The 144,179-nt window shown below is 39.8% G+C and overlaps 7 protein-coding genes and 1 non-coding gene across 10 annotated transcripts in view; 4 read left to right on the top strand and 4 right to left on the bottom strand.

Annotated features, from left to right (window-relative positions):
* The window catches only part of ptk6b (PTK6 protein tyrosine kinase 6b), a 21,741-nt gene extending 12,452 nt beyond the window's left edge, over positions 1 to 9,289 (top strand). Inside the window, exons 4-8 of the mRNA XM_036591527.1 lie at positions 1,481 to 1,649; positions 3,667 to 3,825; positions 5,876 to 6,057; positions 7,273 to 7,426; positions 7,657 to 9,289. Of these exons, the coding sequence (XP_036447420.1) occupies positions 1,481 to 1,649; positions 3,667 to 3,825; positions 5,876 to 6,057; positions 7,273 to 7,426; positions 7,657 to 7,847 (855 nt within the window). The 3' untranslated portion in view covers positions 7,848 to 9,289. The remainder of the gene's footprint in view (positions 1 to 1,480; positions 1,650 to 3,666; positions 3,826 to 5,875; positions 6,058 to 7,272; positions 7,427 to 7,656) is intronic.
* Positions 9,290 to 32,987: 23,698 nt separating this feature from the next.
* Positions 32,988 to 35,278, bottom strand: ppdpfb (pancreatic progenitor cell differentiation and proliferation factor b). The gene is made up of 5 exons (XM_036592204.1): positions 35,051 to 35,278; positions 34,185 to 34,274; positions 34,008 to 34,085; positions 33,494 to 33,593; positions 32,988 to 33,379 (listed from the first exon to the last, which is right to left on the bottom strand). The coding sequence occupies exons 2-5, from the start codon at positions 34,237 to 34,239 to the stop codon at positions 33,253 to 33,255; spliced, it is 360 nt and encodes a 119-aa protein (XP_036448097.1). The 5' UTR covers positions 34,240 to 34,274; positions 35,051 to 35,278; the 3' UTR covers positions 32,988 to 33,252.
* Positions 35,279 to 35,498: 220 nt separating this feature from the next.
* trnae-cuc lies at positions 35,499 to 35,570 on the top strand. Its single transcript has one exon. It is a non-coding gene; the product is annotated as a tRNA-Glu (tRNA).
* Positions 35,571 to 37,726: 2,156 nt separating this feature from the next.
* On the bottom strand, positions 37,727 to 59,329 carry tpd52l2b (tpd52 like 2b). 2 transcript variants are annotated; one of them, XM_036590764.1, is made up of 7 exons: positions 58,871 to 59,329; positions 56,447 to 56,598; positions 55,932 to 56,080; positions 47,033 to 47,080; positions 46,425 to 46,526; positions 41,887 to 41,935; positions 37,727 to 39,419 (listed from the first exon to the last, which is right to left on the bottom strand). In XM_036590764.1, exons 1-7 carry the CDS (start codon positions 58,887 to 58,889, stop codon positions 39,333 to 39,335), a joined length of 606 nt encoding a protein of 201 aa, XP_036446657.1. In that variant the 5' UTR covers positions 58,890 to 59,329; the 3' UTR covers positions 37,727 to 39,332. The 2 variants fall into 2 exon arrangements, with proteins under 2 accessions (XP_036446657.1, XP_036446658.1); XM_036590765.1 differs by lacking the exon at positions 47,033 to 47,080.
* Positions 59,330 to 63,077: 3,748 nt separating this feature from the next.
* trim101 (tripartite motif containing 101) lies at positions 63,078 to 83,458 on the bottom strand. 2 transcript variants are annotated; one of them, XM_036591898.1, is made up of 11 exons: positions 83,072 to 83,458; positions 77,099 to 77,247; positions 76,741 to 76,915; positions 76,554 to 76,649; positions 74,083 to 74,316; positions 71,824 to 71,846; positions 71,611 to 71,735; positions 71,269 to 71,522; positions 70,743 to 71,150; positions 69,082 to 69,193; positions 63,078 to 63,511 (listed from the first exon to the last, which is right to left on the bottom strand). In XM_036591898.1, the coding sequence occupies exons 1-10, from the start codon at positions 83,234 to 83,236 to the stop codon at positions 69,107 to 69,109; spliced, it is 1,716 nt and encodes a 571-aa protein (XP_036447791.1). In that variant the 5' UTR covers positions 83,237 to 83,458; the 3' UTR covers positions 63,078 to 63,511; positions 69,082 to 69,106. The 2 variants fall into 2 exon arrangements, with proteins under 2 accessions (XP_036447791.1, XP_036447790.1); XM_036591897.1 differs by lacking the exon at positions 70,743 to 71,150 and having other exon boundaries at positions 63,082 to 63,511; positions 83,072 to 83,453.
* A 4,471-nt stretch (positions 83,459 to 87,929) lies between these two features.
* On the bottom strand, positions 87,930 to 110,873 carry dnajc5ab (DnaJ (Hsp40) homolog, subfamily C, member 5ab). Its single transcript, XM_036591440.1, has 5 exons — positions 110,731 to 110,873; positions 96,313 to 96,486; positions 95,283 to 95,496; positions 94,679 to 94,850; positions 87,930 to 93,006 (listed from the first exon to the last, which is right to left on the bottom strand). Exons 2-5 carry the CDS (start codon positions 96,420 to 96,422, stop codon positions 92,903 to 92,905), a joined length of 600 nt encoding a protein of 199 aa, XP_036447333.1. The 5' UTR covers positions 96,423 to 96,486; positions 110,731 to 110,873; the 3' UTR covers positions 87,930 to 92,902.
* Positions 110,874 to 112,105: 1,232 nt separating this feature from the next.
* Positions 112,106 to 116,342, top strand: gid8b (GID complex subunit 8 homolog b (S. cerevisiae)). The gene is made up of 5 exons (XM_036590831.1): positions 112,106 to 112,179; positions 112,782 to 112,909; positions 113,020 to 113,216; positions 113,490 to 113,687; positions 115,303 to 116,342. Exons 2-5 carry the CDS (start codon positions 112,789 to 112,791, stop codon positions 115,474 to 115,476), a joined length of 690 nt encoding a protein of 229 aa, XP_036446724.1. The 5' UTR covers positions 112,106 to 112,179; positions 112,782 to 112,788; the 3' UTR covers positions 115,477 to 116,342.
* A 938-nt stretch (positions 116,343 to 117,280) lies between these two features.
* Positions 117,281 to 136,976, top strand: slc17a9b (solute carrier family 17 member 9b). Its single transcript, XM_036590829.1, has 13 exons — positions 117,281 to 117,411; positions 118,440 to 118,637; positions 120,818 to 120,957; positions 121,728 to 121,827; positions 123,598 to 123,728; positions 127,321 to 127,417; positions 128,738 to 128,834; positions 131,652 to 131,739; positions 132,083 to 132,117; positions 132,215 to 132,330; positions 132,436 to 132,491; positions 132,604 to 132,633; positions 134,458 to 136,976. The coding sequence occupies exons 1-13, from the start codon at positions 117,281 to 117,283 to the stop codon at positions 134,634 to 134,636; spliced, it is 1,398 nt and encodes a 465-aa protein (XP_036446722.1). The 3' UTR covers positions 134,637 to 136,976.
* Positions 136,977 to 144,179: the final 7,203 nt, after the last annotated feature.

Genomic DNA, 144,179 nt, shown 5'->3' with positions numbered 1-144,179 from the left:
CTGTCTGTCTGTCTTTCCTCTTTTTCTCTCTCTCTACCATCTTTTTCCCTTCTGCCAAAGCCATATTTCTCTCTCCACTACGTTCCTCTGCACTGTTTTTCACCCTTTTCTCTCTTCACCTCAAGTCGGTTTTTCAGTTGCACAAAAAGACAAGAAGGGAATAAGCGATTATAGTTTTCTTCAGTCATTTTTTTTGGCTGGGCCTTCCAGGCAATAAAATAATATGGGAAACAATTTAAGGCTGAGAATAGACACTATATAGACAAAAGTATTGGGGCACCTACACATTACACCTAGGAGCTTTTATGACATCCCATTCTAAATCCCTAGACATTAATATGGAGTTGGTCTCCCTTTGCAGCTATAACAGCTTCCACTCTTCTGATTTTGGTCATGCTGGAACAGAAAAAGTTCTACCCCAAACTGTTTTTCACACAAAGTTGGAAGCATATGATTGTCCAAAATTTCTTGGTCTGCTGAAGCATTAAGATTTCCCTTCACTGGAACTAAGGGGTCTAGGCCAACCCCTGAAAAACAACCCCATAGCATCATCCCTCCTCCACCAAACTTTACAGCTGACGCAAAGCAGTCAGGCAGGTAACGTTCTCCTGGCATTCGCCAAACTCAGCCTCGTCCATCAGACTGCCAGATAGAGAAGCATGATTCATCAATACTACAGTGGTGGTGCTTTACACCACTCCATCCAACACTTGGCATTGTGCTTGGTGATGTAAGGCTTGCATGCAGTTGCTCAGCCATTTAAACTCATGCCATGAACTTCCCGGTGCACAGTTTTTTTGCTGATGTTGATGCCAAAGGAGGTCTGAAACTCTGCAGTTATTGAGTCAGCAGAGCTTTGGCAACTTTTACTGCACAATGTGTCTCAGCACACTATGACCTGTTCTGTAACTTTACGTAGCTGAGTTGCTGTGGTTCCTAAACGCTTCCCCTTTTCAATAATACCACTCACAGATGATTGTAGAATATCTAGGAGTGAATCATTTTGCAAACTGAGGTGTGTCCCAATACTTTTGTCCATATATTGTATTATAAAAAACATGCTGTACACGATAAGATGACAAGCACTTTACAACTATACTGCAGGCCTAATTATCTCATAAGAATAATAGAGCCTAATTATCTCATAAGAAGTTCTACCCCGAAGAAAAAGTTCTACCCCAAACTGTTTTCCACACAAAGTTGGAAGCATATGATTGTCCAAAATGTCTTGGTCTGCTGAAGCATTAACATTTCCCTTCACTGGAACTAAGGGGTCTAGGCCAACCCCTGAAAAACAACCCCATAGCATTATCTCTCCTCCACCAAACTATACAGTTGGTGCAAAGCAGTCAGGCAGGTAACGTTCACCTGGCATTCGGCAAACTCAGCCTCAGCCATCAGTATAAAAATAGTTTAGCTCCTGCCTAGCGGAGCTACAGTTTCCTGAAAGTGAATTTTATCTAACACTCTTCGTCCTCAGAGAGAGCCACAGCCTCAGGACCTCTCTCACACCACAGTGGACGAGTGGGAGCTCCCTAAAGAGGACTTTACTTTGGAGGAGCAGCTGGGCAGCGGCTACTTCGCCGACGTTCATCGCGGCAAGTGGAAGAACCGCATCAACGTAGCTATTAAAATTCTCAAAACCAATGGTAAGCATCCATCCTGTTCCATCCACGCACACACACACCTTGGATCCACAGCTGGTAAACACCACAGAGATACTCTTAGGTCCTTTAATTACATAAAGTCAGTTGTAGAAATTTTGGCACCCTAGGTAACGATGGGTGAAAAGGTTGTGAAAAATGTCTTTGTGGGTAATTAGATCAATCTCACACTGAAAATAGGAAAACAATTCAAACTTTAATTGTGAAGTAAGTTAGTCTAATAAAAAAAAAAAGGAAAAAAAAAACTTATGAAAAAGTGTATATTGACGGCTCTTCAATGTAGAATCACTTCATATCCTCCAGGGCCTTAGCTCCTGTCTTTTGGACTCTCCTCTTCAGCTCAGTCACATGCCCCATCCCCCTGCTTCAAATTTTAAAAGCTTGATTCTGTGTTCACTGAATCGTTTTGTGTGGAATTGAATCATGATCATGGTGGAAAATCCAATCACAACCCAGTTCCCAGTTTTAGCTTTATGCCAGAAACTTTTATCTAAAAGTCTCCTGACAGATCATGGGCTCTGTGATACCATGTATCCTAATATACTTCCAACGGTCTTTGGAAGAAAAATAGCCCCAAAACATTATACTTAACATACTTAACATACTTAACGGTGTGGATGGTGCTTTTTCTGTAAAACCATCTTTTTATTTACACCACGTCAGGTGTTTGTTGCCAAAAACCCCTTTTTGTCTCATCTCACAAAAGAACTTAATGTCAGTCTAAGTTCCAGTAGTGTCTATTGAACTCCAGGCACTTATGTTTTTTGGTTAGATTAAAGAAAAGGCTTTCTTCTGGCCTGCCTTCCAAACAGTTTGTAAGCAAGGAGGTGGCATCTTATTGTAGTGAACCTTAGAGAAATATTTGCCTGTCTTAACCATCCTCCTCCCTGTGCATAGGAGTAAAACAAACATGCATCCTCCTCCAGGCAGGTTCACTTCAGCTCCAGTTGTTTTAAATTTCTCAATTATTATCCTAACAGTGGATTTGGGTATTTTCTGTGTGTAGCAATCGCCTTTATGATTGATTTATAAAGATCAAATCACTTTAGTCTCATTTAATTTGCATACCATCTAATCTTCCCTATGTTGATGAATGACTAAGGGGATCTGGCCTTTGTGCCATCTTATATTCATAACCCAGTGGAAGAGAAAAAGGAAGTGAAGGATGGCTGTTGAGGAGTTCCTGAACACTCCAGTATATTAAAAAAAAGGGAAATATAAATGTGAACATGCCTCAGCTACATTTTGATTAGAGGGATTTCTGGGTGTGTCCAATAATTGTGATGTGGCTTTCTTTAAAAGGAGTTTTTCGGGTTAAATTTACTTCAAATAAAAGGAGAGATTGGGCTAATTAACCACAAACACTTTTTCATGACCATTTTTAACCATCTTTATCAAGGGTGCCAATATTTATGAAACTAACTGCATATACTCTCTGAGGTTTGCATGCAAGCTGAATAAAGAGACATATGTTGACTTCATAGGTTGTTTATACATTAAAGGACACCATTCATTTATTTAAAGGCTAAAGCGACGACACTCCTGCATCCCTCAGCTCACTGTTATCGTTCTGTGCTTAGAGAAGAGCTTTAAATATGAAAATGATGTTTTCCTGTTATGAGCAATGGCTTAAAAAAAAGTTCCAGTCATTTTTAAGCTAAAAATATGATAGGCAGAAGAAGCCTCAGCTGATAGTGAAAGAATGTCGTCTCACTTGTCCTTCAAGATGGTTTTTATGCACTAAATCGTTCTTTAGCAAACCTTCCTATCAGCTCATCTGCATTAGGTTTGGGTTGGTTTCACTGTGTCCAACTTTGCATTTTTTAAATGCTTAGGAACATAAAATGGGAGTTATACACAGACTGATGTCTCATATATCGTATGCTTCTTTTTCAATCTCTTGCCTGCTCTCTTTCACATTAAGCGATGAACGCTGCGTTCTTTCAAAAGCTGTTCAATTGTTTTTTTATTCATCTTTGCTATTTTAATCTCTGCCTCTCAGCGTCTTTGAACCAGCGCGAGTTTCATATGGAGGTTCAGGTTCTGAAAAGATTGCGTCACCGGCACCTAATCTCGCTTTTCGCCATTTGCACTTCCTCCTCCCCGTATTACATCATCACTGAGCTAATGGAGAAGGGCAACCTGCTGGACTTCCTCCGCAGTAAGTCATCATTCACACCCCGCTCTGCCTGTGACCGCGCCAAAAACTATTATTAAACTGACCTGTTCGTTTGGTTTCTGCCATATACTGTCGCGCTGACAAAAAATGTATGTCACAGAGCTAAAAAGACTAGTTAGATGACATCTCAAATTTTGTCCATATTTTACATCAATTTTATTTTTTTTTTTGCTCTTTATAACCTCTTAAATGGACAGAGCTTGAACTTAAAGGAACAGTTTGGTAAAAAATCTGGTTTACCTGACTTTCCACTTACCCCAAATACAGTCGATTAGCCAAGACATGATTGGGGTCCAGATTTTACTTCTTTAATTTAGAACTGGAGCTGCTAGGATAATGTTGCTAGCAAACACTGGAAGTTAATAGTCACCCAAAACCGTTTCTGTAAATACATCCCCAAAACTTGTCTCAACTCGCTCAACCACATCTAGGTCTTAATTCAGGGCGTACTTACCTTGGATTCACTTCTTTTTTATAAAAAAAAGTGGTACAGCTGTAGATTTTAGAATATCCTGCTGGAGACTAAATCATCAGGTGAAAAATGATTACAAGCAGAGATTTTGCTCAGCTTTACTGAATGCCTCTCTTGCTAGTTTGCACTTCATTGACAAAAGCCACAATTTGCATGTGTCCACATCAGTAGGAAATTGGTGGTAACATAACCTACTAGACTACACGTCAAGTCAAGTCAAGTCAAATTTATTTATATAGCGCCTTTTACAACAGATGTTGTCACAAAGCAGCTTTACAAAGAATCCGGGTCCCCCCAGTGAGCAAGCCTTGGTGACAGTGGCAAGGAAAAAGTCCCTCAACAGGAGGAAGAAACCTTGAGAGGAACCAGACTCAAATAGGGGAACCCATCCTCCTCTGGTCGATACCGGATAACAGCACAGACACAAAACAGCATAAGTAGATACAGTTTAACACCACTGTGCAGTGCGCCGGCCGCATCTGAGGTCAGACCCTCTTAGGCAGCCGCTCAGCTTAGGAAAAGAGGGTAAGAGGGACATAGTTAGGAAAACAAATTAACCAAAGGTTGATTTCTTTGTTCTGGAAAAAAAAATGGAACACATCACTTCATTTTCATAGGATCATCGTCACTGCAACTTCTAACTCTTCTACTTGAAGCTAAGTAAACCTTAGGTATTAGTGTGCTACGTACCTGTTTAGTAACGTTTTACAACGTTACACCCCTGCGCCCTCCCAGAGTTTGAAGGCACAATAGCACCGGAAAGCACGACATTATATGGATGATAATGTAGTTTCAGTGTTGGCTCAAATTTGTAAATAAGGTCTATCTATGTTACTTTACTAAAACTTTTTTAAAACAAATTTATGTTGCTTATCAACATAGTTTGAAGCAAATATATGAAGATTTTGGCATGAATTTGTGAAAGTGGTTTTGGGTGACTACTGACTTCCAGTGTTTGCTGGCATTGTTTGCCTAGCAGCTCCAGTTCTTAATTAAAGAAGCAAAATTTTCACACCAAACATGTCTTGGCTGATCAAACTGCATTTAAGATAAGTGAAAACTCATGTTAATTATATTTTTCACTTAACTATTCCTTTAAAAATACACTGTAAAAAATGGCTCATCAGATCAACATAAAAATGACTTAATGTGTAAATTAACCAGGTTTGTTCAGCCAAAATAAATACTTTGAATGAACAATTCTTTGAATCAATGTCATTTTTTGAGTTGAATAAAATGAGTTTAATTGCTTTTTACTACATGAAGTCATTTTGTAGGTTGATCTGATGAGACTTTTTGTACAGTGTAACTTGACCAGTTTGCATTTGTATTCCATAAAATCACTAAATAATAAAGCTCAAGGGTTTTGAATGGTCACTTTATCCATCTATCAGCACTGTGAGCTCATTTTCACTCAAAGAAGCTGTAATATTATTTCATGAAACACAGTTTCTACAGACTTATCTGGTTATATTCAGTAATTAAACATAAGTAATTTATTTGTCAGTCTGCCTGCCTCCTTGCCTCGCTGTTAGTCTCTGCTGTGCTTATCTTTATCAGGTAAAGAGGGCGGGACTTTAGACCAGGTGAATTTGATTGACATGGCGGCCCAGGTGGCTGATGGGATGGCGTATCTAGAGGCGCACAACAGTATTCACAGGGACCTAGCGGCCCGGAATGTGCTCGTTGGTGAGGGATATATCTGCAAGGTGGGAGACTTCGGCTTAGCACGAGTCATCAAGGCAAGTTCACTCAGCATTGTGATTGTAAATTTTCTACAAAGTCTGTATCTGTCATGCAGGGATTGGAGTCTAGAAACTGGACTGTAAAACCAAAGATTCCATATTTTAGCACAGAACTGTCAGCCTTTTCCACATCAAGCCCACCCATTTATCACTAGAAAGCATTTGGCCCAAAATAAAAAAAAAACAAAACTAATTTTTGCTTCAAATTTTCATTTTTGGGCAATTTCAAGACAGACTGCAGTACTGCTGCAATATCAAACATATCAACAGATTAGGATAATATAAGTGTGTTTTATAGCAGAAATCAGGCAGAATAGTGGCAAAAAAGTATGATGTTTCTGCGATGCAGTTTTTACTGCATACGCTTTTTTACAATTTTACGTTTATATTATTTTTTTTGAGATGAGCAAAAAAATTGTGGAAGCTACTTTGTGTGGCTTTGCCGCAGGACTTGTATTAATTTTATGTAATGTTTAAAGACAAATTTCATTCTTATTTTTAAGCATTTTTGGTTCTTATGACATCACAAAAACACTGAATTCGAAACAAGCAGTGTAGGTTCCTTATGTGGCCTTTATGGACTGGAAAGTGAGTGGTACATTTTCAGATCTTTGAGTGTTTATATACTGTATCAGATTCTTAAATTTTTTCATGAAATGTTTTTTTTGTTTTTTTTTACCCATCTTTGCCAAGGTTGCCATTCATTTTGAAGCTGACTGTATTACAGTACAGCATAACACTTTCCACTCATTTCAATATTTTTTTTATTTCAGACAATTAAGTACTACTCTGTGTAAATATCACTGTTGTCGGAGGAAAACCTTGTATTTTTGTCATTTCAGTTTTTGACATATTTTGAAAATGCCTGTTGTTCTTTACATTGTGTGTAAATTTCATGAAGAATGGACCAAAAGAAACAGCCCAAAATGACTTGGAAAAACATCTGGTTCCATTGACTTACATTAAAAGTAGTTTTTTTTCTTTTTCCTGTAAATGTATCATTTTGAAGACACAAGGTTTTCTTCCGAAAGCAGCAATATTTTTATTTACTAACATTATATAGTTTATATCTAAAAGACTTTTGTCACCACTGTCCTTGAATTACTTTAAAGTGCATTAAAGCGTAGGAGAACATTCAGAAGAGTTAGAAGAGTTACTGCTAGTCCACTGTGTTTGAGTAAATCATGTTCACAGTAGGCCTTTCTCCTGTAGGAACCAATCTATGTTTCAGAGGAAAAGAAGATTCCCTACAAGTGGACGGCTCCTGAAGCCATCACCCACGGCCGGTTCTCTCATAAATCCGACGTCTGGTCATTTGGCATTTTCCTGTATGAGACTATTACCTATGGTGGAGTTCCATATCCAGGTAGACTATGTTGCACTTTTAGTTATGTCTAGCATTTAAAAGCAGGTTGTAAAATAGCCTACTTTGCAACAGATGTAAAATTGATCAGAGTGTGGATCTAATCACAGCACGGTGCTCTGGAGCAAAACAAATGGGCCTGTATGTCATTTTTTAAACATAAAAATAAAAACGAAATAATTTAAATGAGCTAAGTTGGATATTTTTGCTTAATTAACTTTGTCGTGTTATAGGTTTCAGTTCAAGTGAGGTGGTGCATCAGATCACCCATTACGGCTACAGGATGCCGTCCCCCCCTAAATGCCCTCGCCTCGTTTATGACATTATGCTGTCCTGCTGGAGTGAAGTGCCAGATGACCGGCCGAAATTCCAAGAGCTGAAATCTGATCTGGAAAACATCAACCGCTACACAGAACTTGACTAATCCTTCCTGCTTGAGTCCAGTCACTGGAGTCCTTCTACTGGAAACATTGCTCCTACTGTATATCACCAGCAGAGGGCAGCACAGACTCACAGGAAGACCAGGCTTGGACCAAAGTACGAATATAGAAAACACCAAAGGATTTGATCGAGGGGTTGGCTGTTGGTAAAGCCAGCTGCCCTGTAATCTGTTAAGGATTGTAATTCCTATAAGACTGTGGCAAACCTAAAATAATATCATATCCATTATTCGACTGACTGCATTTAAATGCAAGACAGTCCTATAATGAATATAAAGACACATAAGCACTTTTATAACAATTGTCACATTATATTCATTGTGCATTAATAATGTTTAGTAAGGTTTTACACATATGATGAAGGGCTGCTGTGCTGGGAAGATGATGTTAGAAGACGCCAGTCACCAGTTTACTTTAACAGACGCGATGCACTGCATTGACCAGCAACAGTAACTGGAGAGGCTGTCATTTAAGTTACACTCTCATTATCAAGTGTACTGCTGTCGCCAAGCCTCTAATGGAGATGAGACCTGAGATTTTTTCAGTGCTGAACGTAATTAAATACAGAAACAGGAACTTTACAAGTACAACTTGCTTTTCCATGTGCTTATGCATGCAAGCCTATTAAAATAGCTTATCATCTTTGATGCTCAAACTGGACACAGAACAGGAAACTATTCTAGGCTGACAAGACAGGCACTGTTGCCATCACAGCAATAATTTAATAAGGCGTGGTTATTTTCTAAACATGTGGGCCAAACCGCTTTTTATCGTGCTGGTTGTGCTCACTGTGCGCTCTACAGGGCATGAAGATGTCCTTGCAGACCTGTTCATGCAGTGAGAGCATGACTGAGTGTAAGATGAGTTTTGACAGATAGCTGCTGTCATCGTAGTGGTCAGATGAGGTTCAGGCTTGCTGGGGGATAGCACCACTGTCTGCCAGAACTAAGAGCCCTTACTCAACCCATGTGGACACTATATGCCACTGAAAGCTTATTAAAGCTATAAGCTATAAGTTTTGCCAAGGGGAAAGAGAAATTCCAGAACTTTCTGCAGAATCAACGAATCAGAACAACACCATTCAGAATGGTCAGAAACCTACCGAGTAAGAAATATTCACAGTGGTGTTCGTTCGCTGACATCTGAAGAGGTCAATGCCTTTAAAAGTAATCTCACACAAAGTTGATACATAAAATGGTTTATGTATATGTTACCTGATGCCTGAAAGATTGTTTTATGATATAGTTTTGGCCTAAAACTATTTTTTGAAGCCATTCACAGTGGAGAGGCCCATGCAGAATATTAGGAAGGATATGACCCATAGAAAACCCAATTTTACCTTTTTTTCTTTTTTAAATTTACCAGTATTATCAACATTACATATAAAACTAAGACAGGAGGTTCACTGGTGGTTTTGGATAGTAAATAGAATGGCTATATTTATGTTGTAGACATCGTGACCCCTGGTTCCTATCACCACCACTGTAAAGACATCTGAGTCTGTGAATTTCTCTACCATTAACCATTTCACATCAAACCACGCTGAATGACTTTGTTTACATCTCCACAACTGAATTATGCAACAATTTAACAAAAAAAAATTAATAAAATTCACACAGCCAAGTGATTTACTGTGTTTATAAAGTGGTGACAAAATATAATACTATAAAATATACCAATGTTCAATAATAAACAATTTCAGATATAATTAATCATAATAACTGCAATAAACAGTTCTCACAAGCAATGCAGTTCACTAACACAAGGTTCTGGTTACTAAGCAACATAACAGTGAATGCTTATTTCATGAATAGCACAGTGGTTTTTAATAATGTGGTGCAAAAATACAGAATTTAGATGAGTATTTCACAACATCCAATCAGATTTTGTTCATTTACTCCACCTTTCATGAGTGCATTAACAAAGGACATCACAGTGAGTACATAAACCCCCATTTCAGGCTATTTTTAGTCATTTTCCTGGCGTTGTTTTCTTCTGTCAGTCCCCAACATGATACCGCCTCCATCCGGAAAGGTACAGAACATTATGGAAAAAACTTCAGTCCATTTAGTTTATCCTTGTATGGATGACGGGTTTCATAATAAACATTAAAACACCCATACAAACGGGTCGCGTAGGCCAAACCTGCATGAGTGATTAAGCTTCTTTAGGTTTGCACTGGAGCTGTTAGGCTAATGTGATTTACAGATGCTTATAACCATCGGTTAGCATTGCACAACCTGCATTCATAAATTATCACCCAGTTCCCTCAAGCTATGTCCAGCTGTTAAATAATCTTAAATTAGACTTATTACTACATTACTTGCACGACATTAGCCTCATAGCTCCAAAACTTCAGAAGCAATCTTCAGACACCAAACATGACCTGGCTGATGGACTACATTTTGGGTAACAGGTGTGCATTTTGTGAAATCATAACCATTTTTAGTTTTTTCTTTACATGGATTGATATTAAATGCTTTGGGGAAATGGATCACATGGACCAAGCCTGCATCGTTTCCTTGGACTCCACAGTCATATGTAAAAGTTTGAGTCCCTTTGGTACATGTTTTGTTTGTTTATAAGTACACATCCTCTGTGAAGAACACAAATTCTAATGCACAGTTACTGCTTATTTGCTAAATTTAACAAAACTGCACTTTTCAGATTTTTCATTTTCAGATCTGATGTTTTGTTTTATTCCACAATGCAAATAAATAGAAATTGTGCAATAAAATTAACAGAAAGATGCCATATTTAAGTTTGTTCCCTGCAGAGAATGTGTTGAGTTTATTTTTTACCAAGAAAATCAACAAAATGTAAAAAGTAACAGGGTGTTTAAACTTTTGCATATGACTATATCGTTGCTGTCGGGACAAAACCTCATATCTCCATTTTTGTCATTTTTCAGTCTTTGACATAATTTGAAAATGCCTAATGCCCTTTACATTTTGTGTGTGTGTGAGAGAGAGAGACAGACACAAAATGATTCATGATGCAGAATTTTACTGAGAACTGCAAGTATTTTACTATAACCTCTCAACACGGTAGAGGGTAGAATAGCTGGAGGGCAGATAGCTGTGAAGAGTGAGTTATTGATAACAGTGGGTTTCATATTGCTTTAAGCAAATACATGCACTGAAAGGAGGCCAGAACACATAAATAGACCTGCACCCAGTAACCTCAGTGACCTTGCTGATGCTCCAGTTTTTACAGCCTAGTGAGAGCAATGCAGATCAGCTAGTTCACAACCTGTGCTTTAGTGCAAAAACAGTGTATTATCAGCTTTGTAGGAGTTTTGTTTGTGCTTGTATGAGAGGGCAGTTTCCTGTTTATGTGCTGAATGGCCGTGTGTATGAATGGAGTCGTACAGTTCATATGAGACTGACCGTATGTACACCTGTACAAGGCTCCGTGATGTAATCTGTCCCTAGTGCGTTTAATAAAAGTGACAGATGTCTTGGCAAATGTCTTCTGGCACTCGCATGCTGGAGCCTGAGCTGCCCCCTACTGCTCAGATTCCTTCTGGGAAGGCCCATCATATAATATCTACACACTCTGAACATGGTGCCAGTATATAAACAATGTGAAAAGTTGTCCAAAAAAAAATAAATAAATAAATGAATATGATACCATGTTCCATTCAGAAACTATACGGTAAGAGCTGTAATCATCACAAAAAGAAAAACTGCATAAAAAGCAATACTCTTTTATTTAAGTACGCATACAGTCAAGTGAAAAAATTAAGACACCCTATTAAATATTTAGTTCTTTGTTATGAAATATAGGCATAATAATATTTGATCTTCTTTCAAACAATATCTACAGTTAAAGCTGATGTAATTACAACACCTTTGCAAAAACAATGAAACAAAAAAAAATGTAAAAGATGCAAATTCATGAGGAAAAGGTTAGGACAAACTATGCCCTAATAGCTGGGATTTTTCCCCTTTGGCTAATATAAGAGGGAAAACCTCTTGAGAAAGTTTTTCCAACTCCTCCATGCAGAACTGTTTCAGCTGTGTGATGTTTGAGGGATTTCTTGCATGTACAGCCTGTTTCAAATCACCCCACAACATGTAAATTTAAGTTTCTTGCTTTGTCTACGCCACTCCAGAACTGTCCATTTCTTTCTTCTGAGCCATTCCTTAGTGGATTTACTGGAATGTTTTGGGTCACTGTCATGTTACATGGTCCACCTCTGCTTTAGCTTCAGTTTTTGAACAGATAGTCTCACATTTTCCTCAAGCACTCTCTAATACAGGGGTGTCAAACTCAACCACTAAAAGGGCCGTATTAAAAATTCTCAAATAAATACGTGGGTTGCTGTGTTTTTATATTATTTTACCTAACATTTTGCCATGACCTGTACGGGCCACTGTTTGGAGGTCAGAATGCACACTATGCTGCAGTGCATGCTGGGGACTGTAGTGCATCTTAGGGTGAAACGGGCTACTAATAATAGAAAATTAAAATAATTTTGTGGGCCGAATAGGACTGTGTCATGGTCCTGACTTGGACCACTGGCCTTGCGTTGTACACATGGGCTCTAACACAATAAAGAATTTATATTGGACTCTGTAATGGAGAGCTTGCCAGGCGCTGCTTACAAACCATGACATTTCTACCTCCATGCTTCACAGCTGTGAAGGTTCTTGTGCTCAAATGCTGTTTGGTTTGCCCCAAACATGTCATCTGTTGCTGTACCCAAATAATTCAACTTTGGATTCATCTATCCAAAGCACATTGTTCCAGAAGTCCTGGGCTTTGTCCTGGTGTTTTCTGGCAAACTTTAGTCCTGCTCTGATGGTTTTTATGACAGCAAGTGTTTCCTTCTGGCACACCCTCCACAAAAATCAAACTTGTGCATTCTCTTTCTGATGGTAGATGCATGTACTTTGACATAAACTGTGGCAAGAGATAGGCGACTTCTTTATGCATCTTGGGGTCCGCTCTTGGGCTGAAATTGTTTTGAAATCTTTTTAAATCCCTTTGGAGACTCATCTGCTACCACAACTTTCTTTCTGAAGGCCTCAGAGAGCTCTTTGGATCTCAGCATGGTGATACCAATCACTTCAACAATCCAAAGACATGTCTTCAGGTTTAAATAAGACAAGAATCCTCAAAAATCCTCTCTAACAATGTCCTAATCATGTGCAGCTAATGTGGTACACATGATTTTAATTGTAGGCATTTTAAGTAGTAATAAATGTGGGGGTGTCCTAACTTTTTCCTTACAAGAAAATTGCATTTCTGTTAAAATTACATTTTACAAATTATTTTTCAAAGACATTTTGTCAGTTTTATTTGTTTAGTTATATTCCCTTCATCTCTCAACATTGTTAAAATGAAGGTCAAATGTCCATCTGTTTAAATAGGTTAATAAAAAGGCAAAGGTTTTCATGGGGTGTCCTAATTTTTCACAACTGTATCTTTGTTAAGTGACAACATAGCACTTTCACTTCCAGTCCTTTCAAGTCCTAAATAGCAAACAAAAAGCCATTAGCAGTATACATGCACTCATTAAGATGTTTCTACTGCAATGCTTAAAAAGAAGAGCACAGTAAAAAATAAATCTTAAAGAATGCTGCACCCATGAGCTCATCAACAGCCACTGAAGACCTTTAAAAACGAATTCCACCAATATTTCAAAACCCCTGCATCATGTAAACAAAGTTGTTTATAGTGGTTTGATATAAAATTGTTAACTGCATAGAAACTTACTGACAGATTTCTTTGGTGGTGATAGGAACCAGGGGTCACCATGTCGACAACTCTGTTTATAATGGTAATATAGTTTTTCAGATTTACCACAAAGTACTATTTCATCGCTCAACACCTCCATGCACCTCTCCACCATGAATGGATTCTAAAAATACAACCCCATTTCCAAAAAGGTTGGGATGCTGTGTAAAAAGTAAATAAAAACAAAATGCAGTGATGTGCAAATCATTTAAACCCTATATTTCATTGAAACTAGTACTAAGACAACATATCAAATGTTTAAACAGAGAAATTTTATTGTTTTTTGAAAAATATTTGCCTGTTTTTAATTTGATGCCAACAACATGTTCCAAAAAAAGCAACAAAAGGCTGGTAAAGTTGTGTAATGATAAAACCTGTTAATTGGCAACAGGTCTGTAACATGATTGGGTAAAAAAAAAAAGCATCTCAGAGAGGCTTTCAGAAGTAAAGATGAGGAGGGGTTCACTACTCTGTGAAAGACTGCACGATCAAATAGTGCAACAATTCAAGAATAACGTTCTCAACGTAAAATAGCATAGAACTTGTGCTTTTCATCATCTCCTGAGGCGAAGAGGAAAAGTGTCCTGTGGTCCGACAAATCAAAATTTGAAATTTTTTTGGAAATCATGGACGCTGTGTCCTCCGGGCTAAAGACCACTCAGCTTGTTATCAGTGCACAGTTCAAAAGCCAGTATTCATGATGGTATAGGGGTGCATTAGTGCACATGGCATGGGTGACGTGCACATCTGTGAAGGCACCATTAATGCTGAACGATAGATATATGTTTTGGCAACATATGCTGCCATCCAGATGACGTCTTTTTCAGGGAACGCCTTGCCTATTTCAGCAAGACAATGCCAAACCACATTCTGCATGTATTACAACAGCATGGCTCCATATCTCTGCACCTGACCTCAAAACTATCATAAAACATGCGTCTCCAGCATCAGCCAGCATATTTGTAACCATTTCATGTAATAACTCTGTGAGGCAGCCTTTAGAGGCATCAAAAACTTCAGACATAATTTTAATCACCACCACGGTGAACAATTTTAACTTTCTGAATTCTGAATTGTGAACATCTTAATCAATTCAATTATACAAAAATGATGGAGTTTATTAAACAAGTTGCTAATTTATTAAGTAAAGCTATCGCATAGCTGTTGCATCCTCTTCAGCCTTCAGAGACGCGTGAATTCAGAGCTGTGCAAGAATTCTACAAGATGCTGGATACGTTATGCAGGAACACTGCACCACAATGAAATAGTTACACTGCACAGTTGCTTCAAATTGGAGGACTGCACAGTCTTGATTTCCACCTTATCCCAAAGACGCTTCATTAAGATCCAAGCGTTGTGCACGTCTCTGAAGCAATGAACACTCACTGACCTGTTCTTGGAACCATTCAGTGATGATACGTGCCTGGCAAGATGGTCCATCATCATCATCTAGAAGTATCCATCTGAGAATGGATAACCTTTTGCCATAAGGGATCAACCTGGTCAGCAAAGGTGCTCAGATATGCCATTCAGACATTCTTTAGTGGATATCAGGGGCTCTAATGTTTGCCAGGAAACATTCCCCACACCGTCACAGTCCAACCACCGGCCTGCACTGTTGATGCCAACAGGATGGCTTCATGGACTCATGTTGCTTGTGCCAAATCCTGATCCTTCCATCAGCATGACGCAAAAGGAACTTGGAAAGACATGCGACCAGACAACTTTTTTCCACTTCTTAACGGTCAAGTATAGATGTTCCCGTGACCAAGTTTTTTTTGTAGCCAGGATTGCTTGTCACTGGTTGGCAGGATTGAGTAGTAACAGAATACTTGTAATGGTATTACATAATCAGGGTAAAAAAAGTAACTGTATTCCATTACAGTTACAGAAAAAGGCAGGAATCAGATTACAGGTACATTATAAAAGTGATTACTAGCGGAATATCATTAAAACTGGTATTATCATAGTTATTTTCTATGAGCTAAATTTATTTGCTAAACAGATTTTATCATGAGTTTATTTTCTTTTGCAAGGGTTTATTACCCACCACAGTGCAAGGAAAGAGAAAGTAGACAGGAGACAGCACGAGAGGAGAGAGGAGACAGGAGACAGCGCAAGGGAAGAAAGGAGATAGGAGGCAGCGCGAGGGGAGAGAGGAGAGAGGACACAGTGGGTGGGGGGAAAGAAGGGAGAGACAGAAGATAGCACAAGTGAGGGGAGTCAAAAGACAGTGCAAGGGCAGAGAGGAGACAAGAGAGCACAAGGGGAGAGAGAAGATAGGACACAGTGGGCAGGGAGAGAAGAGACAGGAGACAGCACAAGGGGATAGAGGAGATAGGAGGCAGAGTAAGGGGAGAGAGGAGAAAGAATACAGCATGAAGGGAGAGCAGAGACAGGATATGGCGTGAAGTGAGAGAGGAGGCAGGGGACAGCACAAGGGAAAAAAGGAGACAGGAGGCGGCACAAGGGGAGAGAGGAGACAGGAGACAGAGTGAGGGGAGAGAGGAGAAAGGATACAACATAAAGGGAGAGAGGAGACATAACAGCACAAGAGGAGAGAGAAGACAGGAGACTGTGAAGGGAGACAAGAAACAGTATGAAGGGAAAGAAGAGACAGTGTGAAGGGAGAGAGGGGAGCATGCAAGGGGAAACAGGAGTCAGGAGACAGTGTGGGGGGGACAAGAGACAGAGTGAGGGGAGAGTGGAGAAAAGGTCCAGGGCAAAGGGAGAGAGTAGATAGGAGACAACACGAAGGAAGAAAAGCAATGGCGCAGTGGGAGACAGGAGACAGGAGACAGCGCAGGGGGAAGAGGAGACAAACAATAGCACAGGGGGAGAAAGGAGACAGGAGACAGCGCAGGGGGAAGAGGAGACAAACAATAGCACAGGGGGAGAAAGGAGACAGGAGGCAGTGTGGGGGAAAGAGGAGACGAGCAATAGTGCAGCGGGAGACAGGAGACAGTGCGGGGGGGAGAGGAGACAAGCAATAGCATGGGGGGGAGAGGAGACAGGAGACAGTGCAGGGGAAAGAGGAGACAAGCAATAGTGCAGCGAGAGAGAGGAGACAGGAGACAGTGCGGGGGGGAAGAGGAGACAAGCAATAGCGTGGGGGGAGAGAGGAGACAAGCAATAGCACAGCGGGAGAGAGGAGACAGGAGACAGTGCGGGGAGAGATGAGACAGGAGACAGTGTGGGGGAGCGAGAAGACAAGCAATAGCACAAGGGGAGAGAGGAGACAGTGTGAGGGGAAGAAGAGACAAGCAATAGCGCAAGTGCAGGAGGAGATAGGAGACAGGAGACAGTGTGGGGGGAGAGAGGAGACAGGGGAGACAGTGCATAGTGGTAAGCAATAAACTTGTTCACTATGGCAATGATGTTAACCTATGACTGATAGATCCATGTTAGGCTAGTTGCTTTTTCATGCTGTAAATTTTACTTTTCTTCCACAGTTTCTTTCGTTACTGTCCACTGTGACTGAGGAAGGTCTGTATTCTTCTTTAAACTTTATGAGCTGGACAATAAAAATTAAATGTTGGGACGAAAAGCTTTTCACATGAACAGATAATGAATCAGACTGAGAATCATAGTGGGCACCCATGTCTGATCAGTATATACTGACTGAAACATATAAACAGTTTGTTCAGCCAGGAAATCCATGTTATTACTGTGAGTGCAGTTTGAAGGGTAGCTCACCCTACCTAAGAGGAATGTAACACCAAATATGCATGACTTATACAGCCCACAGCACAAATAAAGCCCAGACTATTATCACCTGTGGTGGCTGTTTGGAAGATATGGAGCTCCGCTGGTGACATCCTGTATAAATAAAAATAATGTGTGGCCATGACTTAGTAAGGCGTGGGAATGAGATCCTTATACGTGGCCACCATGTAGTAAGGCATGAGAACGAGATCATAGCTTACTAACTCATGGCCACGACTTAATCATCTTATTCCCGTGCCTTACGAAGTAGTGGGCACGCATTAGGATCTCGTTCCCATGCATTATTTTTATTTACACAGGATGTCACCAGCAGGGCTCCATAGGAAGATACTAGAGCCAACATGTTTAGTAGCAACACATTTAAAGTCACTAATTTTTCCCATTATAACACTCGAATACTGATGCTGGAAACACTGTTGAGTCCAATTTACACCCACAATTTGCAAAAGTCATGGGGTTTAATTGATAAACCGGCAACTCTGTGTGTATAGTCACCAGGCAAATAACTGATTTATTAAAGGATTTAGCATTAGACTTCCTTAACTTTGAACAATATGTAGTTCTGCTTTGTTGGGGTGACTGTATGTCCTCTTTTTCCAGTGCATGTCCTCTTCGTGACCGAGATTTCTAAATTGCCTAAAACGTCTGGCATTTGGCTTTGCTTTCATGTTGACATTTGCTTTCTGCAGTCTGGCCTCAGGCCACCCTCCTGAACCCAGTGTCCTCTTTTTTTAAAAACCAAAATATGGTCACCCTAGCTTTGTTGCATTTTATAGAGCTACAGTTCTCATGCTGTAGATTTAGGGACACAAATCAATGTGTAATCTATAGTGTCATAACTCCTCAGAACTTTATATAGCTTACTCATATAGCTTCTCAGGCAGCCCACCTCAAAGCGAATGCTGAAGGAGCTGGTCGCAGTTTAACACATGCTTGATAAGGCACATGGGGTCATGTTTTGGAATCGTAACTCCAGGAATCTGCTTTGTAAGCTCTTGTTCTTCTTATTGGTTTCTTCTCTGGAATGCTCTCCTCCCTCAGGACTCTTGACACCTTTGTACAGCATGACCTCCACACCCCAACCTCAGTTGACAACAAAGACTATGTTAACCCTATACTTTTCCGGAGGTTTCCACCACTTGGCAGATTTAGGTCACAGAAATGTGTGTGTGTGTGTGTTGGGGGTGGCGGTTTGCCAGGGCTCACTAACTTAGAGGTCTTTGTCTTGTTAGGCCTGTAAAGCGAGCCAGCCAGGGAAATTAGTCTCTTTCAATGTTTTGAAGGAAAAGGTTTATCTAGTAAGCTTGCATAGATTGCTGGAACAAAGACAACAGCGGATTTGCTGATTAAGCGACCGATCTTTAACCCCCATAAAATTTTCGTTCCACAACAATGGAGTAAACAGGGTCACATGGCCGTTCTACTGTTGCATGTTTAATATCTGCGTTTAATGACAGTAGCATTTTCCACAGAGCAATAACACAGTGACACACCCTGCAGTTATCAATTGGGAGCAGACACGGCCCTTAAAATATACATTACAACAAGGCCTGAGAGCCCAGAGGAGCATCATATTAGCTGCTTTTTCCAGCCACCACCCAAGCTCGGCTGCGGTCGCTAGCCCAACTTAGCTCTCTCTTGGCTGGACCACCATTTTATACCCTTCCCCCTCCCTTTGGGTCTGAGAGGCCCTCCCAAAAGGTCAAAAAAGTGAATGGGGGCGGCCTCTTCTCCTTAACCAATCGCTCCTGGAGGACTCCTGTGTGGAAGGGGCTTGATATAAAGATCTTGGCCTCTACTGTGTGTGGAGACATTCCCTTCCACAGGCCTCTCAAGATTCATAACATACAAGAAGAAGCTGACCTACTTATCTAACCAAACACACGGGCTGCTGCTGGTCTCCAGGGACTTCTACACACAATGGACAGAACACACTAAAGGTACGACTATAGATCTACAAGTTTGTAGCAAGATTAACTCTTTCTAATTAGATACTGCGCATAGTTCCTGGGTTGTGTGATGAGAAGCTTGCAAGAAAGTTTGTCAACAATGTGACACTATACTGTCTATGCACTGCCATGCGTACATAGACTGTATCTCAGACTGGTTATCAAACCCTGACCTAGTATATTGCGTACTTCAAAGCATAAAGATGAGTTCGCAAGCAAATTACAGTGCCAGGAACTCAACAAATTGGTGGCAGTTATTTAGCAACGGCATGCCTGGTATCCAGTGCTATCTTCAGCCAGTTGAAGATGGACATATTCTTTGCCCACTCTTTTAGACAATTTATGTCCCAAATGATGGAGGCCTAAATGTCATCTTTACGATGCCTGTTGGGTGGGTGTACTGTGGCTCAGAGCCTATGAGCAAAGTCCTGTTCAGTGTATTGTGGCTCAGTGCCTGAGACCAAAACTCTCAGTCCTAAACAAAGCATGGGATAGGTTTTTCATCCTCATGTGAGGCCAGAAAACTTTGCTGCAAGGTTTTGGGTGAAAAGTTGCAAAGCTACATTCATAGAGAATCCTGTAGTGAATGCACAGATGTTTCCACTGCTCTCTTTTCAGAAAAGGACTGCCCCTTCCTGTGCGAGCAGCATGTCATTTAACAACAAAAGCTACATTTGGTTATGTTTACAAACACTGAATGTACAAAACAGTACAGAATACCGTGTCAACCGTGGGTCTTATGACACCTCAGTGTTGTATTACACTGTCAGTTGGCTGATGACAGTCTGTTATTCATGCATAATTTACTTCAGCCTTCAGCCAACTGAACTATTTGAATACTGCCCTGCCACTGGCTGAATGCCCTTTGGTTGGTAAAGCAATCCAAATAGCCAGCCAAAATGAAATATACAGTCTTACAAATTCTCGGCTTGACCCATCTTTATTTGGTACTGAACCTCTACATTCTGTGAACATTAAAAGCTGCTTCGTACTTATACATATCGCTTAGAAAAACGATTCTTTAAAGAACTGTCCACTGAAAGGTTCTTTAGGAAACCAAAATGGTACTTTTATATCACTGCTCAGATGTGAAGCACCTCTCAATAGACAGTTCTTCAAAGATCTGTCAACTAAAAGGTTCTTTGGGGAACCAAAAGTGGTTCCACTTCAAAGAACACTTCTGGAACCTTTTTCAGATGTGAAGTACCTCATGGACCTGACTTCTAACTACCTAACTAATGCACTTATTCACTCACTCACTCATGTTTAGCGAGCTAAAGATTCACCACAAGGGGGAGTACTCAAGTAGCATCTGGTGCTTGTCAAGAGTGGTGCTTTGCATCAATGACACTGTGTCCTTATTTTTATGAGCCCTGTCAAACTAGTGTGTCTCACAGTGTCATTCCATTCGAAAGTGCTCAGATCTAGCAAATATGGTAAGTCCACACAAGCTAGTCAGTCTCTCTCTTAACCTTCCCAATAAGATGATTATTATTATACTATAGTAATAAAAATATATGTGTATATAAATGTTATATCTACCTTGATAGATTCAGCAACCTTTCCTTTTTATAGATCAACATATGCTCTTATAGCACTTCATATCTGTGTCAGTTCCTTTAGTTAACCAGTTCTTTTTTTAAATCCCTATTCACGTTTTTTTCCTCACTACTTACTGTATTTTGAGTGTCATCACCAGACTGCTGATAAACTCTATCTCTAAGACATCTACGTCATAGGGGATTACACAGCCTTCTTCTGTGGCTTTTCACAAAGGCCTGAGTGCTTAAGACCAATCCTGTGTTGTCAGCTTAAGGGTTTAGTATTTGAAGCTAAAAGAATGTTGCATAAAACCTTGAAGGCCTTTGTGTAAAACTCAACACTGTTAAATGTCAATAATTTAGTTTGGTCATGTAAGATGCAGATTAAATATGTTAACCCTTTAACCTGAAAGGAACCAAAAGCAGTTCCAGACTACAATTCCTCACTCTTGTAATTGCATTTTAGGTGAAATGGTGGAAAGGTCTGTAATTTAAAGAATCTAAAGAAGTTTTCTACAGGTATTTGGACCATTTTGGTCCCTTGACAGATGCTAGTCGTAAGCATGTCGGTTTTTTAATAGGCACATGATAGGGATCTGCTGTGGAGCTAAAACTGTCTGCTAAAATGGGTTAATTTTTAATTATTTAAAAACAAAAGCGACATTCGAAGCTAGATTTGGTTATGTTTATAAACACTGAATGTACAAAACATTACAGTATACCATATCATTTGTGGGTCTTATGACACCTCAGTGTTGTATTACACTGTCAGTTGGCTGATGTTGTATTACACTGTCAGTTGGCTGATGCGTACGTTACATATTTCATATCCGAGCCCAGGCTGGACATATTAGCGTTCATAAATGTCAATACAGACGTAATAAGCAAGTGTCAGATGTGTTAGGAATGACAGCCCTTAAAAGTTTATTGAACTTTGTGTAAAACAAGAAATCATGACTGCAAAGTGTTCTAGGCAGAGACCACCAGTACTAGTTTGACTGCTTAAAGCAGCTTTATATAACTTACACAAACTACATTGTGTGTCCTTTCCAGGTTATATTTAGAAGAGGTGGTGTTATGTTTTGGCTAAAGAGCTTCCACAGCACCCCCTACAAAAGTAGGTCAGTCTATGAGTGGGCTTAATGCTAAAATAAGATGCCAATTATACATTCCAGTCAGTTCTCTAAAAAGAAACAAAATGATCTATTACAATGCTAAAGCCATGCATGTGGAGTGGTGGTGTGAAGCCAGGGAGCACTTGACCAGCCAGCTGTAAAAGGTGGTACACACTGTCACATAAAAAAGGTATTATGACATAAATAGAAGGTATTATCTTCAAACCACACTTCATACTGTATTGTACGTATGCGTTGTTTAATGAAGCGGCAACCACAGTCCGGAGCAGAGGAGAGATAATTGGTTGTCACAAGGCCATGAGACATGCTACAAAGACCACTGGATACTTCAGATGTAATTAGACAGTAAGGAGATCAGTGGTCACCAGCCCTCCTCCTGAAGATCTACCTTCCTGCAGAATTTTGTTCCAACCTGCATTGAAAATGCTGCCCCTTGTTACCTAACACTAATGTATCTGATCCAGCCAATCAAACACCTCTGAAAAAGTTACTTAGTTGGAGCAGGTGTGGCTGAGGTCGGAACTAGACTGTTGTTGGAACTAGACTCCAGGACTGGGTTTGGTGAGCACTGGTGTAGAGGAATGTAACACTCAAAGTCAGGATCAGCCTCACTACACTGCTGGTAATTTGAGATGCAGTATGTGTTTAAAAACATGCTGTATGAAGAGCACATCTTGAATCAAGAAGGGCTTTAATCTGTTATAAGAGCCCGAGCGATATGGGATTTGTAAGACCGATACCGATTTCGATATTTGAGGGTTTAAAAATCCGATATATCTGCCGATATTCCTTTTTTCTTCAGAAATACGTAACATAAACATAAATTTTACCTAACACTTGTTATGTGTTGTTATGTAAGAGTCCTCACCAAGATAATATGACATAATGCAGTTTACAAATAAAATTGCAACTTTCACACTGTAACGTTAGTCTTACAAACAAAATTAAACATCCGTGATATTATCGCTTAAGGAATTTAATGATTGATTGGATTACATGCAGCGCTGTCGCCTCAAAGCAAGAAGGGCCTGGGTTCAGTTCCCCGGCCAGGCGACCAGGGTCCTTATTGCGTGGAGTTTGCATGTTCTCCCCGTGTCTGTATGGGTTTCCTCCCACAGTCCAAAGACATGCGGTCAGGCCAATTGGACATGCTAAACTGCCCCTGCCTTTCACCCAGTGACCGCTGGGATAGGCTCCATCACCCCATGTGACCCAGAAGGATAAGCGGTTTAGAAAATGTGTGGATTACATGTTTGGCTACCAAGCCATGTTAAACATTTGTTCAGCTCATATTTATTAATTTATCCCCTCTGGTTTAATAATTTTCAATGCACCAACTGTAACCACAGATGCAAGTCGCAGATAAATTCACCATTACTTCATTTAGGCATGAGGCTGAAGATGGCTTCCTATTCACTGGAGGCGCCAGAATGTAACTGCTGCACCATTTAAGGTGGAACAGATAAATACGAACAAGCTGGTGAATAAGAAGCTGACGTCAGCTTTAGGCAGAATGAGGTAAATGCTATAGTTTAATCGCTCATTAACATTAGCTGTTTTCCAGCATTAGCTAGCTTTGTGGGTAACCTAACGAACAGCATTATAAGCTGCTGTAAATGATGTTCACCAGAGAATTTTTAGAAGCGACAAGCGAGGAAGAAGAGATAGGACCATTGCTGGTTTACCCGCTAGAACTTCCGCACCGTTTCATAAATACATCTACAATCAAGTTTGTTAACAGCTAAGCCTACGAACACTACTGTAATGTTAAACTTAGGCTAATAGTGACGTTTGCCTGACAGTATCAGCTTTCATGTTACTACAGCAAAGGCAGACATGGCTGACATGGACGTTGCCAGACTTATTTAATCTAAGAGGATGGGAATATTTTTATTATTATTTGAGCAACGTATTTCACAATTATCAACTTACCCTGAACGCAGATGGTCTCCATTGTGGGGCAGTCTGCTGGAGTGAGCCGACTGTTGTGATTTGTGGCATTCCAAACCGTGTGTGCCGCCAACAGGGAAGTTGCAGAGTGCCCTCTGATGCACAAACTACACAACGACAACACACAAAACATGGTTGAATGTTCTGTCTTCAGCCTCTCCGTTTCTTTTTCAGTTGTCATTTATCGGCTGTTATAAGCGCCAATACTGAATTTTCTGTAATCAGCTCATATTGGCCAATAATATCGGTATGCCGATTTATTGGTCGGGCTCTTACTCTTATTCAAGGCAAAGTTAACATTAATCATTAATAGTCAGGTTATAGTGACATAAACATTCTTCAAGGAAGCACCAGTATTTTGACAATTTTTACAGAATCCGCCTGATGACTGTGCTGTTTCTAAAACCACAACAGCACCCAGAAAGCACCGGACACGGGACCGGACACCTACACTCATATGCATACAAACAAAACACTATAGCTGAGTTGCTATTGTTGTTGAGGAAAACGAAAGTAGCATATCAAAAACAATGTTAGTCACTATGGCATCATGTTTAGTTCCTGGGATCTCTGCTGATGCTGCTGAAAAAACTGCAGTTGTGAACATGACATGGGTGTAGCAATGATTGAAATAATAGCCCACCTTGCAGTAACATAATATTAGACCAGAAATGTCTTAATGAGAAACCATGATGAAACAAGGTCAAACCTCTATAAAAGGAGTGAGGAACTGAGAGCGAGAGTCTTGACTTCTTCTCTGACACAACAAAACCCGGTAATTTGTTCTTAAGCATATCACCAAACTGGATAGAATCTGGTCCTACAGGCTTGAAGCTGCGCACCCCCGCTCTGCACACATCACTAAACATGAACAAAACATGTAATTCCAGATAATGTAATGTAATGCCAGGTAATGTGCTCATGTCACAGGGCTGTGATCTATATGATATATATATATAGGCATATCAGGCATAACATTATGACCTTGTTTCTACCATCATTTTCCATTTTATCAGCTCCACTTACTATATGGGTGCACTTTGTAGTTCTACAATTACAGACTGTAGTCCATCTGTTTCTCTGCATACTTTGTTAGCCCCCTTTTACCCTGTTCTTCTGTGGTCAGGACCCCCATGGACCCTCACAGAGCAGCACTGCTGTGTCTGATCCATTCGGACCAGCACAACACACACTAACACACCACCACCACGTCAGTGTTAATGCAGTGCTGAGAGTAATCCACCACCCAAACAATACCTGCTCTGTGAGGGTCCATGGGGGTCCTGACCACTGAAGAATAATAAAAATATGTCCCTCTTTGTAATTTAACTCCATTATGTAAAAATGCATTGCTGTTTAAATATAAATCAGCACGTTTTCACATGACATTATGAACTGCTTGCCCGCAGGGCCACTGCAGCAGATGGGGGGAAAGTGCTTTGGCGGCCCTTTGGCACACTTAAGATAAGAGGAGCTGCATGTATCTAAAATCAACAGGTTTATTTTGTGTGTCAACACTTCTTCGGCTATTTTTAGCTTTGTGTGGGATTGGGGTTTCCACGCAGTGGAACTTGCCCCCTATACTCACTCAGTTCTCAGCAAATCAAGGATAAACACATCCTGTTTTTCTACCTGAGTGGATATTTGTACAACATGTGCCTCGTTTGCACAGGTTGGACGGACAAAGACCTCATGGAACTTATTGACATAAGGCTGATAGAGATGATTAAGTGCACGGTTTCTGTCATCTGTGTGATGGCTTTACACAATGCTGTGTAGTAATGCACTGAAAACACATGCTGAACTGATATCCACTGACTGAAAAGAATGGCTTTGTAATGTTTCCTTTAAAAGAAGAGAGAACGATTATGTACTTATAAAAGGTGTAAAAGTTTAATGTAAAAACATTACTGCTGATTTACACATGAGGATCACTATGAAGAGCATCGGAGTTTACAGACCTACTTAGCAAAACAGCTGAATGTGGAGCTTGTTCATTTCTCTGTAAAGGGCAATGTGGCCTTAGGACTGTCCAGGGAAGTCAACATCTGGCAGTACTGGAAAAAACCAATAAAGCTTCTTTTCGGTCATATCAGCACTATATAACATATATCTTTCCACAGTAAAGAGGTGTAAATTCTGTACACTGTAAAAATGGTTTCTCAGTTCAACCTAAAAAAAAGACTTGATGTAATAACGAATAATTTTAGCTGGTTTGTTCATCTCAAATAAATAATCTGTATGAAAAAGCAAAAAAAATATATATATATTTTACATCAGTTTAAAGCTCAAAAACATTTCAAATCAACTTCAGCCCTGTTCACATTTTATACTTTTCTAGTGTACAGTCGTGTGCAAAAGTATGGCCGCCCCTGGTCAAATGACAAGTTTTGCTGATTGAAGTGGAAATAAGTAACGCATCATATTAAGAAAACACTAATTTTTTAATGCACATTTTAATGCTCATTTACTGTTTATTTGCTGAATTTAACATACTGGAAAAAATAAAGCATAAAATGTGGCCTGTGCAAAAGTTATGACCCATTTTATATTTTGTGTTTTATTCTTTCCTCAACATGTTAAACTCAAGCAAATAAATAGAAAATGTGCTTTGCAGACAGACACTGTGATATTTAAGTGTGTTTTCTGTAGAGGATTCATTTATTTTCACTTAGAAAATTGACACAACATGTAACTTGACTAGGGGTGTTTAAACTTTTGCTTACGGCTGTAGATCTTTGTCTTGTCCTGCAATATAACTTACATATACCATAAATGCTAGGTAGGCCTTTATTGTATCATTTTTATCAGCAATTTTTTCAGTTCAAATTTTGTATTTTTTCCCTGTTTCATTATCATTTTATCTTTTATATTGACTTTATTTTGTTACTTTCTTAGAATAATATTGAGATTTTTTAAAGGTTACACTATTTTTTTTTCTTTTTCTGTTTCTTTTATTATGCTGGCTTTCATTTGCTTTCCCTTTGAGCTGCATTATAATGTATGAAATGTACTTTAAATAAATAAACTTTATTGATTACCAAAGGGTAACGTTTACATAAAATATTAAATCACTGTGCTTGAAAGAAATGAATTTTCTATTATAACTAACTATAAACTGTAAATCACTGCTGTCGGAACAAAACGTCGTATCTCCAAAATAGTAACTTTACAGGACAAGGAAAAAACCTACTTTACTTTTAATGTAAATCAAAGAAACCAGACTTGGGCCGTTTCTTTTGGTCCATTCATCATGAAAGCTTGACACAATGTAAAGAGCAATAGGCATTTTCAAATAATGTAAAAAAAAAATGGAGATATAAGGTTTTGTTCCGACAGCAGCGAAATGCATTTCCAGTGTTATACTAGTATTGAACAATTTTCTACAGTCAGCACTGCTACCAGACTTTTCACCTTATTTCTATAGGATTTTTTTTTTTACGGTGTGTGTATATAACCCATGTCTGGTGGTGGTCCCACTCAGAGGGTTTACTAGGAAAGTGTTCTTTGGACCCTGACGTGTGTAACTTTCCTCTTCTGTATCACGCTTAGGTGCCACAGGGACTTCCAGCAGGCAGCATGAGCAGTGTGAACTCCCCCGCCTGTCTGCTGGCACGAAACCAATTCTACAGGAGTGAGTTACCTGCATGATGTTTTCATACAGCTGTACTTTTACACGGCTGGACTTGTCCCAAGTAAAACAGCACGTAGTGTTCCTTGTATAGCCTTATCTCGATTTGCACAGTTTCAGTCAGTGGTATATAAAAAAAACTGTTTTTTTCTATTGCAGTTTACAGATAGAACACGCTCATTAACCCCTATTTGTTGAGAAAGAGAGGGAAGGGATTAATAGCCATAGATAGATAGATAGATAGATAGATAGATAGATAGAGGTGGGATTATGAAAGCCAAAATAAAAAAAAATTAAAAAACTAATTAAATAATCTAAAATACAAAAACAGATAAATTACTGCCTTGACTTTAGCCATGGCTGATTTCAGAGAGCAGTTTTAATATCCCAGTCTGAATCAGAAGCAACCCTAAGCGGATTTATACTGTTTCCACTGAGCTTTAGCTTCTGGCTTGGCTTAGCTGCCACGTGCCTGTAAGAAATGAATAAGTAACACTTGTTTGTTTGTTGTTTTGTGTGCAGCCATCAGTCCCGCTGACAGAAAGAAGCCTGTGTGCAGTTCCTCTGATAACCTGAAACAACCACTGCAAAGTCTGGGGACTGTCTGGGTGATCACTTCCTCACACCAAGGTACGGTATGAAAACAAAAACAGTCGTGCGAGGCAGGGGTGTACATCCCAAAAACGATTATTTGAGACACAATTTAGTGCATGAATCTAAAGCTGGCTGTACACGGCGAAACCAAAGTTAGTTTAAGGCAGGGGTGTCAACTCCGACACTAAAAGGGCCACATAAATCCATAGGCTTTCATTTCATTTTAACATTTTGCTTTGACCCAATCTGGCCCTTATTTATTCCAAATCATAATGGCGCCTAATGTTGTATTGTTTCATTGTGGCCACAGTTTCTCCACAAACAAGAAAGACAGGTTTTTCCTAAAAACATATCCGAGCTCCCACCTGTCTTGAAAACCCCTGCATTCACTGTCCACTTTTCTTTTTGTCATTTTTTAGGGAAGACTGGCCACTTTTTATTTCTCCTCTTATATCAAAAACATGACTGCGAAACACCAGAGGGCTCCCGCAAGCAGGTCCTAAATGAATGGGGGTGAATGGAGCTAAACGGCGCTAAGATGAAAAGTTAAAATAGTTCCTAAACACTTGTGCAGGACATTCCTGTAACTAGGGAAAGTAGCAGGATGTGTTTCACTAGAAAAGCCATGAAAGGTTACCTGTATATTTCCTTTTTTTCTGCAGCAAACGGGTTTTGGGCAGCAGGAAGCTAGCATTACTGCTACTGAGTGTTGATTGGTTGCAATCACTGTCGCTGAGTGCCGATTGGTTGGCATTACTGCTACTGACTAGTGACTGGTTTCCGAGCTGATCAGCTCACTGGCTGAGTGAAGTCTTTCACTTTTACTGACGTCATGAACGTAACGTCAAAGCCGGTTTATGAGGAGCCTGGCCACTTCCTATTTCCTTTGTTATATCAAAAACAGGACTCTCGCAAGCGAGTCCTCAATGAATGGGAGTAAATGAAGCTCAATGGCTGAAAACAAAAAGTTAAAATAGCTTCTAATCACTCACCCAGAACTTTCCTTTAATTTTAGAAAGTAGAAGGATGTGTTTCACTAAAAAAGCAAAGAAAATATGTATGTTTCCTTTTATCTACATCAAAGGGCAGCAGGACGCTAACATTACTGCTACTGAGTGCTGATTGATTGGCGAGCGGAGCAGCTCATTGGCTTTTCGCACTCACAGACGTCATGGACGTACATGAGGCGCCGTTTAAACTCCTATAACTCGAGTTTAAAAGCTCTTAAAAATATAACAGCAGTGTTAAAATGTTTTATGCTGTTCTGTGTTTGGGAAATGGTTGCGTTCTTTTATGTTAAAAATTTGTAAGCCTTTATAAACTATGATTTTGCTCAAATGCTCCATCTTAACCCACTCATTTAGAACTCGCTCGGGAGCGCCCTCTAGCGTTTGAGAAACCCGGAAGACATTACAGAGTGGTGCTGTCACTGCTACTTTCACTGACGTCATGAACATAACCTACATGAGGCGCCTTTATGAAGTCCTATAACGGCGTTCAAAAGCGCTAAAGTGGTGCTAAAATGTTTTCTGCTTTTCTGAAAAGACAGAAAATGAATTCATTCTTCTATATAAACACATTTAAGCCTTTACAAACTATGATTTTGCTCAAAAGCTCCATATTAACCCATTCATTTTGGACTCCCTCCACATTACCGAGTGGCAGCTCTCCTCATTACACGTTCTTTGGTGAAACTTTCACCCAACTAGCTGCAGACTGCAAGCTGTGTTAAACATCATTACTGTGCAGCTTCACTGTTTCACAAAGCAGTTCGTAAATAATCAAAGTCACGGGCAACACATTTAGTTCAGTAGCTGTGTAGATCGTAATAACAACAGGTCAACAGGTATAGCACAGGCAGCAGTTCAGACTAGAACTAGCTAGAAAATAAGCAATGTTAGGTCACTCGTCGTGGCTCAGATGACTGATAAATGACCCATAAGTAGGACCCAGAGAACCTTCTTCTCAACTGTCCACTCTATTTTGTTTTCTTGTCCACTGTGTGCGTTGATTGTCTAGTTTGATCACGTGGTACATGTTCGCTGTGTTGATTGGCTGTTTCATGAAATTACTTTCTCATTAAGCAGCTGCAACTGAAGTTGCGTAAATGGTGCTTCACTGTGTAAAAGTAGTCGGAAATATCATCACGATTTCATTCTTTTGGTAAAATTCTGATTTTTTTTCCTAAAAATAACTGAATAGATAAATGGTTTTGAAGAAACAGTCATGTCAAGTTTAAACAGTAGTGGAAATATACACTGATCAGGCATAATATAATGATCACCTCCTTGTTTCTACGCTCATTGTCCATTTTATCAGCTCCACTTACTATATAGGTGCACTTTGTAGTTCTACAATTACAGACTGTAGTCCATCTGTTTCTCTGCATACTTTGTTAGCCCCCTTTTACCCTGTTCTTCAGTGGTCAGGAACCCCATGGACCCTCACAGAGCAGGTATTATGTGGGTGGTGGGCCGTTCTCAGCACTGCAGTAACACTGACGTGTTGGTGATGTGTTAGTGTGTGTTGTGCTGGTGTGAGTGGATCAGACACAGCAGTGCTGCTGGAGTTTTTAAATCACTGTCCACTCTATTAGACACTCCTACCTTGTCAGTCCACCTTGTAGATGTAAAGTCAGAGTCGATAGCTCATCTGCTGCTGCACAGTTTGTGTCCTCTAGTCCTTCATCAGCGGTCACAGGACGCTGCCCACAGGACGCTGTTGGCTGGATATTTTTGGTCGGTGGACTATTCTCAGTCCAGCAATGACACTGAGGTGTTTAAAAAAAAAAATATATATATATATATATATGGGTGTATCATAATCTTTATCTGATTATCTTATTATTAACATTGTTTCTGACATTTAAAGATCAACATAGTTGAACAGTGCTGTGATGCATTGTTGTATTTTTATACTTGTAATGCATGGATTTCATAAGCGAATCATGAGAGTAATAAATAATAAATCTCTGTCTATTTCTGAAGGTGTCCCAGGACAAGAGGCTGGATTGGCGATAAATCTGATTCTGAAGAATCCCTTCTCCAGCTTGGCCTCCTCCAAACAGCTAAGCCCAGCTGACCCTGTGGTCAAGTAGACGCCCTACACTTGGCCTAAAAGACTTGCAATATTGCAGAGAATAAGGAAATTCTCTGCTATTCTGCCAGGATTCAAAGACCTGATCCAACTGATCTCTGCACTCTGGGCATTGATGAGTTTGATACAAGATTCCCTTATAAATGTTAAACTCGCCTTATAAAAGTGTCCAAAGAGCCAGCATCTACTTTTGCACCATAATGCATTCCCAACATATCTACCCTTTGTTTTCCACGCTTCCCTCAGGGGCCTCCCAGATCCTACGCTGCAGTATAGACGTTTTACTAGAATGGCTTAGAGTGACTTTGCTCTGCACGCACAACAGTGGGGGCTCCTAGCTTCTAGCACTTTCAGCCAGTCTCCTAGGATGGACCTGTTGCCAAGCGCAGAGGAAAAGGGATGGAAAGAAAAGAAGGACAGTGTCAGCACAGCACAAAAAAAAGGCTTTTCCATCTCTCTCTCTGTCAGCCATCAGTGACCTGGAAAATCTGCATACACATGGGAAAATCAAGGCACTTTGTAATAGGGAGCTGCACAAGTAGTCATGTCTGTTCTGTTTAAATTCTGTTCGCTTGTGTGGCTTTGATGTAATGATTGTAAAATGAATTAAATTTTTTCAGTTCCTCACCACCGTGCCACCCATTTTATGCTATATCTTATGCAGTATCTTGTCAATTCAGTCTCATTACTTCTAGAAAAAAAAGATTGATTGTCACAGTCACTCTTTAAGATAAAGGTTCCTAAATAGTTCTTGGCTTGGAAAAACCATTGAGTAGAACTTTTAGATGATGTGGAGGTCAAGTGACCTCTCATTTACAAAACGGCCTCTTTAAAGGTTCTTTAGGGAAACAAAAGCAGTTCTTATAAGTTATCACCTTATCATTATAAGTTACCGAAAAACCCTTCCTGGCACCTTTATTTTTAAAACTGTTGGTGCCAGACCTTGTAGAGAAGCGCTTTTGTGGACATGCTCAAAATGCTACCACTGAACACACTTGCTTTTCCATAAGCTTCATGAACATGACATGACATAATTCGACTATGTTCATGTTTTTACAGATTATATACAAATGAATTGATTCTTTTGAGCTTCCAACCACGCCTTGCCAATTATTTTATGGTTATCGTGTACAGTATGTTGTCTATTCACCGTCATTAATTCCATAGAATGATCACATTGGTGCCCCATGGTGTGGAAGAGCATTTACTGGACCTGCCTTTCACCAAACTCATAGTAGCTTTCGCTGAACACATTTGCTTTTCCATGAACTTTGTGCACACTGCACCAACATGAGGTTTGGTTCGGCTTTTCCCCCAAAAAGTGTTTAGTGAGCACTAATACAGATTGAAGTTTGCACAATGGAATGTCTGCAGAAGAGCTCCACTGAAGCGGAGTTAACACGCAAATTACACAACGGCTTTTCATCTTTGCAAACACTGCAGGCAAGCCTTTCTTTCTGAACAGGCAGACTTAACATTATAGTAATAACACCAAGGAGATCTAACGCCTGCAATACTATGGTGTGCTTGGAACATTAACTAGTGATTGTACTTGCTAAACAGCTTCAGCACTTAAGTCAGGAAATAAATGATATGGCATATGTAAGAATGTACAATGAACATGCCATCTTACCCTTAACGTTACATGTATTCTGCATGCACAAAATTTGAAATGTAAATGCTGTTAAGTTTCATACTTGCTCATCAATCCAGTCAGTACATACTGGCGTCAGCAGAAATATTCACAGGGCAAAGCTTTGGCTGCTTAAGACTTTTATTGTTTCTGTGAACACAGGGTGACAGTGGAGATAAGTAACAAAAACATTTTTAAAAATCAACCACAGTGTTACAGATGTGTAAAAATGTACAAAAAAACCTTCACTTTAAATTTTATTTCAGGTCAAACATATAAAATGGTGGATACAAAAGGAACAAATGCTAAAAGCAGCCTATTCTACAGATGGAAAAATAAAAAAAACAGAGCCATTTCCGTCCCCTAGCGTTGGTCCCCTAAGCTGGACTCAAGAAGGGGGGGAGCTCCCCGCCTCCGACTTCCCAGCATCGCTGCTCTCGCTGGCCTGCCTCTTCATCACCATATCCCGGGCAATGCACATAACCTGCCCGTCACCGACACTCATCACCCCTGACCTGCGTAATACCAAAGAGATGGTGTTAGTCAAGCAAAAACATTCAAATCTTTCAAGAACATTGACTACAGCTCAGCCAGACATCATAGCACAGAAATGCAGCAGAATGACTCACTTCTGCTGTGCCTCTTCAGTCAGGGTGCCCATGCCTGGCTGGTTGTGCTTCCCAAAGAAGAAACTCGACCACCAGTGACCAGAGTCCTGCTTGGGCAGGCCTAAAACATAAGGACAATAGGACAACAGATTCAGTGAGAAGAGTTTCAATAGCAAGCAAATGCCACAACACAAAATCAGGCCTTTGTGACAGCACTGAATCCCAGGATGACCATAAAAATGTACGCAACGTCAGTCAGAGTCCAACAATGTACGATAGAGGTCAAATACCTGCGTAAAACTACCCTAAAAAGGGTAACAAGTGAGCCACTGATTCTGAATCAGTTCCTCAAAGACTGATTACCATGAAATGGAGTCTGTTGCTTAAACAGACACCCATATGTCAACAGAGCTTAGGGCATTGATATGGGTGAAGTATATAGAAACATTCAACTATGTCGCAGTAAAATGTCCTAAATGAGCCTCCAGGTCACCTTCGGATGTGACCGTATGACATCCGCAAGGTAAGTGCTCACCTGGGTGATGTGGAATAACCTCCCCGCTGTACTCTGAACTGCCACATGAGCTGCTACTTGAGGTAGAGCCCAGGCGCCCTGAGGAAACACAGGCAGATTCATGAACATCAGACTATTCAACAGAACTACGAAGATGGTGGCGCTCAGATCTAAACTATGTTCTGCAACGCCTCTTACTTCGGTAGTAGTCATGGGTGGCTACAAGAGAACCGCTGGCTGGGATTGCTGCCATGCTCCAGACGTCTAAACCGGTCCTTAGATGGTAACCTGGTAAGCAGAGGTGAGATGTGGTTAGTTTCAATGAAATGACAAATGATGGATCAGTTATTATTTTTCATTATCGATTATTTGCCGAATATTCGTTACTAAACCCATAGTGAAAACAGATTTAAAGATTCCAACACTTTATATAAAACACAGTATTGTTAGTGTTTAAGTCCTAAACTCAGGGAGTTAAGCTCTTAAAGACAATTTAACGCTCTTGACTCTAAACACTACACCGAAGCATCGAATAGGCAGTGAAATGAATAAGCCCAGCAGCTGTCTGAGTCTCACAGCTGTGCTACTGAGAGTTCACAGTTCCGTTACAAAAACACCAACATGGCTTCTCAAGATGAGTGTTTACATTCCTTCTCAAGATGGAACAAACGGTACAATCTTCCCTCTTTAAATCACACGATAAAGAAGACCAAAGACCCAAGTCCAAAGACCAAAGCAGGGGATTTTTGCTGTACTAAGGAGTTTGCTGAGTCGAATCGGATGCTGTCCTAATGGCGTTTAATACTACAGCCCATGTTAATTTAGCACGTTTGCAAGAACCCCGTTATAATGACAACTTGTAATAAAAAAAATAATAAAAAACACGACAGATTAGGGAAGTGTATTGTGCTACTTTCAAGAAGAAACTAGTTGTTTTTGTACATGGCTAGCGGAATCGCTAACAGCACCCAAACAATGCTTCCTTCACCGGCTGCCACCACCGAGGACGACCGTTGACATCTGCACAAAAAAGACAGGAAGAGCCGTCCGTCGACTGAACTCACCTTCTTTCTCTGCGTGCTGATGTTGTTATAGCACCCTGCGCAACTCAGTCGGAGGCTTTGGGGAGGAAACGCTAGGCGACGGGGCCCATTTGAAAAGATTTGGGTGGCTGAAACCCTCCACGTCCTGTGAAGATACCGCAGTGCTGTCTGAAAAACAACAGCCGAGTGCGGGGCTTTATATGGAGGGGTGACGTCAGTGAGACCCACCGTGTGGCCAAACTGGCTCAAACCAGATGGCTGGTCTGCTTTATCGATGTTTTGTTTTGTTTTGGTTTGGTTTTTTTTGCCGTGTAGTGGGTGGACAGAACGTCCCAAGGTAGAAAATGTGGAAGACCCAGATAGAAAAGTTCATTAAGTAACGACCAAACCGTTATTTTATGTGTATATATGGAGTTTAATGACATTACAGTTAAACTGTACTACACGAGGTGCCCGAACTATATCACCGTCCCTGGTGGTCTAGTGGTTAGGATTCGGCGCTCTCACCGCCGCGGCCCGGGTTCGATTCCCGGTCAGGGAATGAAGTTTTATCGTTAGTTTACAGTTTAGTTCGTATAGAATGAAGCAAGCGATTCGATGATTCGCAAATGGGGGACTTTGTACTATTCCATTCAACACCTCTCGATCCAAGACTCTGTACTGATGGCGATTTTTGCCACTGCTTTTCTATTCTAACCTACTGTAGTAATCACGGATTGGATTTATGCATTGGACCAGCATGCACACTTAAATATTGTGTTTGTTACCACCCTGCTATGCCTCCCCTACCACTCTCCACGCGTGGTGAAGAGCAACACTGATCGAAAAAAAAAAAAAAATCATCACCAAATGAGCACAGCTTACATATAATTAATCAATTAGGTACTATATATGATGCAAGAGGAGTAGTAAGGCTTTAGTACTACTACTGCTACTACTACTACTACTAACAACAACAACAACAACAATAATAATAATAATAATAATAATAATAATAATAATAACTTAAAACATACTTTTTATTAGAATTGGAAAGGTCGCTCTTAAAATGTAAATATATTTGCTCCCAGTAATCCCTACATACTTAAAAAGATGGGTCTGCAAAGGTTGTTTAGTAAAGGCCATGGTTCTATTTAGAACCATGAGTCCTGTATCGAACCATTTCATCTTGCATGGTGAAATGGTTCTTCAGATTGAATTTTATATGGTTCAAAAAAAGAAAATCATCACCAAATGAGCACTATGGAACACATCTTGCATATAATTATAATTAATCGATTAGGTATTATGTATGATGCAAGATCCCTCCGCCCAATGACAGCTGGGATAGGCTCCAGCACCCCACCGCGACCCAGAAGGATAAGCGGTTTAGATGATGTGTGTGTGTGTGTGTGTGTCTGTGTGTGTGATGCAAGAGGAGTAGTAAGGCTTTAATAATAATAATAACTTAAAAACAATACGTTTTATTAGGATTGGAAAGGTCGCTCTTAAAATGTAAATGTATCTGCCCCCAGTAATCCCTACACACTTAAGAAGATGGGTCTGCGAGGGTGGTTTAGTAAAGGACATGGTTCTATTTAGAACCATGAGTCCTATATAAAACCATTTTATCTTGCATGGTGAAATGGTTCTTCAGATTGAATTTTATATGGTTCTAAATAGAACCTTCTTGAAAACTGTTCTATATAGTACCAAAAACATGTGGTCTATTGTTAAGCTTGATATAACAGTAGAAGAACCCTTTTTGGTGTTGAATAGAACCTTTGAGGAATCATGAATGGCCCTGTAATGACACTGAACGGCCTGTAGAAGGCTGTAACCTCATCATACCTGTTGTACATGAATGATTAACCACTCTAACTTTTTGCCAGGATTACTTCTGTATTTGGGGACTAAAATAGTTCAGGTGCTGTATGTTGATAAGGGACAGTTCCGGGAACCGGGTCTAACTTTAAATCAAGGACATCCAGGCGATACGTGCGAGCTTTAGTCAACACAGTTCATCAGTTTGTGATAAAGCAGGCAAGATGGGCAGCATTCTGTGGAAAACGGGAACATAATACCACTGTTTCATGTTTGGACACGGACAAAGGAGAAGAAAGGGAAAAGGGGGAAGCACTCACTCTAGTCCATACCATGTTTTTAACCTAAAGTCCTTGTTGTCCTTATATGGAGTTAAAGTTGCATTTTTCTGCACATCCCAGCCTTAAAAGGCACTAATCATAATACACATACTGTACTTTTAGGTTTGTCTGATATTTTAAGCTACATTTGGTTCAGTGATGACCAGTCAACCTTGCATAAATATTAGAAATGTAATGTAATATTAAAATTTTAGATATTCAGCATAGACCAAGGACTTTTAATTTAAGCCAAGGATAGGCAGTTCCGGTCCTGGAGGGCCTGATTCATGCAGTTCCCTGCACTTCCATTCTCAAGCACACCTGATTTAACCCATCAGCTGACTACCAGGTCTACTGTGGTCTGCTGTGCTAGAGTATGTAAGTCAGCACAAACTGTGCTGGACTCAGGCCCTCAGTTCCCCCACCCCTGATTTAGGCCCTTGCATTCATGTGGCACTTTCTTACGGGCTCTTCAATAACTGTTAGACTGCCATCTAGTGGCAGTTGCATGCACAGACAGCGCTAACCCCAGCAAGTTTCAAGACTAGTCACAAAAGAGAACGGCAGAGTAAAAGTCATTTGAAGGAATGCTTTATTGATATACAAACATAAACACAGACATGAACATAAATGATAAGTATTCCACGAATGTCTCAAAAAGAAAACCAAACCCTTTCATTTTGTACACCTACCTAAGCTACGAACCCTAAATTAAAGCTATATGGTGCTCGTGCTCTCTACAACAGCCAGTCCCATTTACACACATGTAGCTCGATGGTGTTCTACCGTTTTCTTCAGAAAACATGCTTCACTACATCTTTATCTCTCCGTGGTAACTAGAGCTTGAGCCACCGACCCGATAAATGTCATAAGATGGATCCCAATGGCCAACTTCCCCTGCTGTGTTACTGGCAGCTCAGACGTACATATTTCTGGCAAACTACCATAAAGAATCCCTTGAATTTCAGCTCAGTATATGATAATGTGTTGTAAACTACTACTGATACATAGAAAAGAGGTAATGCTGAAATACAGGTGAAAGAGGCAAAATAAAAAGGCTTAATTTAACCAAAAAAAGAGAGAAAAAAAGAACTAAATTTGGCCAAAAAATTTGAACTCATTGGGTTTTTAAATAAAAAGTGACCGTGCTACCTTTCTGCACAAGTAAGCAGTCTTGTGTAACTTAATGTAGATAACAAAAAGGAGTTTTGACACCACTGGTCTTTAGTCAGTGTTTTACATGTTGGGGTTAGTGCAGGCTAACGCAAGAGCTATATTTCATAGTGACACTTATGTGGTAGTTAGTGTGAGTGATAATTGGCGAAACAGCTCTTCGTTTCAACAGCAATAGGTCTTTAAATGGCCTCAGATCGCTAGTAAAGCAGTGGCACAAAGCAAAGGCTGGCAGACTCTAATCTAGACAAAGCACAAACAAAACAACCCCATCAGTTTCATACTGGAACTCAACCGAAGAAATAGATCCAAGGGCAGAAGAGGACCGAACCGGGAAAGAGAAAACAACCTTAAATTCAACATGCTTTGACCAGCAAAAAAAGAAAAAAAAAGTGAAAAAGCAACCAGAGTGCAAGTGTAAGGCAGACAGAGAGGATTAGACATTCACCAAATACAGTACAGCAAAGCGTTGCTTCACATTGTACTCGGAGTAAAAAAAGGACTCAAATTAATCATCAGCAGCATAGAAAACTGCAGCACGTTCCTCTTTTGTGAGTAGTTCTAATGTTAGCCCCTCCCCTCCATTTCCATAGGTTCTCCTCTCTTTTACCCCTTAACCATCTGATGAATGCTGCTTGGCAGTAGAGTTTAAATATAGTTATTTGTATTTATTTATATTCATATATAGATAAAAGTTATGTAAAAACATTATGCAAAGCAGTGTAAAATACTTTATAATACAAAATGGTTTAACATTTTTTCTCTTTTTGTACAACCTCTTTTGGATGACTTTTGAAGGTCACACAAGCTGTAGTGTGGGTGTTTGTGTGCTTGTGTGTTTGTGTGTGAGTGATGAGGTGAGACGAGCACATGCAAGCGTTGGTGGAAGAGAGGCTGGAGTAGAGAGGGAGAGGTGGAGAGAGAAAGAGCGAGAGAAGTGATGGCAGCTGTAGAGGGTCAGGCTTCATTAAGGGATGAAATGAGTGTCCAGTTGGTAGTGCCGAGACTCAGAACGGAGCTTTGTCCTGCACAGGGTTCGAGTCGGTCGGAGGCGGAACGCCGTCACCGTTGGTTCTCCCTCCAACCACCTTAGACTGCAACGATAACCAGACAGTCCATCAGACAGGCAGACCGATATTAAAGTACACTTTTACTGCTTAAAGAAAAACTCCAGCCTTTTTAAAACTAATATTGATCTGCTGCTCCTTTATCAAACCACATACAACCACTTTGTTGGATTTCGCTGCACTTGGAAAAAGAACACTCTGATAAAAGTCAATGGCCAGTTGGTGAATTGAGTGAATAAACATTTGAAATTCGTTAACATGACAGCACCACCCAGTGCACCGGAGAGCAATAACGGGTTGCTGCCCAGCTACCTAGCACTGCCTAGTAGCCCTGAGGGCAACGACAGGCTGCCGCTCAGTTAGCGCCTCCCTCACCTCATATTTCAGAGCCCAGCCAATGGACTACGCCTGACATTCAACCCCAGTGGTTGTGCTATGAAGCTGGAGGAGTGAGGCAGCTTGGGGAGAACACCTAGGTTTGATCTGGGGAAGGAGCACGGACAGCTTAAAAGGAGGACGTTCAAGGGCCAATGGAGAGTGACCGCACAGCAGCAGACAATAAGCTACAGAGCTGAGAAGTCTGTGATACTATCAGGAAGCCAGATGAGTGTTTTAGCTTGAGTGCTGCTGTTTGCTGCTGAAAAGCAGCCTGTTTGTTATATTTGGCAATAAAATGGTCTTTCCTGCTGCCGCCAACCCTGCCTCCTGTGTCCTGTGTCCTTTCTCCCCGCGAAGCACGGACATACGGCTACTATGTAAATCTGAAACTACAGCCATTCCCTTATAAACAATACACAATCAGACAGACACAAGAGAATGTCTTATCAAAGTGGTTCTGGGGGTTTTATGATGTTTTATCCAACATCTGGACAGTAAAGCAACAAGGTAAAAACATTTCTGGTTACATTTGCTTTTTACAAGGTTTTCTTGCATTCCTGCAGGTTCAGGCAGAAACCCGTGAAAAGCACATATTACTAACTCAATACCACACATTCTTCCTTTTGAAAAACTAGCCCCGGCACAAGAATGACACGTTTACAACTTAATTTAATGGAGCTTGACTGAAGAATTATTCACTGTTCTGCAAAAATATGCACATTGCATGATTATAAACATACTTATTTGACTGGCTGAGTTCAGCAACTGCCCAATGCATTAAACTACACAATGGCTTCTAATTTAAGTGTGTTTCACGTTGGTGGGGTTTCTGTTCAGTACAGTTCAGGGAAATACGTTAAAGTTATTACCTGTGGTGACTGACTGTGAGCTACAGATTTAACAGGCCCAGCACAGTATTTTTCCCTCATAATCAAAACCCTAACTTAGTAGCAAATCAGTGATTACCTGCATACTTTGATTTAGCCCATGTTGAGTGCTAAGTGCATAAAAATGATCAACACACTGATGCCAAATCCTAGACATTACAGAATGTACTTATTAACTACAGCGAATCACAACTACAAAATATTGCACATACATGTACTGTGAAATCAGCACACCCTCCAACCCCACTCAGCGCATATAACGTTACCCACATCAGCATATTAGAGATTATAAATGCTCTGTTTTGGGCTGTAAGAAGGAGTTACTGTCACTGCCTCTCTGCTCAATAATAGGACCTAAATAAGATAACTCATATTTCTGTAGTTCACTGTTTTTTCTTTTGCCTGTTATAATTTCCATCCACTAGCATAATCTGTATCAACAAAAAAAAATGAAGCATGGGATATTAGAGTAAGTTCATGAATTTGTTTGTCACAATCATAAAAATGCATCAGCTGCACAGTTTCATACTGAAAACCCAACTTTATGAATGGCTGTACTTTCTGTGTTTAACTAAACTCTGCTAGCATAATGCTGACTTCCCTTAGAATCTCTACTAAATTTCCTATTATTTAATTTTCTATTATTTTAGCATCAAGGTAACTGGGCAGTTTGCTCAATTTCCCAGGTTGGATTAAGTACTTCGGCAGTTAGCTGTAGACTTTGAAACTTGTAAAACATGCTTTTAACAAATGTTTACTCTGTATTGTAAATGCTTAAATGTAAAACATAACTCTGAGGTTAGGTGTTGACCCTTAGCTTGTTAGCAACCTGTACTGGTAAAACAAAATCACCTTCTTATGTAGCGTTTGTTCAGTATGGTTTAAAGCCTTTTATTTTCAAGATGAGTTCAAATTATAATCAAGCTCATCCCTAATTTGTGTTCTGTAGCTGTGTTGGACTCATACATGTATCCTTAGGTTAGTCTGAGGTGCCTGCTCAATGTTTAAAACTGGGCTGTCATGTCAAGAGGTCATCACGAATATGAAATTAGATGGGAATCACAAAATGAAATAAAGCAGACAGAGAAAATGAAAAGGATAACACACTCGTTTAAATGTTTTTTGGGGGGACATTTCTGTACGATCACTGAAATGCATGAACATAATTGTCTGAAATCTTAATTTGACAGAAATTAATCAGCAACTGTGCTTATGAAGTCTAGCCTTACCTTGATGTTCCCAACTTTGTCCTCAAATGATTTGAAGGTTGGGGAGTTCCTATCAAAACAAAGCGTTTATATGTTATTCCCAATGCTGTGGGAGGCAGAGAAGCAGCATATACTGTAACTGAACATGCAAAAACAATTCTAAGTAGTCGAAATGATCCATAGTAGTATAACATCTGATCTGCAGGCACACAGAAAAAAGTTCCACACAACATTTTTACTCTCAGATTTCATGAAAGTCTTGCGTACTGAATATTCAACAGGTTATTAATAGGCTAATAAATAGGATTAATAGTCACTAGGTAAGCAAATAAATGCTAAAAACATTTAAATGTAAACACTACGGTATGTAACGTATTATATTTCATTAGGGCAGCATTCTAAGACCAAACACAAGGGCAAAGAGGGGCTTCGGTACTGGAGTTGACCTGAAATACTTTACCTCATGGCGGGCATACTTATCGAATGGCGAATGGAGTAGTTGCTACTTCGAAAGCATTAAAAGGAGACAAGAGGTGCCAATGTTAACAAGCAAGCAGGAGTATTCGAAACAACAAGCATAGCAAGCAAGCAAACCAACACCTAATGGCAAGAAGTAAATTTCATAGCCAGTTAAATATTAAAAACAGCTTTAAGTGTATCTAGCACCAGTATGCTATGGGCAGTTTTAACATTAATATTGTCCAGAAGCAACCAGCTGGAGAAGCAAGCAAATAAAAATAGAAATTTAAGAATAATTCATTCATAAATTAACTCATAATCCAGAAAGTGATAAGGTTGAGTGAGACTAAATGATTGAGAATTATTGAAGACTCTGGCTATGGCAGCATACAATACCACTGGGATTTATAACCTGAATCCTAAAGGTACAGCTGCACTACTAAGTCTGCATCTTCAGGGTTAAGGCAGCCGATTATTAGACCACACATCATCTAGAATCCCTTACATTTACAAATCAGCATGATCAGCTACTATTTGTCTTTGTTTTACTAATTATTCTTACCCAAAGGAGTTAGAGAAAGGCAGAGCTCTGTGGGCCAATCAGGTGCAGCAATTAAAAGGAAAAGGGGAACACAATCAGGGTGAGCATGAGGCATCAGGCAAGGTCAGCGCAGGCAGAATAAATAAATAAATAAATAAACAAACAGAGATATATCAGGTCCCACAGTGTATAACTGAGTTGAAAGTGAGTTAATTAGCATAGTCAAGACTATTTTACAGTTAACTATTGTAAGAAATGGAAAAATGGCGATGAAGGACAAATGGAAGTACATACAGATGATGGTATGGAATAAACAAATGGCAGATTGTTGGACTATACAGCTAAATCACTAACCAATAGTGGCCAGTACTGAGGTAAACATTAAGCAGATATATGTAATATTAAATCTAACCTAAAATATTGTTACTATTCTGGCCCTTAAAAAACCTGCTGGGCAACCAAAGTATTAATAGATTGCATGCTTATGATCTGATGAATGCAGCCATTAGCCTGGCTGTAGAGTAATGCAATAGAGACTGCCTGGAAGGACAGCTGGAGTTACTGCTAATCCCCCAACAAGGCTTTGATACAGACATACTGACAGGCAGTCTTGTAGAAATACCACCGCAAGGGAAATGAGTGCTTAGACTGGTCTGGTCTTGTCAGAGATCAGAGTAGATTCTACCTCTATAAATGTCCTGTTTTTTCTAAATCGCTTTCTCCTGCTGTCACATTGATGTCTGTGCAAAAGTTTGGGCACCCCTGGTCCAATTACGTTCTGTTTATTTTCTAAATGAAAATAAGCTAAAAAATCCTCCGGTGAATATACATACCATGTGCATACATATATATATATATATATATATATATATATATATATATATATATATATATATATATATAAATCCTCCAGTGAATATACTTCTGCACATTTTAATGCACAATTAATGTTTGTTATATTTACAAATTGGGAAAAATATCAAACGTAGCCTGCACAAAAGCTACGGCACATATAAAAGTATTTAAAAGTATTTTTTTTACCAGTGTTGAAATCTACAAATAATAAGAAATAGCACACTTCAGTTTGTTGAAAAACGTTTTTTTTTTTTGGCCAAAACCGTCTCATTTTAAATCAATGTCAGGCCGTGTATTTGTAACCATTTCATGTAACAGCTTTCTGTGAGGGAGCTTTTAGAGGTGTGTAACTCCTCACGTCTGGTTCCTATCACCACCAGTGTGAACAATTTGGACTTGGTAAGTTTCTCTAGAATTAAGGATGTGACATTACACCACTCTGAATAACTTAATTACCATTTAATTATGAAATTTTGAAAAATCGGTGGAATTCCCCTATACTAAAGTTTGTTCCCAGTAGAATGTGTTAACTCATTTTCACTTAAACATCAACAAAATATGTAATTGGACTGGGGTGTTCAAACTTTTGCATGCGACTGTATGTGTGTTACAGGTGTGGGAATGACTAATTAGGAGTTTGAACAAGGTGTGGTTATATGGATCTTGCATATCCTAAGTTAAATATTTTGTCAAGTGTCACAGATAGATTTAATCCAATCAGGTAAACAAAGGAAATTCTGCTTGAAAACCTTTAAAAGTTGGACAGCTGATGTTTTTTAGGTTTGGTTTTTGCATAAAACAGGCCTTTTGTGTTTTGGTGGGTAAAATGAAACAAATATTGCTGCTGCGCAAATACGGCACAAAACACGGAAATTCCAAAGCCACGGAGACCTTGGCACAGTGCAGGAAGGAAGACAGAGCAAATGAAAGATCCGTAGCAGCTACAGAATGAGCACTAATGGACTATGGGAGCATGCAGCAGTGATGCAGATGAGCGAGACAGAACAAACAGATAATGGTACAGACAGTGACAGTACCTAAAGGCACTATAACTAGAAGAACAGAGCTCTCTCTGTTCTACCAACAGATCAAATGAGCAGTGCTGGGTGACTGTGTAATGACAAAGTACATTAAATTTGACAGATACATTGTGGGTAACAAAAATTCAGACACTTTTGTTTTTGTTATTCAATAACCTTCCAGTGCATATATCCACTTCCAACTTACACACAATGTCTTTTGACCTTTGCACATACAAATATAAGCAAAAAAAGTATACATATTAATGAGCATAAGCAAAAACAGGCTTAAAATTTCCTTATAATAGTTCCTTATAATAATGCTGTAAAATTGACCTTGGTGGAATTGGTTGCCACTGGGTTTCACGCAACAAGTAGCAATCAGGGTGAAGGAGAAAGAGCCTCCTAAGGTCTCATGGACAACATTAAACAGCACTCATATAGAAAAAGCCATAGGCAACCTTAAACATGTCTGTCAGTACAGCTGGCTTGATAACACGCAAGTGGAAAATCCACGGAACCATAACTAATCGTCCTCAGACCGGTGTGCCTCGCAAGATTTTACAACAAGCTCTAAGACTAATGATAAGGAAGGTGAGAGAGCAGCCAGCAGTCACCGGCAAAGAGCTGCAGGATGACCTGAAAGTAGCAGGAGCAACTGTTCCTACACCTCAAGGAAAACTCATGTGCTGAAAAAAAAAAAAACATTTGTCTATTTTTACCTTTATTTAAACATATTTTTGTTCATACTTTTAAGTAGAAAAATCAAAAGACATTATGTGTGTAAATTTAAAGTGTTTAAATGCAATGGAAGAATATTAAATAACAAAGAAGTGTCTAAGTCAGGGGTGCACAACTCCGGTCCTGGAGGGCCAGTGTCCAGCACAGTTTGGTGATTTTCCTGCTCAAATACACCTGATTCAGCTCATCTGTTATTTGCCAGGATTAACTGGTGTGTTTATGTAAGGGAACTACAAAAACTGTGCTGGACACTGGCCCTCCACGACTGGAGCTGCACCCCTGACCTAAGTACTTGTTCCTCCCTTAACTGTATGAGCATAAGACCAATGTGATAATGATAGTCTGGTCATGAATCAAATATAAACAGTTTTCTCCAAACCTCAAGTGTAGTCCATCAGCCAAGACACGTACACTATTTAACAAGTTTTCTTCTTCAGTTTTGTACTGGAACTGCAGGGCCAATGTAGCTAACAAATAATGGAAGCTTATAGCTAACATCTGCATTGTGTAAACCTAAAAAATGATGCCTACATCACACATTTGCTTTAAACCTTGTGGACGAGTGTGAAATAGACTTGTCAGCATGTTCTGATGTTCTGTATTCCACACAGTTACCTAAAAATGGCTAAATGTATGGACAAAATCCAGGCTTTAAGATGATTCCTACTACTGTTTTTATGTATGCCAAGTACTGAGGTCCATTTTTTTAGAATAGCAGTATGATATACAGTGTCAGAAGCCACATAAGCAAGTCTATTTGACATTAACTCACAACTCAACACAGTTTGTGATGGTCTGGGTGGGGCATATGCTCTCATTACGTGTGAGCTACATTAGACCTGCAGTTCCAGTGTTAAACCAAAGAAGCACCAGACACCAAACATATTTTAGCTGATCTGCTACATTTAGTGGGAAAATTGCACACATTTGAGCTGACAGGTTACCTCATGTCTCCCAGTTTCCTAGTGATAGCAGAGCCCACGGTGGAGAAGGCAGCAGAGGTCTTCTGTCCTGCCTGAGACAGTGTTTCCTGAGTCTTCTTGTACCTGTGAGAGGACAGGATGACAGAGTATGGGGATCGATAGCAGAGTAAAGACAGAGTGGTGAAAGACAGAGGCAGAGAAAAGAAAGGATAAAATTACGAATATTGTGAGGATTCCTGCCTTTTTGAGTGATATTATATGGCTCTTGATAAAGAAGTATGTCCACCAGGGGGAGATATAAAGACTCAGATGAGATACATGGCACCATCAGCAGAGGCATCAACTAGCTTGTGTTAAAATGAGAGAAACTGACGTTATTAGCAGACTCGTCTGCAACTGCCCCACCTTTAAAAACTCCACAAACAACTGCTGCTCTAATTCTGAGCAACATAGCTGACTCAGCCATCTGAAAAAAAGGCCCAAACACAGCAAGCAACCATGACACAGCGATTCTACTACTTCACCGCTACAGCATGAGGGAACGCAGCAAAGCGGTATGAGGTGGAAAAAGATACATGAAAAACATAAAACTTAAACCAAAAGAGCAGAAAGAGAAACCAAAAACTCACACTTCAGAGTGGGCAATGTCATCCAGAGTGGCGGAGGCTGAAAGATATCTACAAACAAACAGGGTGAACAAGTTCATAGTCTTACTCTCGCAAGCACAAATGAATCTGGGACAGTAATACATGCATGATTAGAACATTACAGAACACACAATCAGTTATAGGCATGACTTCAAACACAAGCATTTAAACATACCACCTCTAAAACTGAGAACAAGCCCAATGCAACTTTAGCCCCACATCAGGATCACTAAGAAACCAACACTTCAGAAGTGCAGTTCAAATGCATCAGAATGTGAATGATGCATTTTCAGTTGAGTAAATGAAACAGAACACAATAGCAGATGAACTGGAGAAGTGAAATGTGATGGGTTGGTGTGAATGTATGAAAGAGCTAATAGGCCTCGCTAAAGCATTAGGTTAGTGTTAATCTATAGGCTGACCTGCTGTACCCTGATGCTTCTGAGGCTGTTTGTAGGCTGCATAGGAAGCTTAAGCACAGCTAGGCATCACAGGATAAGTTGCAACCAAACACCAATAAACGCTCAGCATTTTCTGGATAAGACCTTAGCGCTTTCTGCTGACCACACAGTAAACAACATAACCACAGTGCAATTCCACAGCTCCTAAACTCACACCCCCTTTTTTTTACACTCAGGAGCAGTCCTAAGCCAAGCTTGCAGAACACCATTTTTAGCCTGATTTTAACCCTAATTTCCTCTTCGGACAATTTTCCACAATCAGAAGCAAAATTCCAGGGCAGGAGCTCAGTCGCAAAGCAAACAACAGTGCAGATCTGGTAGTTTGAGAGGGGAAACGAGGCAAGGTTATTTATATAACACTTTTAATACACTGCTGTCATTCAAAGAGCTTTACAAATGAGAAAATACAGAGTCAGACAATACAGTGTTGTTAAAAAAAAACAGTAAGCGAATAGAAAAACATAATTGAAAACAACATTAAAAACATAAAACATTATAAAGACAAGAAAATCATTAAATATCAAATTAGAAATTAAATTAGGATAGTTAGTTAAATAAAGTGCCGTTGCAGAAGAAAAGGGGCTAGAAACACTAAGTGTTTTCAACTGTGCTAAAAGCTGCTCAGACAGTAACCTTTTGAACCTGGATTTAAGTGTCCAGTGTCGGAACAAGTCAATCTTTAGAGGAAAAAGGTAAAGGGACGTGTATGTGCTTCAATGGTGGAGCTACTCGTTGAATACTGGCAAATGCAGAAGTGCATTTATAATAATCAAAACTCATTTTAGAATTTAAAATTTCAATGATCTATTATTACAATTTCACATCAGCATTCCAGTTTGTAGTACAATGTTCCTCCAGCTCTCGCTGCTGAACAGAACGATGATATCTGCATTTCCTAGCAGACGACTTGCCCAGCTTATTGTCTGTACATAAAAGCATAGACAGGTCTGGTCCAGTTTAGTGCAAACAAAGCTATGTGATAATGACGTAATATGAGTTTTCTGAGTGCTGATAGACAGACAGTGTCACTGGATCCTCTGAGTTACGGAGTTGTTTAATTGTCAAAATTCAAATAATCCTACATACATGTCAAAATCAAGGTACCACACCTGTGCACTGAAATAGCACCACATGAAAGTAATTCTGCTATTAAACTTCAACATTATTCTATAACAACACCGGCTACTCACACTGTAGGCAGTGCTACTGCAAAGGCAACTTAACTACCATTTTAGGCTGTCCAATCCTGACTGACTGAGTGTTGAGAAGGAAGTGGGAGATCTCTCACATACTCTTGATCTTGCAGCTTGTCAAGCCATTTCAGCCACTGCACATTTTTTATTTAGAGAGGAAAGAAACTACACGGACTTGTTATTTGAGCATTTTATTTTGTCCACCATTATTTAGTGCAAATTTATATATAAGACTAATCCAAAGCACACGGTCTACATAGTTTACCAGCTCAAGGAGTTAAAAAGAAGCCATATAAGCCTTCTAAATAGCTCAGGTAACTGGGGTCTATTTTAAGCTTGATTTACAGCAATGCCTCTTCCATCCATGGTCAGCGGTCCATCTGGACAGAACTGTGCATTCTTTCCAGCACTTAAGCTATTCTATGATGTTGGAACTGACTGGATTCGCATGTTTCGGAAAAAAACAGTGGGTGTTGGCCAACACCCTCTCTGCTTGTTAGCTATCCCAGCTAAGTCAGGTTGGTAAGGACTGGGGATGAAAAATTGTATCTAGGGAAGCTCAATGACATCAACATCATAATAGTAGTGGCAGATATTTACTTAAAAGAAAATATACTGGCATCAGACAGATGATTAGATTTGACCAACACACCAGATCGATACATGACGTATTTACTGCACTCCACAGGGCAGACTGTTTAGGTGATGCTAGGCTGCTGTGCTACCTGCATCTTAAATCAATTTACTGCATTTGAAACCTTTTAGAGATCAATGTTAGATCTCTCTGTAATTCTAATGAAGGCGGATTTAGGCTACGTTCACATTACAAGCCTCATTGCTCAAATCTGATTTTTTGCTCAGATCTGATCTCTCTGACTTGATGGTTCACACTCTCTTATTTAAGTGATTCAAATCTGTCACTAATGTGAACGAGCCGGTGCCCTGAAATGACCCTCATGTGCACATCCCACTCAGTAACGTCACGTGAATGAATCACGTGCTTCATCAGCACAAACTAACGAGCAGAACGAGCTTCACTGTGAAGATAATTAACTCTGATCAGCTCTCAGCTTCATTATTAGAGCGAGATGAAGGAGAAAAAGGTGAGATGAGCTGCTTTTCCACCGTTTACAGGCTTTAACTTCTGTTCGGCGCTGCTGCCATGGTAACGCTGAATGATGGCGCATGCGCAGTGAAAAAAGCACATGAATTCCGATCTGAGCATCACATTAAGGTCGCTTGGACATGAATCGGATACGCATCCGATCTAGGACCACAGGTCGGATTTGAAAGAATCAGATTTGCGTGTCCACACAGCCCTGAAAACATCAGATCTGAGTCACATCAGGGCAGATTTATGCCACTTAAACCTGGTAACGTGAACGTAGCCTTAGTCACATCTTCTACATTTTATAAATGTAGAAGTTGTAACATTGATCTCTAAATAGCTTCAAATGTATCGGCATTGGCATTTAATAGTAACGCTAAAATATTTCTGCTATTAACGTTTTCATTTTTATGCTTCAAACAAACTGGGTGCCCAAGTTGCACCCATGAAATATTAATGTGTGAAGAGAGAAATGTGTACAAAATTACGAACACGTTTCAAAAAAGGAAACACTGCCTCAGGAGAAGGAGGAACAGTGAACAGTTCCTACTAGGGGTGGGCGGATACTGAAATAGGATGGAAAAAAAGCATTGCCCACACACTGTAAACGGCCTACAAAATGACTACAGAATTCAATTACAATCTCCCTGACCCAGTCTGAACCTGAAATGTGGCTTATTGACTTCATGAAGGTGACATTCATGATGGACTTATAAGCAAAGAGATTATTAGAGACTAACAACCATTTTTAATAATAACAAAACTTACAGCTTTGGGAAAACAAATAACCATCTAGAACTATCTATAACTATTCTGAAAAGGGGTGGGTTTTTATTTTTGCACATTCTGCATCAGCGAGTGCTTCAGTGAATCTTCTTCAAGAAACGGACCAACGTTCAACTAGAAAACAGCCGAAATCTGCAGGAGTAGCTCAGGTTGCACTGAAGCTGCTCTGAAGACAAAGGGCAACGTTACTGATATTCCATCAATCTGTCCACCAAAGCATTTCAGTCTAAGGACAGAATAAACACATTAAAACTGACTGAAATACCCTGCCTACTCAGAAGGAACTAACAGAAGCTCGTCTGCTCCAATGAAGGAATGAAGAAGAGGAGTAAAAAATATCTGAGGCAGGCAGTGAGTCAGTGTTTCAGACTCCCACTACTACTGAAGAGAGGAAGAACAACACACAGGGGGCTTTGTTTCACGCAACTGCGGAGGGGTTCGTAATAGGCTGTCACTGCCACTAAGTGTTAAAGCAGTGAGTTAGCAGAGCTTGCTGAGGCAACACCACAACAAGCATGTTAAAGGCTGGAAAAAAAGAATGCAATAGCTGGGCTTAGACTACAGACATAAAACCACATGACTGAGAACCCCCACAGGACATGAAGTAACTCTCAGTCCATTGCACATATACAAGCCCCATGCCTGAGTAACACTGCTTGGCACAGAGGTTTCAGTGACCAGTTAAAGTGACAGTCTGGCAGAAAATAAACTTTTTTAATCTCTCCACTTTTTTAATCTCTCCATAAGAGTCAGTGGTGTTACCGATCGTCACTGGTGTTACACATAAGAAAGGTGACACCAGAGACATTTTTAATGAGAAATGCATTTTACAAAATGGCTGCTACAGAGCATCAAACCACGTTATCAATCATGGAACATCCACTAAAATATGTAATTTAATCCATTTGTTTTCCACAATTATAGAATAAAGTCAGTCACACCAGTGACATCAGCTAAAAGCTTCATATGAAATCATGAACTAAATGAGAAAATCTCTGATAACTGAAAGACACAGTGGACTCACCATGAGCTTTTCTTCATAGATCCTCAGAAAATAGGTAAAAGGAAGTCCAGTGATGTCATCAGTGTGATTTTTATTTCAAATAAAGTTTTTTTGTTACGCAGTAACACCAGTGACACGACTACTGGGGACCACAACTTTTATTATGTATAATATTTACATGCCATTTGTTTTCTTTATGTCATTTAATTCATATATTTCATAGCCATGTATAGATTATTGCAGTCGAAGTTGCAGAAAAACATGTTTTTTACCTCAAAATATGGCACTGACCCTTTACACCTGACTGTGAAGACAAGCTCCTCTGTGGTGTTTGGAATTCTATATAATTGATTTAAAAACTGATATTGCTAAATTGATGGATCAAGAAGGTGTAACTGTTAAAACAGCTTATTGTTTTATTTTAAAATATAAATACATTGCAACCCTAACATGTTTTTTTGTAATATATCTGTAAACGCCAGGGACACAAAAATGGACGTTTCTGTAGAAAGACCCAGTTGCATATTTTTCCTCTTGCCCCAAATGTTGTCAATCAGCCCGTAGTTCTGTCACAAATTATATAAACGCCTGATCACAGTTATTTCAGCTGACCACAATTATTTTCCACAAGTGTTGTTTATGTCGCAAGATTTAATTGGGAGCATGTTTGGCAGTTGAGGCAATTCATGCAAACAGGAAAGCAGAAAGTGCATTTATTAAGAAAGTCATGGGCAAAAAAAAAAACAACAACAAAAGACAACAAAAGTTCTTACTTGGTGCTTTAACACCTTTAATGGGCAGCAGTAATTAAAGTTCGTTTATTTGAGCTTAAGCTGCTCCTGCTGTCAGTTGGGAGCTAACTTGTCAATCTGGTCATTTTAGGTTTGTACTTTAATACCATTTGATGACCTTTAAAAAAAGACAATTAAATTGTTCATCATAATTATTTATATGGCAAAATAATCGTCAGCTAAAATTTCATGATTATTACAGGCCTAGACACATTTGGGATCTGAAGTTTACTACAAGGCTGTTGCTAACAAGTAAGAGGAGTTAAGCATGCCTAAGTCATCACACTGTAAACTATAAATTCTATAATCACTGGAATTTTTAAAGGGCCAGTTTAACAAAAAGCTGAATTTTCTACACTGTTTTCTAATAAAAGATTATTATTTATTAATATTGTAATATGTAAACATTTTGTAAGTTTTAAAACATACCATTCACTTCCCAGTCCATAAAGTCCTTATATGGAAACTGCAAAACCAGCGTGTTTTAAATTCACTGTTTTCGTGTGTCACAAAAAACAATTCCCACTAATTCTGCCTACAGCAGTTTTGCTCTGTCTGTTCACACTCAAGCTGTAAGGAGTGTTTTAGCACAGACTGCTTTTTGAATGAAGTAATACTATATATCAGTCTTAAAGGCACAGAAACAAAAACAGCCTGTTTAATTCTAAGGGATAAAGCGAAGGTGGAAAATGGGCATGTAAAAAAAGTATTTTTGACCGTTTTTGATGCATAAAACCACACAAATGTTATAAGTGAACCTCAAGGAGAAAAAAATAATACACAAGAAAAAACAGTATATGGCTCTTTAAGTTTCCATTATTTGTTAGTTACATCAGCCACCAACGCAAAACTAAAGAAGAACACTTCAAAAACCAAACATGCCTTGGCTGACTGCCGGGGCTAAGGGGGAAAATTGTGCAAATTTGATTATTTTTGCTGAATTCCCACAGTCAAACCTGGTTAAGCAGACATTTCACTATACTGCATGCAGGCTGGTCACAGCCACAGGAGACCCAGTATTACATGGTGGTGAGAGGAAGGTGAGCAAACAAGCATCAAATATGCCAAACCATCCACAGACTCACAGCTCACATCCAGTAATCTTCTCATTCCACTGGCCCAGCCTCTCTACCGTTCTCACATAGCTACAAACACACACGGGGTTATGCACTGTCTGAAAGACCGGGAGAACACTGTACATCTTAAAGCAGAGCGCTGAGAGCAAATACTGGAACTGTCTGCAGATCCACTGGGACAGCTAGTGCTGCTTTTGAGAGCACCCTTCCAAACACATACAGTACTGCGCAAAAGTCACCTTTAGGTCATCTAAGAAAATGATATGTGCAGCCATTTATCTGGGAATAAAGTGTTATTTGTTGGGGAAAAAACACAAACAATTTATTTACAGTTACCTTCCCATACCTGGCTTAGCTCATCAATCCTTCATTAAATTAAATCAGGGGCTGTTAATGGAATTTAATAACCTGTGTTCTTTTTACTAAACTCTCCTAAACAAGATATTAATAATTTTTTTGAGCTTACTGCAATTATGTAAGCTGCCCAAAGTTATTTTACACAGTTGTTAGCTTTCACAATCACACTGTCACACTGCCACAGATTTTAGTTGGGTGTGCTTTCATTCGTTGGGATGAGACGAACTGCAAAATGCAGAAAACGCATTTGTTGAGATAAAGTCGTTGGTCTTACGAAGACAACAGTACTTCTAACTTCTAGCTTGGTGTTATAACATCTATAGAGGGCAGCAGTGAGCAATGTTTGTTTATTTGAGCTTGAGCCATTTCTGTCGGCAGTTAGAAGCTACTAACTATTGACAGCGAGGAAAAAACATATTTATATGGTAATTAATTGTCAGCTAAAGTTTCACCATTGGACAGGCCTACTGATGCCAATACGTCAACATTTATAAAATACACGTTCAGTCTAGATCCACCTGGACTAGAAGTACAAAGACATGTAGCTCTTTGTAGAATGTAACAAGCGCTGTGAAATGAATAAACTGCAAACATTTCAGCCCAGCATCACCTAAACATTCAGCTCTTCTATAAGACAATAAATACATCAACAAATATCAGTTTGAAATATCGGCCAATATTTCCTATTTTAAATATAAAATCATATCTATTTTTAAACATCATACCAGTAAGATTCCAATATCGTTTGTCTTTATTTGTATTTATTCTAATGTTATATTGTGTTTTACTGGTAAAAAAAACACTTTCTGCAGAGATAAATAGTTTTAAACATGGCTGGCTAGGACTTTTGCACAGTTCTGCATTTTGCGAGTCCCTGTAGTCTCTGGTCAAATAAAGTCTGCCCCTGTGGATGTTTGTCTTTCCCATACCTTCCTCCCTCTGAATAATGACTCTTCGCTGCGGTGCTTTGTCTGACACTGTGGAATCTTTCTCGTTGCGCTTGCAGAACACAGTATACATGACTTATACCTGATAGACGACTGATGAACATGTGAATTTCTATACACTGACTGTTAAATTCACTGTTCATTGGAGCACCATTATATTACAACAACTACATCAGAGGAAAACAACTGTTTCCTCGTTACACTCTTTTTTAAAGGGAAAAACAAATACAATGCAATGTGTCACTGAGAAAGATTCCATTTTGCAGGCAAAGGCCCAGAGCGGTATTGTTTCTAGATGTCTCTTTAAATTAGCTAATGAACTCAAGAATTCTGCTTTGAGGAATGGATGCTAACCTTGCTTCCAGTCCTAGCCTTGTTGGTTTTGTGTGAAAAAGTGATAGTCAGGAAGCGGCAAGGTAGATCAGCCTAAAGTACAATAACGGCTGTGACTCATTCCTGACTCAGACCAAAACACACCCACAGAACTCTCTTATATAGTGCCGCTGCCTATTGAACTGCTAAAACAATGGAACTCAAAGCAATTTAACTGTTAGGACATATGCCAGTCTCTCTAGTGCTTTAATGCTTTAATATGTAAATCCTGAATGTCTGAGAGAGCTGATTTCCAGCATCATGAAGCAAGAGGTAGACTGTGAGTTAGCCAGAGGAGAGTGCGGTGCTGCGAGCTTCAGGGGGATTAGCTTGTAAGAGCTGAAAGAACAGCTGCTGTAAGGCCCTCATAAAATGGCATCAGTACAAAGCAGGGGTGTAAATATCTGACGTGACAATGATTTGACTCAATAACAACTGTTTAGGTAAAGATTCCACCTGCATTAAATGTCAAATTTAATCAGAATTTGATTTGTAACCATTGTGACAGGAGTGCAATATACAAATTAATAACAATACATCTAACATTTCTTGCTTAAAAAGAGCCAGAGAATTTTATTTTTGCCAAAAAAATCACATACTTATATACATATTACTATAATCGATTACAATGGATTCTAACATCTGTGCGGTTAAATCAGCATCTTCAGATCGACACATTTTTACACCCCTAGTACTGAGAGCTCAATCAGCGAGACTCCAAATTCGTCTTTTAACTGGTTAGGTAAAAGTGTAAGCCAGAAGATGATCTGCGAAGAAGTATACTCACGCATTTGAGGTCTGGACGTCCTGCCAGCCTTTGGAGATGTTCTGTTTGAGTTCGCTCAAAGGGCTGAGGCCCAGTTTGCGCTTCAGTTCTGACGCATGGCGCTCTTTGGCCAACAGCACCTGTCGCAAGGTCTGGATCTCTTCCTCCACCTGAGGATGAAATCAAGCAAAAACAACAAACAGTGGCCACTCAGATGTGCTGCAGGTCAAATCATCTGTGACAATGACAACGTCAACCACAAAAAAACATTTATTCACGCTATCTAGGTGAGGGGTGCAAACTGTGTCCAGCACGTTTTGGTAGTTTCTATTCAAACATCCCCACTAAACCTGGCAATTAAGATTAGTTGAATTAGATTAGTTAGGTGTGTTAGAGCAGGGAAATCATCAAAGTGTGCTGGACACCGGCTCTCCACGACAAGAGCTGTGAAGACCTAATTTAAGTCTTCAAAGCCTGCAAGTTACCGTAGAGGGATGGGATTGTGTAGTCATTGCAGCTGTGGTCGCATTGTTTACCTTGGTCAGTTCAAGCCTCAGTTCCTCAGCCTCCTCCTCTGTGAGCCCCGGGGGGAGTGTTACAGGGGTGACACCAGATGCGCCCCTCTCCGCTGGCATCTCTGATAGAGAGTCAGAGCCCAGGCCTTTATTTGGAGAGTTCAGGTTGATGTCTGTGCATGTGAGAGAGAGAAAAAAGGAGAAAAGGAAAGCAAGATACAAAATGCTTATGGTCATTACTTTGCTTGGAACCCATATTCAACTATTGTTAACGAATCTGGTGTTCTGTTTTTAGTTCTGCAAGCTATTAAAACCTCGTACCTCCATTTTTGACATTTTTCAGTTTTTGACATAATTTGAAAACACCTGTTGCCCTTTACATTGAGTGTAAATTCCATGCTTAATGGACCAAGAGAAATGGCCCAGAAGTACCTGGGAAAAAGTCTGGTTCCATTGTCTTACATGTAAACTAAAGCAGTTTTTTCCTTCTCCTGCAAAAGTTACCATTTTGGAAATACTAAGTTTTGTACCAACAGCAGTGATATATTTTTATAATATATGCATCGCTGTAGGAACAAAACCTTCAATCTCATCATAAAATTTGTACTTCATGTAAAGACCAACTAGTATTTTCAAATCAAATGACAAAAATGTAGATACAGGGTTTTGCTATGACAGCTACAATGTTTTCCAAGACTATTCATATCCCTTGTCTTAACCTTAAAAGTGAAAGCAAAAAGAAATACCCACATATAAAGAATAAGTGAAGGCATTTGGTTTGTTTAAGCCATTCACTTTTGATTTCCCTCCTAAACTCACCCACAAATGTTATTTAGCTCTGCACACAATGGCTCTCTTCTGCTCTGACACAGCCATGTGTAAGTGGAGAATGTATTAGTACTACAGTCCTGAGTGTGCCCATTTGGAAACAGCGAGGGCTTTAATGACAGGTTGAAAGCTTTCTAAATGCCTCCGGCTCTTCCTTACATAGTCATGCTGAGCAACATCCTTTATCTGTATAAACACCTATGATGGTCTCTCATCAGGATGAAGCGCCTACCCCAAGCTTTAGGTTGCTTCATGGATGTTTGTCTCTACTTCTGGATGTTTTTTATTGGAAATTACAAATGCAAACACTTCATATCATGAGCAGATGTAAAACATGCTTAGTCTAAGCATGCTCAGTCATGACAGCTGAACATGTGCAAGACATACAATATGCAACAGCAATCTATAACATTGACTGGCTATAGGGTCAACAGAGAGCTGACCTTCGCAGATAGAAACTGCACAAATAACGACTGGCCAAAGGGAAGAGATGTCCTGCCACACCCTCAGCAAATGGGACAGATAAGCCATAGAAAGGTCCCTTTATAGATACTATTAATCAATTTGAAGTAATACATTTTCAGTAAAATAATCAAACTAAAGCAGGTTTTACACAGTATGACAATCAGTGCCTTTATGAGCCACAATCTAACTTTCAGCCTGAAGTCCACTATTTGCTTTCAACTAACCTTGATTCCTTAATAATTACATGCATGTATAATCACATAAAAATATTGGCTCAAAACGCACTTCGTCATATCCTTCATAACTTTCATATTTCATAAGCCACTTTCAAAAGGTGGGTGTCGTATGAGAGCTGTAACTGTCTTCTTTCCAGTCAAATAGATGGGTGATGTCATTTTAAACCCTTATAATAAAAGAAGCTGAACTTACAAGTTTTTTGTCTACTGAAAGTCGACCCACTTTTCCATAAATCTGGGCTATAAACTATAAACAGATGGCGTCTCTTCATTGATCTGCTCTGTAAAAAATTATTTTTATAAAATAACACAGAGCGTCTAAGATTTTTGGCTTTCAGCAGCAAATTGTAAGCATACAGCAATATGTGTGATCATAAAACACATGTTCTGTTAATTTGAGGGGAGTTTTTATAAAAATAAATAAATAAATAAAATAAAAATGTACATTTACTTCATGAAGTTACTGAATAATTTGCCTTATGATTTGGTCATATAGGTTAAATTCACATGGACAAACCAAAATACACCCTGAAGAGAACAAGAGGTCAACGTAACAGCATTTTATATGCAAATATAAATTAAACCCAAAGTGTAACGCACTAAACCAGGTTCTTACGCTGGTGGTGAACAGTTAAGATCAGTGAAGTTAAGTTATAATCAGCCATAATGTCTGTATTGTGAGAGCTCTGCGTGCCAGCAGAGCCCTGTTCTGTTCTGGCCAGTTATCTCTGGAGTAACCTGATAGCCCACCCTGCCCTGCTCTCTCCTTCAGCATCGGACACCGCGTCTGCACCCACAAAAACCAATTTAGGTCAAGCGTCCTCTCGATAGAGAGAGGAGGAGGAATAAGAAGCCCGGATCGCAGAGAAACACCAAACCCCACCGCAGCGCAGCGCCGCTGCTCGGCTCTGTTTACCTTGACTGGCGGAGTCCATGTCGTCGAACAAACGAGCGGATTTTCCTCCTAAAACGCGACTCTGGACTATTAAAGCTCGGTCGAGTATCGGGGAAAAATCAGTTTGGCCGGAGCGATACTACGCTTTTCTGAAAAGCATGGAAAACTGACGTCCGTAAAGGAAACCGAGGGAAAAGCGGCGAAGCCCCCCAAACAGCCAGCTCAGCTCAGCCCAGCTCGACGGACAACTGAGCCCGCCTATTTTCCGGCGCACGGGGATGACGTCGTCTGCGTGTTGTTTTCGCAGCTACAGAAACATTAAAGTTTTATTCAGAATAAACTTTTCTGTAAACGGTCACCTTAATAAGGCTCTGTTTTACAAATTACAGTTTTTGGTGTATTTTTAGATTATATGACCGTAATATTCAACATCCAAAATGACAATGTTTTTGCTTGAAGCAGGCCAGTCTGTCCCCCCAACTGTGAGATGGTCCTCACTGCGGAACCAAAAGTCCAGTGGGTGCGGCTGGATCTGATCCAACTCCTCCCTCGTCGTGTTTTAATTGGTCTGAACTAGCGTGGGTCTGATAAAATGCACAGTGAGTGTAGAAACAAGGTAGAATGAGCTAATAAAGTGGCTTATCAGGGTTTATAACATTTAATATAATTTTTTTAGGCATATTGAATCATTTTTATTAGACTTATGGAAATGTGTGGCAGTAATACCAAATCCTTTTAAATGTAAAAAAAAAAAAAGTCGTCACAAAGATTTTTTATTATGAAATTCCAGGATTTAGTTGATAAAACACAGTTATAGAAATGCGATGATTTTAGACCAATGAAAAGAAGACGTGGGCGGAGTTGGATCAGGTCCGGCTCCACCCCTTTGGACTTCTGGTTCGGCAGGAGTGATAGTTGTGGGGCTTTTCATTGGTCTAAAATCATCGCATTTTTATAGGTCTTTAAACTAGTATGTGTCGCTTACGTTTTCCGCCTACGACTTATTTCATTGGTCTACCCTGTCGCGTTTTTACCTGTGGGAAACCCGCAGGTGTTGCTGGTGTTTTTGTGTTTTTCTCGATGTCGCTCCGTCCTGAACGCCACAACACAGCCGTTATAATCGCTCATGGTTCACGATGTTCACTCATTTGTCAAAACTCGAAAAGCTTTTTTCACATTCCGGTACAAAGTCCGTTCTGTAGGCCTACATCTCAGGTGTACTTATGATAGACGGGTTCTAGTTGAAAACGCTGAACGTTTTTAAACACTAGAATGCACATATTACCGGTCAAAATAACCCACATAACTGAGTTTTATCAACTAAATCCTGGAATTTCATAATAAAAAATCTTTATAACGACTTTTTTAAACATTTAAAAGGATTTGGTATTACTGCCACACATTTCCATAAGTCTAATAAAAATGACTCAATATGCCTAGAAAAATGATATTAAATCTTATACACCCTGATAAGCCACTTTATTAGCTCATTCTACCTTGTTTCTACACTCACTGTGCATTTTATCAGCTCCACTCTAGTTCAGACCAATTAAAACACGACTTGGGAAGAGCTGGATCAGATCCAGCCATACCCCCTGGACTTTTGGTTCCGCAGCGAGGACAATCTCGGTTTACGAGGAGTCTGGCCAGAGAACTTGTAGAGATGAGAATTCCCACCCTGCAATGTCCTCCGGGTTTCTCAGACGCTAGAGGGCGCTCCAGAGCGAGTCCAAAATGAATGGGTTGATATGGAGAATTTGAGCAAAATCATAGTTTATAAATGCTTAAACATTTTTAATGTAAAAGAATCCAATCAAAACCTGAACACAGAACAGCATAAAACATTTTAACACTACTGTTATATTTTAAGAGCTTTTAAACTCGAGTTATAGGAGTTTAAAACTGCGCCTCATGTATGTTCATGACGTCAGTGAGCGCGAACAGCCAATGAGCTGCTCCGCTCGCCAATCAATCATCACGCTCGAGCACTGATGCCCGCCTTCTGCTGCCCAAAACCCGTTTGCTGTAGAAAAAGGAAATATACAGGTAAGATTTCTGTGTTTTTTTAGTGAAATACATCCTTCTACTTTCTAAAATTAAAGAAACGTTCTGGGCGAGTGATTAGAAACTGTTTTAGCTTTTCGTTTTTAGCGGTTGAGCGCCATTTACTCCGATTCATTGAGGACTCCCTCGTGGGCGCCCTCTGCTGTTTAGCAGTCCTGTTTTTGATATAATGGGGGAAATAGGAAGTGGCCAGACTCCTCATAAACCGACTCTGATTAAAGTTTCTAGATCTACTTTTGAGATGTAATTATTTACCCTCTAGATCACCCATAAAGCTCTCTAATTTCCACTGGCAAACTCTGTTAGCCTGGAAGCTGTGCTACATGCACAACTTTTCTCCTCCTAAATCATTACTTTGGCATAATAAAGACATTGTTATCAAAAGAAAATCATTATTTCTGTCACATTGGCATGACAAGGGTATAATCATATAATAGATTTGTTTAATGATGATGGTAGCTTACTTTCTTATGAACAATTTATGAAAAAAGTATACTTTTCCCATCACTCTGTATGCAAAGCAATCAGTGGAAGCACCCCCATGGACCCTCACAGAGCAGGTACTATTTGGGTGGTGAATCATTCTCAGCACTGCAGTAACACTGACATGGTGGTGGTGTGATAGTGTGTGTTGCGCTGGTGTGAGTGGATCAGACACAGCAGTGCTGCTGGACTTTTTAAACACCTCAGTGTCACTGCTGGACTCAGAATAGTCCACCAACCAAAAATACCCAGCCAACAGCGTCCTGTGGGCAGCGTCCTGTGACCACTGATGAAGGACTAGAGGATGACCAACACAAACTGTGCAGCAGCAGATGAGCTATCGTCTCTGACTTTCCATCTACAAGGTGGACTGACAAGGTAGGAGTGTCTAATAGAGTGGACAGTGAGTGGACACAGTGTTTAAAAACTCCAGCAGCACTGTGTGTCTGATCCACGCGTACCAGCACAACACACACTAACACACCACCACCACATCAGTGTTACTGCAGTGCTGAGAATGATCCACCACCCAAATAGTACCTGCTCTGTGAGGGTCCATGGGGGGTCCTGACCACTGAAGAACAGGGTAAAAGGGGGCTAACAAAGTATGCAGAGAAACAGATGGACTACAGTCTGTAACTGTAGAACTACAAAGTGCACCTATATAGTAAGTGGAGCTGATAAAATGGACAATGAGCATAGAAACAAGGAGGTGGTCATAATGTTGTGCCTGATCGGTGTATGATGGGTTACGTTACATCCAAGTGTGTATCTGTAATTTAGGAATTAAACCAGCTGCATCCACCTCAAGTGGTGCGACCCCGGTTAGCTGATTGTACCTCAGTCTCGTACAGTGCATAGGGATTAGATGCAGATGAAGTTCTCATTTCCTATCCCACTTTAAATGATGTAGTAGATACATACAGACACCTGTACAGGTGCTAGCATGTTGCTGCACTTTTTGTATTAAATTTCATACGTGTAACGTGTGAAGGACAGCAGTTATATGATATGCAAAAAACCATAGTAGCACCAAGAAGACGTGAATGAAAAAGCAAGTCTCACTCTGGTGGTTAAAAACAGGAAAGAATACAGGAATCTGGAGAAATACCAGGGCACTCAGAGCCATGACCTCTAAACTATACTGGAGGAGGGGCTCCACCAGATTCCAGGAGCAACTACACTGATCTGAGTGCAAATCAGTGCAATCTTAGCAACAGCAAAAATGCTGCGCCCCCACAAACTCCTAGGTCTTCGGTAGAAGAATTACTACCCTCCGGAAAAAGGGTGGGATAGGAATTTCGTTCCTTGCTCCTTTACAGGAATCAACAGAACAGGTTGACTGTGTATGGATCAATGTAACAATTGCTTTTGGCTCTTTAATTATTGCCTTTCCCTACACAGGTCATCAAACACAAAGTAAACAAATGCCAGATGTTTGCAACACTTTTTATTTTTCAGGTTCAGCTGTAGGTTAACAAGTAAACAACATGCACACCTTTGAAAGAAACACACTGAGAAAGACCAAAGAAAGTGTATCAGTGTGACAAATTTGTCAGTTATTAGGGTTTTATTTAGATATTTCACTACAATGTCCATCACTGCCACTTTACTAATACACTACTATGCCAAAACAATGTCGAAAAGCATTAACAGCTGTGTGGAGAAATCTATTAAAAGTCTGTTTTCAAACTGCAAAAACAGCTAAATCATTTCAGAACTACCAATACAAGGTATGTGAAGTTTTGGCCTCAGGCTGAAGCTGTGGTTGAATTTTAATCCAAAAAACCCCCCAAAAACAAACAGAAATGCATAATTTAAGACTTCACCATTATTTACTAATAGCTGGTGCTGGCATTTGATCAAATTATAACAGGACTGTTGGCCGAGGCCTTTGGACATTGTTTTGTTCACCCTAAGGTAAAACCCATGGCCTGCTTTATAGGCCGCTATAGACCAAAATGGCTCCTGGGCCCCACAGCCTCTCACTGATTGGAGTGATCACTTCTTCTTGGCAAGAGGGTTAAGCCAGGAGAAGGAGAAGCTGAGACGAGTCGACTCACTCGTGACAGTAGGAGAGCCGGGCCCCACCGCTGGGCTCTCTGCAGCTGCAGTCTGTAAGAGGCCGTTAGAGCACATGTAGCACAGCTTTTGTCAAAGCAGCAAAATCGTTATACTGTAAGTCTACCTTAATTTCTTCAACATGCCTTCGTCAGCTTGTACATGCCGTTTCCCCTCAGAGGAGCCCTCAGGGCCATTTTAAAGGCCGTTCGATTACTGTATTAACTCAAGTGAAGTTTGTTAGTTGATCCACTGGAGGAGCGAGAGATCGAGTCAGCGTGGACTATAGCAGCAAAAATCATTGCGATCTGGCACAATTTCCCTTTTCAAATATGAAAAAGCTGTTAATTAGTCAGAGCAACGCAAAAATTTATTTTAAAATACAGTGTTTCAAATTGGTATTTATGTAGCAAAGTACACCATCTGTCTCATCACTGCTGCTGATGAAACTTTACTCACTACAGGAAACACTGAAGCTCAGCTCACTGGTGTCACTGGTTATTTTAAACTTTTACATTCTAACCACCTCCACTCTGCCTGCAACTGTTTTACCTGATTTTTACTATTGTTTTATTTTTTTATTATTTAAGTTATTTTATATTTTTTATCAATTATTTTTTCGTTCATTTATTATTATTCATATTCTTATTCTGGTTTTAATTATGATTATTTTATTATTATCTCAAGTCATTTTAATTTATTTTAGTCGTAATCTTTGATATGTTTTTACACAATATCAGTCCCTTTTCCCTGTATCAACTCAGCAACATTGTCAATGAGGGTCACCCTCAATGTTCTCAGAGGTTAAATAAAGGTTGATTAATTGATTGATTGATTGATTACTCTGCTAGCTTGTTAACCTAAGGGCTACACAGCTAGCAACAATGAAAAAGCAAAGCACCTGAATTTTCAGGCAGACAACAACAAACAAGCAATTGTTTACATATTTTATATATTTTGCTGAAATTTCTCCAAAAATGGTTAAAATTTTACGAGGAGGAGACGGTTCACTGGTTGATAAATTAATGGGGAAACTCGTAACGCTCAACAGTAAGTGAGTTTACATGCACTTAATAATCTGATAACTGCAGAAAATCAGATTTTGTCCAATCAATGGGTTTATAAGCACTTGTGTGATCAGATAATGTGGAAATTCCAGATCTACGTGAGTCAGACGGTAAACAGATTTCTGCTTTGCAACCAGCCAATAAACTCACAGAAGAAGACGTGACGTAAACGTAACGTAAAACTCAAACTTCATGCCGCGCCTTTTTTTCTAAACATCGCACCACTTTACCTGAAAATATTAAAATATTAACATACATCATCTAGAAGATGAAGAATATTTAAATCCCTCATTTCGTCAAGCATGTATTTGGTTTCAGTGTTGATCCAAAAGTGTTTTGCTGCCATCTTGCAGCAACGCTGCTCGCTTATTTCCAATACCGCAGTCTTTTTCGCACATGTGCAGACTGAGAAATCAGAAAGAAATCAGAGTAAGAGTTCACATGCACTGACAAATCTGATGACTGAGCTAAGGTCCAACTTCTTTATCTGATATCTTAAGCAGATTTCTAGACCTTAATCCAAACTTAGAACTTAGAGAATGATATTTACATAACCATTTGAATAATCAGATAACTTCAGAAATCTGATTATGATCGGATTATTGAGTGCATGTAAACGCTGCCAAAAACATAAAACAAATTGACAACGTAAGTTACTTTTCTGTGTTATTTGAGCCAAATTATTCTTGTCAGATTTTTTTTTCGGATATGTTTCTGAAATTTAATGTGGGTTTTAGTTTAAATGGTAAATGTCTCTTACCATTCAAAGAGACAGGAGACTGACTGGGTGAGTTGCCAAGAAGACTGTCGATTTACCTCGCTGTGGTTAGTGTGGCTGAGTTTAAGTGTGTTTTTACAGAAAAAATCCCTTCTTCATTATCCTATCCTCCCTTCATTCTGCGGGTGGACACTTGTATAAGGTGTTCCGTATTTCCAAGTGATGAGGCGAGATCAGCGAGGGCATGTTAGAACCAGTACTGAAGCAGAGGGCTGCTAAGCGCAAGGCTGACCTTTTCAGTAGTGTGGTGAGGTCATCGTGACCCACATAAACAGAAATATCAGAGCTTTGGCTGATTTGCAGAGCTGCATTAGAAGCAGCAAATCTGCTCTACGCTAAAGCTAAAAAATGTAGCCATCATGTTTTCTGACTACCCACCTGACTAACTGCCTGTCTGCCTGTCTCTGTCTCCCTACCACAGGGGGGCGTCAGAGTAGTTGTGAAAGAGCGTATCAGTGCTCTGCTCCATCTCTCTGCTGTCCTGGGCTCCCACTGAGCAGGGCTCACCCTGGAAAACGAGAGAGGGACACACTGAGCTGCTTTCTGTCTTTTTAAACTTCTTTCCCTCCTCCTGGTCTTTCTTTCTTTCTTTCGTTCTTTCTTTCTTTTGCTCTTTTACTCTTTCTTTCTTTCTTTCTTTCTTTCTTTTGCTCTTTCTTTCTTTCCTTCTTTCTTTCTTTCTTTCTTTCTTTCTTTTGCTTTCATACGCCCTTTCATTCTTTCTTTTGCTCCTCCTTTTTTCACTCTTTGTTTCACATTCTTTTGCTCTTTCTTTCTTTTTTCTTTCTTTCTTTTGCTTTTGTTCACTCTTTCTTTCACTCTTTTTTTGCTCTTTCTTTCTTTCACTATTTCTTTTTTTATTCCTTTCGCTTTCTTTTGCTCGCTCCTTCTTTCACTTTCACTCTTTCTTTCTTTCACTCTTTTTTTCGTTCTTACTCGTTCTTTCTTTCTTACTGTGTGAAGGCTGAGGAGTCATTCCATTAGATCTATGCCACTCAGATATGCTAGCTTGATGGTTTTTTCATGTCAAGAACTCACAGTTTTTTGTGCTCCATAGTTTTAATTATGTTTTGCTCTTACCCAATAATATTTCCCACCTCACTGTTTTTATATTTTGTGCAAAATAACCCTGAGAGTTATAGTACCATCACACTGAACTTGTGACAAGGAAAATGTGACAGAGTGGAATATTTCAGGCTAAACTGGCTGCTTTGCTGCCTGTTATCAAGATTTGACCTTTTATTATATACAGATAATTACATGACATTTTAAAAACTAGTTACTGCTTGAATGAACAACAAATTATCAATGTTGAATAAAAGCAACATTGACCAGCTTTTGAACTTGACTCCTCTGAAGACTCAAATGATGTTATTTACTCTTCATAATCTCTCCTAATGTGGCGGTACATTATTTTAATGGCTATTGGAAAACAAAACTAAAGTACAGAGATAAATTATTAAATGATCAATTTAAAAGAAAGATTTTATGTTAAATTTATATACGTGTTATTGTGTTAATATGGAAACAGATATACGTCTGATCATGGCAAAGTTTTGATGAACTTTAGTAATATTTGAGATGGAGCTTCAGTGACTGTTTCTAAGGACATTTCCGAATGCTTGCATTAAAAAAAACGTATTTTTAACTTGCAGCAATGTAGTTCATACACTGTGTTTATGATGAACATTCAATTCAGAAATTTAGGCTTAAAAACAGATTTCTGTCTATAAAAAAAATTGTGTGGAGTCAAATGGCTCACTTCATGGAATGACCTTCAGGCTGTTATGTATTTCATGAAATATCCACTGGACTCAACAGGATGATGGTACACATTAATGAGATATCTTGTGAACAATGTATTATCTAATCTCTGGCTGCATCCAAAACCACTTACTACCATACTAAATAGTATACTAAAATTGTACATGGTATACAGTTATGGACACAGACTCAGTCTGCATTACCAAAATATGTGCAAGTTACTACTTAAGCAATAGAACTTAAGTGATAACACACTCCCTCGAGTGTTCTATTGCTTTTATACAACAGTTAAATAAATAAAGTAAGAAATTAATAAACTGGGCTGTGAACACGGTATTTAATATGTTTTAATGTTCGCAGTTCCTTCCACCAAATTATAGTTCCTTAACAAGCAGCTTGTTGCTACATCAGAGTAACGAGCTCCGCCCACTCGCTGCACAGCCGGCAGTTCGTTCTCCAGCTCCTTACACTGAATTCCCAAACTGTCATCACCACTGAGCAGCTTTTCAGTCAGCAGCTGTGACAGAAGAACAGCTAAACAACCTGGAATCAGTCAGAAATGAACTGAATACCATTCAGCGAATGTGTAGTCTGATCTTCAGAGTCTGACCAAATTGGACTGAGCCATAAAAATGCTGCAATATCAAGTTTAGCTCAGTTTTGTCAATTTTTGCCAGATCAATATTAATGTTGTTTTGTTCCAGCCAGTCTGTAAAGCATCTTACAGCCCATTTAGTTTGGCAAATGGTATTGGGTTCATTTCTGGCTGATTCCAGGTTGTTTAGCTGTTCTTCTGTCACAGCTGCTGACTGAAAAGCTGCTCAGTGGTGATGACAGTTTGGGAATTTAGTGTTGTCTCATTTTCAGAGTCTGACCAAATCAGCTGTCGGTCAAATATGATCTTAAAAGTGTTCATTTTCTGTGGCAAAGTAAGAAGTAAAAACGTTCAAATGGCTTGAGCGTCTCCTACAGCTGTCAAACTCGTCGCTTAGCAACGGCGTCTCAGCGAACTGAACAGTGTTTGTGAAAAAGACGTGATGTTATGGTGAAATAACAGTGTGGTTAGAACACTTCTCAACAATCAGCTTGCGTGGCCGGAACTAACTGTTGTATAAATGTTGTTAGCATCCTCAGTCTGGGCACCACAAGGACTAACAGGTTTTTCTGTATGTGTTGAGCTTTTCAAAACTTGTCCAAATCATATCACATGCAAGATTTTTAGTCTTATTGTAAGTATATTTTGGTACTCAGTACTAATTTCCTTTACTTGTCCTGTGTTGAGACCATACAAAGAAGTGCAGCCAAGCACCATTTATAAAACTAAGTTAAAACATCCCTTAGCTACCTATGCCTGTTTGAAAATGTATGCTGCCAGGATCTATTATTACTTGCAGCATACATTTTCAAAATGTACTGCCTGGGTGTTAATATATTGCTGTCAGTGATGCAAGAAGTAAAGAGCATTCAAAATCACTCAGGTTGTGATTAACCCTTGTGTGATGTTGGGGTCTGTGGAAGCCATTTTTAATGTTTACCAAAAGAAAAAGTGATGCAATTTCTTATTATTTCAAACCCAGATTCCTTGGCCTTTGCTCATTTTCTGTGAAGAACATATAAAATAAGACATTTTTAATGACGCCACACTGTTCACCCCCCACATATCTATATTACACATGTGGTGTTGGGTGAACCCACAGAGAATAAAAGTGTGGAGGTGCTGTGTCCTTCACCCTGTTCTCTTCCTACATGTGTGTGTGTATGTGTGTGTGAGGGTGGACAACATGGACTGGCTGCTGACTGGCTACAGCTGCTAAAGGAGAATCCTACGCTGGCCATGTGTGATATTTTAAACATCTGGTATTTTTACTTATTGTTGTGGCTGTGTTGATTTAAAAAAAACAACAAAAACAATAATGCAGTGGGTCACCAGACCACTGAGTAACAAACACATCAACACCACACAAGGGTTAATGCAAAGAAAGAACACAAAATGCAGTGTGTTATTAGGCTAGTACCTGAAAGCTGAACTTCCCCGCAGTGCTATGTGCCTAGGAAGCACTGAATGTTCCCCCATACCCTCTGGAGGATGACCAGAAAGGTCAGGACGTAAAAGACAAGGGTGATGGCCTGAGGAGAGATGGAGGTGAAGATGGAGAGAAGCAGACATTGGTGTGGAAAAACAACAATTATGGGTCAAAAGGAAGTAAAGCAGTGTGGTAGAGCGTAGTGGGTAACAGATTGGGGTTCAACTTCACCATTTGGGCAGATGTACCACGCTTTACCAACGAGAGCCCTTGGGTGAGACTCCCAACACTACATTTGCCCGACTCTGTAAGACGGCTGAACTGTAAGTTACTCTGGATAAGAGCTTTAGCCAAATGCAATAAATGTAAGGACTGTAAATGGTGCAGGTGCTGATGGATGCTGGCGCTGAGTTCAATGGTGTTGCCAGAAGGATGTTCAGGGATCACAAGTAAGACTCATAAACGAGGCCCTTTCTTTCATTCTTTCTTTCTTTCTTTCGCTCTTCCGCTCTGTCTTTCACTTTCTTTTCACTCTTTCTTTTGCTGTCTTTCTTTAACGCTTTCTTTCTTTTGCTCTTTCTTTCACTCTCACTTTTTCGCTCTTTCATTTTTTCACTCTTTATTTTGTTAGTTTCTTTTGCTTTCTTTCTTTCTTTCTGTTGCTTTCTTTACTCTTTCTTTCATTCTTTCCTTCATTCACTCTTTCTTTCACTCTTTCTTTTGCTTTCTTTCATTCACTCTTTCTTTCTTTTGCTATTTCTTTTGTTCTTTCTTTTGCTATCTTTCTTTCACTCTTTCTTTTGCTATTTCTTTTGTTCTTTCTTTTGCTTTCTTTCACTCACTCTTTTTTTTGCTCTTTCTGTCTTTTGCTCTTCCTTTCACTCTTTCTTTCGCTCTTTCTTTCTTTCTTTCACTCTCTTTCTTTTGCTGTTTCTTTTGTTCTTTTGCTTTCTTTCACTCTCTCCTTCTTTCACTGTTTTTATCTTTCACTCTTTCACTCACTATTTCTTTTGCTTTTTCATTTGCTTTCTTTGCTCTTCCTTTCTTTCTTTCTTTCTTTCTTTCTTTCTTTCTTTCTTTCTTTCTTTCTTTCTTTCACTTTCTTCCATTCTTTCTTTCTTACTGTGAGAAGGTTGAGGAGTCATTCCATTAGATCTGTGCCACTCGGATATGCTAGTTTGATGTTTTTTCAACATCAAGAACTCACCGTTTTTTGTGCTCCATAGTTTTAATTATATTTTGCTCTTACCCAATAATATTTTCATACCTCACTAACTGTTTTTATATTTTGTGCAAAATAGCGGTTGTGGACTCTCTGTCTGCATTATTTTGGGCAAGACTCCCGACACTACATTCGCCCGGCTCTGTAAGACGGCTAAACTGTAAGTAGCTCTGAAGAAGAGCTTTAGCCAAATGCCATAAATGGTGCAGGTGTTGATGGATGCTGGTGCTGAGTTCAATGCTGTGGTGTTGCCACAAGGATGTTCAGAGACTCAAAAACGAGGCCCTTTCCTCAGAAAAGAACATCGAGAATGACTAAGCAATGACCATGCAGGAGTAACTCGATGAAGAAAGCAACAGGATCACAAGGTAAGCGCAATGATGGCTGAGATGGTGGCACAATGGCTGTGATCTGTTGAAACTGAACTGACCTGCAGAGACAATGAAGTCACCCTATCCTTGCTGGTAGAATCAGAAATGTCCTTAACCTCTGCCAAATGCCCATGGGGACTATCCACAGAGTCCCTCCCAAACTGAGCCCTTTCAGGGTTTTCATGTTTCTCAGTGAACACAGGCATGAGGCTGCCACTCATCCACATGGACAGAGGTGTTTGTGACTGCTGGAAAGGGCATTGAACTGGGGCTTCCTTTACTGGTTGGGGTGAACGGTCAGGAGCCTGCAGGGCATCTTGAGGCAGTGCTAGGTTTGAGCTAAGCATTTGGCTGTTGGGCCTGTACCAGCTTGGATAGAGTTTGGTTTCTTCATCTGCTTGAACAAGCAAGCTCTGGTTCCCCAAACCACCTGCATCTTGTTCCTTACACTCTAACTCTGGCTGGGCCTTTGTAAGGGGTGATGGGAGAGGAATATAGCTTGCAAATGTGTACAAGATAACAGGATTGTTTGAGGTAAAATAAGAATGGAATAAAATTGATATGAGAGAAGGCACAAAGAGTTACCTGTGTGGTGCTCAGCCCGTTTTTCTCACAAAGGATGTCTTTTTTTGTTTCTGTTTGTACTTGGGTTTCCTCTCTTATCTCAGACTCAACTGCCTTTATCTCCAAGCTTTCTGGCTTCAGATCCTGTTCTGGCACAGGACTCTGTACCGGACTGTGCTCTGGCTCAGGCTCTACTTCATACTCTGGCTCTGGCTCTAGCTCAGGGTCTGATTCTGCTTCTGGTTCCTCTGGAATCTCTTCAATCTCTTCTTCAGCTGCAGAGTGATCAGTAGTGACATTATTATTTTCAGTGGAATTGCTTCCCTTGAAACACATGCATATTTTTGACTATGCGTATCTCACGTTGGAGGAAATCCAGCTGGTAGAGTGCCCTCTCCTCGGCATTGAAATCAACCTTATAGTGATCCATGTTTTCATATCCAGGCACTAAGGTCTCCGTTGGGGCACAGTTGGTTGCCTCACTGACCCTTTAGAGAGAAGGAATCGGTTTGCACTGGTGTAATAGTCGGAAATATGGCAAGACGGTTAAACGCTCACATGCATGCAGACACTTACTTTTCAATTAGGCTTTTTGAGGCCTACAAGAGAGTAGAAAACATACATTCAAAAACCATCATAATAAGAAATCGGCAGCTTTCTTTTACAGTTCCCTCATTTGTAGGTATTAACCAGGTAAGTGTGAGGTTACTCTGAAATACTAGGTAAGTACAGGGTGATTCAACAAGATTCATCCGAATTCTAAGCACCATATTTTTACAACCGTGAAGCACCTAGGAACCAATCACATACCAATTGAAAGAGGGGGTCATAGAGTTTCTGACTGTCACTGGAAGATGGCTCCCTTCAGTCTGAGAGGAGATGTGACCCCTGAGCAGAAAATGTTCTGCGTTCTTCACTTCAATAAGAGTGAATCCGTCAACTAATAACTGAGCAACGTGATTTTCGTCAGCAATGAACCTCCAACAGCTCAGAGCGTTCATCGTTGGTTCAATGACAAGGGATGATCTCCAAAATCGCACTGAAAGAGCCGTGAGTGCAGCGACACCCGACATGCTCAATCCAGTATGGGATGAATTTGACTATGGTGTTGATGTTGTCTGTACAGCTGGAGGAGGTTCATATTAAGCACTTGTAAAATTCCATAATAAACGTTATGCTCAATTAAACCATTTACAGTTTACTGCATTGTTCTGTAATGATTTACTAGTGAAATGAATCATTTTGAAATCAGATGAATCTTTTTGAATCACACTGTATGTTGGGTAATATGATGGGTTCCAAGTTTAGCTAAATTAAACTGAAATGCCTAGCAGATACTAGATATTAACTGGGTAAGTGTGAAGTACGAACTCCAAAGTGCTGTGAAATTTTGAATAAAACAGTAGTAAACAGTCAGTCAGTGTGAATTACACTAATATGCCTAAAATACCTAAAAACAGGTTCTTGATATTAAACTGATAATGACAATCAAGCAGCTTCAGATGATTCAAAATGCAGCTGCCAGAGTCTCACTAGGAGTAAAAGAAGGGTAAACATCAGCCTCATTCTTAAATCCTTACACTGGATACCCGTCTGTTACAGAATAGACTTTAAGACACTATTACTGGTCTATAAATCGCTCAGTGGTGCAGGACCAGCATGTTTATTTCAGCGATATGAGCCGAACTCTCAGATCATTAGGAACTAGTCAGTCCTGCCGAAGGTGAAGACTAAACATGGAGAAGCAGCGTTTAGCTACTATGCTGCTCTTAAATGGAACCAGTTGACGGAGAGTATTAAAAAAGGCCCGACACTGGACACTTTTAAACCCAGGCTCAAGATATTCCTAAATAAACTTGTACAAAAGTCACATGTTTAAGCAGGAAAGCGTCTGTCTACCAGTACCAGGTGGTTATATGGGGTAAAAAGACACCTAAGGACATATTGGGCCTGACCAGGTATGTGTCTGTTTATTACCTATAAAAGATGCCTGAATCTGGGCTGTAAAAGAATCAGTCATTCTTCCTATGATTTTTTTGGGTCTTTACTATTTACTTTGCGATTTTTACTCTTTACTTTCTTGGATAAGCATGTGAGGGAAATTTAGTGTGAGTATGTTTGTACTTATACCTTGCTGCTCCAAATAATTACCAATTTATGAGGGATTTTACTCTGTCCTTCTTTGGCTGACTATCTAGAACCTGATGTTTTTTCAGTGTTTCATTTTACCCAAAGTAGTTAGAAAGCACTTTGGACCACAAAATTAATTCCTAGAACCTTTTTGGCATTTCAGTGTCATTTTTTTAAAGGGCATATACCCTATGTTATGTTGCATTTTACTTTTTCGCTGACTTCTGTTTTTATGTGGCAGAAAATATCATAATTTATTTTGCTCAACTCTAACCTTTCCAACCTCTCTTCATCCCTTGTAATTAAACAGATTGTTTCAAGACTGATATATCTAAATGACCTCTGATCTGATTGACCACTCTGTATTGTGCCTTATTCAAAAAGCCGAAACACTCTATATAACTTCAATGTGGCAGGGCGGGGCTAAACTGCTGTAAGCTGGGTTGGTGAGTAATGTTGGTTTTTGTGACATCACAAAAACAGTACATTTTGAAATGGCTTGTTTTAGCAGTTTCATTTGCACATATGGACGGTCCAAAGAGTGAATGATACATTAAAGTGTTTTGGGACTTGCCATCACGATACCCCAAATAATTACCTAGTACCCTAGAGCTTGTACCTAACACTTACCTAGTTAATATTTAGAACTTAGAAAATGTCACAAAACCATCCACAGAACCTTTAGGAACCTTGATATTACTGTACCTGCAGAAATGCAGCCATCTCGGACTCTTCCATGGCATTCAAGGCTGTCTGCACCAACTTTGAGTTGGTGTCAACATGTTCGCTGTAGGTTTGGATCAGGCTTCGGGCCCAGCCAGTCTTTTCATCCTGCTCATACGTGATTTGCTGTACCATGATCTTACGCCTCTCTTCCAAGATGGCACACATTCGATCAAACTTCTCACACAGTGTCTGCTTCTGGTTTCTGCCGCTCTCCTGTCACGGATTGCAAATATTCTTACATGTATTCTTGCATCTTGAATTTAAAGAGTAACTCCACCCTAAGACCCTTTTTTTCATTAACAGCTGAAATGCACTGCTCTGTAATAATAAAATATACCAGACTTGCTTGAAATGTGAACACATCTTTCCAAATTGTTAAAACATCATTTTTATCGTGGTCAGTTCTGCCTCTGCAGCTCCCCTCAGGTTCACCTCTGCTATAAGAGTACATGTTTAAGAGTTCCTGAGCCATTTCAGCAGACAATCTGTTGTCACTATGAGTACAAAAACCTTGTGACTGGTTCACGCAGGGGTTTGGCTTTATTCAGTACGTGATGAGGGTTGTGACATCACTCTGACTCCTTCCCCAATTTCTTTCACAAACACAATGTCAATGTCCACATCAACGTTGCCTGCAAACGGATAGCTGGTGTCAGTTTCAAAATAATCATTCAGCCTCATTTTACGTTTTTCCATGCTTTTGATTCGTTCCAGCTCATCAAACAATCTTTCAATGCATTCCATGCATTCTTGATATAACTCTCTATAGCAGAGTTGAACCTGAGCCCCCTGATGATGCCCTACTCGTGCCACCCTCATAAATATCGAAGCATAGGAGTCTACAGCGAGGAGATAACCACAGTCATGTGCTGAGCTAAATATCCCCCAGATAGCGAGCATATATAAGGTCGGCACTTAACTGTACTCCACTGCTGGTCCACCCTCGGACCATGCAGATTACTGTCCTGCATACAAGCTCTAACTAGTTTTTAACCTCCTCAAACAGATATTAAATGCACACCGTCTTCTATTTTAGAGAATAAACTTAGACAAATATTACAAACAACTGAGAGAGAAAAAATAATGACTAGGCCTGATATAAAATGATTTGTTGCTGCTGACACTGTGCTGGATTAAAATTACTTACTAAACTACTAATTTACAAAGTATAACTAAAGAAAAGAAGGAAGGAAAAAGTAAATTAGGCTGTGAGTGGAAAATGAGTGATGATAAGTGGAATTTTGTCTAATACTCCGCTTAACCACTGGTAGACCGCCCAGAAAACGCTGAGCGAAACGCCGTTGGACCACCAGTTTTGCAGTGGGCTGACAGTCGTTCACTATACTCTTGCTATCAGGGCCCCAGCACCACCTCACAAGGCTGTGATATGCCAGTTGTCTGTAACAACTGTAAATAACCCAGTCGATCAAAGCTTAGTTTGTAATAAAGATGTTGGATCGATTAAGTGAAGATAACTTGTGAGTCTCCATAAAGCTGCCGGTGTTGCATCCAATTCACATTTCCCTTCACAACTCAAACTCTCGGGCGCGACTTGCTGAACATTAATCAACAGCAAGCAACACTGGAACTACGGAAAGCGAAATGGTTCAGGAAAGGTTAACGTTAAATGGCCATTGTTACTGACTGTGTCAACCTTTCGTCTGTACAGCCTTTCTTAAACTTTTTTTCCCACTTTCCAAAGTTCCAGTGTTGCTTACCATTGATTTATGTTCAGTGAGTGCGGCGCTGAGGTTTCAGTTTATTAAGGGGAACGTGAATTTGGGGGGAAACTGAATCAGATTTAACACAGGTAAGTGCCATGAACAGCTTGCAGAACGTAAGGATTTGGAGCCACTGCAGCAAACCCTGACTGACCGGTGATGCAGTCTGCAACCTGGATGTCAAACTGAATGAAACTTAGACAGAGTTTAAAGAAATCCACCTTATTCATTCGGAATTCAGTGCATCTAAATAATCAGGACTCGGGTTATATTGAATATGGACCTGCTGAACGGATGATTAGAAGCGAGCTGTCACGGTTTTAGGGAATGTTCTACCGTTTGGCGCCTCTGCCGCTCGCTGCTAATCATTTTCTGGCACTATGTTAACTCTTCTGTGGCTTGAGTCAGTGGATCATACTGTTAAGGCTCAAGACGCACTGCCTGATCAGAAACACCTTCCCTTGTCGAAGTTCTGGTAGCTAACGTACACTAACTCTAAAAACCCCAGCCCCACCTCCAAATCCAAACATCACTGCAGTGCCCCTCCCAGCGTTTTTGAGCATTTTTCAAAGTTGAGCCAGGGGTGGAGTTAGCTGAAAATAGTGGGGTGTAGTTACTCTTTAAAGGATGGAATGATACAATGAACTAGTGAAGACATGAGAGTTTAGAAAGTTTCAGCATCTTAAGGTTTAAAGGCAGTGACTGCATTCCCATGAAGTCCGGTCAAACCTCAATATTCCTACAGATCTCCTCTAGGTCATTTATGCAAGCCTGGATGCGCTCATTGGTGGCAACCAGAGAACCAATCCCATCACTGAGTTCAGCCTATAAAACGAAAAACAGGGTAAAGTTAATTTATCACTGGAACATTTGAAGCATGTTGTTAGAATGATCTAATCTACTGGGTCTATTTTACCTTCTGCTGCTGATAAACCTCAGGTAGAGGAGCTACTTGACAGGTGCTGTGTGCCCCAAAAACTTTACAGAGCGAACAGGTGGGCACCTGACATGTGATGCAGTAAATGTTGAGCTTTTCTCCTTCATGCTCCTCACAGATTATTTGCCCCAGTGGTTTTGCTGGAGGCCTAGAGCTAGAGACACATGGAATTACTACAAAATAAAAGTCTTGAGGATAAAAAGCTTCAAAAAAACAAAGAGAAACAAAAGGTTAAGAGCCACTGGCATGTAAACAAGCAATGTTGGCCTAACTGCTTATTCATGGTATGAGGTCTCAATAGAGATCATTTCACCAAGAGATGGTCCACATTTCTGACCTTGCACACTCTTGCTTGTAGACATCAATGATATTTTCCACTAGTAAGTTCCGCTGGAGTCCATAAACACCATGACGGTCCAGAACAACTTCGTGTCGGCAGGATGGACAGCGAAAGCGACCTCCAATCCCAACCTGGAACAGAGATGGCTGCAATCTTTTACTTAGTATACTGTTCTTGCTCTTTTGTCATTAAAGTTGCTTACTGATTGCCTCGATTGGATGGATCCTTATGAGAATGTTTTGAGAATGCTTTTGATTAAATTAAGGCAGTTATTAGTTGTCCTAACTGCTTGGTAGGACTAATGACAGCCTGCACTTGAACATGCTTTTTACAGAGCCATTGGAGATGTGTGGCCTCTGACCCACGACAGGATAATCTTACCCTTGACCATCAGCTGCTGCTGAATATGTTTCTGTTGCTAAGGGAAGATACAAAAACATAACTTTGCAGAAACCCCCTTGTGTCCAGTCTGCCTTTCTGACCCATAACTGATGTGGAAAAAAATTTCCTGTAAACAAGTGCGTCTCACTAGTGTTGGATCAGGTGTCGGATTCCAGATGAAGACAGATAACTTGCAGTTGCTTCTTCTCTCCCTCTGAGGTGAAGAGAGGGTACACAAGAGAGACCATGATGTGGAGAGAGCGAGAGGGAGAGAGTGAAATGGACACAGTGGACTTCCTGAAATAGTCATGCTCTTTAAAAGGCTCCAGCAGCTGAGACATATGGGTCGAATGGAAATCAGAATCCCTGCTTAGATCAGAGGTGCTCAGTGCCAGTCCTGGAAGGCCATGACTCTGCAAAGTGGTTTTCTCTCCGGTCTGTCTATGTATTTGTTTGGATCTGTTTAGTACTCGTCCAAATTCCACATCAGTAGTCAAATAGTCAAGCTTACATAACTGAATAGTTATCCTGCAGTTTAAGGGGTATAAAGGAATCAGCATGACAGTAGCTAGCACCATAGTCTCCAGAATTCTAGATACTTCTATGGCAGTTTTGGGCTTAATTCATTTTCCCTCAAGATTAACAGAGGACTTCTGGAGCTCCAGGTTCCTACAATATCCTCACGTGCCAATCATACCACTTGAAATGTATAGTACCCCCAGCACCATCACCCCTCTCCTGACCCCCTTCTTAAATTACAAATAATGCTAAAAATGACAACATAATAATCAGAGAAACAGGGGAAGACTACATGTACAGTGCTACAGGGTGAAAAGGCGTGAATCTTTTCATGCCTTCTTAAAGGGAGATTTCTATAAAATTAAAAGATTAAGATGTATTCAAGGTCATGCAGAGTGGATTGTTGTGGAATGCTGCATTCTAGAGAAACATACCAAGTCAGAATTATTCACCATGGTGGTGAAAGAATCCAGACATCTAAAGAGTTTAATACTTCTGAAAGCTCAATAACAATGTTATTACATGAAGTTGTTATGAAAATGCTGCCTTATGTCTGAGACATGGTTTTGTAAGTAGTTTTGTGATAAGCTTTTGGCCTAAAACAGGCGTCGGCAACATGCGGCTAGGTACAAATAAAATAATCTTCCTTTGCTGTAAAATAAGGCCCTGCTGATCGTTTTAACACAGTTTTAGGAATAAATGGTCTTAAACATGGGAGTTAACGTATCCTATAACTGCTAACTCACCAACTTTTGACAGTGAAGGTTGTTACACAGACTGCTGGTCAGATAGCAACGCAGCAACGCAGACAATCTTGTCTGGCTAGTAGTTAACGATAAGGCAAAGAGAAAGATTTAAGACGAGCATTGATCATTTAGAGATGAATGGAATTGCATTTCCAAGCGCTTAATCCACATCGAGAAGCTGTCAAACACTAAAAAAGTTGCAAAGCTGAAGTCAGCTTCTGTTTAGAATTCTCTCATTCCACCTTAAATGGTACAGCAGTTACATTCTGGCGCCTCAGGCACCATTTAAGGTGGAACAGGAAAATCAGAACAAGAAGCTGGAGAATGAGAAGCTTCAGCTTCGTAAAAAAATTGAATGTTGAGAGACGTTTTACAAGAAACTGTTCTACTTTTGTAGTGGCTATAGCTGAGCTGAAGCTTAAAGCAGAGGAAAGTTAGTCTGCGTTTTCATTTTTGTTATATGGCTCTTCCTAACATTTGGGTTGCCAACCCCTGACCTAAAATATAGTTTTTTAAAAAACATTTGCAGAGAGGTACTGTAAGGCCAAATATCCCAGAAGCTAGCTACATAAGGCTGGGGTCATCTTAGGCCAACAGAGAAAAGTTAGATGGGAATTCTACTGATTTTCCAAAACATTAAAGTGTTTAACACCTCTGAGCTGCCTTACAGTAAACTGTTGCATGATTGTTGCAATTGATTATGAGTAAGATTCACTGGCCCTTTCTGGTAGTAAACCCCTGGTTCCTATCACCACCACTGTGAAGTGATGGAGTCGGTAAGTTGCTTTACAATGAACCATTTCACATCAAACAACTCCTAATTTACATCTCAGCAACTGAATTATGTAGAAAAAAAAATCAGTGAAATTCCCCTTTAACTTGTCAATCATATTGGCTATGATTCTTAACCTTACTGCTGACAGAGCACGGAAGGTGCTCTATAAATAAAATGTATTATTATTATTATTATTTACTAATAAAGGACCAGGAGTGAATGAATGTAGAGGTGACAGGGGTCATCTGAGCTGTGGACTAGATCAGTGCAGGGTCAACAACAAAACAAGGATATTAGGAAGAGATGAAAATAGCTCAGAGGACTTTCTGTCAGTCTTAGAGGCTTCACACATAGATCCATCACTCCATTGTCTGTCTCGTGAGAGATTAGTGCAAAGGGAGCAAATGTAGGGCATACACTATATTTACACTCAAGTTCAGACTGAGTTTAGGCATTTATAGTCCTCACACCTGTTTGGGATCCGCATATTTACTTTCCCATCGGCCAGTGCCAGCCTGGTGTGTTGATATGTGTGTCTATACACAGTGTGTGTTGTAACATATTTATGAAGCCAGACATGTAGCAATACAGGTATTGCTACTTGTATGGCTTCATAAATATGTTACAACATACACTGTGTACTCAAGCGTTCGTGGAATTTCTTCATGCAAGCTCTGTTGTTGGGCCCTTACAGTTACATTATGATGCATAATCCATACACACAATGTTGTTTTTCTCTTGTGTGCTGAACATACTCAGTTACACATATCAGCTCAGCCAGATTTAATGACACAGTTACACACAGTAGAAGACTTTGCTGAAGACATCGAGTATGCAAAAGTTTGAACACCCCAGTTAAATGACTTCAATGATGGTTCTGTTGATTTTCTAAGTGAAAATAAGTTAATACACCCTCTACAGGGAACAAACTTTTCTGCAAATTTTAGTGCAGAGTGTATATTTAAGGAATTTAACATATTAGAAAACAATAAAACATAAAAAATAAAAAAATGTGCCATAACTTTTGCACAGGCCACATTTTATTCTTTTATGTTAAATTCAGCAAACAGTCATTGTGCATTATAATGTGTTTTTGTAGATGATGTGTTCACTTATTTTCACTTAGAAAATCAACAAAACGTTATTTGGCCGGAGCATCCAAACTTTTGCATATGACTGTAAAAGCCAGGAGGACGAGAAACTTTCTCTGACATAACGGAAGTATTGCAGCTGGGTCCAAAGTCTGCTTGAAATAAAGTTGCCCATTTTATTTCTGATCTAAATGGTTTCTTAGTGCAACCAAATCTACTGATAAAAACTGTGATCTAACGCTGAACGTTAACATATCATTTGAGGCCCATATCATTCATTTCTCCAAGGAACTAGTTTCATAACTACTAATGACTGGCTGCCCTGCCTCTCTCTAAATTGGCTCTAACTAGTTCAAACTATGGCAGCACATGTGTTTACCAGGAAAATAATGTTTTAGCGTATCACTCCTTATTCAGTGATAACTGATGATTCAGTTATCAATGTAATATATCGCTGTTGTTGGAAGAAAACCTCTTATCTGCAAAATGGTAACTTTACAGGAGAAGGAAAAACCTTCTTTACTTTTTACGTAAGTCAGTGGAACCAGACTTTTTTTTGGGGCCATTTCTTTTGGTCCGTTCTTCGTGAACTTTACACCCAATGTAAAGGACAACAGACATTTTCAAATTATATCACAAACTGAAAAATGACAAAAAAATGTTTGAGGTTTTCTTCCGACAGCAGCGACATATATGTCTAAATTAAAAACATATTTGTTTAGGTTAGAAATTCTGCTGTTTTTTTCATTTTTAGTGTAAAGTTTTATTTTTAAAATATTTTATTATATTCCTGTGTAAAGCAAACTGATTTATTATTATTATTATTATTATTATTATTATTACGTAACCACATTCAGATGATCATAAGAGACTTATAATAATGGACTGCGCTGAATATCTGTTGGTGTGATCAGCTGATGTGTAGCGACTGCCTCAGTGAGCAGATCAAATACACTCACTCAGTTAGACAGTCTATTAACAACTCACAATATACTGTGTACAGAAGTTATATTCACGTATCCATCATCCAGAATCTCACTGCAGAAGAGGTCTAGTTTTAGGCTTTAAATAAACCCATTGCTATTGTTAAGCTCTAGTTGTCATTTTTGACTGTCAATAACTAGTTCCAGTTAGTTCCACTCGGTTCCATGTACCTCCTCTTCTAATTTACTTCTAGTCAAGTAGTTTGACAGTCTACTATTTACACAGTTCCACTTTAGCCATTTACATTCAGCTCCTAATTTAAACCTTTGGGTTTAATTTCATTCTGTTCTGTTGGTTTAGCTCCTGAAATTCTTCTCACTTTTGAAGCTTTATCAGGTTATTCTAGACTAAAAGGATCCCAAAAAGAGAAGAACAGGACATTACAACCTTTAGTTCCTATGCTCACAGATGTGGAATGTGCTAAGAGGTTCCACTGCAGTTCTGTAGGAAACTTAATACTTGAAGGCGTCAACTGATTTGTTTTTCACTCAGGTTGCTTTTGACTAACAACACTTTTCCTTGAGCGTGGGTTTGAGCTACACACTTAAAAAAGCTGGTTCTTCAAGGGTTCTTTAGTAAGGGCAGTGATTCTAATTAGAACCCTTAGCTCTAGATAGAACCATTTGCATGTTTAAATGGTTATTTGAATAATGAAATGGTTCAGACTGATGGAGAATGTGTTGTATTTGGTTCTATACAGAACCTTTTTGAAAATGGTTCTATAAAGCACCAAAAATGGGTTCTTATATTGTCGAAAGCTAGATGCCATAACAATAGCAAAATCCTATTTAGTGCTATATAGAACCATATACACATTTTCCATTGATTTGAAGAACCATTTCATCATGCAAAGAACTATTTAATGTGCAAATACCAAATAGAACCATTGCCTTCACTAAAGAACCATTGAAGAAACATCTTTTTAAAGTGTGTAGGTGGGTAGAGTATGAAAGAAGGTTCTTCAAGGGATCTTTAGTAAAGAAAATGGTTCTATACAGAACCCCAAATACTCAAAGAACCTTTGCGTGATTAAATGGTTCTTTGCATGGTGAAATGTTTCATCAGACTGATGGAGAATGTGCTGTAGATGGTTCTATATAAAACCTTTTTGAAAAGGATTGTATATAGCACCAAAAAGAGCTCTTCTATTGTCATAGGCTTGACATTGTAACAGTAGCAGAACCCTTTTTGGTGCTATATAGAACCCTTTTCAAACAGGTTCCTTATATAACCATCTACAGCACTCTGCAATTTGCAATCTGAAGAACACTTTCAGGTTTCCAAGAACCTTTTAATCATGCAAAGGGTTCTTTGAGTGTTAATGGTTCTACATAGAACCATTGTTTATACTAAAGAACCCTTGAAGAAGCATCTTTCTTAAGCGTGTATGGTTACAGTGGCAGTTAGACTGGCTAAACTCTAAAAACATACACACTTTAATTCACAGGTCCACTTATTAAACATGGGAACGTACCCTGTAGAGCTCGCTGGCGCATTTCCGGCAGAGATTGTGCAGGCAGGGCAGAATGACCACTGGTTTGGTGAACACCTCCAGGCAGATGGGGCAGATGAGCTGCTTCTCCAGAGTGTCCAGCGAAGCGTCCCTGTGGAAGGAGCTCAGGTCCAGTGGAAGAGACATGATGGTGTCTCACTGGTGTTCTAAATGAAGCACTAAGCTGTAAGAACACTCTGGGTGAGTGTGCTGTTAAATCTCTTCAGTGATCTGACTGTGATTAACCATCCTCAGCATTCATAACCTTGTGTTTTTGGCCTTCTCCCTCCACTCTCATTAGTTCCTCTGTTGCTTTGCCCCCTGTGCCGCTCCAGGGCAGTAGGGCTCTGGTAGTCAAACTGTAAATGTGTGTGTGTATTTGTGTGCGCAGAGGTGTCTGGTTACTGCCCCCTCCCGTCTCCAGCCCCCCAGCTTTGCCCATATGGAGCAGGCAGAATGCTGGCAAAAGTTTCTTTCTCCTATTACTCCAATCATTCATATCCACAGCCTGGACCAGACCTGGGAAGCCCCAGCGTGCAGAGAACAGGCATAGTGTACCTAAAACATGTGCAAAATGTTCTCGGTACAGCCTGGGTTAAACGTGTGGGCAGTGTACTGTACAGTAGGTTGTACAGCCTTGGTGCAGAAGGGTACTTTTTCCACAGGTTCCTCCTCTGTGACTGTACAACACTATCCGTACTTCAGCCATATGGAGAGTGTACTTGCAATCTTCCTGTGTTTTCTTCAGTTTTGTACAGCTTTTGCTGTACAAATGTCACTCCACTGTGTTCAATATACACCGATCAGGCACAACATTATGACCTTGTTTCTACACTCATTGTCCATTTTATCAGCTCCACTTACTATATAGGTGCACTTTGTAGTTTCACAATTACAGACTGTAGTCCATCTGTTTCTCTGCATACGTTGTTAGCCCTCTTTTACGCTGTTCTTCAGTGGTCAGAACCCCCATGGACCCTCACAGAGCAGGTACTATTTAGGTGGTGGGTCATTGACGTGGTGGTGTGTTAGTGTGTGTTGTGCTGGTACGCGTGGATCAGACACAGCAGTGCTGCTGGAGTTTTTAAACACTGTGTCCACTCACTGTCCACTCTATTAGACACTCCTACCTTGTCAGTCCACCTTGTAGATGTAAAGTCAGAGACGATAGCTGCTGCTGCACAGTTTGTGTTGGTCATCCTTGAGTGGTCACAGGACGCTGCCCACAGGACGCTGTTGGCTGGGTATTTCTGGTTGGTGGACTATTCTCAGTCCAGCAGTGACACTGAGGTGTTTATAGAAACTCCAGCAGCACTGCTGTGTCTGATCCACTCAGACCACCACTACCACATCAGTGTAACTGCAGTGCTGAGAATGATCCACCACCCAAATAGTACCTGCTCTGTGAGGGTCCATGGGGGTCCTGACCACTGAAGAACAGGGTAAAAACGGGCTAACAAAGTATGCAGAGAAACAGATGGACTACAGTCTGTAACTGTAGAACTACAAAGTGCACCTATATAGTAAGTGGAGCTGATAAAATGGACAATGAGCGTAGAAACAAAGAGGTGGTCAGACTGTTATGCCTGATCTGTGTATATGTACTAAGGTGAACAATCAGAATCAATTTTACTCCAAACAAGCAATCCTCAGCTGGCTGATTTATTATTTTGACATTGGCTGACCTCTGCTGGCAGCATGGTGGTGCAGTGGGTAGCGCTATGGCCTCACAGCAAGAAGGGCCTGGGTTTGAGTTCCCTGGCCAGGTCCAAAGACAAGCAGTCTAAAGACATGCAGTCAGGCCAATTGGACATGCTAAATTGCCCCTAGGTGTGAGTGTGAATATATATGTCTGCCCTGCGTTGGACTGGTGACCTGTCCAGGGTGTTTCCTGCCTTCTGCCCAATTACTGCTGGGATAGGCTCCAGCAACCCCTGTGACCCAGAAGGATAAGCGGCTTAGAAAGTGTGTGTGTGTGTGTGTGTGTGTGTGTGTGTGTGACCTGTGTGGCAGTTTCATGACATAAATGGCAAGAGGCCTGCATACAGTGTGAGCTGTGTGTATTAAAAAAAGGACAATTTAGTAAAGAAATCAGAATCAACCTTAAAAATTAATGATTGGTGCATCTCTAATATGCACAAATGAACCTCTCCATACAGTGAGGGGAAACAAGTATTCAGACACTTTTTTCCACATATCCACTTCAAATATGGGCCTCATTCACCAATATCTTCCTAAGTTTTCCTTAAATATGTTCGTGAGATCGATTCTAAGAAAAAGTCTACGTCAGATTCATGACGTATTCTGTAGCTGCAGAATTGTTTGCACCTTTGTGCTCCTGAGCGTGTGTAAGTTCTGTTCTCACCTGAGAACAAATCCCAAATGAGAAAACACTGGTGAACGTCAGAATCATCACGTGAAAACTGTGAAAGTGGGTTTTAAGAAGACGTTTCTTTTTAAGAATGGTTGGTTAAAATGATTTGCAATTGTAAGTATGAACAAAAAAAGTATGTATACATAAGCATAATAAAAAAGAGGTTAAAAAATCAAAGGGAAAAAATATTTAGACAGCTCAAATGGATAACATTGCAACTTTTGTTGCAAAGCTGCTGTTGGCTATTACAGTTTTGAGATGCTATGCTAAGAAATACTAATAACTTTTGTAATAATAACAGCATTACTGTTCAGTTTTGGCTCATTCCTCTTAGCAAACTGTCTTCAACTCCTCAAGGTTCCACGTGGCCCTCTGTTAGACTTGCAATTGCAAAATCCTTAAACTTTCAACGGTTTTCAAGTTACGACACTTCATGCAAACACATTCACTTTTTTTTTTTTTTTACAAACCTGTCCTGAGTTACTTTGGCTGTATGTTTGGGTTTGTTGTCTTGTTGAAACGTCCAGCTTCTCCCCACATTAAAGAACAAATTCTCCTCTAATATGTTCCGGTACATCACTCCATTCATGTTTCCTTGGATGACGTGTAACGGTGTGTGGTTCCTGTGATACGTGCAACCCTTCTTTTTCCAAACATGATCAGCTTGTTACGACCAAAGCGTTTGTATTTTTGTTTCATCTATTGTTCCAAAACAGTTGTGTTTTGTATAGATGCTCGTGTGCACATATCAGATGCACATCTCTGTTCTTTTTTAGCAGTGGAGTTGTGTGTGAGGTGTAGGAATGGACATGATTACGGTCAAGTTCATTGCTTATTGATCTGTGTAGCTGTTGTTCCTGCTGCTTTCAGGTCGTCCTGCAACTCTTCTCAAGTAACTGCTGGCTTCTGTTTTATCTTCTTTATCATCAGTCTGAGAGAAATCTTGGGATATTGGACGATTAGTTGTGGTTCCATGAACTTTCCCTTTGCATATTATCAAACTAATAATACTGACAGGGTAGTTTGAGGTCTTTGCTAGGGCTCTGTAGCTGTTTCAGTTCAAGTGTTGCTTAATAATGCTGTGCCTGAGAAGTTGAGGAAGCTTATTCACCATGATTGAAATCTTCACAACCAGCGGCAGCATCTTTTATGATGACACCATTTTCAACTTGCACAAGAACGTTTTTTGTTTTATTTATACAGCATTAAGATAAAGATCTTGATGTATTTTTATATTTAACCTTTACATTAAGTTAAGTCACTCATTATTAATCCCACACCAGGGAAATTCACATCTGCATTTAGCACATCTGGGCAGTGAAACACCCACATACACACTAGTGAATGCACACACACTAGGGGGCAGTGAGCACACTTGCCCAAAGTGGTGGGCAGCCCTATCCACGGTCCCCGGGGAGCAGTTGGGGGTTAGGTGCCGTGCTCAAGGACACTTCAGTCATGTCCCTATATTTATTTGAAAATACTACAAAGACAACATATCAAATGCTAAAACTGAGAAATTTTATTGTTTTTGGAAAAATATATGCATGTTTTGAATTTGATGGCAGCAACAAGTTCCAAAAAAGCTGGGACAGGTGCATGTTTACCGCTGTGTTTCATCACCTCTTCTTTTAACAGCACTCTGTAAGTGTTTGGGAACTGAGGAGGCACTGCTGTAGTTTTGAAAGTGAAAGGTTTCCCAATCTTACTTGATACAGGATTTCAGCTGCTTAGCAGTTCAGGGTCTCCATTGTCACATTTCTCGTTTCATAAAGTGCTGAAAGCCATGTTGTTGTAATACATGCAGAATGTGGTTTGGTGTCTTGCTGATATAATCAAGGCCTTCCCTGAAGAACACGTCGTCTGGATGGCAGCATATGTTGCCAAAACCTGTAAATATCGTTCAGCATTAATGGTGCCTTCACAGATGTGCACTTCACCCATGCCATGTGCACTGATGCGCCCCCAAACCATCACGGATGCTGGCTTTTGAACTGTGCGCCGATTTGCGTTTGCGGCTTTTGTTGCCCCGTCCCAACTTTTTTGGAACATGCTGCTGCCGTCAAATTCAAAATGGGGATATACTTTTCAAAGAACAATACAATTTCTCAGTTTTAGCATTTGATATGTTGTCTTTGTACTATTGTTAAATATAGGGTTTAAATGATCTGCACATCATTGCATTTGTTTTCATTTACATTTTGCACAGCATTCTAACTTTTTTGGAAATGGGGTTGTAAATAACAAACAGATGTGTTTGAATACTCCCGTCATATCAATTTATACTATATTCCGTATTTTAGAAGATAAGATACACTGTATTTTTATTGTACTTATGTTCTCTTGGATTTAATGTATGCTGCTGTAACAGCTACATATATACACCTGTACTTGTGTGTATTGAACTAAAATACAAACAAGGGAAGTAAGTTCCCTTATATGCAAAAAGGAGGACAAACCACTCACTTCACTTTAGAAACATTTATTGTACAACAGCAAGATAACTTACCCATGTCACTGCTCTCTCACACACAGTATTCATGCTACAACAAAAAAAAGAAGAAAGAAAACAGACTGAACAGATACATCCAGACAGTGCAAATGAATTCAGCCACTCAGCTGAATGGCCACATCCGCTTACACATCATTTCAACTAGTCATTTATTAAAAACATAAGAAAATAAATTAAAATTAAATAGTTATATTACTGTTTCACTAGTTTGCCACTATTATCATCAACAGTTCTATAAGAATATTTGGAGGTGATTGCAGGATTTTCATTAGACGTCGCTTTCACACAGACAACTTTGAGCTAAAGCCTCCAGACTGTAGATAAATCAACACTACCAAAAGAAAAATAAACAACGTACAAAAAATAAGAGCGAAGAGTGGACAGAGTGGAAGAGTGGTACCCAGAACATACAGAGCTGAAAGGTCTACTGCACCTCCATTCTGTCACATTAGGAGTCATAATTTACAGTGGTTTTGCTTCAGAGACCACAATAACTGAACAACTGAAGAACATCATTCCCTTAACTTGATCGTTCCCTCTAAATATTAAAAAGCCAGAAGACAAAGAAACAGTGGTGATATGCAAATGTACACACACATAAAATCTAAACGAATACATTTTGTCTTTGTTCAAGTAGAGAAACTACATAAAAATAGGTCTTAGTTCAACTTAATATCTCCCACACGCACATACACACACAGATTCACATGAGAGTGTCAATGTGTGTGCAGAAAACATGCATATACACACACGGGCAGCGTAAGAGATCAGACATCCATAAACAGATTAAACAGTAAGTCTTCAAATACAGTTTGAACTTTATCCGTAGTGTGAGCAAAAACGCACGAACACGTTCGTCACATCCTTCAGAAAGCATTTCAGAATGATATATGTTACCGTTTACCATTCATAGCGAACTACTTTCATGATTTCAGAGGGCTAAAAATTCTCATAATATTGGCAGATATCATTTTATATTCATATTTTCGATTTTGATATTATACTCCAATAGCTAAATAGTGCTTTACTGACACATATGATTGTCAACTGTCAAACTTCAATTATACAGAACCTCCAAAAAACAATAGTGTTAAATAACAAATATTGTAGCACTGAGGCATGAGCATTAGTCCTCTATATAAAAAATAAATATAAATGAAATAAAATAAGTTTTCTGTGTTTTTACATGTTATTAACCTCTAAAGCAGGGGTGCCCAAACATTGTGTCAAATAAGGATGGTAGGTAAGTTTCGAATCAAGTTATATAGTATTAGTATATAGAGTTTCAGAACGTTACTAAAATGCTATGTTGTTACTAAAATGATTCAAAAATAAAAATTTAAAAGGAAACTAAGAATTAGGTAGTTACATATAACTATGTAACTACTATATAAATATGTTTTGGGGTAAAGGGGTGGGGCTAGGATAACTTTCTGGTGGGCCATATGACAGGTCCTCATAGGCCGACTTTGGACAGCCCAACTTTAAAGGTTAGATTTGGATCCATTTTACATATTTTGGAATATGGAATTGCTGGAATTAAAAAAAATTTAATGCTAAACATGATGGTGTTTGTGTTTAAATGTACCAGTTCATCTGGTAATAAAACTGTTGTTAACAGAGTTAAATAGGGTCAATGCTACAATCATCTGAGATTTTGTCTGGTTATCAGTATATCATGAGTTCCAATCCCAGTGATGCCACGTCCAAAAAAGGTTGCTGTTTTTTGGTGCAATATCAATGACATTTTTGCCAACACAGTTCAAACCACAGGTGCACAAAACGACCTGATTTCATTGGCCAACTGATATACTGGTCGTGCCTTTTACTAACGCAAGACTGTGTAAAATGTTGCTTCACTTAATTCAAACATGCACTAATTTCCACATCAACATAAATTTGACTTACTTGTGGCAGTAACTGTGTTGATGTAATGCTGTGTTAATGTTCATTGATGTGGAAATACTGTACGGATTTGAATTAAGTAAATTCAATACATTTCTGCAAATACCGTCACATATAAAACCAGAGAATGAAACGTGTCCAAGGAGTATGGAACAGAAAACACTGACGTAGTGGGAGACATGAGGAAGGCAGAGGGCCGAGTTGTAGGGTTTGGCTAACGTGGTCCTGCGGCAGTAATGATAATACTGTCTATGCATACTTATAAACTACTGATCCTTCACACCAACCATGCACTTAGGATTATCTTGCGCAATTACACAACAACATACCTGCTCTATATATTAGCTACAGAATTTAAACCAAATGTTATAGTAACTCAAAGGTTTCTATAGACACATAATTTGGTACCCTACCTGAGATTAATCATTTTCTAGCTGAACAGTGTTACATTGAATACCGTGTATAATGTATTAAGGATCAATAATTGAACTTAATTTTAACACGTTTGTAAGCAAGTAGCTGTTAAAATGCACAGATTTGTTAACACTCTTTTCGCTGTGAGTTATGGATTTCTATGAAGGAAACAAGCATTTTGCAGAATTACAGTACTGAGAGACACACATACATCTTCTAAACCGCTTATCCTTCTGGGTCGCGGGGGTTGCTGGAGCCTATCCCAGCTGTCACTGGGTGGAAGGCAGGATACACCCTGGACAGGTCACCAGTCTATTGCAGGACAGTATTGAGACAGTAACAGTTATTTGTAAACCACTTTGGTCTGTATTTAAAGTGAAAACTGATCAAAGATGCTCATTCTGAAACTGATGCCTGCAACACATTCTAGAAAATTAGGGACGGAGGAATTTAAGACTAGGACAGCTGGGATATGTTCAAAAAAACGTCTTAAAACAGTTGATGCAGTCATGTTTGGGTATAAAAGGAAATGCATAGTCCTTCATGAGCAACGATGGGTGGAGGCTCAGACCAGTGTTCCTCAATGAGCGACTGCATGGATTTTAGGTATTTCACCACTCTATGGTGTAAACCATCACCAAACGTTTCAGGGAGTTTGGAAGCAAGGACGATCATTAGAACCAGCAAGCTCTCTCATGGACATCGTCAGATAGGCTCAAGAATACTTTGACAAACTATTGTCAAACAACAGAGTTTGTCGCTGTTGTACTTTGCAGAGAGGAAGCCACAGATCAACAATGTCCATAAATGCCACCGACTTCTCTAGGCTCAGATTCATCTGAAACAGACTGATGCACATTGGAAACGTATCGTGGTCTGACAAGTCAACCTTTCAGATAACCTTTCAAATAACGGACGTTATGTTCTCCAGGTCAGAGAAGAAAAGGGTCATCAGGATTGTTACCAGTGTAAAGTTTAAAAGCTGTCTGCCATGGTATGGGGGTTATTAAAGCCCAGGGTATGAGTAACTTTCACATCTGTGAAGTCAATGACATGATGCCAAGCCACATTCTGCACGTTACAACAGCATGGCTGCATAATCAGTGTGGTTGGCTAGACTGGCCATACGGTTGTGCAGCTGAAGACTTTTTATCTTCCAAACTAGATAATTGGTGCCTCAGTCCCCAAACGACTATGAAGTGTTGTTCAAAGAAAAGGTGGCGTAACAAAGTGGTAACCATGCTGTTCTGGAATGTGTTGCAGGCATCAAAATTCAGAGTCCTTAAGGTAAAGCATCAAATATTATGCCATTTTCCATGTAATACAGATCAAACAAAATTTACTAATAACTGCTTTTTTTATTGTACATACTGTCCCAACTTTTTGGAATTGAGATTTGTAATTCAAATATGATAAAATGCATACAAAAAGATTCAATGATACGGAAAAACACTAACATTGAGACGACTGCACCTGTACTCATGGATGGCTCTGTAATTCTGTATCACTCTATACAGAATGGACACACACACTGCAGTAGAGTCCCAACAGCCCACCAATAAAAATATTCCAAATTCACGAATGCCATTTTTTATCTTCAGGAAAGAACAATGGACATGACAGCCTCTCAAAGCTGGGAGACAACAAAAATAACCACATTTAAAAACTACTCTAAACTACACTATCCTGCTTTTCTTCTGCGAAAAACACATTTGCATCATTAAGACTATGGACAGTTCCTGTCAAAACTTGAATGACAGGAAATCTGATATGTGATAACGTCTTCAAGCAGGTCCTATGCTTGATGGTGTGTCTCCGGGCTTTGGGATACACCTCATAGGGGTTTGTACATGCCAGCAGGTGCAGATCTACTGTTTACAGAGAGAAAGTAGACAGACGGGACTGTTGCCTTCGCTAAGATGTGTATGTTATAACATAAAACAGACAAACAAAGGATGTTTAAACTAAAACAGTAAAAACTCAGATTACCTCGCCATCCTTGCCATGTTTATGATCAGTACACATGCCTGGAAGAGCAAACCGACTAGGCTTGAATATATTTGCTCACTGCAAAATCAATTTAAAAACATATGACACTGAAAATGGAAAACCATACGATTTTTGGGGTGGTGTGGATTAAGATGTCATTCCAGGTAAAAGAAAATCAGTATGGGTTAGATGTCCAAATGTGTTGTATGATATTTGTTATCTATCTATTCAAGAAGAATGCATAGTTCAACCATGACCTCTATCAACAGCATGGGGCAGAAACTAACACAAGACTGAGCCGGGCTGTCTGTGAGACTGTATGTGAGAAAGTGTGTCAGCAGGCTATGGGTATACTAGGTCTGGGAGTGGTAAAAGGCAAAAGAAACAGAAAATCTTGTTTCTTTGTCTGTGCAGAGGCATGCCTGAGCTTTTAGAGCTTTCACATTTCATAGCAGAGACCAGAGACAAAGACCTGTCCACTCGCTCAGCCCCTCTTTCTCTCTTTCATTCACTCGGCAGTTGTTGCACAGGGTGTTAAAGGACAGCTCCCTCTGCTGGCCAGGTGGTCCCAGAGGAGAGTGAGAGGGAGAGGTGGTCGAGGAGAAGGCTCTAGAGGGCTCTAGTTATACCCGGTGTCAGTCCGGTAACTGGTGTGGTGACTGTCCGCTTTCAGCTGAGTAGTCTCTGTGGCTGAAGAGGGCTGCACCATGATCGGTTCACCGTCTGTGGGTACACAGGCACACAAACACATACACACATTTATAAACACAAACGTACACAATTATTCACAACTCGATAGACCTCAGGTTGCGAAATGAAAATCTGCTCTTGGGATGCAATGATCACAAATTTTTACAGCTGATTTCTATGGAAAATTCAGATTCCAAATTAGCCAATGGTTGATTTTTATTATGGTTGATTATCCTTTATGAGTGAGGATGGGTCGAGTAGCCACTTTGACAAAAAATGGATCAGCAAATAGTCCAACTGTTTAATAACAATGTTCCTCAATGAGTGTTTGTAAGGATTTTAGGTATTTCATCCTCTACAGTACAAATCATCAAAAGATCTTGGGAATCTGGAAAAATCTCCGAGCGTAAAACACAATGCGAAAAACTACTAATGAGCGCCTATGACCTTCAAACCCTCAGACAGCACTGCATTCAAAACTGGCATACTTCTGTGATGGATATGACGACACGGTCTTGGAAATACTTTGACAAACCGTTATCAATAAACACTACTCATCTCTGAATCCACACATGCAAGTTATGGCTCTGCTATGCATGCTATGTCAACTGCATCCAGAAACGCTGCCACCTCTCTGGGCTTGAGCTCATCTAAAATGGACTGATACATCGTAGAAATGTGTACTGTGGTCTGACAAAACAACCTTCCAGATTGTTTATGGAAACAATGGACATTGTGTTTTCCAGGCCAAAAAAGTGAAGGATCGTCCAGATTGTTACCAGTGTAAAGTTCAAAATCAGGGTCTGTCACGTTGTATGGGTGGCTTAGTGAGTAACTAAGAAATGCTGAAAGATATATTTACATTTTGAATATTTATTGTATTTGAATGCAGCAGCATTTAGATACAGCACGAGTGCACCTACCTGACTGGTTATCTTCATAAAATTGCAACACAGATTAGCCAAAATAAAAAAAATAAATGGCCTGCTACCAATTGCAATTCCGATGTGCATCCATACTCTATATGGCCAAAAAGTAAAGTCAGTGTGCGTTCTGGCATAGCACAGACACCACAGGTGGAGAAGGTTCACAAACCCAGGAGCAAAATATATTTTTGACTTTCAAAATGCTCAAAAATAGAATAAATATTTCTGTTATTTTAGGCTAAACACAACATTTAGAAGTCACACACAGCATCACAGAATGTGTGCTGCTTCCTGTGATGTTGACAGACAGGCAATGATGCTGTAGTTTCTTTGGCAGTAAGTGTGGAGTGAAGAGTCACCATGATCAGAACAAGAAACTGTCTAAGCAGTGACCAAAAACATGCCAGCAAGCAACTGGCACAACAAGCCATTACCAAACTACCAAAGATAATGACTTGTTTAAAACATCAGAGCCTTTTCAGTTCAGCACTGTAGGTCTGTGTAGGTCTTGAGTGTTTGAGTCTGAGAGGAATAACGAAATTCACCTGACGTGTCTGCTAGCATTAGCTGCTGCTCTGCTGGCCACATTAGAAGCATTTCGCCAGTTCCCTCATCTTCTGATGTTTTATACAGAGATACTATCTTTGCTTGTTTGTCAGTGTCTTGTTGCGCAAATTCTTTGCCAGCTGCCTTTCTGGGCACTGAATATCCATTTTCTTTTTCTTATCATGGTTGAACTCCTTGCTCTATATATGAGTGCAATAGTCCTATGGTCTCACCTCTTTCATCAGACTGCATCTGGGCCTCCAGGTCCTCAGGGGACATGTAAAAATCGGATTCATGGTCCATGGGGGGCCGCGGTTTACACTTTCCACAGCAGCAGTTACAGCAGCAGCATAGACAGCAGCAGCAATAACAACCTGTGGCGATGCCACAGAAAATAAACAAGGCCTGGAGAGAGACAGAAAGATAGATTTACTGAACCAAATCTTTAACAAGTCAGAAAGACCATGGTAAATATGCTGTGATCTCAAGTAAAAAAAAAGCAAAACATTGTCTATTTAAAGCCAGTGGCATAACCTGGATTGAAAAAGAAAGACCCCCACCTCATATGAAATTTATCTTGCATAAATAAATTACTCTGTGCTCTAAGGTAGGCTAATGGTTGAATTATATTGCTAACTTATGACAGCTAAACATGAATCATGGGTGTAAGCATAATCAGGGATATAAGAGATATAAGGGCTCCTATATGGGCCCTCAAGCCTACACCTGCACTGTAGTTATGCCCCTAAATACAGCCATATATTAGTCTTGTGAAATCTTGTGATTATCCAGTCTTTGTGAGCAAAGGTCTAGAAGTCTATGTGGGTGCAGACTCACCTTGGCCCACCAGCTGGAGAGCACAAAGTATGTGTTGACGTTCTCCTCCCCAAACTGCTCAGCCACAAAGAGGCCGAGGGAGCCATACTGGTCATAGATGTTGCGTTTTGTGGGATCGGAGAGGATGGCATGAGCGTTGTTGATCTCTTTAAACTTCTCAGCTGCTTCTGGATTGTCAGGGTTCTTGTCTGGATGAAACTTCAGAGCAAGTTTCCTATGATGCAAAACAAGAGTGGCAGAATGACGTTCAGAGTCACAGGAGACAGGGTTGGTATAGTGTAGTGGGTAACACCTCTGCCTTCTATGCTGTAGACTGTGGTTCAATCTAAGCACCCTACACTATACCAATAAGAGTCCTTGGGCAATACTCCTAACACTACCTTCAGCTCCCTGTGCAAGGTGATCGAATTGTAAGTCACTCTGGATAAGAGGGTCAGCCAAATACCCTAAATGTAAATGAGCCAGCTTTGCCTGGAGCTGGTACTTGTATTGGTACTTAGTGGAATTTTTGAAGTTTCAGTATAATTAATTTAAGATGTAAACAAAGTTACTGAGTGCAGTTTGACATGAAACATGCCATCATCATTGTACAGAAATCTGAGTCTATCAGTTTCTCTACAATGCACCACTCTGAACGATTTGTTTACATCCCAAACAATTAATTGAGCAGAAATTAAAATAAAAATGTGTGGATTCCTCTTTAACTTCAATTTCCCTTTTTTAACCCCTCTGTCCTCTTTTCCTTACTGAAAACATTTCAGAAATGGACAATACCAACATATATGTTATATCTAAACAAGCTGAGTATGTATATAACACATACAAAGTTTTTCACAGTTAAGATTCAACTCTTTGCTGCCCTCTAGCGGACTAGAGTCTAACACTCCTTAGAAGCTGTACAGAAATACCAATCACTGGCAGAGAGCTCAAATATAGGCAGATATTGAAAACAGGTGAAGGTAGAATCATCTCCAAAATACTTCTATTATATCTGAAGGTTCCAATGAGCAACGATAATAATACTGCTTACCGGTAGCACTTTTTGATGTCCTCTGGTGAGGCAGTCTTACCGACCCCCAAGACCTGGTATAGTGTTTCCCCCGACGTGGAGAGAGAGCGCTGTCTTTGCTGGTCCGCCATTACTCACACAAACGCACACATACACATACACACGCACTCCCTCACACACTCCTCACCACAGCCTCTGATTGAAAAAGAAGAAGAAGCAAAAAGGGAGAGAGAGACATTTATTTAATGTATTATTCTACAAAATTGCTGTCACACAAAAACCTTTTACCTCCATTTTTGGTCATTTTTTTGCATAGTTTGAAAACTCCTTTACATTGTGTTAAGATTTCATGATGAATGGACCAAAAGAAATGATCCAAAATTACTTGAAAAAAGTTACATAACATAAACTTCTATTGAAATATGTGTGTACATTATATATTAGTTCTTTTTCATATTTTTAGATAGAGTCCATTTTTTGTTTTTCTAACACTTTCTGAGGGGAAAGGCACAACTGATCTGCTCATCAGTAGGTTTTCTTTTATACTATAACATCAAACACTTCCTGCATGAGCTTAGCTTGCCCTGAACTCTTCTCCAGTGATCCGCCACAGGAAGTCACGGCGTGAAGAGGTCACGCGGCATGAGTGTGAAACCATATGTCATTAACGCAGCTCTAACTTCTTCCCCTCAAAATGAAGTGTTTCCATACTGCGTCCTCATAACACTGCAGGTGTGAATAAAGCAATTTATCCTGCTAACTGGGTGCAGCAGACTACAGAGCATGTGTTCAGAATACAGTAAGACAGAGTAACGGACATACAGATCGTTAGTGGTTCGGCCCTCCAGTGCTCAGCAAAGTCTATCAATCCATTAACTCACAGTAATTCGAGGAAGGACACTTCCACCCAAAACGGTCACTTAGATTGTGGTTATTTTCCTGCACATTACTGGGTCATATTGACTAAGTTTCTCAGAGTAAAAGGCAACAAATATAAATAGTTCCTCTGTGAAAAAACTTTTAAGAAAACAAAAACAGGAAGTCATCTTCCACCCTCGGACCTTCCGGTGTTTGGAGCGAGACGGCTCCCTGCTCTGTGAGGCTAATCGCGCAGGCCTATCAGAGAGCATTAGCGGATTAGCTTTAGCAGAGCGTCTGAATACGAGGAGTTATTTCTGTCACCTCTCAAACCCTGCACGGCTCTTTACACTGCAAACTGTCTAAATAACCCGGAGAACGAGATGTACTGTGGGTTTAGGTGTCGGGGACTGGAAAGTATTACACAGCATTAAAGCCATTAAACTGCAAACCCACTGAACGATCATCTCTGGGGAACTTTTCAGGTGGTTTTCAGTGAATGTATGCATATTAGGGGGGGTTTCATTAAGGCTGATCTCACAGGACCTCCCTGTGTGTCCAATGCAGATACTTCAGTGCAACACACCACTGCTCCCTCCCCCTTTCTACCACGCTCACTCCGTTTCTGTTCCCTCCTCCTCCTCTCTCCTCCTATCTGCCTGGCCATATGGACAGGCTAAATCTTTTGTGGCGCTCTGTAATTCGTTCTCGCTTCTACAGCTTAATCTCAGTTGAGGCAGAGATGTGTTGTTGGTAGAATGGCAAACCACTACAAATGGCACAATACCACTTCTTCTTTTCTGATACCATAACTTAAACCATTGTACTGACTTATTCTGATCAGACTTTCTGCTGAGGACCAAGCAAATTAGCGCACAGCTACAGACTGACCTTAACATTAGTATGGCCTTCTATTCTCCAATAGGCCTGCCTTCATCACTGCTATTGAATTATGCTCTCTGTCTGTCTCTGCTTGTCCTTTCCTTGTTTACATTCTGCTTTGCTGCCCTGTATCAGGTCTGTGTCTGCTGAAAGATGAGAGCCGTGTCCTCGGCTGAGCTGTGCCTACTTTGAAAGGTGGGTTTACTCAGTACTGGCGCAGCCTGAGAGGGAACAATGCTCCTGAATGGTCTGTCATATCTAAGCACATATAAATGCGCACATCCGAAGTTTCATCACACGTTTTTTTTCGTTCACTGGGGCGGCTTCTCACCCAAGAGCCTGGCACAGTTCTTTGAATCTGAGAGGTCAAAAAGCTGTTCTGAATCACCTCCAAATTAATGTAGTTAACACATATAAAAAGTAGAATTAGGAAACTATTAGACTGAGAAATTGGAAAATTAATAGAGTACATCAAGTAGTATTATTACTATTTATAAAATGGATAGTTCCGGTCCTAAAATCTGATTGGCTGAGCTGCGTTCAAACCACTCCTATGACCGCCTCACAACAACTGAACTCTGTATTACTGCGCCAAGACACGAAAAACCCTTCTGCTGTTAATGGATTTATCTACGACTTTAATGCTTATTGCGTGGAGCACCGAGTGCACCATTTTTCTTTAAACTGAGGGGCTGAAAACTTATTTTCTTTACTAGAACTAGGCTGGTCAGCTAGCCAACAGGCTAAAAGATAGCAAACATGCTAAACAACTCCATCATTAATATCACAGGCTGGAATTAAAGTACTCACGATATGAGTCACTGGAAAACGTAAATATAAAAGTCTAAAAATGTCACCTAAATGTCTTACACACTTCGAATGTCCATGTTTCAGTCAGAAGTAGCGTCAAACCCAGGCTGAGTCCCAAACGGCTCCGTACTCCCTAGCTAGTGTGCTGTGTAACTAAGTTTAGAAATTCAAACTTCTGCTTGCTGAGTATGAATGTGGATGAGCCCCAAATGATCATTTTTAGTGATATTTTGATTTTTTGAGGTGCAGGAATCAGTATTTAAATTGTTACGTAGCTAGTGCACTATGTAGGGAGCAGGGAGCCGTTTGAGATTCAGCCCCAGCGTGAGAAAAGTGGCGTCGTCAGACTGGCAGAAGACTCGCGGTGGTAATTCGGTGACCAAAAAGTACTTATAAACGGAAGGTTTTTGCATTAAACAGTGCTGTGTTATCGTATGTTCACTGTTATATGACAAAAAGGTTTTAAAAAAATCATGAAATGTCTGCAGTTTACAGTAGCTCTTCTCCTCAGTCAGCGGTCGATGGCTAGCAATGATTCCCGTACTCTAAAGGAACTACATTTCTTGGTGGGATACTTATTCGATTATTATTAATAAGAACTTAAATAATTATCTAAAACATTGTGTATTTTAATGTATTTTATGGCTGCCGTTTTATTAAAGCAATAAGCCACTCGAGGCAGTGCGTTACTGCGATTTCATCATGGGGAAGGGAGTTTTAACCACTCAAAAAAGACCCTTCCTGTGATAAAATCGCAGCAACCCACAGCCTCTCATGGCTTATTGCTTTAATACATATCGTCCATCCATCCATCATCTAAACCGCTTATCCTTCTGGGTCGCGGTGGGGTGCTGGAGCCTATCCCAGCTGTCATTGGGCGGAAGGCAGGATACACCCTGGACAGGTCGCCAGTCCATCGCAGGGCTTAATACATATCGTGATTAAGTTTTTTTTTTTTTATTCATTGGTGAACATGGGTAAAGATTGGCCTGCATTAATTTTGACCATAATTATTAGTAGTCATTTAACAATGCATTGTGACATTGTGATAGTGCAATACAAAACTTCAACAATGCATATTTTGCATCATAGAGAATGGAATAATCTACTTACTATGCCATCGAATGCAACTGCATTATTTGAACACCAAACACCAAAACTTGCACTCACTCCAGCACTTCTTTTGCCTTCCAGCTCTGGTAATGTTAGAAAGCTGTGCAACAACATGATTATGATCATCACTTTTCTTCATTTTGTTTAAAATACTGTGAGAATACCCAATTGTGAAGTCAGTGTCGTGAATCACATCAAATCACAGGCTAAATGCATCGCTGCACTCCTAATCATTAGGGAAGCACAATGACATCGGAATCATTACGGTAACGGCTTGTTTAAAGGAATTTGCCCGTCCGCTGACCTACCACCACCATAACTAAAATACTGCTATCAGATTCCATAACCAAACTGTTAGTGTAGTTTCATTACTGTAATCCTAACCCCTAACAGAAACATGACAGAGATCACCTCAGTCCAGAATTAACAATGGGCTCAAAACAGCTTGGCTTTTTTAGGTTAATGATAACAAGAGACGAACAAAATGTACAAACTATTAGAACGTCTGCAGATTGTCACTATCAAATGCATTATTAATCAAGTAATCAACCAATTATTTTGGCAATTAATTGAATAATCAGAGCTTTAAAAAAAGGCTAAAATAGACTGAACAGCAACAACAATCCATCAACAAACCACCTTTCAAAAAATTCCAAAATACCTCCCTGGAAAAAAGCTAAACATGGAAAACTTTAAAACGACTTAATTAAAAAAAATGAATATATAAAAACTGTGACAAAACTAAATGAAAATGTGTTTATAAGGCTCTGTTTCTGCCTGTTACAGTAAGAGACACTAGTAGTATATTAATTAAACATTAAAATATGCATTAGCCTCATGCAGTATAGGCAAATAATTGTTTAAAGGAAATTTATCATCCCCGGACTTTTGTTTAGATTTGAACGCTAATTCAAACCGATATGTGATGAAGCATTTATTGTATTCTGGAAGAACAGAATGCTGGGCCAAAATGCCATTTTGTCACCATTGGGCCAGAATTCTAGTACCCTTAATGCCTCCCTAATACATATTCATGTGTGTTGGATCATGTGAATGCCTTGATTCTTCTAGAACACCCACAGAAACTCATCTGGAACATCTAAAGCCAGAGAGGATGCTCACAGCACACAGTAAAACATGTCAAATTCGTTAGCGGGCTGATTTGCTGTGATGTTGTTACCGCGAAAGCCAATATTATGATCACGATTGCTTTGCAACCATATAATATACACCAATAAACAACACCTGCATGACATTAACAGCAAAAGAAGAGTACAAAAGAAATGAGAAACAAAAGAGTGAAGTCACATGGTCTCTCTGTAGTGATATTAATTGTTTCCATGGCTACAAACAGACCATGAGTGTATCTATCTCTCTTGCCCTTTGTGTTTATGTGTGTGTGTGTAAGATGCAAAGCTCTAAACAGATGGCAGAGAATGCGAACGGGAAATCTAAAAAGGCCCAATTAGCACATTCTAAGATATAATTTATAGACAGCAGCAACATTTTGGCAAATAATCTTATTCTGCATCTGTTTGTTTCGCAGCAAATTCACTCACACGTCTAAAGTTAACAGGGTTATTTTATGCAGAATTTATGGAGTAGATCATCTTCATAACGGCACCCAAAGAGAAGTGAGTTCCTTAGCTTTGAAAGCATAATAAAAGTCTGAACACATGTTGAGACGCATCTTGATCCAGTGATCTTTATGATTACTGATTATTAATTAAGTTTGTCAGTGTTTTCTTGTAAGTTTAATTTAGGTATAAGCGGCTATTTTTACCTTCCACCACCATTTACCTCTCAGCTCTGAAACCATTTACTGTTGCAACTTTGACAGAAAATCAACACACACCCAAACATGGGATACAACAATACACTTTCAATATTATATTCAGATGTCCTAACCTATATAATAATGCTATGGATGGTCAACATGGCAAATACATCCCAATTCTTCAAGACATTTTCATGATACGTGATATGCATCATAATAGGGCTGAAAGATTAATCGTTTTTATATCAAAATTGCAATTTTAAAAAATGCAATTTTCAGATTTCAAGAGCTGCAATTTTATTTATAGCCATTTTTTATTAACAATAACATTAACCTAATCTCAGAGCTTGCAAACTGCCTGTAAATGAGTTAGGCTCCGTTCACACAGCAGGTAAAAGTGGGCCAAATCTGATTTTCACACCAAATCCGATTTTTTTGTTTGGCTGTTCACATTATCTTTTAAATGTGATCTACATGCGACGTCAGTCTGAACAGATCAGCCCCTAAACTGACCTGTATGCGCAAAAGAACAGTTGCTTCACGTGGCTCATCCAGAGGTAAACAATCATAACTGCCAAAGAACGCCAAACAGGTCAAACGGTTTCATACTGTTTATACAATACATTTACGCAGCTTAGTGTTGCTCAAGGACACAGTGGCAGTTAGCCATCCTGAAGTCATGACATTTTGCACAACAGCCAAGTTCCCTGTCTGCTGACCTCCCACCGCCATAACTAAAATACTGCTATCAGATTCCATAACCAGACTGTTACTGTAGTTTCATTACTGTAATCCTAACCCCTAACAGAAACATGACAGAGATCATCTCAGTCCAGACTTAACAATGGGCTTAAAACAGCTTGGCTTTTTCAGTTCGATGTTAAAAAGTGATGAGCAAAATGTACAACCTTATTTCCAAAAAAGTTGGGACGCTGTGCAGACTGTAAATAAAAATAGGATGCAATGATATGCAAATCAAGTAAACCATATTTTAAAGGGAAATACTACAAAGACAACATATCAAATGCTGAAACTGAGAAATTTTATTGTTTTTTGAAAAATATATGCCCATTTTGAATTTGATGCCAACAACATGTTCCAAAAAAGCTGGGACGGAGGCATGTTTACCACTGTGTTTCATCAGTTCTACTTTTAACAACATTCTGTAAGTGTTTGGGAAGTGAGGAGACCAATTGCTGTAGTTTTGAAAGTGAAATGTTTTCTCGTTCTTGTTTGATATAGGATTTCAGTTGCTCAACAGTTCAGGGTCTCCTTTGCAGTATTTTTCATTTTATAATGCACCAAATGTTTTCAGTGGGTAGCAGGTCTGGACTGCAGGCAGGTCATGATTTCCAAAAAGAAATTAAAATGTTGATTCGTCAGCCCACAGGACACTTTTCCACTTCCCCTCAGTCCATGTTAAATGAGCTCGAGCCCAGAGAAGGTGGCAGCATTTCTGGATCCTGTTTATATATGATTTCTTCTTTGCGTTTTTGAGTTTTAACTTGCATTTGTGGATGCAGCGACAAACTGTTTTCACAGACAGTGTTTTTCAGAAGTGTTTCTGAGCCCATGCAGTGATTTCCGCTAGAGAATCATGTCTGTTTTTAATGCAGTGCCGCCTGAGGGCCCAAAAATCATTGCCAGCAAATACAAATTTTCTGGCTAGATTTTACAACTATAGTAGTGTTGTCATTATCAAATGTATTAGTAATCAAGTAATCCACCAATTATTTTGGCAAATAATTGAATAATCAGAGTTTTTGTAAAGGCTAAGCAAAAATGGACTGAACAACAACAACAACAACAACAACAACAATCCGTCAACAAACCACCTTTCAAAATTTCCAAAATACCTCACTGGAAAAAGCTAAACCTGAAAAACTTTAAAACGACTTCATTAAAAAATGAATATATAAAACGCTGTGAGAAAAATAAATTTAATAGGTGTGTATATAAGGCTCTGTTTCTTACAGTAAGAGAGACTAGTCATAAATTAATTAAACATTAACATATGCATTAGCATCATGCATATTGGCAACCGATCATTGATTTTTAATTAAATTTGAATTAAATTAATTAAATTTAAATTTTAATTAAACAACAAAAAGACGAGTATGTAAGAGTAATACATAATTTTTTTCTCTCTCTGACATAAAAACACAAACACACATTGCTATTTCTTATCATAAATGTTCGATGCCATGTTAAATTACGGGCATATGGTGATATCTTTACTGTCCACTTTGCTGGTAAGCAATCAGGTTTAATGGTCATTGTCTTTTTGCACACTGAAGGACTCTGCAGTCCACCTTAATCTCGCTTTCTCAAAACCTGAAATTGGCCCTTGGAAATCAGTCTTTACCAGATAACACATGGACAGTGCTCCAGCGAGCAGACAGGAGGACAGTGTGAGCTGTTCGTTTGCTTTCCTTCTACCTCCATCACTAACATGACCTCATTTACACATCACTGACTTGACGTCTGTGGCCTCAGTTGGAGAAACACTGTGCCTGGGTATGATGTTCCTGAAGGCTGGACTGTTGAATACAACTTGAGTGCAACACTCAATGGATGGTCAGTACATTGCTAGAACTAGCACAGCAGGGTAACTAAAGATTACACCATTCTTTGGATTAGACTATAGTCATTACAGCATCAGTGCTCACTTCTATATGTGGATGTTTAAGTGTCATGTATGTACAATAAAAGCTGAAGTTGTTTAGCAACAACAACACTGAAATTTGCCATAATTCGCTGGGACAGAACTACATATAATTACAACATATATGTAAGAAGGAGAAGGCCTAGAAAAAAGATAAAGATTCACTACTTCTGCATCTCTGCTTGTGTGTTGTTTCTGGGAATCTTTTGCCACAGGCATGAAGCAACACAGCACAGTGTTGAAACAGGTCACCCCTCCTCTTTAGACCAAACTGGGTAAGAAGGATTGGTAACACTTTACTTTAAGGGTGTCTACATAACACATTCATAACATCTTATAACACCGCACAACATGTTCACGCATGTTTAAACATTTACAAAGCATACACGTTTTACATGATCTTAATATGGACTACTATATAATTTTTCTGAGACATATTTTCAAAATAAAAGTTCTCATTTTTATTTTGAAAAACTACATTCTTAAAAAAATGGCTCTGTAAGGGTTCTTTAGTAAAGAAAATGGTTCTATGTAGAACCATGAACACTCAAGAAGCCCTGGGTGTGATTAAAAGGTTCTTTGCATCATGGAAGCGTTCTTCAGATTGACTGAGAATGTGCTTTAGATGGTTCTATGTATAGAACCTTTTTGAAAAGGCTTCTATATAGCACCAAAAGGGTTCTTCTATCGTTATGATGTCAGGCTTGTTAAAATGAAAGAACCCATTTTGGTGCTATATATAAAAGCACTATTTTTGAATTTATATATGACACAAGTCAACCTGTGTGGTATATAATTACTGCTCTGAATAATCAAGATAGCATGACATAACATGTACTAGTTTAAATTGGAAAACAACGTGACAGTGAAACATTTGGTGCTCCTAGTTTGGTGCTTGTGAGTACCTTGCCTTTAACAGGGATTGGTCATAATGTGACATGAGCATGACTGTCTTGTGCTTTTGACTTCCCCCATGCAGTTTCACTGACTGAAGACTCTCTCCTGCAGTTCCGTCCAAAAACCGTATAAGCCACAGTGCTGAAACCTGTGGCGCCACATATAGACATCCTGGCCTTTCCAATGATATATCAGTTGTAGGGGAGTGTCACCTGCCTATCAGCCTATAGTTGATATGTTTTAGGTAGAAAAACGGTAGGTAGCTCATTTTCAGAGCAGTTTTTTATTGATATGCATAAAAGTTTAACCACCTAACAGTATAGTTTTTTTTATGTCCTCTGTATTGGACACTGGAACGAACTTGTTGGAAATTTATGGTATCACAGGTCACAGGAAATTGACTGAGGCATAGAAAATTAAAGGATGATCACAGCCCTCGTGATCCAGTTTGGGTTAGAAGCAACAGCATGCAAGCTGAGCAGTTAAACACATTACTGTGATATTACAGTATCTATTTTTTTTTCTATTTGGTACTCATTTTTTTGAACCGCCAGTATTTTTAAGTTTTACTCTTACTGATAAATGTACAACTGGAATAAGTGTATGCAGGCATTTAAGCTCTTAAGGCATTTAATTCTCTTCCCCCCTCCATTTATACCTACGATTCCTCCCTACCATGAAACAGTTTGCTGCTAAATGATACACCCATACTGACTGGTTGCCCTGGGTGCTACTACTACTTTGAGCAGTACACTGATCATAAGGACTTTGAAGACTGATGACAAAGTTTTTAAAGGTGTTGCTGATGTTGCAGCAGCAGGGCCTTGTTCTGATGCAGTATAGGAAACAAGAAAAATGACATCAGCACTTTACTATAAACGGACATTACATAAAAAATAAACAAAAAAAGTGTTTTTGAAAAAAAAATTCCCCAGCCAATAGACTTATTTTATCCTATAATTACTGAAATTCTCAAACTTTATTTTTTCTGGGTCTCAGGAGGTCAGAGATGACACAATACCATGATATTGAAACTTCAACTAATACCAAAATCAATCTGATGTTTTTTTCTTTAAAAACTACTAAACTCTGAAATGAGCCATCTTTCATTAAGGCACTTCAATATAAAATAAAAGCAATCTACACTAAAGAAAAAAATGCATAGCCATCAATGACATCTGTGGCAAAACTACAGCATTTAGTTAGTTAAACTCTCCCACAAGAAAGCGCAATGTGCAAAATCAGGCTATTGAATATAAAGAGATCGTAGCTGCAGGATAACAGTAGAAAATAGATTTGTTTCCTTGTTGTTCTTATGACAATGTTTGGCTAACTGTGGCTGCTGTTATGTGACCTACTTTACTTGACTTTAAAATATGATTAGCTATAAACAATCATGTGATATATATTGTTATAAACAAGGAGCTGCACCCAGATCTATGAGGAACACTGGAAACAGATCAAATCGTATCTAAAAAGAACAAATAAGACGATCCTTTATTAGTCCCACAACGGGGAAATTCACAGTGCTACAGCAGCAAAGGGACAGCAAGGCCAGAAGTAACAAGAAGAGAATTAACAAGCAGGTAATTAACCTTGTTAATTACTTAACAAGGTTAGGGTTTGTTACTTGTTACTATACAGACTATATATATATACTTGTTATATAATCTATATTTCTGTATCGGCTGTTATCTTTGTGATTTTTATTGTTTAAACTGCTTTGTCTGATCAAGATGTAATCAAATTTTGGATATCTATTGCTATTAATAAACAATAAAAACAAAAACACAGATGTTATTACAGTCCCAATATGTGTGCAACACAAAATGTGAACCAACACATTTATAAGCCACACATTCAGAGGAAACACACATGCACACAAACACGGCTCATCAACACCGGCTCTTCTCCAGCTGTGTCCTCGTTTCCTGCCATGGAGCATCTGTCTGCCTGTGCTGAGCTCACACACACATTCACTCATTCTCACCCTCCTCTATCACTCTCCTCATTCACAGTCAATCACTTCTCTCTGCCTCCTTGCACATTCATAATTGCACTGCCTTTTTTTTTATCTCAGGTTAGATCTTATTGCATATTTTTGTATATTTCTGGTTGTTTATATGCCTGTAAATAGTTTATTTTGGTATATATTTCTGCCTCTTTGTAATAAGCAAGAAAGATTTATTTATAGTTGACAGTATTATTTATAGTTGACAATTTCGCTGAGCCTGTACATTTTTCTTTTCATTTTGTACCACCCTCATTATTATAACTGTGCTGTGTTGTGTGACTGATACTGGCTGCTAAATTTCTTTCGGGATCAATAAATTATCTATCTATCCATCCATCCATCCATCCATCCATATTTATTCCTCAAACCCTTTGGAAATAACTTTCTCTTTTGTGACTGGATGTGTCCTCTTCCTCATGAAGTTTTGTGACTCCCACATCAAGGCGACTGAGCTACCATGGCAACCCACCTTGCAACCATAACACTATCCCTATCAATATTTCATAACTTTAATCTGTGTGAGATCAAAGTCAGACTCAGCATCATAATCTTCTTTTGATGACAGAATATGTTTGTGCTATGAACTCCACAGTTCAAATCAAAGCTCTCCAAACTGTGGGACTTCATTTGCATGGGTGCAACCGCATGCGACACCTTTCCTGACATTTATGGCTATTTTCAACAATTCCAGGCTGATAAAGATGTCCTACATTTTTTATCTACACTCTTAGAAATAAAGGTAGTAAACCATCACTGGGGCAGTACCCCTCTTGTCCCTGGGGTGGTTCCCTCAAGGGTACATCTCAGCACCTTTAGTCAGGGAACATAATTGCACCATAATCCTTGTATTGACTCCACACACCCCGTCTCGTCTCCAGGCTTTTTATTTTATTGTTCTGTTTTAAATCATTCGGTTATGAAAAGGTACAAATATAAACTTTTCCACTTGGAAAAAACTTATTTAAGGTAAATAATTGGACCTTAAAACCACTGTTATACCTTTGAGGGGACATTTACATTATTTGTACCTTGATGAACGAAAAATGTACCTGCATAGAACCTTTATTTCCAACAGTGTACATATCCACTGATGCCAATAAAGAATTTGTAAAATGTAGAAATTGGGACTACCTGAATTAGCAGCACACAGAAATATAACGTGTTCCTGTAGGGTTACAAATGCAATTAAATGAATAAACAGCAAACATTTCAGCACGGTAGCTCATATCACCTAAACAGTCTCCTCTTCCTAAGTACAATAAATATGCCATTAAATATTGGTTGGAGATATCGGTCAAATCTGTGTGTGTTATCAATTCTGCTATTATCAATATGATTCTGATAGTATGCATCCATAGTACTGATGGACATGACCGATGAACATTACATACACCCTGTGTTTGAGTTATGAAGCAACAGCACAAGTGAAATTATTCAGCCTAGATTGATCTTTTATGTAAAATGCATATTCATCTCTGATGATTACAAAGTTGCTGAGACCAGGAGGAAGTCAAATGTCCAGCTCGAAACACATTAATTTAATTGGCTAATACAGTCTGCACTGTCTTTTAAACAAGACGTCCAGGCCTCGGCACTACATCATGCTCAGCACTGTGGTAGCAGCATCCTGTTATGTGACAAATCATCTGACAAACATACAAACCAAGCCTACCATACTGTGTACAGAGCTAAACAATATGACTGGGTCAATCTGACTAATGCTTAACAAAATGGCATAAGCCTCCTGATCTGCTGATAAGACAAAAATGCTAGAAACAAGGCACTGTGTGCACCTGCTAGTCTGTCGGGTCGTGGTGAGACGGTCTGATGCACTGATATCTTAAAACGGAATACATCCTCGACTGATTCAGTTCATGCTGTGTGACACAAGACACCAGCTTTGACATGCGTTTGCTCATGCAGTGTAACACATGGGTAGTGAACATTCCTGACATTAGAGCGTGACCGTTGAGGCAGAGAGGCGTACACACTTAAAAAAGATGGTTCTTCAAGGGTTCTTTAGGAAAGGCAATGGTTCTATTTAGAACCATGAGATCTATAAACAGTCAGTTGAGACTTAAATGGTTATTTGCATTGCGAAACACCTCTTCAGATTGATGGATAATGTGTTGTATACGGTTCTATGTGTGGTTTTATATAGCACCAAAAAGGGTTCGGCTACTGTTACGCTGCCAAGCTTGTAAGAACAGAAGGACCCTTTTTGATGCTATGTATAAACATATCGTTGTTGTCGGAAGAAAACCTTGTATCTCCAAAACGATAACTTTATACGAGAAGGAGAAAACCTACTTTACTTTTGATGTAAGTCAATGGAACCAGACTTTTTTTCCAAGTCATTTTGGGCCGTTTCTCTTGGTCCATTCTTCACGAAATTTACACACAATGTAAAGAACAACAGGCATTTTCAGACTATGTGAAAAACTGAAAAACGACAAAAATGGAGATGCGAGGTTTTCTTCCGACAGCAGCGATACTCAACACATTCTCCAGCAATCTGAAGAACGATTTCACCATGCAAAGAACCATTTAAGCATGAAATGCTTCTATACAGAACTCATGGTCCTAAACAGAACCACTGTCTTTCCTAAGAGCCCTTAAAAAGTCTTTTTTAAGTGTGTAGGTTTGCTATACAACAAAAGCTGGCTGAAAATGTTATTATTTCATAAAAAAAAAGTTGGCTGAACTTTCACTTTTGTTTTTGGATGATCTAAACAACGCATAGGTAAGAACACAAGGAAGAAAATGAAAAGAATGAAGAAACATGAATAAAGGAAATCTCACTGGTCTCAACATGACAGCTATTACAGGTATTAAAGCCAGAACAAATACCGTAACTACGACTGTGGGGGGGAAAGCCACTTTGAGTCGTAGATGTGAAACATAGGAAATGAACCTTTCCCCTTAAATACTAACCGGACTCGTTTTTCTTTAGTCCAGCACACCGGTCGAAAGAAACACAGAGCTGCGAGCTGAATTAACGTTACACAGCCCACACACTGGTTCTCTCCATGACCCGTGTCAACAGGATTACCTAGTCACTCTTTTCACTGATATTTACTTGAGATTGAACGCAGCCTTACTGACTGTCCGGGCTTCACTGAACAGATACAGCGACAAGGTGAAAGATTTAGGGTTATTTCTTTACATGAGAGACAAGTGTGGACATCTAGGACGCTTCTCGACTCGACCGGTTGGATTTAGAGAGCTTAATCTCTATTCCGCGGCAGGGTAACGTTAACTCGCACTCAGCATCCATGTTGTTCGGCTACTAATGCTCGCTCGCCGGTCAGCACCAGTTTAGCTCGCTCGGCTAGCCGTCAGCGGTAATCCAAGCGTTAGCATACAAGCTATCGCACAGATTTGAGTCACTTCACTAACTTCCTTCACTGAGGACTGTCCTACCTTTATAGGAGGAGGCGTAAACCGTCCAAGGCTCGGCGCGGACCTCTGATTCACCGTTACTGAGACCGCGCTGAGTGGGGCAGGTGAATGTGCTCGGACGCCGGAGCTCCGCAGACCCTCAGCTCCTCAGCCGCCTGTGGAACGACTCGAGCGGTGACGTAAGAGGCGCGTGCAGCCAGCGAGAATGGGCGTGAACGAGGGAATCCATTAGGGGAATGACGTCGCCTTTCGAATGCCGTCCTATCGGAGCGCAGAATTCACCGCCTAATTTAAATATCATCAACAGTAATATTACCGTAATAAAAGTGTTATGCATTACGTGCGCTGATTTCGTCAGTTTAGTCAATTAAGCCCTCGTCGCCTGGCTGGCCACTAACTCTGGGGGGAGAGTTTTATCATGTGGAATTCAGACGAAGGGGCAAGAGATCGGGAATAGTTCGGCAGCAGAACCTGCCCAAGAAATCCCTGTGACCTGACACGTTTATTTCCCTTCGCAAACCCGAATAGAGGTGGACAAAATGCTTAATGTTTCAAAACCATAACGTTTGTTATGCTCAGATAGGTTTTAGGTAACAAACTAGTCCATCTGTTGTTCATGCAACTGATACAACCTCATTACTTTGCTAGCAAGCTAAAGGCTACACAGCTAACATAAACAAACAAACAAATAAATAAATAAATAAATGTTAGACTTACTAAACAAATGTTCTGAGTTTGCAAAGTTTGCGTAGCTATCCAGTTAGCTCACTGTGGCTAACATAAGCGGGGAACCGAAGTTGGCAAGCGCACGTTAAAAAAACCTTATTAAATCGGGGCCAGTAATAATGGGTACATACAAGCTTGTGCCAATGAGGTTGTATACAGTGAGTGAACACATGAAGTAATAAATAGGATGACTAGGGCCATTACAAGAGGTGACTGTGTAATACCATTAAGGAATAGGAATAGTGCTTTATTTGGTGAATCTACATTTTCCTTCTGTGTGTACATGAAGAGAATTCACTGCCTGCTGATTAAGATTTGACAACTATTGTTTTATTCTAAAACAATGGGTTCATGTGTTTGCATTATGTGCTCTGTAACCTGTAAGTACCTTTTAATGGTGTCTTGTGGTTTTAGCCCGTGTGAGAGGCACTGCACAGTCACTGCAGATGAACATTAGCCTTGGCTGGCACATTTAAATCATAAAATAAAGCTATTGATGAGTGTTTTTTTCTGTTAAACAAACAAATAAAGTAAGCAAATAATTCATATATGAAATCTGAAAAAAAAAGGAAATCCTATGTAATCCTAAAATGAGGGATTTAAGTGCACCAGTTGGGGTGTTAAAAAGACGCATCTGGCAACAAATCTCGGAAATCTCGTTTGTCGTGAACTATCGCGAGACTATACCTTTTGCGGCCCTGCTCGCCTGTACTACAAGCTGCTGTTAAGCAGTGACTGTTTCAGGTAAAATTTGCTCACAGTCGTTTCGTAAATAGTTTTTTTTAGTTTCTAGATGACTGTCCTCATGGCCAGTGCACGGTCAGTACGTTAGTCGTTAATATTTAGTGGGTCCGACGTGAGAAATGCGTTGTGTGTTGCTTTGCTGAGCGTTTAGGCTTCAGTGTTGTGGTTTTCGGGCAGGCCTGAATAATTAGCTCGCGTTTTGGTCATCATCCTCAGTATTCACTGAATTCAAGTCTGACCTCCAGTTCAGCTCTGTCAATGTTTTTTCTTTAAATTATAAAAGCTTTTGTTTCTTCCAGACTCTGTGCAAGACGTTTATTAATACAAAAATGAACGTAGGCAGCTTATTATGTTAATGGTAACGATGCTTCAGTTACAAAACTTTGAAATTGACCCATAAGCCAGCACTGATTCATGCTTTTATAATGGACTGTTACTGTATCCGTGATGTGACATAAGTGAAAGTGGGTAAAAAAAGTCTATATTCATATATGGATCCTTCCCAAAAGTGTGATGACCACTGTGGTAGAAGAGCTATGGCTGAAAACAGCTCAGGAGAATATGCAACTTTTGCCTGCTTATTCATTTCTTTGTTCTTCAAGACACTTCATGATGAGTTATGCTGAAAAGCCAGAGGATGTAACTCGAGAGGAGTGGATGGAGAAGCTCAACAATGTTCACATTCAACGCGCAGACATGAACCGGCTCATCATGAACTACCTGGTGACAGGTACGCAGCACTGCTTGCATTCATTTGCTCTTTATCATGGTGATCTGCTAAAGAAAAGGTGTTTTGTAGACTCAATCTGTGCATGTTTGTTTGTTTGTTTGTTTGTTTAGAGGGTTTTAAGGAAGCAGCAGAGAAATTTAGGCTGGAATCAGGCATCGAACCGAGTGTGGACTTGGACTCACTTGATGAGAGGATAAAGATCAGGGAGATGATTCTGAAAGGACAGATTCAGGAGGCCATCGCACTGATCAACAGCCTGCATCCGGAACTGTTAGACACTAATCGCTACCTTTACTTCCACCTTCAGGTAAAAAAAAAAATAATATTAATAAGAGGAAGTCTCATCTCATATATGTGAACAGGTTATGAGTGAAGTTATGGAAGCTGCACTTCAAAACTGTTTTCTGAATGAGACTGTCCTTCACTTTCACATTTTACAGCAAAAAAAATGACATCAAATCATTAACAGCAGATTCATGTAAGGTGACATGCTGTACCACGCACCAGTTTCCACATCTGAAAACATTCTCAGTCGAGATTTTTTTTATTAAATAAACATCCTCTTCTGTTCCCTTTGCAGCAGCAGCACCTGATTGAGTTGATCCGTCTGCGGGAGACGGAGGCAGCGCTGGAATTCGCGCAGACACAGCTAGCGGAGCAGGGCGAGGAGAGTCGAGAGTGCTTGACTGAGATGGAGCGCACGCTGGCGCTGCTGGCGTTCGACAACCCAGAGGAGTCGCCTTTCGGAGACCTCCTCAATATGATGCAGAGACAGAAGGTAGGTTGTTAGTTTGCATGGAGGAAACTACTGCTGTGTTTCATGGCTGCTCATGAACAGATGACAATAGCTGATAAATTTGAGGGCACATCTGTTGCAACCTTAAACAGTTCCCCTGTGATGAGTGCTGAGAAATAACATTGCGCTCTGTATATGTTGAAGGTTGTTTTGTATTTTGGTGTCCAAAATGTAGTCACCATTTTCGATGGATGTGGTCAAGGCTTGTTTGGTGACAAAAGTATGCCACATAGCAAAAAAGTAGTAGTAATAAGAGCCACCCTGAAACCTAAATTTAGTCTATATTTTTTTGCTCGTATATAGACAATAGTATGCCACACCATCAGAATCCACATAAACAAGTCTGTTTGAGATTATTTAACAGATGGATGTGGTTTGAGGCAAGTGTTAGAGGATTTAGGCAAAATTGGCCAAATTCCCCATTTTGAATGCTGAATAAGCCATTCATGTGAATTTGTTGAGTTGTTCATCTTAGAAAATGGGGGGCAGCAGCTCATGGTCATTATTCAGCCAACCCACAGATTTAGTAATTTACTTTTATAGGCTGATCAAAACTAGGATAACGTGAAAAGAGGGCTGTGTTTTGTCAGCGGTGAAGGCTTCATTTGTTCATATTCACATTTCTTTCTTCAGTAGCTTTCAGATGGTGAGTAAAAAATGGTTAATGTGTAAATTAGTATTGTTACCAATTAAGAAAGTCAGCGTTCATTTAGTTTGTGTCTAAAATTGATGTAGGACTGATTTACTGTGGATTTTAACTGCTACGAGAGCTTGGCAGCTGTCAACAAATTACATCGGAAATATCGATCATTAGATCCAAACATTATGCAATGTTGTGGAGCCAGCAGAAAACAAATTATAAGCAAGGTATATTAAGCGTGGGATCTCAAAATGAGATGTTTGCCAGATTTTGTACACACTGACACACTTTTTAAATACCTAGAAAACAGTGCAATATTTGGGCACGACTTGTATTTAAGATTAAGAGACCCTTATTACTCCCACAACAGGGAAATTTCACCTCCGCATTTAACCCATCCGTGCAGTGAAACGCCACATACACACTAGTGAACGCACACACTAGGGGCAGTGAGCACACTTGCCCAGTTATTTGCAGCACCCGGGGAGCAGTTGGGGGTTAGATGCCTTGCGCAGGGATACTTCAATCACGTACTGTCGGCTCACCTTCCAGTCACAGGGCTGGTTCCCTAACCTCCAGCCCACTTGAATTTTAATGTCATGCACAAGAAAGTTAAAATCACACATCATCTCTTAAGAACGATGCCGCTGGACCCTGCTGTAGGGGATTGGTTTCACCTCTGCTTTTATTATATTTTTTTAAATGAGTTTTCATGTCTGAGTCATGCAGCTTGCATGATGGTAATTAGTGAGATATAAGCTTCCATTCATTATCAGCCACATTAGCTTTAATTGCTCCAGTTCAAAACCAAATAAGCAAACTTTAGACACCAAACATGTCTTGGCTAATCAAACACATTTGGAGTAAGATTAACGTTTTTCACTGAACTGTCACTTTAGGAAAATGTGCTTGTTATGACTTTATATCACACTGATTCACCACTTTTTTTTCCATCAGGTATGGAGTGAGGTGAACCAAGCAGTGCTGGACTATGAGAACAGAGAGTCGACACCTAAACTGGCTAAGCTCCTGAAACTTCTGCTGTGGGCTCAGAACGAACTGGAGCAGAAGAAAGTCAAGTACCCTAAAATGACTGATCTCAGCAAGGGCACCATCGAGGACCCGAAGTGAAGAGGAACACGAGAGCAGCTCGGCGCTAGTGTTCTGTGGGAAACGATACGGACATTTTTCCCCTTTCCTCCTTTCACTATTTATACTCAGTCAGTGACTGACACTTAAATATACTTTTTTTTTTTCTGTTTAGCATAATTGTTATTGCTTATCAGAGACTTTTGCATTAAATGGGTCGTGCAAATGGGAATGTTTGAATTTTAAAAGTTATTTATGGCCAAAATAAGAACACTTTTTAATGCAGAGAAAATTTTACGATTTTGTTACCTCTATATTTGACTTGGTGAATTGCATTTTATCCATTGTGTTTTGCAGAGAATTACTTTCATGTCTATTTTCGTTGTTTGTTTTGTTCAGAAAACTACATAAAGCGCTCAAGGCTGTGGGCCAGGCTTGGATGTAGTTTAAGCCTAGCCCTGGACTTTAGGGTAATCTCTTCTTTAAACGGCACGGTTTAGCATAGGAAAACTGTCTCTTTAGGCTTTACATCTCGTTCTGAGGGTCTGCGTCCACTGGATTGTGATGCCTTGTACACATCAGAGCTTCAGCCGGACGGTGGACTGACTGGGTGGAACTGTACCTTTGCTTCCACTTTTTATTTGCAGTGCAAAAAGATTGCAAAGATAACCATTTTGTAAATGTGCTAGGGGGAGTGCAGGGGGTTGATCATATGCTCTGTAAATGTCATTTGCATTGTAATGTTTCTGTTTTCTGCTGTTGCATCTTACCGTAGTTACCCTGCTAACATTGACATACTCGATAATGTGATTTTATCGATAATGTGATTTATAGAAAATGCAGAGCTGAGTTAGTGAGTTTTTGAAGTCAGATGCTTTACAAAGGTATTAAATACTTTTTTGAAGTTCTTGTGCATCTCTTTATTTAAAGGGTCCGGAGCTGATGAGGGACAGACACTATTCCATAGAGCATCTCTGCTGATCCATCATGTAGGTTAATGAGAAATGATTAATGATGATAAAAAGGCCAAGGCTGTCTTACATAATGCTGGACTGCTGTTGCGTTTCTCACACACACAACCTCCAGACACGTGGAGAGAAACCCAAACCCAGCGATGCTCCAGCTAAACCAGCGCATACGTCGATGGCAGCAGATGCCGGGGTCATTTGTTATGGATTTACTGGGAGAGATTTAACTTCAAAATATAGTCGCCTGTCTTCCGTAGAGCGTCTGTTGTAAGGATGCTCCCATACTTAAGGGTAGCATTTCTGACTGAACCTAAATTAGCGTCTAGTTTATCAACACACGAAGGACTCGCGCTGCTTTTGCCGTCCTTAAGTCGCCTTTCTGGCTTCAAAAATGTTCGTTCAGCTCGTCTAACGTTTCGTTTGTAACGCTCTTTCAATCCACAACAACATATATAATGTGCAGAGAGCCACGTCTCGTTTATTTGGCCCGATTCTCGCATTGTTTTGGTGGAAAGAGGCTGAGTCACGTTACTTCCTGATTTAACCTAGCGGCGGTTGGAGGAACTGCGTGGCTGTGAGAAGAAGAAGTGGGGGGGGGCGAAAAAACTGACACGTGGATTATCATCACTTGAAGCAGGAAAGGCTTGAATTTCGTGTGCAGCCTTCCAGCGGCGAAACTGTTTCGTCCCGGGTCCTTTTTTTTCTCTCCTGGTCCAGGATTCAGTCAAAGCCGCATAGCCGTCCGGGAGGAGATGCTCCTGCGAGACAAGAGCTACTTTTTCGGCTTTTCGTCTTTCTGCCTGTCACGCTTCGGCGAACAAACCTCTTCTAGACTCCAGGAAGACGGTCGGAAAGCCAAGGTAGTCATTTGTCGTTGAATGGCAATTCTACAAAAACATGGGAAGAACCCCAGCGCAGACCTGGCAAGTATTAAAGACAGTCCAACAGACCATTTCGGACCGGTGGGAGCTCAGAAAAAGTGGTCAGAGTCCAGTCAGAGCTGGTCAAGGTGAGCGTGTTTGGCTGCTTTCTTTTATTTCTTCGGACAAGTTAACTTAGCCTACGTCAGCCTCGACCCCACTGTAGCCCCATTGTAGAGATTTCTCACGAAAAGCTTGTTGTTTACTGATGAATTCAGTCAGACCTGTAAGTCTAACATATTCGAGACCAACGGTGAGAGGGAGCTGGGTAATGTTTAACTTAATAGAGGAGTCATGTTTGACTCCCCACTGTGTGGTTAAATGTTACCATCGTAAATAAAGATGCTGGCCTGTATGCTCTCTGGGTCTTATCTTCTCCTCACCCTCTATTTTCATCACTATATGTCATGCTGAGAGAGAATGTTGATACTAAACCCCAACTTTCAGATGATTTGTAACTCTGTACATGGATAATTTAACAAGGACCATTTTTCAGCCTGCTGGCCAACACAGCTTCTTAACTATCTCTCTAAGTTTCTGCTACTTTTATCCTACTCATCAACTGCCAGCCCTTCAAGTAAATCTGCTAAAGTCATTTAACTGCGTCAGATGTGTGTTAGGTGATCAGTCTTAGTCGCACTTTTTTGTCCCAAGGTTTAAACCACACTCTGACCAAGTATAGACTAGATTTCCAGCTTACTGAACATTGCCAATGCCAGTGCCAATGCCACAGTGACTGGGTTAACTGATATAAGAAACTTTTAATCTGTACTGGATTTTCTGATTTTGTGAGCGGCCGTTCACATGAGCTTCAGACGAAGAATGCACAAAGCAAAAAACTCAACCCCTTTGGCTCAGGGTCACCAGGGAAATGGTTTCTGGCATGTAGGCGGAGGGTTTGACCAACTATAATTGTCGTTCCTTCTTGCATGACGCAATTTCTATGTCATAGTTTTACAAACAACCTCTTCAGTGATTGCTGTCACAACACTCTAGTGGAGGTAACGGGTAGCTTATATCTAGTCCCATCCAGTCCCCTAACATGTAAGCTCATATTAGGTGTATGTACTCGCAATGGTGTCCACAGGTCTAAGTCTCTCTCCTTGTTCATCTACAGGCCAGTAGCGCGGGTATGGACGGTGGTGCTGCTACTGGGCACGTGCCTGCTGTACTGCGCCCGCGTGGCCATGCCTATCTGCGCGGTAAGCATGGCGGAGCGCTTCGGCTGGTCGAAGAGGGAGTCGGGCATGGTGCTGGGCAGCTTCTTCTGGGGCTACTGCTTCACTCAGGTCCTTGGAGGCTACGTCAGTGACAGGTCAGCGCAGCGGCGGTCAGACAGACCCGTGGGGTGGTGGTGTTACTCGCAGTGGTAAATTAAAAGGGAGTGCCTGACGTTTTTCATCCGTCTAGTCTTTGGGCAAAGGCTGGACCCAATTCTCCTGTAATCACAATGTCTGAATTGGAATGAGTTGTAATCTGGGGTGGCAATTGTAACTGACAGCAAGTCACTACTGGCACCTACATAGGTTTATGAGATTCATTTTGGTATAGACAGGACAGGGCATGAACAAAGGGTGTGGCTCCCCTTTCTGAGAAAGTTCAAGATATACAGTTGATATCATGTAATGCTTTGCATATTTAACTAGTGAACAGGATGTGGGCTGGTGACAGGTGGCATGAGTTTGGTTCAGTATAGGCAGGTTTGCTATGTTCTAACTTTTTCCAAAGAAAAACAAGTTGAACTAGTCTAAGGAGCTGAATTAGAGTTTCTGGAATAAATGAAGTGCTTGTGCAGCCTTGACAAAGTTTGGTAGGCCAGCTGAGTTTTTCTGTTGTTGCTGATTTGTTGTTTTTCTCCACTGAAAGAGAGTTTTGGATTTGACCCGTGGTTGAAGAGAAAGGAGAGAAATCAAATAAATAGGTGAAGTATATAACATTGGCTTAGTGCCTGCCAGCTGGTCAGCTGTCTGCACAAGAGAGCGAGACAGTCTGATTGGCTGATTATTTATCAAGACCTTCCCAAGGCTGTGTAAACAAAGATGAGCTTCAGCTGCTTTAGGCAAATACATCCGAACTTATCGCTCCGTTTATCCTGGTTCACAGTGAATCCTTCTAAAGACATGTTAATCAGTTTAGCCTTTACATGTTTGCACTAGAAACGTACAACACGTTAGGAAGTAACCAATCCAGCTTTCCTGATGCTGATTCCAGTATCTTAACGTACAAAGGGTACCAGCTGATACCAGGTACTGATCTGATGAGTTGTCAGCTAATGCCCTCATGTTTTGTGCCAGCAAAGTACATGAGTACGTAAACCCAGATATAGCAGAGATGGTGATACACTAGATTGTCTTCTTTAGGACTATGCAGTTTTTTTTAATGGTATTGTTTTAGAACGTTTATAATAACAATCATGGAATTTTAGCTGATGATTAATTGCCATATAAATATCTGTGATTTACACTTTAATTGCCTTTTTGGTTCATTGTATGTAAAGCCTAAAGTAACCATATTAACTGTTTAGCTACAGTTGTCTGCCTAGGTTTGGGTGCCAAAATGACAAGTTTTGTTGATTTTTCTAAGTGGCAAATAAGTTGAAATATCCTACACAGAGAACACATATTCTAATGCACAGTTATTGCTTATTTCTTATTTATTGTTTATTTTACATAATGGAGGGAAAAAAAAACAGAAAATGTGGCCTGAGCATATTTTGTTTTATGTATTATTTTTTTCTGATATGTTAAACTCAGCAAGTAAATAGAATGGAAAAAAAAATAAAATTAGCTGAAAAATTCCTTATGTAGGTTTGTTCCCTGTTAAAGATGTGTTAACGTATTTTCACTTAGAAAATTAACAAAGCCTTTCATTTGACTGGAGACGTTTAAACTTTTGCATATAACTATATCTTACTTGCTAGCTGTTGAAATATAGTAGCTCCACCTAACAGCAAAAATGGCTTGAGCTCAAAAACAACCATTACACAGCTCCTCACTCTAAAAGTGTTATAGCACCAGCCAGTAATGAGAGCTTTATTATTATTATTTTTTTTTAAAGACCCATGAACCAGTCTCAATAAATGCTATTTCTGCTTGCCCTTATTTACATGCGTGAACATGAACATGACAGTGTTCCCAGCAGACAGTCTGTTTGTGACATATGACTGTGAAAGCTGGCAACTGTGGAAAATAATTGCGACCAGCTGAAATAACTGTGCTCAAGCCATTATGTAATAATTGTGACAGGCTATGATTGTAAATAAAATTGCACAATTTCATTTTTGTAACAACCATGACTAAAAAAATCAGTGTTAAATGTGAATCTGTCACGTCTGACCATTGAAATCTGTTTAATAAGGTTATTATCTTCTTCCGGTTAGTGCTATATCGGTAACACTTAGAGTCTACCATTCATTCTCTACCTAAATATAAATCTCAGAGGCCCTTACAGTCTTCTGGGTGAACTGTCTTGATGGTTTGTGTTGTTTATGTTCAGGGTTGGAGGAGAAAAAGTGATGTTGCTGTCAGCCGCAGCGTGGGGAGCAATGACTGCGTTCACGCCAATCCTGGCTCATTTCTGCTCTCAGCCTATCGTCTCCATGACCATCTCCCGTTTTCTCATGGGCCTCCTTCAGGGTGAGTGGATTTGATGAGGGTCAGAAGTCTGTGAGTCTCTCAGCATGCCACCCCACTGCACAGCTGACATCTGGTATACTGTTAATGGAGTTTTTATTCTTCAGCAAAGTTACAACTTTTTAATGCATCAGTGCCATTGAGGCGCAGTTTCCTTGAGGAGTACCCAGAGGAATAACGCTAGCAGTCATGAAATAATATATTTTTTAGCAGAAGCAGAAACAGAAAATCCTCTTTGTGGGAAAACAATACAGTCTTATCCAATAAGTTGTTCAAGTGTTCCGAATTATTTGAAGGTCTGTGTTGTTGCAGCAAAGCTGCTTCTTATCGAGAAAGACTGTTTCCAGATTGTGAACAAATAGCTGAAAACTCCCCTGCAAATGACAAATCGTTTTCTCTCTTTGAGGAGGCTGTTTGTGGAGGGCTAACGAGTGACATTGTTGTGACATTGCTCTTTTTCTCTGGAGAGTTGGTTTTGCTGTGGAAGTCCAGTCTTTCTAATGCTCTGTGGTTGCTTGCTAATGATATAATGGGACGTTGGCCCAGTTGCAAGTGCCATATGCCTCTTCTTTTTTAGGTTGTTTTTCATGAAGCATCTCTGTGCTTTGAAAGCATTTGCAGCTACGTTCTGTAAATTGGCTCATATCTGATAGATGTTTGTTGTCAGGAAGTGACTATACCATCTGGGCTAGTCTTTTTAGTCCAGCTGCTAATGTAGACTCCTGGATCACTGGTTTGTTTTTTTTTTCTTACCATTTTTATCTTTTCTTCAGGTGTGCATTACCCATCTCTGGCCAGCCTGTGCTCTCAGAAAGTGGTGGAAAGTGAGCGGGGCTTCCTTATGAGTACTGTAGGGAGTGGCTCATATCTGGGGTAAGTGGTTCATCCTGGGCAAATTCAGGATTAAGAAAAGGGGTCCTTAGGAAATGCAGTGAGTCCCTTAAAGCAATAGCTTGGCTTAAAATCAAATGTACTCAATTTTTGCCACACCCCAAATTAACAGTGGTATTGAAAATTTTTCATCAGGTACAGGTTTTTGTCAGAACCGTTATACTGATATGCCATAAATAAGCGCAGATAACATGACATACAAACAGTGCAAACCATGCTAATGTTATCCTGTTTAGCTGGTGCCTGGGACAGGAGTGTTTCAGTTACCTTTCAAATGAAAAACTTAGTAGAGTCCCAATCATCTCCTGCTGTTAAGTTCATTGCATCTGAAGTAGTCTGCTTTGTTTTTGAGGTTGGAAACAAAGCAATTGCCAGTCTCTTGGGGTTTGATTTAGCCTTAGCCTCCTAAGGACACCACACCAGTGAGGCCTGGCTGAGAAGCCACAGGATTCTGTCACCCGCATCAGACAGCGGAGCCGCCTGCCAGGCTTGTTCTCACAATAAGCCGTAGACTAGCTGGTACTGACAGCATGATTGACTGTAATGTTTTCCAAATTCCAGCAGTGTCTGACAGCTGGATATAAGGGACTCGCATATGAGACAAATGACTTTGAATTTGATGAAGCTAAAATTGGCTTCTTATTCAAATTCCTGTTTGTGTTACACCGATCAGGCATAGCATTATGACCATTATGTCCTTGTTTCTACGCTCATTGTCCATTTTATCAGCTCCACTTACTATATAGGTGCACTTTGTAGTTCTACAGTTACAGACTGTAGTCCATCTGTTTCTCTGCATACTTTGTTAGCCCCCTTTTACCCTGTGTCCACTCACTGTCCACTCTATTAGACACTCCTACCTTGTCAGTCCACCTTGTAGATGGAAAGTCAGAGACGATAGCTCATCTGCTGCTGCATAGTTTGTGTTGGTCATCCTCTAGTCCTTCATCGGTGGTCACAGGACGCTGCCCACAGAACGGTGTTGGCTGGATATTTTTGGTTGGTGGACTATTCTCAGTCCAGCAGTGACACTGAGGTGTTTAAAAACTCCAGCAGCACTGCTGTGTCTGATCCACTCAGACCAGCGCAACACACACTATCACACCACCACCACGTCAGTGTTACTGCAGTGCTGAGAATGATCCACCACTCAAATAGTACCAGCTCTGTGAGGGTCCATGGGGGTCCTGACCACTGAGGAACAGGGTAAAAGGGGGCTAACAAAGTATGCAGAGAAACAGATGGACTACAGTCTGTAATTGTAGAACTACAAAGTGCACCTATATAGTAAGTAAAGCTGATAAAATGGACAATGAGCGTAGAAACAAGGAGGTGGTCATAATGTTATGCCTGATTGGTGTATTATACTGTAATGGAAAGAGACTTTACTGCCATACTGTCCAATGTTACCCCAAAAAACAAGTACTGAAAACTTCTACTTCACCAAGTTGTACACACCTATTTGTGTGGTTTCTGAGGTTGCATCACATACTGTTATATATCATACTGGCTATTTTCAATGATAAGACTATGTCATACGCTGTTAAACACAGTGTTAATGTGAGGGCTATAATCTTCCACTAGTTGTTAGCTACATTACATTTACTACTCTATTTTGATACTTGAGAAGCAAAATTCAGACACCAAACATGTCTTAGCTTATTGGCCACCTTTGGGTTAAGTGGAAAACTGCGATTTAATTTTTCACGTAACTGTTCCTTTAACTGAACGTCTGTGTCCATCTATGTGCAGGACGCTGGTGATAGGAGGAGTGGGTTCGCTCATGTTGGACATGTATGGCTGGGAGAGTGTGTTCTACGTCTCTGGTCTCCTGTCTGTGCTCTGGGCCTACTGCATGTGGAAGTACCTGCTCAAGGGAGAAGGTGAGTTAATGCCTGGTTCACCATCAGCTGTAGAGCTGTGAGTATGTTTTCCACACCGCAGCTCAAAAAGTCGCAGCTCAAAGCTCAGCGTAAGCCGAAAGAGTGAAGCTTTGAACACACTCTCTGATGCAGGGGCTGGGATTTTTATCTTCAGAAGTCTTCGGAATTCTTAATAATTAATCACCGTAGCTCTTGTTTTTCTAAAGTACCTCTTCAGAAGTCTCTCCTTCATCTTGCCGACTGACAAATTACAGAATAAACAGAAAGCAAGTTGATGATTACGTTTGTGGTAATTAGGCTTGTGCATTATTTATGCCGCTTTTCTACTCCTTTTCCTCGAATATGTCAAACTAGTCCTAGTCCTGCCACAGTGCTGTCCAAACACACCTGAGTCAAAATTTCAGCAGTGAGAATAGTTTATTTGCTAACTGCTTAACTGCTTTGTTCTGTCGTGGGTGAATGGCTAGACTCGTCTTGCCACTATCTAGTAAAAGGCACACATCGCCACCTAGTGTACTGAAGTAGGAATTATTCAATGATCAAGCCTTAGCTGCCAATACGAAGTTAGAGGACATAACAATATAATTAATCAAAAATACATCAAAGGAAAAACAAACATCAGAAACATCCTTCTGTACCACTTTCTATTCCCCTTCATAACCATATTTGTTATTTACAGTGTGATTCCTCTGAGTGGGGTGCAATTCAGCAGTGTGCACCATGATTGGCTTATGTGTTATTCTCTGAGCTGTGCTGCAAATGTTGTCTATTTGATAATTACAGCAAAAATCATGAGTTTATCTAAATTGAATACCTCAAGCTTGTCATTGGGTACGTTTATTTTTGCCAATCCAATTGAATACATTCCGATTACAGATTAAGACTGAGGTGTTTATGCTCACTCTACTCAAAAATCTGATGAAAATCTCTGTTTACATGCGCACTACAAGTAATCCGATCCAAAATTACACGCATGCATAGAGAACCACTTAGTGTAGACGTTACCATGACAGCGAGCATCACATGAGTCCAGTCAGAGTGAGACGAGCAGCAAAAAGCAGCGCTTGTGTTTTTAATGGCTTTAAAATCATATCAGACTCAGAAAAATATGCTTCACATGTTTTTATTAATGCCGAGAGGAAGATGTCGTGATCTGAGACACATAAGCTGGACGTCCGTCCCACCGCCGTCTTTTAAGTCAAGTCAAGTCAAGTCAGCTTTATTGTCAATACTACAATATGTACAGGACATACAGAGTATTGAAATTGCGTTACTCTCAGACCCCATGGTGTAGCAATAACATTAAATAGAAAGTAAACAGGAAAAGTGTGAATTTAAATAGACACTAAATAAACACTAAACACTAATCGTAAAAATAAGCACAAATTTAAATATATATATATATATATATATATATATAAAATAAAATTTGAATAATAAATATATATGTATATATATAAATCAAATATAGATCAAAGCATAAACTTCGTCTCCTCTGCAGACCAGTTTCTGCTCCCACCATGTTGAACATTTATAAACTTTCGCTATGACGTGACGCACATGCGCAGAATGTACTTAAACTTTCCGATTGGAAATCTAATTGGATACAGGCGGTTATAGGGCTATTATTCTTCTATTTAACAGATTATTAGCAGGATTACCCACCTCGTTCAATCGGATAGAAACTGTATTCCGAATGGCCGCAATCGGACTAGTCTATTCTGACTGAAGTGTATACATGGACGTGTTCCATTGTGAATGAGCTATTAGTCGGATTATTAATGGATTATTAGGCTGCATGTAAACGTGGCTAGTGTTATCAAGGAGCACTTTACTGGTATACAAATCAAGATTGTTGTATCGTCCAGAACTACTTGATTGAAACAAATGTGTTAACATGGGGACAGATTGTAAACTTTGATGTGGCTCTCCAGGGATTGAGTTTGGCTCTCTGCCCTACACCTGTAAGATGATCTTAATGCTGTGATTTCGGATTCTGGACCGTGATCACTAATGCTGTTTAGGTAACACTGAGTATAATGATTGTTTTGTTAGCTTGTAGTTATTATAATAGTTATTGTGATATGTAACCATATGTACATTAATGGCGGCAAACAACTAAATTATTTTTCCTAGTGTTACTTTGTTAGTAGTAGCAGTAGTAGTAGTAGCAGTAGTAGTAGTAAAGTTTATTTATATAGCTCTTTTTACAACAGTTGTTGTCACAAAGCAGCTTTACAAGGAAAGTGCATGTTCTCATGGAGGCCGTGAGTCTCTAAATACTGAAGTATACAGTATACAAATGTGTTGATAATGCTTACAAGGCCAGTGTACTGTAAACACTTGTGGGTGCATAGATGACCTTGTGTGTATATTTTTGGTACTTGGGTATCTGTTCTGGGTCTGATTCAGTGAGATGGTAATTTGGAGAGTTATACAGTTAGTGAAAAAACATGCTTGCGTACGTGAACCCCAGCGCAGCACATCGAGCATATTATTTGAGGAATGAATTAATTGTTGCTGAGGTGCATTGGTGAATGACGATTCCGTAAAGGAGATTGTGATCAGAATCTGGGAACACTCTAGACAGCGCCTTTTCCTTTAGCATTTCCACTTGGCAAACTTAAACCCTTTAAGCTGGATTAGTTTTACCTGGGGAAGTACTGTAACGTAAGTGCTTAGCAAGAAGATCCAGTAATCTGCAATATCTGTCGTTTTTACAAGTCTGGTGTTGCACTGAATGTGGCATCTGTCATGTAATGCTGATGTGTACATCTGGGCTTTTTAACGTTTCAGTCAGGGCTATTTGTGGTCATTTGGGGGGAATTATAGAAAAAGAAAATAAATAAAATCCCTTTGTAAAACTAATCTAGCAGTTATAATAGTTTAGTTTAGGGTAGGGATGTCAATGATTAACTGATTAATTGATTAACTGGTTAAAAATGTATTTAATTTGACTTAATTTCCAATAAACAACATTTCCTATTTTATTAGGTATTTGTCAAGTTCTAGTTCTGCTAGATAGGCCTACTAAAAAATGAAGCATGCTGCCAAAAAATATTTCGGGAGGATGATGGCACTACGACAGTGTACCGTATTGAAAGCAAACATCCTCAAGCGATAAGACAGACTGAAAGAAAGTGTGATGCATGCTGGTTTGAGGACGTTACACATAGATATGCAGCATTATTGAAAAGAGATGATGGACAGTGATGGCTTTTGAGACTCACAGAGGTACACTGAGCCAAAGCTAGCCCGATCATGCTTATGCCTGGCCTCATCTATCAGTACTATTTCAGTAGTCGACAGTGCATTAATACAGAAATCAGCTGATGTGTGTGCTCATAAATGTGTATAGCAAGTAATTTAGAACACCTGTGAACATACCAGACAAATAGATATCAAAACCGCAACTGTTTAGTTTGTAATTGATATTTTGATGGTTTGCATCCTTGTTTTTTGGCTTTTTGGCCAATGACTAATTGCGGACCAATGATAACCAGTTATTTGTTAAAAGACCAAAAATGGCCTGATTTAGGATTAACTGTGTGTGTGTGTGTGTGTGTGTGTGTGTGTGTGTGTGTGTTTTTAGGGCCCATCATCACTCTGGAGTCTCTGGGCAGTGCTGGAACCCAGTCCAAAATGTCCCGCAGAAACTGGATGCGCCTCCTTAGACAACCAGCTGTGTGGTGAGATAAGAACCTGAACAATGATTGTGTGAGAGAGAGAGAGAGAAAAAGAGAGAGAGAGAACATCTGTCAGTGTGATTCAGCACACAACAGCTATGATCCTGCAAGAAGGAGCTAAAAATCCTCAATTGCCAACATTTATATTGTGTGTGTGTGTGTGTGTGTGTGTGTGTGTGTGTGTGTGTGTGTGTGTGTGTGTGAGAAAGAGAGAGAAAGATCTTTAGTTCAGGCAGCTGCTGAGTGTGGAGGCTCGGTATAAAAGTGCCTGTGTTGCTTCAAAGGCTTTAGTCACTTCCTCCCAGAGTTTATTTACAGATCTCTTTTGCTCTTTAGTAAAAAAGAAGTGTTAGCCACATTACTTTTTCTCATATGTTCACAGTATAAACACTGTGCATGTTTGTGTGTTTCTATCCACCAATCAGCCACTTCATTAGGTACATCTCTTTGTTTCTACGCTCATTGTCTGTTAATCAGTTCCGCTTACCACATAGGAGCACTTTGTAGTTCTGCATAATTGGTTAGCCCGCTTGTACCCTGTTCTTCAATGGTCATGATCCCCACAGGACCACTACAGAGCAGGTATTATTTATTCTCTGCACTGTAGTGACACTGACTGTATGTTGTGCTGGTACAAGTAGATCAGACACAGCAGTGCTGCTGAAGTTTTTAAACACTGTCCACTCACTGTCCACTCTATTAGACACTCCTGCCTTGTTGGTCCACCTTGTAGATGGAAAGCTCATCTGCTGCTGCACAGTTTGTGTTGGTCATCCTCTACACCTTCATCAGTGGTCACAGGACGCTGCCCACAGGACGCTGTTGGCTGGATATTTTTGGTTGGTGGACTATTCTCAGTCCAGCAGTGACACTGAGGTGTTTAAAACCTCCAGCAGCACTGCTGTGTCTGATCCACTCAGACCAGCGCAACACACACCAACGCACCAACACACCACCACCACGTCAGTGTCACTGCAGTGCTGAGAATGATCAACCACTCAAATAATCCCTGCTCTGTGGTGGTCCTGTAGGGGTCCTGACCACTGAAGAACAGGGTAAATGTATGCAGAAAAACTGATGGACTACAGTCTGTAATTGTAACTACAAAGTGCATCTGTATGGTAATTGGACCTCATAAATTGGACAAATGGTGTAGATGCAAGGTTGATGTATTTTAATAAAGGGGTCAGTCATTGTCTGTATACGTGAGGGGCAATTACTGAACATACTTGCTCCACTGCTCATTTCTAAAGTGATTTATAGATTACACTGGGATTCTTAATCTATCTCTCTCTCTCTCTCCCTCCATTGTCTATCCATCAGTGCGGTCATTATTACACACCTGTGCACTGCAAGCACCTTCTTCACCCTGTTGTCATGGCTACCAACGTTCTTCAAGGACACCTTCCCTGATTCCAAGGTAAACTGTGGGTAAACCGTGATGCCCTGAGGGGAGAAAACATGACGTGTTGTAATAGTAGTAGAGAACCTTCTTTGTTCTGTAGACAATGCTGTACGTTTCTTCCCTTCAGGGATGATTCACCACTGCTCTGTCCAATACGATCCAGATATTTAGGCTCTCTGAAAACAGATCCTAAAAGGGTAGTTAAAATCAAGTTAAGAGCTGCTAAGAGATAATACAGCCATTTTTGTCCCAGTGAACTCTCTGCTATTACTCATACTCCTGGCTCACGTTTCCAGACATTGTTCTTCAGGAATCCTGACTGCGTTGATGGCTAGTTCATCAAAAAATCACAATTCTACCCAAAAACAGGGTCTTTCAGAGTCCATATTGTATTAAAATCATTATTTTTCAGTCAGAAATGTTCTCTTGGTGGTGAGGACATAAACCTTAAACTGTAAAACCGGTGAACTATCACTCTTGCAAAAGCAGAGACAGAGGGTCACATATCAGAAGTGCAGTTTTAATCAGGTGCCAGCAGGGGGACCCATCACATCAGTGCTAGTGGATTAGGCATTTTACTTACATTACCAGAGTGTTCTGAAGCTAATTTGACATTTTTTTTTTATTTTCCCTTAGATCCACTTATAAGGTCTGTGATTTTATCTACCAAAACAGTTCATCTCTTTTATCTCTTAGACTACAAACAGTTAAACAGACTGTTCCTATTACTCTGCCTGTAAGACTAATGCATGTAAATGATCCTTATTACTTTAATCTGAATAGTTAGGCTAAACTGCTGTGATCATATGTAAATGTGTTAATGGGTGTAGCCACACAAACATTATGAGATCAAAATTGACTGTTTTTAATTTAGCATCCATAAATGGGCTCAGTGGACTGGACTGGGGAGAGAATATTACATTCAGAATTTTTAACAGTGTTTACACAGCATTTGTACTTCCTTTTATTCCAAAAGTGCAAGAAATATAGTTTTCCATTATATAGGCCTTCTGAAGTGCGTGTGTATGTGTGTTAGGGATGATAAGCTTTTTTTGTTGAAAAAATGTAAATCATGACAAAAAATGTTAAATTCCGATGAAAACCACAGGTATTTTACATTTCACAGTAGCATTCAGTATGTCTAGAACAGTTTGCAGCAGAGGGCAAGAAAAACTTTTCAGAACGAGTTTACAGACAAGGAAAAAAAGTCTAACCGAAAAGCAAGTTTTAAAACTGCGCACATTAACATTAATACAAAGTGTTTGGAATGAATTTGTGTTAAGTGCATTTTTGGCAGAATATGCTGTTAGGTAGGTGTTTAAGTCACACTGGCTCACACTGTTCTTACTTGACAAATCCATGTCCTCTTCGTCGTCTTCATGCAGTTGGTTAATCAAATCTTGCAATTTTCAGCGCATTAAAAACGCATCCACCTTTTCCTATGTAGAAACAACATGAAGCATAAAAAGACCTCATGACCACTTACCATTAAACTAAAAATAAGCAGGAATAATGCTGTTCCTAATGCTGTTTTCCCCGTGAAGCAGTGTGCCAGTGTAACACTCACTCACAGGACAGTCCACTGCTGTGTGTGTAAATGAAGTAAAACCTGGACAGTTTCAGCTCACAGAGTGCTAAGCTTGAGCCTCTAGCTTTCATCTACCACAATTGTCAATCAACTTAAATATCTGAAAGGCTGTGATTGGATGATTGTACATTAGACATGATATCACAAACCTACAGACTGCTCATGCAGACGAAATGAAAAGATTAAGGTAGTGAGTTTATTTAAATTCTTTGAGCGGTAGAAGACGTAAAAATCTCTGTAGTTGAGCGGCTGAGAAGCGATAGAATACATTTTTCCCTGTTGTTACTCACACTGGCTGTGTTTTACATGCAAAGATTTTTGCCAGTCCGATTGAATACATCCCGATTACAGATTTAGAATGAGGTGTTTATTCTCACTCTACTCAACAATCTGATGGAAAAGCTCTGTTAACATGCTCACTACAAGTAATCAGATCCAAAATGACACGCATGCGTAGAGCACCACTTAGTGTAGATGTTACCATGACAGCGAGCATCACGTGAGTCCAGTCAGAGTGAGATGAGCAGCAGTGCTTGTGTTTTTAATTCCTTTAAAATGATGTCAGACTCAGGAAAACGTCCTTCACATGTCCTTATTAAAGAAGGCCGAGAGGAAGACGTCGTGTTCTGAGACACATAAGCTGGACGTCCGTCTCACCGCCGTGTTTTAAAGATCAGAGCATAAACTTCGTCTCCTCTGCAGACCAGTTTCTGCTCCCGCCATGTTGAACGTTATAAACTTTCGCTATGACACGACGCACATGTGCAGAACACACGCAAAAATTTCCGATCGGGAATGTCATCAGATACAGGTGTTTACATGATTATTATTCTTCTATTTAACGGATTATTAGCAGGATTACCCACCTCGTTCAATCGGATAGAAATTGTGTTCTGATGGGCCTCAATCGGACTAGTCTACTCCGATTTAGGTGTATACATGGACGTATTCTATTCCGAGCAATAAGTCAGATTAACGGGTTAGGCTGCATGTAAACATGGCTACTGCTAGCAGTATTGAGTTTGATAAATTGATAAGTGCTCCCAGCTCTAGTGAGGCTGCACTGGGTTTATATGGCTCAGGATCCAGCAGAAGCTGAGCCTGTACACCTCAGCTTATTTTCACCCTTGATGTAACACAGTTACAGTATTAATGAATCTTTTTAAAATCTTCTCTGTGCTGTTGGTCCTCCATGTCCACTGTTTCATCTCTATTGTAAGACCTGTGTGTGTTTGTGTGTCTAGGGTTGGGTGTTTAACGTGATCCCGTGGTTTGTGGCTATTCCCTCCTCACTGTTCAGCGGCTGCCTGTCCGATCATCTCATCAGTCAGGGTATGAGACCACACACACACACACACACACACACACACACACACACACACACACACACACACAGTGCCATGTGTCAGTTCATCTGGAGCAGAAGATCAACACACTTTGTTTGTGTCATTCCTTCTGTGCTGTGTCAGTGTTGTGGCTTGTAATTAGCATTAAATATGTGGCCCACATTGTTCAGCTGACTGTGGGCCTTTTCCACTAATGCTAAGAGTCTGATTGATTTTTACTGTGCTGTAAATGCTGTGAATTTTACAGTCTCATAAAGGCGTTAAATACGCTTCTCACAGTCCATTGACGTATCCTTTCTCTCTCTGTCATCTCTCTCTGTTTGTTGTAGGTTTCGATACTGCTGTAGTGAGAAAACTAATGCAGGTAGGCCTTGCACACTGTCTCGTATACACTTGGTACTGTATAAAATAGTAAAGAGATACTATTTTTTATTTGATTTCTCTTTCTCTCTTTCTCTCAGTTCTTTTCTATGGGTGTATCCAGTGTGTTTACTCTGTTTCTATGTGGAACCACCACTTTCACGATGGCGGTTGCCTTCGTCTCTGCTACTATGGGCCTCACCACCTTTAGCCATAGGTAAGGTTGCTCTTTTGTTTACACTATTAGCAACTCTTATATGCATGTACTTTAAAAATATTAAGGATTTTAGTTCACATGGAAACATAACTTTTGTCTCTGCAGTGGAGTATCGGTGAATGTTCAGGATCTTGCGCCATCCTGTGCTGGGGCCCTGTTTGGTGTGTAGTATTCTCCTGCTTTCTCACACTCGGAGCCAGAAAACCTATACTGACAGTTGAAAAGTACAAACATAGGGTGTTGTAATAATGCTGTTATGTTTGTGTCTTGTAGGTGTGATGAACACCTGTGGTGCATTTACAGGTAAAAACAGACCTAATGGTTATGGGTGGGCAATACAGTTGGATGTCACAATATACTTTTTTGTAGTGAAGCAACAAAATTAAACAATATGGTCAAAACTGACGACGAAATTTAAGATGCAGGGGGGCCAAAAACTGAAATTAAAACCCAAAAAAAGAAATTCCGATAGTAAATAAAAACAGTTAAGATAAAATAAACTTACTAAAATGATTACATTATGTAGGTCATAGTATGTGCTAATAAATCCAAAATTCTTGACAACTGAGAATGATTGGTCATCCAAAGCAATGAATTCCATTGATTTTTGTTATACTTTGCACCTCAGCGCTGACATTTGTCACTTTTGTTGTCATTTCAAAAACTTTGGCTATACATAGCATTGGTGTGCTAGTGGGGACCTCGGTTTTTGCTTCTGTTATTTTGCTGTATTATGTATGTTCTCAAATGATAACAGACCTGTAACGGAAAAGTCCTTGAGTGTGGTACCCCCCTCTTAGTGTTCAGCATAACCAGTGATTAAAAATCGCTTGTCTCAGCCTTAATTTTCACTGTTCTGCTGCTGCTCATGTCATTTGAATGCATCTTTTTTCTCATTCTATTGCCATTAAAACCATTTCTCATTAACATTACCACTGTAAGGTCTTAGATTTTAAAACTTTAGTGTAGACATGTTTAATTTTCATATTGTGACATTCAAAAATTTAAGCTTTTTTTTGTTTTCCGACTGAAAGCTGAAAATGCCACTTTTGGCGATTTTCAGTCAAACATTTAAAAAATGTCAGTAATTTAAAAAATGTCAGTGCATTCCTGCTTTTGTATGTTTATTCTAGAACACAGAACAACTCTGTGCATCATGAGAAAACAGCCCGTAAACAACAAGTTTATAATAATGGCATAATCTGCACAGCAACAAGTAGCCCTTATCTAATTTTACTTTTATTTTTATAATTTTTTTATATTTATAATATATTATTTTATAAATAAAACAATTTATTTTTATAAATTCTTTCAATTTTTTTAATGCTGGTGCATTTTGCCTGTTTCAGCTTGTTTGCAAACCTCAGAAAAATGAAATTGTGATACATATATCAAAGTATAACAGTCTCAAATAATGTTATATTTTTGCCATGTTCTGTACTCTGTCACTCTCAAATTTAATTAAATTACGTTGTTTTTTTCTAAGACAAATTCAAGATCTACAAAGAAGTAGACCTAGATGTTATAAATAACTCATGTTGACACAAACATTGTATTATGGAATGTGGACCAGCTTTGTTCTTTAAGTGTGTGTGTATTTTATTCATGCACAGTGGCCCCAAACAGTATTTGGACAATTTTGCCATATTTAAAAAAAGTTTATTATGGTAGGAAAACCTCAAACATATTGGCATTTATTTTAAACAGACCATTCCAAGTTCTTTCCAAAGGCAGCTGATAAGTTTCAGATTGTTTTCCTGCTGATTGATACACCCCTGTTATTTGAGCAGTTTCTCTGCAGACTTCTGCAAGTTTTCATCCTTTGTACCCTTCAGAGTAAGAAATACAGCCCCAGACTTTGAAGTTTCCACCACTTTGATTTTACAGTATCCTTTACAGTACCAGTGCAGTATGATTGGAATTCTTCTCAAGGCTTTCTTCACACAAAGAGTCTACCATCAGTTTGATGTTGAGTTTTTTTTTTTTTCTCTGAAAAAAATATAATTTGGTAAACATTTTAAGAAGAACTTCAACTTTCCTAATACTTTTTTGGAGCCACTGTATGTGTCAGTGTTGTGTATGTAATATGTGCTGTAATTGGTGATATATATTGTGTGCGCTCTGTAGGAGTCATCATGGTGTATTTCTCGGGCTACCTGATCGAGGCCACTGGTTCCTGGGCGTCCGTTTTTGCCCTCATCACTGTGGTGAACCTGCTGGGGTTGGGAACGTTCCTGACTTTCGCCGAGGCGCGCAGGGTGGACATCGACGTCACAAAGGGGCGCTATCACAACATCCACATCTGAACTTCGAGCGAACAGGAGTAGAAGTACAACAAAACTTATTGATGAACATGTTCCACAGATGAGAACACTACGGATCTTTGATAACATCTGTGGAAGTGAGAGAAATGCGTACGCCTGTACTTCCAATCGGTTGCCAAGGTGACAAGGTTTCCACCGGGTCTGGCAACATTGGCCTCAGAGATTTGCCACTGGGTTCAGAACCCACCAGTATTAACTCTTCATGTTCTACCACCACGTTGAGTGGTTTGCAGTTGAAATGGGACCAGTTAGAGAACGTGTTAAGATTGTTGGCTGTAGTCATACATTATAGTCCAGCAGTGGGCCAAACCTTTAGCTGTATAACGTCTGTACTTCATGTAAGGATGCCCGGTCTGAATGTAATGATTTCCTTCATTACATTCACAGAGTTTGTCGTTGAACATGGTCTTCATCATTATTATCATCATCACTGTCTAAGCCAGTGGTCTCCTTAGCCTTATCCTGGAGGTATCCTGAGGTCTCCTAAGCCTTATCCTGGTGGTCTGCATTCCTGCATAGTCTAGTTCTAACCACCTGCTCCAGTTAATTCACGTCCTCAGAAGTCCTTGCTTGACTGGATCAGATACACTGCTGTTAGGCAATGGCGTGAAATGTTACATGCAGATAGGAACTAAAGTCTGCAGGAAAGTAGATCTCCAGGAGGAGAGTTGGTGACCATTGGTCAAAGCAGTTCCATCATGTTTTTTTTAAAGCCGCTTTACTTGTTCCTACCATTTAAAGAGGATGCCCTGATATTACAATGCTGTTTGGATGGAGAGGAATCAGTTTGAGGTCCTACTGTTGTCCTTCTAGGATAGCGAGGGGATGCACCAGTGATTTGAGCTGTGAAGATCTCTTAAAGTTACTGTTAAATTTATTCCTAAATTCACTTCTGTGTTACTCTTGTAAAGTTACTGTTGATGGAGAGAGTTAAGTCTCAGCACTGGGACTTGGCTGGACTGAAGTTTAGTAGTGTGAGAACTGTAAATATCCTGTATGTCAGTGATGAGCTTTATAACGAGCCAGTTATTGTTTCAGAAACTGTTAAGACCAAATATATTTTGAATGCATTCCGGCCTGACGTATTTATTACTTAGATGATTAGTGACTGGACTTATTTATAATAATGATAAATGGAAGAAAATGGACCAAAGGGGTCAAGTTTGGCCGAGAACTGTCGAACGAACAGTTTCTCAGAGGTCTCTCATAATCAGTTTATTTATAGAGCTACCTGAGGCCAGATGTGAGAGATCTCAGCAGCCTTTTTGGTACTTTTATGGCTTAGCTTGTCAGGAAGAAAAAGACCATTCCTGTGGACAAAGGGGTCAGTAACTCATTTCATTAGTAGGGCTGTAGTCTTGAAAAGCATCATTCTTGTTGTATTACAACTCATTGCATAAATTTCACTGCTTATTCCTTCATCCAGTTACTGCAAGCGTAAGTGCCAGTGCAGGTCTTAGACAAGGCAGGAGATAAGAAATAACTTGAATTCTGCTTTAAATACTGTGCATTGCGATGGACATCATTAATATCGTTATACTTATTTAATGTAAACGTGCATTGTTCACAGAGACCTTTAAATGCAGTCTTTTAGTTTTATATATAGATTAGACATGATTGTGTGTAATATATAGATATTATATACCTGATTAGTTAATAGTAATGTAAATAATAGTTTTTACATTGCCAAAATATTTTCAATTACAAGTGCTCTGACTGGCACAGGTTCTAGATTTTTTCCCTTTTCTCAGCTTCAGGCTCACACAGGAGGACAGTCTTTCTCACTACCTATCTGTCTACCTTGGCTAGTGCAGTACTGCAAACATTTATGCTAATTCATGTTACCCTGCTGTTACTTCCAACTACTCAGTTACAGTGAAACTAGTTTTGGAATTACTCATAACCAAATAATAATCTGTGGTGTGTCTGAATTTGGTTAACTGTTTATGGTAGTTGTGAGGATTGTTTGGGGTTGGGAGGTTTGGGTGAGGGGTTCTCTCCCTGCAGCGAAGAGTCATTACAATATTTATTTCACTGTAGACGCGATCACATGAATGGCCTCTTAATTCACAGTCATGTTTTAAAGAGAATACAATTTAAATATGAATCAGCACAGCTTTAACCCGTTACACCCTCCTGATTATACCAGTAGAATTTTCTGAAGTCTTGGAAAACTGTACTGATTTAATTCTTATTCTTTAAAAGAAAACCATGTATAATTTGTCTCAGAAAGAACGGAATGGTAAATGCAGTTTTCTCCTGCTGTAGAACCAGATATTTGTAAACATATTTTGTTGAAGAATAAAAACTATATTTTATCAAGCCTAAGAATTTCTTTGACTTGCTTTCATCGTCGAGAGACTACCTATGCGTACTGAAGTGATTGATCAACGAATCACCAGCTTATTCATGTAGTAGCAGTGAAGTGGACACTGATGGTGAAGTGCTCAGCATCTGCCACATAGTGGCAGCAGTGTGCTAGATTTGTAGTTCAGCGGTTCATGAAGAGTTCATGAACTACCAACAACTGTTACGTCCCAAAAAAACAAAACCCTTATTGTGGAAAGGTTTTAAACAAGCTTTTATCCAATTGTCTCAACAAATGCTATCATGTGTGTGCATACATTTGTGGATGTGCATTATATATGTTTGCTATTAGTGTTTGGTTCTGTACTGATAGTCCTGCTGTCTCGTCCTCCACCTCTGGACAGTGTGTGATGCGACCTCATCTCCAGTAATAACCTGTACCCCCTTACGCACAACTATGCAGCCTCACTGTACCACTATACAGGATCCATATCAGCGTGAACGGGCAGGCAGGTCTCCCCTTTTCCATCTCTCCCTCTCACTCTCTGGACGTATGGGGTGGCACCATATGGCAGGCCGCTGTGTGCCATGCTGGTGAGCTGGCAGTGGGCGAGTGTGCCACGGGCCAGGCGTCAGTCACCCCTCTCGCGGGACTCGCTCAGGTTAGCGTGAAGACAGATGGCCGTGGCCGTTACCGTAACGGCAGGCAGGGGGGGCGAGATCAGGAGTCCAGGGCAGAACGGGCAAACCTGTGTCATCACCCAAGACAAGCAGAGACACTGGCATTGAGGACCAGGTTCTGACATTAGCACTGTTGAAAATGGATTAGTTCTACCAGGGGAGCCTCTATAATGTAATTTGTAAGGGATTTTGTACAGGATGAAGTATGTGTGAACATCATTTTACGCCATGGGCGCAGTGCTCAATAACAATAACAACACGGAGCATGTCAGTGTCTATTGCATATCTTGCTGTTACATTGCTGTAAGATCACACAGCAGTCATGTTCACAAAGCTCTCACTAAAGCTGGATAACTAAGGCCCGAAGTGAGCGCTGTCTAGGAATCTTCCTTACCTTTTCTCTGATTGGACAGGCTTGACTTTTGGGTGGAGTTATCTGATTATCTGAGACATTCTTCTTTGAAATATCGCTTATCACTACTGTTACTGAGTGAGCTTCAGGTTCTGCATATTACAAAAGGTTGTAACAGTCTGGATCAAACAGGAAGCAGTAACAAAAATGCAAAAAATGAAAACATGACATAACATTTCCATCATATTTTTTTGGTAATGAGCCAAGTCATGTAGAAAAATGAGGACTGTATATTCTGTGGGATCCTAGTGTTAAACATAAGTACTACACAGGCCACTCTGTGTGGAAGTGTCACAGAGTAATCCACTCCAGAATTATTACTGTTAGACTTGCAAAAAGTGTGCAGGTATAGACTGGAATTAAATCATGTTGGTGATCTAAACTGAAGTACCTGGTAAGACTAATACAGTTAAAGTTTTACTACTGTTTCAAAGTTAAAAGTCATTGTATTCAAGTATATAAATCAATTTTGAATATAAATTAAATTATTCTAATATGATGCTGCTTCATAGGTTTTATATGTTTTGAAAGAAGCTGTAAGAAATAAATCAAAGAATTCTAAACAGAGCTGTAAATGAGCCATTTGTTCATATAAACTTTAACAGGAAAAGTGCTTAGGTCAGGGCTGCCCAAAGTGTGCCCAAACCTTAAATGCACCCCATCAACCAATTTTGTAACATATATAACTTGTAAAAATCTTTTTATTAAAAATGTTATAATTATTGTTATTCATATTATTATTCATATTATTATTCATATTATTATTATTTAGAAGTGTGCTTTCAAGTATTTTAGTAACAACAATCTAAGATGCAGTGATAAAATACATTCTTAAAATTAATTTGAAACCTGTCAAGCTTCTTTATTTGTGTGTAGTTTTGTTTTTTGGCCCCTCAGCCTTTCACAAACATTGCACTTTGGTCCCCTATAACAAAAAAAAATTGGGCACCCCTGTGTAAGTTTTACTAATTAGTATTAAATGTATAAATATTATAGAAGAGATGTCACTGCGGCCAATGAAAGCTTGGTAAATAGATGGAAAATCAATATTAAAAACGTCTGAAACATGCACTGAAACCCTCACTTCCACACATGATGCAAGTTAAGAGCAGGAAGGCAATATTAACAGCTGGAGTTAAACTCACTGGAATCCTACACTCTCAGAAATAAAGGCCTCTTGTCACTGGGGTGGGACCCTCAAGGGTACATCTCAGTACCTTTAGCCAGGGAACATAACTGTACCATAATCCACTGAAACGATATTTTCTAAGCTGTATTGACTCCACACCCCCCGTCTCGTCTCCAGGCTTTTTATTTTATTGTTCTGTTTACATACTTTTCACCTGGAAAAATGTATTTAAGGTTCACAATTGGACCTTAAAACCATTGATGTACCTTTGAGGGAACATTTACATTGTTAGTTCCTTGATGAGCTAAAAATGTACCTGCACAGAACCTTTATTTCTAACAGTGTAGAGCAACTCCAGAAGTGCTTATCCTGTCAACTTAGTGTCACACCTGCATTTGCACTGGTTTTGCTAATTAGTGTAAAAGTGGCTAATTTAATAGAAGGCATGTCACGATGGCCAGTAAACTGTGGTTAATAGGTGTGCGGACAATTAGCGTTCCAGAAAGCTCTAAAAACATGCACTCAAACACCCACTCCAGTGATGTAAGTTAAGAACAGCAGGCCAATAATAAGATGAGAACCACTAAGCATAAATCAGCAGAAGGTGTGAAAGAGGGAGAGAGGGATGGAGCGATGGAGAAAGAGAAGAGAGAAGAGAGGTATTCATAGGTCTTCAGCTGCCCTCAAGGCTAGCAAGCTGTTGTACACCACACACTCTCACACTCTTTTTGCCATGCTTGTCTTCTCACTCTCCCTGTCTCTCTTTGGCTGTGTCTCGCTCTCGAGTTGACGTTAAAGGAATTGCTGTGGAAAAGAACTTCCCCAGGCCTTCTGAGTCTGATGCGGTTAACGTCCCCGGCGATTTTTGACGGACAGGCGACAATATCCAGACCTCTCCTGACACAGGTGTGTGTGTGTCTGTGTGTCTCTCTGTGTGTGTGCTGGTAAAATGGGTGCATTCCAGCAGTCCAGGCATATTAGACTCACTATCTGAAGTAAAAGCACTGCCGGGAGAATAAGATCATCATAGCTGAGCACATAAATGGGGACCTGAAGACAAATTTAGAAGGAGATAAATGAATAAACATTCATGCATATTACTCTGACTTCAGTCTTTTTTTGCAGATAGCGGTCAGAAATAGCAGATAACTAAGAATAGTCGCAAGGATTCAGGTTAAAAGGGGCAGTATGGATGGTGAATAAGCGTCTGGTGCGGACATGCTCACTGACTCACATCCCTCAGACCAGGCCCACACTTCTGTCACGGTCTTCATGCCAGCACAGTTGATTTTATAAATAAATTGTGCCAGGAGGATTACTGCAGTAGGCCAACGCAGAGGTCAAACGTGGACAAAAGTCTTTTTTTCCCTCCTTTGGCATGCTGTAACCTAGATTGTGGTCAGCATAAATACCCATTACAGCGTTCCATTGAGACTGCCTCATGGACAAGATCTTAAGATGAATTTATCTGCATTAAAATTAGAGCTTTGATAGCTGCACACTTCAAACTAAACCCAGACCAACCTCTCTGTGTTATAGGCTAATGAGTTTGTCCAGTCATGCTAGGCCAAGGGCCGGCAACCCAGATGTTAAGAAGAGCCCTTTTGTCCTTTCAGCAAAAATCAAACCACCTTGAGAGCCACAACATTTTATGTCAGTTTTACCATTTTGGCTGTAAACATGTCTCAGTATGTGCTAATGTACTAGTGTAGGCTAATAGATTTAATATGAACGATAACGCAGAATTACTTTGCTCTGCTTTAAGCTTTAGCTCAGCTATAGCCGCTTTTCTCACATCTCTGGCAGGAAACTTTTCCACAAAAGTGGAACAGTTTTTTGTAAAATTCCTTTTACTGTTTCGATTTTTCACGAGGCTGAAGCTTCTCATTCACCAGCTTCTTGTTTGAATTTTCCTGTTCCATCTTAAATGGTGCAGCAGGCACCTGATCTTAGCTTTGTGGATTTTTAGTGTTTGACAGTTTCTCATTGCAGATTAAATGTAACAGGAAACCAGCTGGAGTGATTATAAATGCAAATAAGTCCATTCATCTCCAAATTATCGATTAGGCGAGACTGTTGTCTGCGTTGCAGTGGTGACCAGCAGTCTGCGCACCAATCTTTAGGGTTAAAGGGTGAATTAGCGGTTATACATTAACTCCAACGCTTAAGACCTTTTAGTGTTAAAACTGTGTTGAACAATCAGCAGAGCTTTATTTTACTGTAAAGGAGGATTATTTTATTTTTACCTACAAATCTAATTCTGCTGTGGAGCCACAACAGGACAGTAAAAGAGCCACATGTTGCCGATCCCTGTGCTAGGCTAAGCTAACTTCCACCTTAAAGGGCAATTTAAATTCTGATTTTTCAAAACTTCTGCGTAGTTTAAATGTTGAGGTGTAAACAAAAGTCATTCAAAGTGGTTTGGTGTGAAATGTTCCATTGTAGAGAAACTTGATGCGGCAGAAATGTTCACAGCAGTTTTAAAAGGAACCAGACGCCTGAAGAGTTTATCGCCTCTAAAAGCTTAATGGTTATGTATACACTGTTGATGTCTGAGGCATTGTTTTGTGATAGTTTTGCAATAATCTTTTGGCTTCAAACATACAATATTTTAATACATTCATGGTGGATACATGCAGGGCATTGTGAGGCAAAACAGTCCCCAATAAAATTCATGTTTTTTCCAGCTTTACCTCTATTTTACCACCATTTATTGTTGCATTCAAATACTGAAAGGGTTCAATGGTGGTTTTGGATAGTAAATAAAATCACTATATTTGCAATGTAAACACTGCAACTCCTGTTTCATATCATCACCAATCAAAGTCGGTAGGTTTCTCTACAACTCTGAATAACTTTAACATCTCAACCATTGAACTAGTTTGATAAATGGGTGGAATTCCCCTTCAACTTTTTCAGATTAATGGACACAGCTGGCTCACTATGACATCATAACTCTGTGCCCCTTAAACATCCTTAAAGTGATGGTGAGGCACTTAATTAGCCGGCCAGGGAAATGAAAAAGGGACAGAATGCTCCCCCCCACCCCCCACCCCCCCCCTGCACACCCCCCATCGAACATTATTGGTTTTCAGTGAGATGGAGCAGTAAAGAGCCTGTCAGAGGAACGGAAGATGCGCGTGAAAGAAACAGCCTCGTTAATTACTAATTAACATCAAGCTAATGACAGTGTCACTGTGTTGCCGGCGTCTCAGCCAATGTCCTTTCCTCGCGCAGACTGAGCTGCATGCTAATGAACCAAACACACGTACAGTCCCATTGGACTTCTGCTGCGATAAGAATTCTTTACATGTAAAGTTGAGTTTGTCTTCAAAAGACTTGTCCAGTAATATTTAATAGTGGGAAAACTGCTACCTCTCATAGGCTTTTTTACTGAAACACTATAGTACAGCACTAATACACTGACACAACGTTTGTACTCTGATTAATATCTTATGATAAGTCCTGATAAAGAACTGAACACAGGTAATCTTATAACTGGCCTGCGACTGAACTGCTTCTATGGTTAGTGATGCATTTCTACATGTCACGCGTTCCACTTTCCTTCCTCTTAGGTGGAGGAACACAGCAAACTGCAGCTAGTATGTCCAGAACACTAGCTATTATGCCAATATGTACCCTATTCACTACATAGTGCACTCTTTTGGGGTTCCGCTGTTTTATAATGATGTCAGTGCAGTAGATATACCATCCCACAGTGCATGGCAATAAGTGTACAACCGATGTACCCTAGCGGATAGGGGATACCCATAATGCACTGCACTGTTTTGTTAGAAGATTTGTGCTCAACTTCTCTGAGCAGGATTAGCGAGCCCAGCTACAGTGGCAGCGTCTCTACAGAGCTCTCTTCAGACCTGTTACAGACGTAACTGAGCTCTTTTCATGTGTGCAGTCAAACTCAGGGGTTATACTAGAGGCATGATTTTTGTAGCGATTATGCGATGGAATCTGCTGTCGCACAGTAATGAGCAAACCCGTAAGATGTAGTGTCTGAAATCGTGCACTACCATCACCAGTTCTGTTCCCTATAACATGTCGCTGTTGCTGGAAGGAAACCTTGTATCTCCAAAATAGTAACTTTACAGGAGAAGGAAAAAACATACTCTACTTTTAATGTAAGACAATGGAACCAGACTTTTTTCCAAGTATTTTTGGGCTGTTTCTTTTGGTCCATTCATAATCAAATTTACACACAATGTAAAGGCCAACAGGCATTTTCAAATTTTGTCAAAAACTTAAAAACAGCAGAAATGGAGATATGAGTTTTTGTCACGACAACAGAGATGTAGTGATGCAGTTATTCCAATGTAGGGTCTAGCCCAGGGGTCGGCAACCCAAATGTTAAGAAGAGCCATTTTGTCAAGTTTCAACAAAAATCTAACCACTTTGGGAGCCACAACATTTCATGTCCATTTTATTGAAGTAACGTTTCACAATCTTGGCTGTAAATATGTCTCAGTATGTGCTAATGTCCTAGTACAGGCTAAAGATATCATATAAATATACTTTGCTCTGCTTTAAGCTTTAGCTCAGCTTTAGCCGCTTTTCCTCAAAAGTAGAACAGTTTCTTGTAAAATGTATCTCAACGTTCGACTTTTTACGAAGCTGAAGTCACTTCTCATTCACGAGCTTCTTGTTCGAATTATCCCGTTCCACCTTAAATGGTGCCTGAGGTACCAGGATGTAGCTATGTAGCTAACTGTTGGACCATTTAAGGTGGAACGTGAAAATTCGAACAAGAAGCTGGTGAAAGAGACGCTGACTTACTTTTTAATGTTTGACAGTTTCTCGTTGCAGATTAAACGTATCAGGAAATCAGCTGGAGTGATTATAAACACAAAATAAGCCCATTCGTCTCCAAATGATCAATGTTTGTCTTAAATCTTTCTCTTTGCCTTTTCGTTAGCTACTGGCTAGGCACGATAGTTGTCTATGTTGCTATGGTGACCAGCAGTCTGCGTGCCAACCTTCAGCA

This window comes from Colossoma macropomum, unplaced genomic scaffold (assembly GCF_904425465.1).
Source record: "Colossoma macropomum unplaced genomic scaffold, Colossoma_macropomum, whole genome shotgun sequence".
NCBI lineage: Eukaryota > Metazoa > Chordata > Actinopteri > Characiformes > Serrasalmidae > Colossoma > Colossoma macropomum.
The sequence above is the reverse complement of the archived record's forward strand: the minus strand, read 5'-3'. Positions and strand labels throughout refer to the sequence as shown.

Bases quoted from the DNA above. Each gene is read 5' to 3' on its own strand.
- tpd52l2b (XM_036590764.1), bottom strand. The intron at 46,527-47,032 runs GTGAGTTTTTGG...GTCCTCTCACAG, and splicing joins GACATTGCCCACTCTGAAGT to GTACAAGAAGACTCAGGAAA. The intron at 41,936-46,424 runs GTAACCTGTCAG...TTGTTTTGATAG, and splicing joins AGGAAACTGGGAGACATGAG to GAACTCCCCAACCTTCAAAT.
- dnajc5ab (XM_036591440.1), bottom strand. From the start codon at position 96,422: ATGGCGGACCAGCAAAGACAGCGCTCTCTCTCCACGTCGGGGGAAACA. The intron at 95,497-96,312 runs GTAAGCAGTATT...TTTGCATCATAG, and splicing joins GACATCAAAAAGTGCTACCG to GAAACTTGCTCTGAAGTTTC. The intron at 94,851-95,282 runs GTGAGTCTGCAC...GTCTCTCTCCAG, and splicing joins TCTCCAGCTGGTGGGCCAAG to GCCTTGTTTATTTTCTGTGG.
- trim101 (XM_036591898.1), bottom strand. From the start codon at position 83,236: ATGTCTCTTCCACTGGACCTGAGCTCCTTCCACAGGGACGCTTCGCTG. The intron at 71,736-71,823 runs GTAAGTGTCTGC...TTCTCTCTAAAG, and splicing joins TCAAAAAGCCTAATTGAAAA to GGTCAGTGAGGCAACCAACT. The intron at 71,151-71,268 runs GTAACTCTTTGT...CCCCTTACAAAG, and splicing joins ACGGGCTGAGCACCACACAG to GCCCAGCCAGAGTTAGAGTG.
- slc17a9b (XM_036590829.1), top strand. From the start codon at position 117,281: ATGGCAATTCTACAAAAACATGGGAAGAACCCCAGCGCAGACCTGGCA. The intron at 123,729-127,320 runs GTGAGTTAATGC...GTGTGTTTTTAG, and splicing joins GTACCTGCTCAAGGGAGAAG to GGCCCATCATCACTCTGGAG. The intron at 131,740-132,082 runs GTATGAGACCAC...TGTTTGTTGTAG, and splicing joins CGATCATCTCATCAGTCAGG to GTTTCGATACTGCTGTAGTG.
- ppdpfb (XM_036592204.1), bottom strand. From the start codon at position 34,239: ATGGCAGCAATCCCAGCCAGCGGTTCTCTTGTAGCCACCCATGACTAC. The intron at 33,594-34,007 runs GTGAGCACTTAC...CTTATGTTTTAG, and splicing joins GGTTATTCCACATCACCCAG to GCCTGCCCAAGCAGGACTCT. The intron at 33,380-33,493 runs GTGAGTCATTCT...GGTATTACGCAG, and splicing joins ACTGAAGAGGCACAGCAGAA to GTCAGGGGTGATGAGTGTCG.
- gid8b (XM_036590831.1), top strand. From the start codon at position 112,789: ATGATGAGTTATGCTGAAAAGCCAGAGGATGTAACTCGAGAGGAGTGG. The intron at 113,217-113,489 runs GTAAAAAAAAAA...TTCCCTTTGCAG, and splicing joins ACCTTTACTTCCACCTTCAG to CAGCAGCACCTGATTGAGTT. The intron at 113,688-115,302 runs GTAGGTTGTTAG...TTTTTCCATCAG, and splicing joins ATATGATGCAGAGACAGAAG to GTATGGAGTGAGGTGAACCA.